This window comes from Pongo abelii, chromosome 1, assembly GCF_028885655.2.
Source record: "Pongo abelii isolate AG06213 chromosome 1, NHGRI_mPonAbe1-v2.0_pri, whole genome shotgun sequence".
Classification (NCBI taxonomy): domain Eukaryota; kingdom Metazoa; phylum Chordata; class Mammalia; order Primates; family Hominidae; genus Pongo; species Pongo abelii.
The window spans coordinates 208,733,184-208,877,362 of record NC_071985.2 but is presented as its reverse complement, the minus strand read 5'-3'; the positions used below and the strand labels follow the sequence as shown (position 1 = coordinate 208,877,362).

Genomic DNA, 144,179 nt, shown 5'->3' with positions numbered 1-144,179 from the left:
CGCCCCCCGCCCCCACCACCGTCTTCCCAGACAAGAGGTCTTGAATCTCTCCCACGATGAGGCTGTTAGGCTACCCACACAAACACGATGTCATCCATTGTCCCTCATTATTCATTATTGTTAGAGGGCTCTTAAGTCATCCTTTCTCCTTCTGAACTAGCCGTTGCTCATCTGCTCATGTCTGTGGCTGCAGCAGTTAATGCCAGTTTCAGTCAGTACAAACCAATCATTCCCTCGGTTTGCTTCTTTGGCTGCTATAAACAATTTTTTTTTTTTTTTTTTTTTTGAGACAGGGTCTCGCTTTGTCACCCAGGCTGGAGCGCAGTGGTTTGATCTCAGCTCACTGCAGCCTCGACTTCCCCAGGTTCAGGTAGGTGATCCTCCCACTTCAGTCTCCCAAGTGGCTGGGACTACAGGCACATGCCACCATGCTCAGATAATTTTTAAATTTTTTTGTAGAGACGGGTCTCACTATGTTGCCCAGGCTAGTCTTGAACTCCTAGGCTCAAGTGAGTCTCCCGCCTCGGCCTCCTAAAGTGCTGGGATTACAGGAGTGAGCCAGCGCTCCGGCCTAGAAACAATTTTTAAACCTTGTAAATCCAAACCCCATAAAAGAGAGGAACTGATTGGTTCTCCCACTCACCAATTTATCAGGACTGCCCCTATTGGGCAGAGCTTTCGCACCAGCGGCCTCCGCCCTCCCCCATTCACACCAGCCTATAAAGTGGCTGCCTGAGATCCAGGGGCCCGCCCATTCCTGGGCAGTGGTGGTTAGGTGCCAGTTGGGCTTTGGTTTTTGCAAACATTTTCTTTGCTTACCCTGATTTTTCTCTGGGCTGGTGCCAGTTTCGTGTGCTCCTACTCCCGCCCCAATTCTTTGTTCATTGTTTACTGAGGCTTATTCTTCTCCTTCCTGTGGCTTCCCCACCTTTTTCCTGCTGCTTGCTCATTTTGGACACATCTCTAATTCTAAGTGATGACCACCTACGGTGCTTTGGGCAAGTCCCTTAGCTCCTTGGGCCTCCGTTTCCCCATGTGTATATTCCCACTTCACAGGGTTATGAAAGGAGTTAATGTATCTGCGAGCTCCTGCTACACAGCAAGCACTAAACAAACATCAGTGTCTGCCTTTCTGTTTGGCTTCAGTCCTTACTTAAAGCTGTCAACAGACCAGAGAGGCGGAGCTGGACTAGGAGAGAAGAACCTGAGTTCAAGCCTCTGCTGTGCATCTAACTTGCTGTGTGACCTAGAGCAAGTCCCTTTCCCTCTCTGGGACTCGGTTTCCCCATCTGTCCAATGAGGATTGGACTAGAGCATTTCCCAAATTGAAAAACTGAAAGCACACCACACAGAGAAAGAGTATCTTTGGAGCCAGGTGCGGTGGCTCACGCCTGTAATCCTAGCACTTTAGGAGGCTGAGGTGGGTGGATCACCTGAGCTCAGGAGTTCAAGACCATCCTGGGCAACATGGTGAAACCCCATCTCTACTAAAAATACAAAAAGTTAGTTGGGCATGGTGGTGGGCGCCCGTAATCCCGGCTACTCAGGAGGCTGAGGCAGGAGAATCGCTTAAACCTGGGAGGCAGAGGTTGCAGTGAGCCCACATTGCGCCACTGCACTCCAGCCTGGGCGACAGAGCGAGACTCACGGAAAAAAAGAAGAATATCTTTGGCCAAACATTTTGGGAAAAGCCATTCAACAATTTTCAAGATATTAAAGGCACTGAAACTGTGCTGTCCAATATGGTAGCCACTAAACACATGGGACTATTTAAATTAAACATAAATAAAATTTGAAACTCAGTTATTCGGTCTCACTAGCCACATTTCAAGTGCTCCATAGACACACGGGGTTAATGGCTACAGTACAGCAGAGAACAGGTAAGAGCATTGCCTTTAGCACAGAAAGCACCATTTGAAGGCGCTGCAATCAGAGGAGGCCTGCTTCACTTTAATCCAGCATTTCCCAAACACATTGTGCGTGCGTGTGTGTGTGTGTGTGTGTGACACAGGGTCTCATTCTGTCACCTAGGCTGGAGTGCAGTGGCACAAACACAGCTTGCTGTAGCCTTGACTCCTGGGCTCAAGCAATCCTCCTGCCTCAGCCTCCCAAGTAGCTGGGACTATAGGCATGTGCCACCACACCTGGGTAATATTTTTGTATTTTTTTTGTAGAGACAAGGTCTGATGGTGTTGCCCAGGCTGGTCTCAAACTCCTGGGCTCAAGCAATCCTTCTGCCTGCCTCAGCCTCCCAGAGTGTTGGGATTACAAGCATGAGCCACCATTGCCTCGCCATGTTTTAACATTTTTCTTGGCTGAAAGGACATTATATTTGTGGAAAGAGAATGGCTTGCTGAGGCTGGAATGTACTGGGAAGGAGAGGAGGCAGAGAACTTAGTTGTTCAGGATTAAGAAGCAAGTAGAGGCCGGGAGCTGTGGCTCACGCTTGTAATCTCAGCACTTTGGGAGGCCAAGATGGGTGGATCACGAGGTCGGGAGTTCGAGACCAGCCAGACCAACATGGTGAAACTCTGTCTCTACTAAAAATACAAAAATTAGCTGGGCCTGGTAGCAGGTGCCTGTAATCTCAGCTACTCAGGAGACTGAGGCAGGAGAATCGCTTTAACCTGGGAGGCTGAGGTTGCCATGAGCTGAGATCATGCCATTGCACTACAGCCTGGGTGACAGAACGAGACTCCGTCTGAAAAAAAAAAGTAAGTAGAATTTGGAGGGGCAGATGAAAGAGGAGATGAGAGTGGGTTGAAAGTCGGAGAGGGTCTGGCAACCTGGTGGGCAGAGGGAGCCAGGAAAGGAAAGAAGACCAGCGGGCCAGAATGGCTGAAGGACTCTTGAGAAGAATGAACCTGATGTTCAGTTTTAAGTTGTCTGTACACAGCTGCATTGCAATGCAACTCCCCCACCCACCATCCACAAATCAGTAAATGTCTACCACATCTTGACACATGGCCTTGGAGAAAATCAAGCGAAAAGGGCTATATGTTCTATCCCTGCGCTGCCAGTTGGCGGGGTGGGGGGGTGGTTAGAACGGTCCTCAAGGGAGTTGACAGCTGAAGGAGATCAAGAATTCAGTTGCAGGCCGGACGCGGTGACTCACACCTATAATCCCAGTGCTTTGGGAGGCTAAGGCGGGTGAATCATGAGGTCAGGAGTTTGAGACCAGCCTGGCCAACATGGTGAAACCCCATCTCTACAAAAAATACAAAAAAATAGCTGGGCGTGGTGGCAGTTGCCTGTAGTCCCAGCTACTTGGGAGGCTGAGGCAGGAGAACTGCTTGAACCCGGGAGGCAGAGGTTGCAGTGACCCGAGACTGCGCCACTGTACTCCAGCCTCGGCAACAGTGAGACATCATCCCAAAAAAAAAAAAAAAAAAAATGGAATTCAGCTGCAGCAGGTTATACAGAAGGAAGAGAGGTAGAGGCTGGCTAGGAGAAATGGACCACCTCCCCAAAAGTCCCCAGAGAGATTGGGAGGTGCGGTGGTTATAAAATATGGCCCCACAATTCTTTAACATTTCTCTCATTAAGATGTGGGGTTTTGTTTTTTCTTTTCTTTTTTTTTTTTCTTTTTGAGACACGGTCTTGCTCTGTCACCCAGGCTGGAGTGCACAATCATGGCTCACTGCTGCCTCAACTTCTTGGACTTAAGCGGTCCTCCCACCTCAGCATCCCAAGTAGTTGAGACTACAGGCATGCACCACCATCCCTGGCTAATTAAAAAAAATTTTTTTTTTGTGGCCAGGCGCAGTGGCTCACGCCTGTAATCCCAGAACTTTGGGAGGGCGAGGTGGGTGAATCACAAAGTCAGGAGTTCGAGACCAGCCTGGCCAATATGGTGAAACCCCATCTCTACTAAAAAAAATACAAAAAAAATTAGCCAGGCGTGGTAGCACATGCCTGTAATCTCAGCTACTCAGGAGGCTGAGGCAGGAGAATTGCTTGAATCCGGGAGGCGGAGGTTGCAGTGAACTGAGATCACACCACTGCACTCCAGCTTGGGTGACAGAGCGAGACGCCGTCTCAAAAAAAAAAAAAAAAAAAGAAATTTAAAATTTTTTTGTAGAGACGAGGTCTCACCATGTCACCTAGGCTGCTCTTGAACTCCTGGGCTCAAGTGATCCTCCTGCCTCAGCCTCCTGAAGTGCTGGGATTACAGATATGAGCCACTGTGCCCAGCCTAGATGTGGGGTTTTGTATGCCATCCCCTTGAATAGGGGCTCTATGACTATTTGACTAATGGAGTATGATGGAAGTGACCCAAATCTTAAGAAACTGGTTAGTTTCACTTCCTATTTCTTGGGACACTTATTCTTGGAATCCAGTTGCTAAACTGTGCCCAGGCCACATTAAGAGGCCATATGTAGGTGTTCTGGCCAATAGCCCCAACCGAGTTCCCAGTTGATAACCAGTGTTAATTGCCAGACATATGAGTAAGAAAGCCTCTAGATCACTCCAACCCCATTCGCCAACTGACTGCAACTACATGAAAAATCCTGTGGATTTGTGCACAACCTGTAGAACCATGAGAAGTAATGATAAAATGATATATATATACATTTTTTTTTTCTTTTTTGAGACGGAGTCTTGCTCTGTCCTCCAGATTGGAGTGCAATGGCGCGATCTCGGCTCACTGCAACCTCCGCCTCCCAGGTTCAAGTGATTCTCCTGCCTCAGCCTTCCCAAATAGCTGGGATTACAGGTGCCCGCCACCATGCCCAGCGGATTTTCATATTTTTAGTAGAGACGGGGTTTCACCAGGTTGGCCAGCTGGTCTCAAACTCCTGACCTCAGGTGATCCGCCCACCTCAGCCTCCCAAAGTGCTGGGATTACAGGCGTGAGCCACCGCGCCCGGCCAAAATGATGTTGCTTTAAGCCACTAAGTTTCAGCTGATTCATTTTGCTGCAATGGTTTTAACTGAAACAGCAGACAAGCCATGAAGCCCATTACAGTGGGGTGAGATATTAGAGCCGATTTTTCATAAAATCTTAAAGCATAAAAGGGCCTCAGTGAGCTGTAACACTTGTTAGATGACAGAGATCAACATCTGGATGACCTTGATGTTACATAAAGTTTCTGCTGTGACCTTGAGGAGTTGGTCCAGGGACTGTCCAAGTCAGAGAGAGAAAGGTGTCAGCTATGACTTGAATATTTCTAGCTTAGGCAGCTTGTCCTCTATGACAGAATGAGTTGAAATTGGAGGAGACAAAGAGGAAGAACAGATTTGGAGGAAAATGACAAGACCAATTAGAACACATTGTTGCATTTGATTTTTGGGTTTTTTTTGTTGTTGTTGTTTTTCTTTTCTTTTCTTTTTTGAGACAAGATCTCACTCTGTCACCCAGGCTGGAGTACTGTGGCACGATCATGACTCACTGCAGCCTCAACCTCCTGGGCTCAAGCCATCCTCCCACCTCAGCTTCCTGAGTAGCTGGGACCACAGGCAAGCGCCACCACGCCCAGCCAATTTTTGTATTTTTTGTAGAAATGGGATCTTGCTATGTTGCTTAGGCTGGTCTCAAACTCCTGGGCTCAAGCAATCCTCCCACCTTGGCCTCCCAAAGCGCTGGGATTATAGGCATGAGCCACGGTACCCAGTTACATTTGTAAAATGTTTTCTGTAAATGCCAAAGTCTGCTGATAGATAATAAAAAAGAAGAATTCTTGCTAAAAGTTTCGGCCCATGTTCTTTTTTTTTTTTTTTAAGATGGAGTTTCACTCTTTTGCCTAGGCTGGAGTGCAGTGGTGCAATCTTGGCACACTGCAACCTCCACCTTCTGGTTTTAAGCTATTCTCCTGCCTCAGCCTCCTGAGTAGCTGGGATTACAGGCACCTGCCACCACGCCCGGCTAATTTTTGTATATATATATTTTTTGAGACGAATTTTTACTCTTATTGCCCAGGCTGGAGTGCAATGGCACGATCTTGGCTCACTATAACCTCCGCCTCCTGGGTTCAAGTGATTTTCCTGCCTCAGCCTCCCGAGTAGCTGGGATTACAGGCATGCACCACCATGTCCAGCTAATTTTGTATTTTTAGTAGAGACAGGGTTTCTTCATGTTGGTCAGGATGGTCTTGAACTCCTGACCTCGTGATCCGCCCGCCTCGGCCTCCCAAAGTGTTGGAATTACAGGCATGAGCCACCGTGCCTGGCCTCGGCCCATGTTCTTTTTTTTTTTTTTTTTGAGACAGAGTCTCACTCTTGTTGCCCAGGCTGGAGTGCAATGGCGCGATCTCGGCTCACCACAACCTCCACCTCCCCAGTTTAAGCGATTCTCCTGCCTCAGCATCCCAAGTAGCTGGGATTACAGGCATATGCCACCATGCTTGGCTAATTTTTGTATTTTTAGTAGAGATGGGGTTTCTCCGTGTTGGTCAGGCTGGTCTCGAATTCCTGACCTCAGGTGATCCACCCACCTCAGCCTCCCAAAGTGTTGGGATTACAGGTGTGAGCCACCATGCCCAGTACCCCCCCCCCTTTTTTTTTTTTTTTGAGACAGACTCTCACTCGGTCACCTAGGCTGGAGTGCAGTGGCGTGATCTTGGCTCACTGCAACCTCCACCTCACAGGTTCGAGCGATTCTTCTGCCTCAGCCTCCCGAGTAGCTGGGACTACAGGCATGTGCCACCACACCTGGCTAATTTTTGTGTTTTTAGTAGAGATGGGGTTTCACTATATTGGCCAGGCTGGTCTCAAACTCCTGACCTCGTGATCCACCCACCTCTGCCTCCCAAAGTGCTGGGATTACAGGAGTGAGCCACTGCACCCGGCCTTGGCCCATGTTCTTAAAGTAAAAGCTTTGAGGAGTCTGAAACCCAAACTCCATTTATTCATATCCTTGTTCATGCATTCATGTATTCATTCAATTTGCTCACTTAGCCAGCCATTCAGCAGGTAGAGTTATGCTTAAGAGCGGACCCTAGAATCAGACTACCTAGGTTCAAAGTCCAGCTTTACCTCTTACTAGGTGTATGGCCTTGGGCAAGTGACATCATCTCAGTTTCTTTATCTCCAAAGTGGGGATGATAATAACAGTACCAATATTATTGTAAAGATTAAAAGAATGAATACTTGGAAAATTCAGACTACTGGCTGTGGCGGCTCATACCTATAGTCCCAGCTACTTGGGAGGCTGAAGCAGGAAAATCGCTGAAGCCCAGGAGTTCAAGGCTGCAGTGAGCTATGATTGTGTCACAGCACTCTGGCCTGGGTGACAGAGAGAGACCCTGTCTCTAAAAAACAAAATCAGGCCGGGCATAGTGGCTCGCACCTGTAATCCCAGCACTTTGGGAGGCCAAGGCAGGCAGACCACCTGTTCAAGAGCAGACTGGCCAACATGATGAAATCTCCTCTCTACTGAAAATACAAAAAGTAGCCGGGTATGGTGGCACATGCCTGTAATTCCAGCTACTCTGGAGGCTGAGGCAGGAGAATCGCTTGAACCCAGGAGGCAGAGGTTGCAGTGAGCCAAGATCATGCCACTGCACTCCAGCCTGGGAGACAGAGCGAGACTCCATCTCAAAAAGCAAAACAAAACAAAACAAAAATTCAGATCAATGCTTAGAACATAAAAACCTACAGATATTACTTATTAATACTCAATACTTTTTTTTTTTTTTTGAGATGGAATCTTGTTGCTCTGTCTTCCCGGCTGGAGTTGCAGCGGCACGATTTTGGCTCACTGCAACCTCCCCCTCCGCCTCCCGGGTTCAAGCGATTCTCCTGCCTCAGCCTCCCAAGTAGCTGGGACTACAGGCAGGCGCCACCACGCCCGGCTAATTTTTGTAATTTTTTTTTTTTTTTTTTTTTTTTGAGACGGAGTCTGGCTCTGTCGCCCAGGCTGGAGTGCGGTGGTGTGATCTTGGCTCACTGCAACCTCCACCTCCTGGGTCCAAGCAATTCTCTTCCTCAGCCTCCCGAGTAGCTGGGACTACAGGCTCGCACCACCATGCCCAGCTAATTTTTGTATTTTTATTAGAGATGGGGTTTCACCATGTTGGTCCAGCTGGTCTCGAACTTCTGACCTCATGATCCACCCACCTAGGCCTCCTGAAGTGCTGGGATTACAGGCATGAGCCACCACACCTGGCTAATTTTTGTAATTTTTTTTTAGTAGAGACAGGTTTCACCATGTTGGCCAGGCTGGTCTCAAACTCCTGACCTCAAGTGATCCACCTGCCTCAGCCTCCCAAAGGGCTGGGAATACAGGTGTAAGCCACTGTGCCTGGCCTCAATAAATAATGTTTTGAGCACCTACTATGTGCTGGCTCCATGCTGCACTGAGGATACAGTAGTGCAGAAGACAGAGAGAAGACCTGCTCCATGACATTGACATTCTAGTCCTTATTTAGCACCAAGATCCTAAGTTTCCTCGGTTTTCTTTCAGATGTCTTGTCCCATTTGATTTTTAGAAAGACCCCATGAGGTTAGAGCAACAGTGACCTAATCCCCATTTGACAGAGGTGGAAACTGAGGCCCAGACAGGCGAACCGATGTCCTTTTTGCACAGTGCCTCAGCCGGCTGCCATGAATATGTGTGTCCATTTGACAAAGGCATGGGGATAGGAGTGGTCAGGAGGCTCCATGTCTCCCATTAGCCAGCTGTTCTTCCTCTGCCTGGAGCCCTTCCAGTGACCCAACTCTCAAATGTGGCCAGCCTCTTGCCCCTGAGCGGGATCTCTGTAACCCTCTCATGGCAGAGGTCCTGGAGGTGCGAAGTAGGGGTACCATGCCCAGGCTGCCCCTCTCCCCACTTGGTCTCCTACGTGCAGTGGACATTTTTCCACTTGGTGTGACCACACAAAAACTCCACCCAACATCATCTTCATGGATACCTGAAATTCTACCATCCATGATTCATTCTTTTAGGTTGAGCAGCTGCTCCCAGGAATGTCTGAAATTCCCTGGAATCAGTTGCTAACACCTTAGTGAGCTAAAAACTGGCCTTACAGATAATCATCTTCCTTCTGTAGACAACTCTGGCCCAGAAGGAGAAGTGACTTGCCCAAAGACACGTAACCTTGGGCAGTCAGTCAGTGGCAAGCCAGGGCCAGAGGCTGGCCTTGCTCACACATTTTCCTGGGACAGGAGGAACAGAGCCATATACGATGTTCCCTTGAATCACATCTACTTTGCAGCCTGCAGAGAGCCTCCCCACCCAGAGCCCACTTGACTCAGGCAATCCCTATGAGCTGGGCATGAGTCCCTCTCCCAGGCACAGTGGCTCACATAGACGTGGGGATGCCACAGGGACCTAGCCCAAACATCCATTGCTGGATCCCTGGAGTGAGGTTTCTGGTCTATCCAAGGCCTAGTTTAGCTCCTCCTTCCGTTCTACAGGCAGCCCCAGATTCTTCCACTGCCTTCCTTGTTTTTTTTTTTTCTTTTTTTCAATAAGCCCAAGTTGGTTTCTCTTGCTTCTAAAGAACTCTAATTGAAATTCCCACTTTACAGATAAGAAGACCGAGGTGTGAAGAGGAAAGGTGAATACTAAGGTGGAGCCAGGCCTGCAACCCAGGTCTCCTATCTCCTGGCCCAGGTTTTACCTCCTACCACATTGCCTACTGTGAGCAGTTGGGTCCTGAGGAAAGAGAAAAGCAGAGAGGAGTGTGAGTGCATAAGCCTGAAGACAGAGGGTACAGTGGTTCATTGAGAGATTTTGAAGTCAGCAGATCTGATCTTACACTTACCTGTTAAGAAGATTTTGACAAGTAATTTCATCTTCTCAGAGCCTAACTTCCCAGCTATAACATAAGAAAAAGAGGACCTTCTTATAGTAGACACAGACCCACAGGAGTAGAGTCGGTGAGTAGAGCACTGGGTGGATTTTAGCCTTCACATACTCATCTATGGCTGGGTACCTTTGTGCAGTGAACAATCTGGCCAACAGTACATGACAGCCCTGAGAATAATGATAATACCTGCCTTATATGGATGTTATAAAAACTAAATGAGATAAGGTATGTGAAGTTCTGGGCACAGTGCTTAACCACTTAATAAGTCTTCAATAAACAGTAGCTAAGTATTTTGACACCATCACCCCAGGCTCAGTCTGGAAGGCTCGGGAAGGCAGTCTGTGGTGAAATGGCAAGTCCCAAACTCCCCACTTTCTCACCACCAACTCCCAAACCTCATAATCTTTCCCGGATGGCCTCAGTGTCCTGCCTCTTCCTCCAGAGTTCTGTGGGGTTGGCTGGACCACCAGGAACAGAGTTCTGGCATTTTCTATCACATCACAGCTTTCAGTTTGGTAAAAGCCCCCGATATATCAGGGCCCAACTGGCAAGTCCCTCCTGCTCCAAAGTTTTGAAGGTTCCAGGGTCAAGCCCTGGCCCCCAGCCTCCTCCCTCAGACCTGAGGCCAAGCATAGTATATTCAGGGGCCTAGCTGCAGCAGGTCCTGAAACCTGCTACAGCAACCCAAGCCCCCTCAGGCCTCCTCTTTCATTTCTGAGCAGGCCCAAGCACCCAGAACCAAGAATGGCTGGACTTAGGGACTCTGGGAGAGCCACGTGTGCCAGGCTAGTGCCTGCCAGCTCTTAGGCTGATCTTACAATGGCTCCATTCACCAGGGAGAGGAGCTGGCCTGCCTGGAGCCCACGGGGTGATGTTCCAGGCCCCAGGGGGATGGGGTGGGAGGTTAGAAACTAAGAAAGCATTTGTTAAGGCTGGGAGGGGTGAAGGTGCCCAGCCTCCACCACTACCAGCACCTTATGACAAGGTGACCACCTCACAACTGGGACCATGAGAGATCAGATTCTCTGGGGCCCAGTGGGGGTGAGTAAGTGCGGGGGCAGATGGAGGGAAAGAGTTAGTCATGGGCATTGCGGGGCAGGGAGGCTGGGCCCTTAGCCCACGCTCTTGCTGGCATCTGAAGGCCCATAGCCAGGGGGTGACGTGGTCTTGGTCCTTGAAGCAGCCCTTCCAGTAACAACTGGGGCATCCCAGCCAGGCAGCCTTTGCTTCTCCCCCTCCTCTCCATGCCTGCTGCCCCAGGTCTCCAGGATCTCTCAAAGAGACTTTCATCTACAAACATCTCTGTCCCCATCATCTCTCCCTTCTTCACTCACAAAGCCCAAGTTGAATCCAAACTGCTCTGTCCTCAAATTAAAGCCCTCACTGACTCCTCACTACCTAAAAGACCATGACCTCAGTGTTCAGGCTGTCATCTTGCCCACTCAGCATCCATTCCTTTTCCATATGAGCTCCAAGTCTCTCTATTTCTGGGGAAGCACCTGGGCCCCCACTCTCAATCCATATGTTTCGAGTGGAGCTCAGGCCTAGAATTAGACATGTGACCCCAGCTTGATCAATCCGATTGTTCCACCCCAACTTCCACCACCTCTATACAGCAATTGGTTTAGACATAGTCACGTGACCTAAACCAGTCCGATGAAATTCAAGTTCAGAACCTGTGTATAAATATTTGGAGAAAAGGGCCGGGCGTGGTGGCTCATGCCTGTAATCCCAGCACTTTGGAAGGCCAAGGCGGGTGGATTACCTGAGGTCAGGACTTTGAGACCAGCCTGGCCAACATGGTGAAACCCCATCTCTACTTAAAATACAAAAAATTACCTGGGCGTGGTGGTACGCACCTGTAATCCCAGATACTCGGGAGGCTGAGGCAGGAGAATTCCTTGAACCCGGGAGGCAGAGGTTGCAGTGAACCGAGATCACGCCATTGCACTCCAGACTGAGGGACAAGAGCGAGACTTCATTTCAAAAAAAAATAAATAAATAAAATAAATAAATAAATAAATAACTATCTGGAGAAATGAATCTTTCTTTCCCCTGGGCTTGGAGCCTCCATTTGGAAAGGGCCTGCTTCAGAGTGAAGCCAACGCAAGGAGAAGCAGAGAGGAGCAGAGAAGAAGAGAGAGAGTCCAAGTCTTGAAAGCATTATTTGAGCTATACCTGAAGCAAATACACTAATATACTCTACTGTTTTTTCTTTTTAACTTTCATTCTCAAAGGAGGTGAATGTTCAGTTTTTTGAGTCAATGGATTTTCTTTTTTCCTAAGCTTCTTGGTATTGCGTTTTCTGTTTCTTGCAACCCAGGAGTTCTGACCAAGAGAAAGGCCCTCCTACTCTGACCTTGAACCACTTCTGCAGTCTCATCGGCCCTGCCTGGGGCATATGGAACTCTCCACTCCCCTGAATACCCCATGTGCCTTGTGATTCTCTGCACTTGCTCCTGCTAGGCCCTCTGTCTGGGGTGGATTCACTTTTCCTGTTTTGAACTTGCTCAGCTTTTTTTTTTTTTGAGACGGAGTCTTGCTCTGTCACCCAGGTTGGAGTGCAGTGGCGCAATCTCAGCTCACCACAACCTCCGCCTCCCAGGTTCAAGTGATTTTCCTGCCTCAGCCTCCCAAGTAGCTGGGACTACAGGCAGGCACCATCATGCCCAGCTAATTTTTGTATTTTTGGTAGAGGTGGGGTTTCACCATGTTGGCGAGGCTGGTCTCGAACTTGAATCACTCAGGTGATCCACCCGCCTTGGCCTCCCAAAGTGCTAGGATTACAGGCGTGAGCCACCATGCCAGGCCTTGCTCAGTTCTTAAAGGTCCAGTTCAAATGCCAGTTCCTCCATGGAGCCTTCCTCAACTGCTTCCCAGGGAGAATTTACTCTTTGCACCTGTCTTCAGCACTATAGAGCCATTATTTCACTGTATCATAGCGATTCACTTGCCCATCCATCTCCCCCACTGGATTGTTGAGCTTCATGAACTGCGTGTGCTTTCTTTCTCCTTTCTCAATGCCTAGTACCTGACCTGGCACAGAGCAGGCGCTCGGAATCTTGTGTCCAGTGACTTGAATGTCCATCAGACTGGATGTTAGAGCTGTGGGGATGTGGCACTCACCCTGGAACTACTACTAGTTGCTTCGCAGCCCATTCTCATCTCTGTGAACAACCTGAAATGTCCACCTTCCTTCAATCTAAAAATTCTACTCATCCATCAAGGAGCTCGATGCCCTGAGTATGTGAGGAGAGGGCTGCTTTGGAGTTGGACAGACTTGAGTTCAAGTCCTGGCTCTTCCACGTGGTACTCATGTGACGTAGGCCAAGTCATATAACTTTCTTAAGCTTCAGTTTCCATAAAATGGCAAACACATGGTGCTCATTATGTGCTGTGCACATATCCTAATACTTCTAGTTCTTTTATCCTCCCTATGAGGTGCAGGTACCAGTCTCGTCCTCTTCCTAGTGATGAAGAGACGGAGGGCCAGAGAGGTTAAGTGAGCAAGGGCATGACTAAGACAGAGCCTCGGGCAGACCTAGTGGCCGGGTGGGGGATGGAACCCAGGCAGCCTCTGCTCAAAGTCAATGCTCTTACCCCTCTACTGTCCTGCCTCTTGAAAAATGAGGATAGTACTAGAACCTTCTTCTTGGGGTTCTTGTGAAGTTTCACCTTCACATAATGTGTATGGAGGGTACAGTAGAGCTGAAGCCCTTGCTGTTGGCACTGGGGTGTTCTCAGCCTACTGGAGTCTAGTCTTTCCAAAGAATCCTGGATTTTAGGGTCAAGCTGGAGGGAGGGGGGAGGTGGCTAGTCTAGGACAGCGTCCACTTGGCTGTGGCTGCTTGGCAGAAGGACCCTGCTCATAATGCCCATTTGTCCAGACCGTAGTTCAATGACTTCTGCATTCTTTGCACGTACACCCTAGAAGGGATGGGATGGATGGGGGATGGCACCGGCTCTAGCCTGGCCAGGGAAAGCCAGCTGCGAATTAAGAGGTCTTGGGCAGCAGGATAACCCTGTGTCAAGAAACCCCAACTCTGCCACTGCCTAGAAGTGAGACCCTGGGTAAATCACACAACCTCCCTGGGGCTCAGTTCCTTCATCTGTGAAATGCGGACCTTAACGGTACCTCCTTCATCAGGTGGTGTGAGGATGAAGAAGATGTATTTTGCAAGTATGTTGTGGATATGCAGTAAAAGACAGTTAATGATCAGCCTCATGCTACTGTTTGGTTAGCCAGGCTGGCTGGGGTTCAGTCTTGGCTCTACCATTTCCTAGTCATGTGATCTCAACTAAGTTACTTAACTTCTCGGCTCAGTTCCTCCCTGGTAAATTGGGAACAATCAAAAAACAATAATACAATAGCAGCTATGTGCCCCTCATGAAAAAGTGATCCCCAATTTTTAGTGATCCCAAGCAACTCCCTGCCCCTCCCCAAGGCATCAGTTTCCCTATTTGTTCAGGTAATTTTTTTTTTTTCTTCTTGAGACGGAGTTTCACTCTGTTGCCCAGGCTGGAGTGCAGTGGCACGATCTCAGCTCACTGTAACCTCCGCCTCCCAGGTTCAAGCGATTCTCATGCCTCAGCCTCCCAAGTAGCTGAGATTACGGGTGTGTGCCACCACACCTGGCTACTTTTGTATTTTTAGCAGAGATGGGGTTTCAGCATGTTGGGCAGGCTGGTCTTGAACTCCTCACCTCAAGTGATCTGCCCACCTCGGCTTCCTAAATTGCTGGCATTACAGGCATGAGCCACCATGCCCGGCTGGAACTTTTTTTTAAATAGAGACAGGGTCTGGCTCTGTCGCCCAGGTTGGAATGCAGTGGTGCAATCATAGCTCCTGGGCTCAAGGAATCTTTCCGCCTCAATCTCCTGAGTGGCTAGGACTACAGGCATGTACCACCACACCCAGCTGATTTTAATTTTTCTTGGTAGAGATAGGGGTCTCACCACGTTGCCCAGGCTGGTCTTGAACTCTTGGCCTCAAGGATATTCCTGCCTCAAGGATACTTCCACCTCAGCCTTCCAAAGCACGAGGATGACAGGCATGAGCCACTGCACCCAGCCTTGTTCATGGAAATTTCAGCTTCACTGTAAGTGCCATGCCCTAACAGATTCCCAGGCTCCGCTTCACGTACTGAATTGGTCCCCTTGTGTGAGATGCCCGATGCCCTTTCTTGGGGGCAGCTGCTGTGTCCACCTTGTTTGCTGTGTCCACCTTGTTCACTGTGTCCCCAGCACCTGACCTGGGCCTGCACATGGTGGGCCCTTAGCAAACGTTTATTGAATTTATGTTTTTCATGTAACAAACATGAACTTAGTGCTTCTCATGTGCTAGGCACTCCTTTGCGTGCTTTACAGATATAAATGCATTTACTCTTTGGCAATCTTTTTTTTTTTTTTTTTTTTGAGACGGAGTTCCGCTCTTGTTGCCCAGGCTGGAGTGGAATGGCACAATCTCGGCTCACTGCAACCTCCTCCTCCTGGCTTCAAGCAATTCTTCTGCTTCAGCCTCCCGAGTAGCTGGGATTACAGGCATGTGCCTCCACGCCTGGCTAATTTTGTATTTTTAGTAGAGATGGGGTTTCTCCATGTTGGTCAGGCTGGTCTCAAACTCCCGACCTCAGGTGATCTATCCGCCTTGACCTCCCAAAGTGCTGGGATTACAGGCGTGAGCCACCGTGCCCAGGCTTACTCTTCAGCAATCTTGTAGAGAATGACTATTATTATCCCCACTGTTATTTTACAGATGAGGCAGTTGAGGCAGAGTTAAAGTAACGTGCCTAGGATTCTAACCCAAGACCTCTGGCTTCAGGGTTCATCCTCTGGCCTTCTCTGACCCTGTCCCCTCTATTCAGGAGTTGGGGTACTCTGAGTACCCACACATCCACTGGTATCCATGGCTCATCTCTTGGGATGGGGTTCTCCCATCCTCTGGGTGACAGCAGGGGCTGGCTGTAGGATGTGGGGAACCGAGCAATGGGCCTGGCCTCCAGGAGACAGCCAACACCTGCCAGTCCGCCAAGTCCCAAAACAGTCTGGGCGCAGCTCACATCCGGCAGTTGTTCCGGAGCCAGAGAGGAGAACAGGAAAGGCCAAGAGGCCTGGCTCCAAGCTGACTCACTGGGAGGTGGGACCAGGACAGGAAGGGCAAGGGGTCGCCAACTCCATCCTCCCTCCCTTGGACACTCACTGGAATAAGGCCGGGCCCTGGAGCCACAGGCCAGAATCCACCCACCATGGAGCTTCAGGGTGCTCACAGACTCCCAGGGAGGAAACACATGTGAGGTTAAAAACCAAGCCAGGCCAGGTGCGGTGGCTCATGCCTGTAATCCCAGCACTTTGGGAAGCCCAAGGCAAGTGGATCATGAGGTCAGGAGATTGAGACCAGCCTGGCCAACCTGGTGAAACCCCATCTCTACTAAAAATACAAAAATTATCTGGGCGTGGTGGCGTGTGCCTGTAATCCCAGCTACTCGGGAGGCTGAGGTAGGAGAATCGCTTGAACCAGGGAGTCGGAGGTTGCGGTGAGCCGAGATCACACCACTGCACTCCAGCCTGGGGGACAGAGCGACACTCCGTCTCAGAAAAGAAACAAACAAACAAACAAAACCAGGCCATAGCATTCGGCTGGAGAGATGAAGATTCTGCATGGCCGAATACTTTGATGACTTTCTTGGGTGTGAAAGGCACTGCCCTCTTCCTGGCCATGGCCTGGAGGACTGGAGAGAGGGCTCTGGGTAAGGAAATGGGGCAGGAGGGCAGAAGGCTTGAGACCTGAAAGCCAGTGGGAAGGATGAATGTAGAGAACTCTCAGAGCCTGAAGAAAGAAGCCACCTGCCAAAAGTCCATGGGGAAGGCTGGCCCAAGAGAAGTCTCTGGAAAGGTTTGCTAGACTCTTTGTTTTTGAGACGGAGTTTCACTCTTGTCGCCCAGGCTGGAGTGCAATGGCGCCATATCAGCTCACCGCAACCTCCGCCTCCCGCGTTCAAGCGATTCTCCTGCCTCAGCCTCCCGAGTAGCCGGGATTATAGGCACCGGCCACCATGCCCAGCTAATTTTGTATTTTTAGTAGAGACGGGGTTTCTCCATGTTGGTCAGGCTGGTCTTGAACTCCCGACCTCAGGTGATCCACCCGCCTCGGCCTCCCAAAGTGCTGGGATTGAGAGGGTGACAGCATGCTGGCAGCCCTCACAGCTCTCGCCGCCTCCTCGGCCTTGGCGCCCACTCTGGCCATGCTTGAGGAGCCCTTCAGCCCACCGCTGCACTGTGGGAGCCCCTTTCTGGGCTGGCCAAGGCCGGAGCCGGCTCCCTCAGCTTGCGGGGAGGTGTGAGGGAGAGGCGCAGGTGGGAACCAGGGCTGCGCGCGGTGCTTTCGGGCCAGCGCGAGTTCCCGGTGGGCACGGGCTCGGCGGGCCTTGCACTGGGAGCCGCCGGCCGGCCCCGCCGGCCCTGGGCAATGAGGGGCTTAGCACCTGGGCCACCAGCTGCTGTGCTCAACTTCTCACTGGGCCTTAGCTGCCTCCCCGCAGGGCAGGGCTCGGGACCTGCAGCCCACCATGCCTGAGCCTCCCCTCACCCCACCGCGGGCTCCTGTGCGGCCCGAGCCTCCCTGACGAGCGCTGCCCCCTGCTCCAGGGCGCCCAGTCCCATCGACCACCCAAGGGCTGAGGAGCGCGGGCACACAGCAGGGGACTGGCAGGCAGCTCCACCTGCGGCCCCAGTAGGGGATCGACTGGGCGAAGCCAACTGGGCTCCTGAGTCTGGTGGGGACTTGGAGAACATTTTGTCTAGCGAAGGGATTGTAAATACACCAATCCACACTCTGTATCTAGCTCAAGGTTTGTAAACACACCAATCAGCACCCTGTGTCTAGCTCAGGGTTTGTGAATGCACCAATTGACACTCTGTATCTAGCTACTCTGGTGGGGACTTGGAGAACCTTTGTGTTGACATGCTGTATCTAGCTAATCTAGTGGGGACATGGAGAACTTTTGTGTCTAGCTCAGGGATTGTAAACGCACCAATCAGCACCCTGTCAAAACGGATCAATCAGCTCTCTGTAAAATGGACCAATCAGCAGGATGTAGGTGGGGCCAGATAAGAAGAAAAGCAGGCTGCCTGAGCCAGCTGTAGCAACTGGCTAGGGTTCCCTTCCAGACTGTGGAAGCTTTGTTTTTTCACTCTCTGCAATAAATCTTGCTACTGCTCACTCTTTGGGTCCACACTGCCTTTATGAGCTATAACACTCACTACGAAGGTCTGCAGCTTCACTGCTGAAGCCAGTGAGATCACGAACCCACCAGGAGGAACAAACAACTGCAGATGGACCGCCTTAAGAGCTGTAACACTCACCGTGAAGGTCTGCAGGTTCACTCCTTAGCCAGTGAGACCATGTACCCACCAGAAGGAAGAAACTCCGAACACATCCAGACATCAAAAGGAACAAACTCCGGACACGCCTCCTTTAAGCACTGTAACGCTCACTGCGAGGGTCCACGGCTTCATTCTTGAAGTCAGTGAGACCAAGAACCCACCAATTCCGGACACAGGATTACAGGCGTGAGCCACCGCGCTCGGCCTTTTTTTTTTGTTGTTGAGACGGAGTTTCACTCTTATTGCCCAGGCTGGAGTGCAGTGGCGTGATCTCAGTTCACCACAACCTCCGCCTCCTACGTTCAAGTAATTCTCCTGCATCAGCCTCCCTAGTAGCTGGGATTACAGGCATGTGCCATCACGCCCGGCTAATTTTGTATTTTTAGTAGAGATGGGGTTTCTCCATGTTGGTCAGTCTGGTCTTGAACTCCCAACCTCAGGTGATCCGCCCGCCTCGACCTCCCAAAGTGCTGCGATTACAGGCATGAGCCACCGCGCCTGGCTATACAGCTTATTTTGTTTTGAGACAGAGTCTTACTCTGTTACCCAGGCTGCAGTGCAGTGAGTGTTATCTATGCACATAAAGCTCTCAGAACAGTGCTTGACACACATTAAGCACTCAATTTTTTTCTTTCTTTTTTTTTTGAGGCAGGGTCTCACTCCCATCACCCAGGCTGGAGTGCAGTGGCATGATCTCAGCTCACTACAGCCTCAACCTCCCAGCACAAGCAATCTGCCTACCTCAGCCCCACAAGTAGCTGAGACTACAGGTGTGCGCCACCACGCCCAGCTAATTTTTGTGTTTTGTAGAGATGAGATTTCACCATGTTGCCCAGGTTGGTCTCGACCTCTTCAGTTCAAGTGATCCACCTGCCTTGGCCTCCCAAAGTGCTGGGATTACAGGTGTGAGCCACTGCACAGGGCCAAGCACTCAATAAATTAAATGTGAATTTGTGCAATGTGATTACATGTGAACACTCGACTCAATTGGCTTAAACATAAAATTTATTTTTAATTAATTAATGTATTTATTTATGATGGAGTTTCACTCTTGTCGCCCAGGCTGGAGTGCACTGGTGTGATCTCAGCTCACTGCAACCTCCTGGGTTCAAGCAATTTTCCTGCCTCAGCCTCCCTAGTAGCTGGGATTACAGGTGTGTGCCACCATGCCTGGCTAATATTTGATTTCTTTTTTTAGATGGAGTCTTGTTCCAGCCCAGGCTGGAGTGCAGTGGTGCGATCTCAGCTGACTGCAACCGCTGCCTCCCAGGTTCAAGCAATTCTCCTGCCTCAGCCTCCTGAGTAGTTGGGATTACAGGCGTGTACCACCATACCCAGCTAATTTTTGTATTTTTAGTAGAGACAGGGTTTCACCATGTTGGTCAGGCTGGTCTCGAACTCCTGACCTCGTGATCTGCCACCTCGGCCTCCCAAAGTGCTGGGATTACAGGCGTGAGCCACTGTGTCCAGCCTATTTATTATTTTTATTATCATTTTTTGAGACAGAGTCTCGCTGTATTGCCCAGGCTGGAGTGCAGTGGTGGATCTTGGCTCACTACAACCTCCACCTCCCAGGTGCAAGCGATTTTCATGTCTCAGCCTCCCAAATAGTTGGGACTACAAAGGTGCGCCACCTCACCCAGCTAATTTTTGTATTTTTGGTAGAGACGGGGTTTTGCCATGTTGGCCAGGCTGATTTCCAACTCCTGACCTCAAGTGATCCCCCCGCCTCTGCCTCTGAAAATGCTGGGATTACAGGCATGAGCCACTGTGCCCCGCGGAAACAAATGTATTATTTTACCAACAGGAAGTCCCAGGGGATTCTTGGCCTTGGAATGGATTGATTCGGTGGTTCAATGATGGTACACGGACCCAGGAACTTTGTCTCCACTGCTGACTCCCTTTAGGTTGGCTTCAGCTCAAGGGCAACTACTCTCTTGGTAACAAGACGGCTACCAGCAACACCTAAGGGACGAGGTCTCCTGGTCTTCCCTAGCAAGAAAGCCGGCTTCCTAAGCCAGACATTTAAATCCTTCCCTTCAGTCTGATTGGGTGAGCTGGGTCATGTGGTCACCTTTGTACCAACCACAGCACCAAGACAATGCAAGGAGCTGATTGGCTTACATTCCTCTGGATTCACCCCTGGAGCTGAGACAGGGGTGGCCATGGGGGGCTGGGGGGAAAGGCAGAGGTGGGTTCCGTTGGGACGGCTTGGGTGGGGGCTATGGGAGCAACTTTAAAGAACTAATGACCCCTGTTGGCTTGAGGCCTGTGGGGAACCCCTGGGTTACACAAATAATTTCAATACAATGTGGCATCCAGTGTCCAGCAGTGCAGGATCCAGAGGAGGAAGTGGTTTATTTGGACTGAGGGTGGAGGTGTGTTTGTGGGAGATCCCTGGAGCCTTTGCCCCTGAATCCTGAAATATGAGAAATATTTCTCCAGCCGGAAAAGCCTGAGAAGAGGGTCAGAGGTCCCAGCACAAGCAAAGATCTGTGGGCTTCATGGGGCAGAGTAGCTGGGAGTGGAGGAGTGTGCAGACGGCCCCTTTGAAAGCAGAACTCGCTCCTCCCACCCCCACCTCTGGGCTGACAGCATAATCAGAATAGCTAACATTACTGAGTGCACACTTCCCCGGGGTTTAATCCGCAGGACAGAGCTATCAACGGAGGGGAGGTATTGCTATTCCGCATTTTACAGATGGGGAAAGTGAGATACAGAGAGGTTAAATAATTTGTCCAAGGTCACACAGCTGAAAGGGCAGAGCTGGGCTATGAATCCAGGCAGTCTGACCCCAAAGCCAATGCTTTCAACATGCCTCTACTGCCCTCCCAAGCCCCATCCCTGCAGGAGGAGGGCAGCCGGAAGGAGAGAGAGAAGTCCTGTTAGTCCAAAGCCATGATCACAGCAGCTGGTGGTGGCCTCAGCAGGGAGACCCGCATCTGACAGACAAAGGCGGGAAGCTGGGTTTTGTCTCCAGCAGGCAGAGCAGGGAGATGGCCATTGTATAAGCCTGACCCCCTCCTTAGGCCTGAGAGACAGGGAAACTGATACGTAAAAGATCAAGAGCCAGGAGATCTTGCTTCACAGGACTTGAGTTGAATCTTGAAAAAGTGAGAAAAAGAAAAATAGGCTGGGGCGAGGTGGCTTATGCCTGTAACTCCAGCACTTTGGGAGGCCAAGGTGGATGTATCACTTGAGCTCAGAAGTTTGAGACCAGCCTGGGCAACATGGCAAAACCTTGTCATTACAAACAATACAGAAATTAGCCAAGCGTGATGGCACACGCCTGTAGTCCCAGCTACTCAGGAGGCTGAGGCATGAGAATTGCTTGAGCCTGGGAGGCGGAGGTTACAGTGAGCCGAGATGGCGCTATTGCACTCCAGCCTGGGTGACAGAGTGAGACTCTGTCTCAAACAACAACAACAACAACAACAAGACTCCAGCACTTTGGGAGGCTGAGGTGGGTGGATCGCCTGAGGTCAGAAGTTCAAGACTAGCCTGGCCAACATGGTGAAACCTCGTCTCTACTAAAAATACAAAAAATTGTCCAGGTGCGGTGGCTCACGCCTGTAATCCCAGCACTTTGGGAGGCCAAGGCGGGCGGATCAAGAGGTCAAGAGATTGAGACCATCCTGGTCAACACAGTGAAACCTCATCTCTACTAAAAATACAAAAATCAGCCGGGCATGGTGGTGTGTGCCTGTTGTCCCAGCTCCTCAGGAGGCTAAGACAGGAGAGTCGCTTGAACCCAGGAGGTGGAGGTTGCAGTGAGCCGAGATCACGCCACTGCACTCCAGCCTGGTGACAGAGTCAGACTTCGTCTCAAAAAAAAAAAAAATAGCTGGGCATGTGGCGGGCGCCTGTAATCCCAGCTGCTAGGGAGGCTGAGGCAGGAGAATCACTTGAACCCGGGAGGCAGAGGTTGCGGTGAGCCGAGATCGCGCCATTGCACTCCAGTCTGGGCAACAAGAGCGAAACTCCGTATCAAAAGAACAAAAAAACAAAACAGACTGTCTCCTGAAATCCCCAGAGTCCCCTCTTGCTATTCTTGGAATCCATCTGTGGCTCCCACCCCTTCCATTGACTGTTCTGGCTCTTTAAGGGATACCCCTTTTGGAGAGACTCTGGCTCCACCTGGAAGGAGCCAAGGCTGACTTGCACAGGTATGCTGCCAGCCAAGTGGTTGTTTCCACAGAAATGAGCACCTCCAAGCTCAGGGAACAAAACTTCAAAGATGCCCTCTGCCCGTCCTGGTTTGTACTCCCTCCCACCAAAGTGTCCACATGAATAAGCTCTCCTCTCCCATTCACCCTGCAGGACCCCAGGCCAGGTGAGGCAGGCAGCTGCTCTTCACTCGTTCCTCCCTGCACTTCTGCACCAGGAAGAGAGGCCACACTTTTTTTTTTTTTTTTTTTTTTTGAAACAGGTGTGTGCCACCAAGCCCAACTAATTACAAAAACTTTTTATTTATTTATTTGAAGAGACAGGGTCTGACCATGTTGCCCAAGCTGGTCTTGAATCCCTGGACTCAAGCAATCCTCCCACCTCAGCCTCCCAAAGTGCTGGAATTATAGGCGTGAACCACCGCACTCAGTGAGGTCACATTCCTTCCTTCCTTCCTTCTTCCTTCCTTCCTTCCTTCCTTCTTTCCTTCCTCTCTTCTTTCCTTCCTCTCTCTCTCTGTCTCTCTCTTTCTTTCTTTTGATGGAGTTTTGCTCTTGTTGCCCAGGCTGGAGTGCAGTGGCGCGATCTCGACCCATTGTAACCTCCTTTCCCCCAGATTCAAGTGATTCTCCTGCCTCAGCCTCCCGAGTAGCTGGGCTTGTAAGGCATGCACCACCACGCCCAGCTAATTTTTATATTTTTAGTAGAGACAGGGGTTTTGCCAAGTTGGCCAGGCTAGTCTTGAACTCCTGACCTCAGGTGATCCGCCTGTGTTAGCCCCACAAAGTGCTGGGAATAGAGGTGTGAGCCACGACACCCGGCCTATATGTGTAGCTTTTTAGAAAGAGCATAACAGCACTTTCTCCTCCACTTTCAAAAGTGGGCCCCAGCAGCTCAGACTCCCTTGCCAGTTTCACTTTGGAAAGATGCAGTATGTGAGCAGTGCTGTCTTATTTCCCAGCTGGCCGGCCCAGGAGGCCCAGCCCCAAGGACCAGACACTGTGGGTTGGCCTTGGGGACGATGATCTAAGACAGCTGGAGTGTCTTCTTGACTGTTAGCAAAAGAGAAACCAACTAATTCACCACAAAGTCCTTAAAAAGAGAAGTAATAAGATGAGTTCTGGCACCTCACTTAACTCCAACAGGAGTGGGGAAATTCCCCTAAATATCACTTGGGGATCCAGCTTTTCCCTCTCTTTGAACCTCTTTGATGTTTATTTAATGTAATTAATTTATTTATTTATATTTTTGAGACGGGGTCTCACTCTGTTGCTCAGACTGGAATGCGGTGGCACAATCATGGTTCACTGCAGCCTCGACCTCCTGGACTGTAGCAGTCCTCCCACCTCAGCCTCCCGAGTAGCTGGCACTACAGGTATGAGCCACCATGCCCGGGTGATTTTTTTGTACTTTTAGTAGAGCCAGAGTTTCACCATGTTGCCAGGCTGGTCTCCAACTCCTGGGCTCAGGTGATCCTCTTGCCTGGCCCCCGTTTATTTTAATTTGAAGTAATTTCAAACTAACAGGAAACTTACAAAAATAATCTAAAGAACTCTTAAATACCCTTTACCCAGATTCATCAATTGTTTTGCATTTTACATTTATTCTCTCTTTCTACAGAGTAGATATGAATCCGTATCTACAACTATATATAGAGAAAATAAATGTGGATACATATCTATATGTATATATGGAGATAAACTGATAGACATAGATGTGGATATACACATACATATAATTTTTTTTTTTTTTTAAGAGATGGAGTCTCGCTCTGTCGCCCAGGCTGGAGTGTGGAGTTCAGTGGCCCGATCTCGGCTCACCGCAACCTCTGCCTCCCGGGTTCAGGCAATTCTCCTGTCTCAGCATCCCGAGTAGCTGGGAATACAGGTACATGCTGCCATGCCCAGCTAATTTTTTGTGTTTTAGTAGAGACAGGGTTTCACCGTGTTGCCAAGGCTGGTCTTGAACTCCTGAGCTCAGGTAATCTGCCCACCTCAGCCTCCTAATATGCTAGGATTACAGACGTGAGCCGCCACACCCAACCCTTTTTATTTTTATTTATTTATTTATTTTGTTTTTTTAAGATGGAGTTTCGCTCTTGTTGCCCAGGCTGGAGTGCAATGGTGTAATCTCAGCTCACCGCAATCTCCGCCTCCCGGGTTCAAGCGATTCTCCTGCCTCAGCCTCCTGAGTAGCTGGGATTGCAGGCATGCACCACCACACCCAGCTAATTTTGTATTTTTTAGTAGAGATGGGGTTTCTCCATATTGGTCAGGCTGGTCTTGAACTCCCAATGTCAGGTGATCTGCCCGCCTTGGCCTCCCAAAGTGTTGGGATTACAGGCGTGAGCCACCGTGCCTGTTAAGTTATCTTTCTTACAGAATGTTCTTCAACTCATATGAATCTGATGTCTCCTCATGAACACATTCAGCTATGCATTCTCAGCTGGAATATTACAAAAGTGATATAGTGTGCTTTGCAGGGCGTGACTTCGGGAAGCACCTGAGGTCTGTTTGCCTGGAAAGGGTGATGTTAATTTTGATCACCTGGCTAAGGGGTGGTCTAGTTCTTCTGTATAAGTTACAATTTTTCTTCATGCAAGCTATGAGCAATCTGTGTGGACACTTTTAGGTCCTGTAAATGTACTGTTCCTGCTGATTCTTGTAGTGCTTATTTCTTATCAGCAGGAGTTGGTGCTTTGGTCCCCCTCTTACATTCTTCATCCTTGCCATCCTCACGTGCTATGGGGACTGGGACGGAGCCTCCCTTAGCCTGATCTATCAGCACTGTGCTATGAGAGGCCATTAATGCTAACAAGAGATGGGTTCGTGGGGCTTGGACATACTCAGCCCTCTCAGGAGCCTTACTGAGTGAATCCAGGGACACTGGTCCCTATACTGTGGGGCAGATCCACCAGTTAAAGGATAAGGGCAGGCTCAGGGGAAGAAAAGACTCCTTCCCTTGGCCAGGCGCAGTGGCTCACACCTGTAATCCCAACACTTTGGGAGGCTGAGGTGGGCGGATTACCTGAAGTCAGGAGATTGAGACTAGCCTGGCCAACATGGTGAAACCCCGTCTCTGCTAAAAATACAAAAATTAGCCAGGCGTGGTAGCACATGCCTGTAATCCCAGTTACTCAGGAGGCTGAGGCAGGAGAATCACTTGAACCCAGGAGGTGGAGGTTGCAGTGAGCCAAGATCGCACCACTGCACTCCAGCCTGACGACAGAACGAGACTCTGTCTCAAACAAACAAAAATACTCCTTCCCTTGGCCGGGCATAGTGGCTCACGCCTGTAATCCCAGCACTTTGGGAGGCCAAAGTGGGCGGATCACCTGAGGTCAGGAGTTTGAGGCCAGCCTGGCCAACATGGTGAAACCCTGTCTCTACTAAAAATACAAAAATTAGCAGGGCATGGTGGCAGGTGCCTGTAATCGCAGCTACTTGGGAGGCTGAGGCAGGAGAAATCACTTGAACTCAGGAGGCTGAAGCAGGAGATTGGCTTGAACCTGGGGGGCGGGCGTGGAGGTTGCAGTGAGCTGAGATAGCACCATTGCACTCCAGCCTGGGCGACAAGAGCCAAACTCCATCTCAAGAGGGGAGGGGAGGGGAGGGGAGGGGGGAAGGGGAGGAGGGGAGGGGGAGGAAGAGGGGACTTCTTCCCAAGCCTCACCTAAAAATTAAGAGGCAAACAAGGTGGGAAAAAAATAAGTGTCGAGCTCAACCCTCAGGACCCTGGCCATGTCTGCAGTCAGCTCAGGCAAGGCTGTTGTCCTTCTGTAATGGACTGTCCCTGGTGCGCTTTCAGATGCAGCAGGGCACGATGCGGCAGGACCCGGTGTTCCACACAAGGACCTGCAGTCCTGGTTCAAATCCAGACACTGCCATAGGAAGCTTAGCTCTACGTGAGGAGATTAGCGACTGTTCCACGCGGGAAACAAACCAACCAAGCCAAAGCCTGCAAGTCTCTCCCAGGCTGCCAGCAAGTGAGCCAGGTGGACCTCCATGGCGTAAGATGCAGCTGGGAAAACATCCGACCCGCTGCTTTTCCAGGTTGCTGCGTCTCCTCTGGCTGCAGAGACTCAGCCCGGCTCAGAGCTGGGGAACTCGGTTATTCTTTTGAAGCATCAAGGGCACTTGTCAGCTTTGAAATAATACATTTGCTGGCTTGAATTTCAAATAGCTTAACGCCCCCTCTGCTACCTAGCTGTGATCTAAAGGACTGACTGTTCAGGCCTTCAAGTACCAAATAAATGAACCATGAGCATCCAGCAATGGAGAAGAAATGTCCTTATTCAAATCAAACTTTGCAAATGGAAAGAATTGTTAAGTTTTGCTCTGTTGTGACAGGGAAGCAGCTGGGAAGTAGACCACCCTTTACATGCTCTGGGGGCCACAGCTGGCTGTACTTGCACCTTTAGGCAGTAGGAAATGCGCCCCAGCTCTGTGGTGTGAACCACTTCTCTGTGATGAAGGTCATCTTCATATTCTGAGGTCAAAGGGCAAATGGCAGAGTGGGCATCTGTGGGGAGACTGCTGGACACAGGGCACTGCCCATAGAGAGGTGATGGGTGATAGGAGCAGGGCAGGACAGCATAGCAAGGTGCAGCATCTGGAGTCAGAACAGACAGGTTCAAATCCCAGCTCTGCTGCTTACCTACTAAGCTGTTTGATTTGGGCAAGTGATTTAATCCTGCTAAGCCTCAATTTTCTTCTCTGCAAAACGGGAGTAATACTCAACCCAGGTTATAGGTATTAAGTGAGATTGTATATGAAATACACTCAGTCAGGCACATATTAAGTGCTTGTTTAGTAATAGTGTAGGCTAGACCAGGTGCAGTGGCTCACGCCTGTAATCCCAGCACTTTGGGAGGCTGAGGCTGGCAGATCACCTGAGGTCAGGAGTTCAAGGCCAGCCTGGCCAACATGGTGAAACCCAGTCTCTACTAAAAATACAAAAATTAGGCCAGGCGCAGTGGCTCATGCCTGTAATGCCAGCATTCTGGGAGGCCGAGGCTAGTGGATCACCTGAGATCAGGAGTTCGAGACAAGCCTGACCAATATGGCGAAACCGCGTCTCTACTAAAATTACAAAAATTAGCAGGGTGTGGTAGTATGCGCCTGTAGTCCCAGCTACTTGGGAGGCTGAGGCAGGAGAATCGCTTGAACCCAGGAAAAGGTGGAGGTTGCAGTGAGCTGAGATTGTGCCACTGCACTCCAGCCTGGGTGACAGAGTGAGACTCTGTCTCAAAAAAAAAAAAAAAAAAACTTATCTGGACATGGTGGTGGGTGCCTCTATTCCCAGCTACTCTGGAGGCTAAGGCAGGAGAATTACTTGAACCCAGCAGGTGAAGGTTGCAGTGAGCCAAGATCGCACCACTGCACTCTAGCCTGGGCAACAGAATGAGACTGTCTCAAAATAAATAAATAAAATAAATAAATAAGGTAATAGTGTAGGCTATACTGGTAATTATGAGTACTACTAAATAGACTACACTTAGTAATAGTGTAGGATAATAATATAATAATGGTGGTGGTGGTGGTAATGATGATGTTGATTTCTGACCCTCTAGGCTGCTATATTAGGCTTAGCTAGGAAATTGAAGCTGGGTTGGGGTTGGGACAGAGGCTAGTGGAGCAGTGGGCGGCAATGAACTGAGGCCACCAGGCACAGAATGTCATCATCCTGATGGCGACCTCCATCAGTGCCTATTCTGTCAGCAGCTCCATTCCAGCAACCTTCAACATAATTGTGTGTGTGTGTGTGTGTGTGCCTAGGTAGGTGCAAACATAATTTTTGGTGACTATGTATCATTCTATTATATAGATGAACTATGTTTTACTTTAAGCAAACTATAATTTTTAACAGCTGCAGAATATTTTAATGACTGGATGGACTTTTTTTTTTTTTTTGAGACAGGGTCACTCACTGTGTTGCCCAGTCTGGCATGCAGTGGCATGATCACAACACACTGCAGCCTCGACCTCCCATGCTCAAGCGAGCCTCCCATCTCAGTTTCCCAAGCAGCTGGGACTACAGGTGTGCACCACCACGTCTAGCTGATTTTTGTATTTTTTGTAAAGGAAGGGTTTCACCAAGTCGCCCAGTCTGGCATATTTAGACCGGAAAGCAAAGTGTTGTATTAGATTTGGAACAGGCTGTGGAGCTAGAGATCTTTAATTATTTAGTCAACATTTTTGACCACCAACTTTAAGCTGGGCTCTGCGTTACATGCTGGCCATACGAAGGTGAATATGGAGATGAGCCTGGCCTCACAGAGCTTATGGTCTAGAAGGAGAGACAGGCATATAACTAGACCTGAGTTTAACCCAAGCTATGTGATCTCAAACAAGTCACTTATCGGTCAGGGTGGTGGCTCACACCTGTAATCCCAGCACTTTGGGAGGCCGAGGCTGGCGGATCACTTGAGGTCAAGACCAGCCTGGCCTACATAGTTCAAGACCAGCCTGGCCTACATAGTGAAAACCTGTCTCTACTAAAAATACAAAAAAATTATCCCGGCATGGTGGTGGTCACCTGTAATCTTAGGTACTCAGGAGGCTGAGGCAGGAGAATCACTTGAACCCAGGAGGCAGAGGTTACGGTGAGCTGAGATGGCACCACTGCACTCCAGCCTGGGCAACGAGAGCGAGACTCTGTCTCAAAAAAAAAAAAAAAGAAAGTCACTTATCTTCCCCAAGCCATAGTTTCCTCATATGTAGAAGCTCAGCATAGAGTGTTACAAGCACAGTATAATATAAACCCAGCAAACATTACTTCTCCTTTTTTTTTTTTTTTTTCTCGAGACGGAGTTTCACTCTTATTGCCCAGGCTGGAGTGCAATGGTGTGATCTTGGCTCACCGCAACCTCTGCCTCTTGGGTTCAAGCGATTCTCTTGCCTCAGCCTCCTGAGTAGCTGGGATTACAGGTATGTGCCACCACGCCCGGCTAATTTTGTATTTTTAGTAGAGATGGGTTTCACCATGTTGGCCAGGCTCGTCTCGAACACCTGACCTCAGGTGATCTGCCCACCTTAGCCTCTCAAAGTGCTGGGATTACAGGCGTGAGCCACTGTGCCCAGCCTTCTTCTTTAAAAAAAAAAAAAATTTTGAGACAGAGTCTTGCTATGTTGCCTAGGCTGGTCTTGAACTCCTAGACTCAAGTGATCCTCCCACCTTGGCCTCCTCTGTAGCTGGGACTGCAGGTGTGAGCCACCACACCCAGCCTGGTTCTACCTTCTAATGATTGGTAGTTTTAAATACTGCTTTTCTTTCTTTCTTTTTTTTTTTTTTTTTTGAGACAGAGTCTCGCTCTGTCACCCAGGCTGGAGTGCAGTGATGCGATCTCGGCTCACTGCAACCTCCGCCTCCTGGGATCAAGCAATTGTCCTGCTTCAGTCTCCCGCGTAGCTGGGACTACAGGTGCATGCCACCACGATTGGCTAATTTTTGCATTTTTAATAGAGATGAGGTTTCACCATGTTGGCCAGGCTGGTCTTGAACTCCTGACCTCAGGTGATCCATCCACCTCGGCCTCTGAGAGTACTGGGATTACAGGCATAAGCCACTGTGTCTGGCCTGCTTTTCTTATTCTTTTGCTTTTATAGATAATATAGCCATGGATATCCTCCTAAATGCCATCTTTTTCTTTGGGGGGTTGGGTTATTTATTCATCACGGGGTGATCTGGGTTATCCAGTTAAATAAGTTTTTTGTTTGGTTGTTTTATTTTGTTTATTTGTTTGTTTGTTTTTTTGAGACAGAGTCTCGCTCTGTTGCCCAGGCTGGAGTGCAGTGGCATGATCTCGCTTCACTGCAACCTCCACCTCTCGGGTTCAAGTAATTCTCCTGCCTCAGCCTCCCAAGTAGCTGGGATTACAGGCACACGCCACCACACCTGGCTAATTTTTGTATTTTTAGTAGAGATGGGGTTTCGCCATGTTGGCCTGGCTGGTCTCAAACTCCTGGCCTCAAGTGATCCACCTGCCTTGGCCTCCCAAAGTGCTGGGATTCCAGGTATAAGCCACTATGCCAGGCTGTTTTTTGAGAGAGGTTCTCTGTCACTCAGGCTGGAGTACAGTGACTCAGCCACGGCTCACTGCAGTCTTGACTTTCTAGGCTCGAGTGATCCTCCCACAACAGCCTCCCAATTATCTGGCACTACAGGTGTGCACCACCATACCCAGCTAAATTTTATTTTATTTTATTTTATTATTTTATATTTTATTTTATTTTATTATTTTATTTTATTTTATTTATTTTATTTTATTTTATTTTATTTTATTTTATTTTATTTTATTTTATTTTTTTGAGGCAGGGTCTCACTCTGTCACCCAGGCTGGAGTGCAGTGGCATGATCACAGCTCACTGCATTCTCAACCTCCTGAACTCAAGTGATTCTCCCACCTCAGCCTGCTGAGTAGCTAGGACTACAGGCATGCACCACCACATCTAATTTTTGTATTTTTTGTAGAGATGGGGTTTTGCCATGTTACCCAGACTGGTCTCAAACTCCTGGGCTCAAGTGATCCACCTGCCTTGGCCTCCCAAAGTGTTGGAATTGCAGGCGTGAGCCACTACAACCAGCCCTAATATTTTATTATTATTCGTAGAGACGGATCACTATGTTGCCGGGACTGGTCTCAATGTCCTGGACTCAAGCAATCCTCCTGCCTCAAACCCCCTAAATGCTGGGATTACAGGCTTGAGCCACCACATCCGGCCTCCAGCTGCATAAGTTTTTTTAACCCTCTGCTATTCTTCAGGGTTCACTAGGCAGAGTGGTGGACAAAAGCCACTGTATTGGTGGCAGGAAGTCTGAGCAAACAAGTCACCCAAACTCTCTGGACCTTGATCTCTCATCTGCATCTTTACCGTTCCCCCAACATACCAAGGAAATTCCTGCCTCAATGCTTTCGGCCTTGCTGTTCCCTTTGCCAGCAAAGAGAACTGTGTGTCCAGATATTATCCACACGGCCTTCTGGTCTTTACTCAAATGTCATCTTATCAGAGAGACTGTTCCTCCTCCCTGTCCCCGTGTCCTTCCCCAGCCCCTCACTCTGCTTTACTCCTCTTTATAGCTCTTATAATCTCCTGATTAGACATACTTGCCTGGATATTTGTTTATTGTCTGCCTTCCCCAATAGAATGTAATCTTCACGAGAGCCAAGATGCTGTCTGTCCTGGGCCTGGAAGCGTGCCCAGCACACACAGTAGGTTCTCACTGAAAATGTGCAGCCTGAGTAGACAAAGAGATCAAATGAGACTGCTGACAATACTTAGCATATTTGTTAGTGTCTGCAAACAGCACAAAGCTGTCCTAATGAGAGGGAGAGTAATAGTAATTGGAAACTCTAGACAGTGTCTTATGTGGGTGGTAGAGCTCTGGAAGATCTTGGCCAGGGTGGATGTGGGTGGGGGTTGGGGTGGGGGAGGAAGTATTTCCTCTCTGCCAAGCTGCAGCAAGAGGCTAATGGCCTCCACAGGGATCCAATCCAATTAAGGGCCTGGCTTCAAGTCAACTCGGGTTCCCTTCCTGGATGGAGCAGCTTCCAAGTGACAAAATGAAACCTGTAATGTCCCCAGGATGAGACAGTCTCCAGGCGAGCAGGGCAGAAAGGGGCTGATAGTCAGGTTTCTGCTCCCAGGGGAACAGATCTGCATTGGGCCCGAATAGTTTTAATGCAGAGAGAGAGAGAAAGAGAGTGTGTGTGTGTGTGTGTGCGTGCGCGCGCATGTGCATGTGTGCACACGTGTGGTGGGAAGAGCCAGGAACAGCAGCTGGATTCAGTCCCTCATGGGGAAGCAACGGAAAGGGTTCAAATGCCAAATGAGGAGTCCTGGGTTCTAGTCTTAGTTCTGTTTCCACCCAACTATGGGACAGGGAAGAAAACCAAGTGAGCCAGGGAACACAAGCCCTGCCTGAGGCTCCAGTTCCCTACACACAGAACTGGAAACTGAACATGCATTCAGGCTTAATTGCACTCAGAAGTCTATTTCAACTGTATTTATTTATTTATTTATTTATTTATTTATTTATGAGAGGGAGTCTCACTCTGTTGTCCAGACTGGAGTGCAGTTGTGTAATCTTGGCTCACTGCAACCTCCGCCTCCCTGGTTTAAGCAATTCTCCTGCCTCAGCCTCCCGAGTAGCTGGGATTACTTGTGCCCACAAGCACGCCCACCTAATTTTTGTATTTTTAGTAGAGATGGGGTTTCACCATATTGTCCAGGTTGGTCTCAAACTATTGACCTCAAGTGATCCGTCTGCCTCATCCCCCCAAAAGTGTTAGGATTACAGGCTTTCAGCCACTATGCTTGGCCCTGTTTTCCCTTTTTTTTTTTTTTGGACAGAGTTTTGCTCTTGTTGCCCAGGCTGGAGTACAATGGTGCAATCTCAGCTTACTGCAACCTCCGCCTCCTGGGTTCAAGTGACCCTCCTGCTTCAGCCTCCCTAGTAGCTGGGATTACAGGCGCCCGCCACCACACTTAGCTAACTTTTTGTATTTTTAGTAGAGGCAGGGGTCTCACTATGTTGGCCAGGCTGGTTTCAAACTCCTGACCTCAGGCGATCCACCTGCCTCAGCCTCCCAAAGTGCTGGAATTACAGGCCCGGCTCCTGTTTTCCCTTGTTTAAACCAATTTGTTGATAGATAACACATACCCCTAAGACAAAAGTTACAAAATGGGAACCAAAACAGTATATAAGTCAGCAGTGACTCAGTTCCCCAGTTCTCCTCCCTGGAAGTAAACACTTAAACATTTTTTGTGTATTCTTCCAGAAAGAAATGCATATAATAGTAAAATAATAACATTTATTGAACATCTACTCTATGCCAAGCACTGTTATGTGCTTTACATTTATTAACTCATTTACTCTCCATAACAACACCATGAAGTATAATTAGCATCACTTTACATGTGGAAATGAAGTGTAGAGAGCATAACTTGCTCAAACATCACACAGATAGGAAGTGAGATATTTTATTCAAGTAAAGATGTATATGGCAGGGTTCCTTGCCTCCAAGAATCTCACAGTATATCAAGGAAAAGGACATTGATATGACTAGTAATACAGGTTGAGTATCCCTTATCTATTTTTTTTTCTTAAAATTTTTTTTTTTTAAATTTAACAGAGACTGGGGTCTTGCTGTGTTCCCCAGGCTGGTCTCAAACTCCTGGGCTCAAGCAGTCATCTTGCCTTGGTGTCCCAAAGTGCTAGGATTATAAGGGCGAGCCACCCTGCCTGGCCCTATTTTTATTTATTTGTTTTGAGACAGGGTCTCACTCGATCACCCAGACTGGAGTGCAGTGGTGTGATCACGGCTCACTGCAGCCTTGACCTCCTGGGCTCAAGTGATCCTCCCACCTCAGTCTCCTGAATAGCTGGAACCATAGGTGTGCACCACCATGCCTGGCTAATTTTTGGGATTTTTTGGAGAGATGAGGTCCCACTATGTTGCCCAGGCTGGTCTCAAACTCAAGACAAAGCCTGGGCAACATAGTGGGTCCTCCTCTCTACAAAAAAAGGCTCAAGTGATCCTCCTGCCACAGCCTCCCAAAGTGCTGGGATTATAGGTGTGAGTCACCATAACCAGGCAAGGATCCTTTATTTAAATGCTTGGGACCTCCATAAATATATATATATACCCACTGTGTCCCCACAAAAATTAAAACTTAAAAATTAAAAAAAAAATGCTTGGGAACAAAAGTGTTTCAGATTTCAAATTTTGGGTTATTTTGAATTTTGGAATATTTGAGTATACATAATGAGATATCTTAGGGATGGGACCCAAGTCTAAACACGAAATTTATTAATGTTTCATGTATACCTTATTCACATAGCCTGAAGGTAATTTTATATATTTCAAATAATTTTGTACATGAAACAAAGTTTGTATTCAGTACCTTTTCTTTTTTTTTTTTTTTGAGACAGAGTCTCGCTGTGTTGCTCAGGCTGGAGTGCAGTGGCGCCATCTTAGCTCACTGCAAGCTCCGCCTCCTGGGTTCACACCATTCTCCTGCCTCAGTCTCCAGAGTAGCTGGGACTACAGGCGCCCGCCACCACACCCGGCTAATTTTTTGTATTTTAGTAGAGATGGGGTTTCACCGTGTTAGCCAGGATGATCTCGATCTCCTGACCTCGTGATCCGCCCGCCTTGGCCTCCCAAAATGCTTGTATTCAGTACTTTTTTGTGGAATTTTCACTTGTAGTGTCATGTTGGCACTCAAAAAGTTTCAGATTGTGAAGCATTTTGGATTTGGGGTTTTTGGAGTAGGGATGCTCAGCCTGTAATAGCTAACACTTATTAAATGCTGATTATTAAATGTTTTAAATGGATTATCTCATATAATCCTCACAATGAGTACCTGAATTAGGTTCTGTTATACAGTAGTATCCTCTATATCCACAGTTTTGATTTCTGCAGTTTCAGTTACCCACAATCCAAAGATATTAAATGGAAAATTCTAGAAATAAACCATTTATTAGCTTTTTAAAAATTAATTAATTAATATTTATTTATTTATTTTGAGACAGAGTCTTGCTCTGTCACCCACGTTGGAGTGCAGTGGCGCAATCTCAGCTCACTGCAACCTCCACCTCCCAGGTTTAAGCAATTCCTGCCTCAGCTTCCTGAGTAGCTGGGATTATAGGCATACATCACCACACTTCACTGATTTTTGTTTTTTTTTTTTTTTTTTTTTTTTTAGTAAAGATGGGGTTTCACCATGTTGGCCAGGCTGGTCTTAAATTCCTGACCTCAAGTGATTCGCCCATCTTGGCCTCCCAAAGTTCTAGGATTACAGGCGTGAGCCACCGCGCCTGGCCCCATTTATTAGATTTAAGTGACATGTCAAGGTCTTCATTCTGAAGGCTGCTGTGTATATATATTAAATAAATGTGTATGCCTTTTCTCCTGTTAACCAATCTGCCTCATGTCAGTAACTTTTCAGTGAACTTTTAGGGGACCGGGAGCCTACGGCCTCCACAGTATGGTGCAGTGATCGGGGTGATCAAAGCTACTGTTCTGTTCTGGAAGCCACAGTGAAGAGAACCCAGGAAACTCACCTGCCTGCAAAGGGGACACAATTGGAAACACCGGTTATTTTATCAAGGTTTTGACCAGAATGGGATATTTTAAAATATGAGCAAACTGCTTTGAGGAATTGAAATAGACTTTATAGAACTGATAAATGCCCCTTAGAAAGACTGGCCTTGTGCCTTGTTTATGCAGGTCCTTTAGAGGGTTCCTGACCTGTGGCCCTGCAAGTTAAAACTTACATCTTATGATATAGAAAAGAAGACTAAGATGTGACCACACCTGAACAGGTCTTTTTATGAGGATAATGACTGTCTCCAAGGATCATTTAAATTCTAAAGAAAACTATTTACAAGTTAATCCCTGTTCCCCCATCCAGTCATTCTCCCTCCCAACCCCTTATTGCCCCTAAACAGAATGCTGCTTCTCCCCCTTCCCATAGCCTGTTTTACCAAGATGCAAGCTCCCATTCTTTCTATAACCTCAAGATGATATATAAGTTTCTGTAATTCATGGGGGAGTTGGGTCTTCATTCTGAAGGCTCCTGTGTATGCATGTGAAATAAATTTGTATGCCTTTTCTCCTATTAAAAAATAAATAAATAAAAAATAAGTTGCATGCCATTCTGGGGAGCATGATGAAATCTTTTTTTTTTTTTGAGACAGAGTTTCGCTGTTGTCGCCTAGGATGGAGTACACTGGCACGATCTCAGCTCACTGCAACCTCTGTCTCCTGGGTTCAAGTGATTCTCCTGCCTCAGCCTCCCGAGCAGCTGGAATTACAGGCGCCTGCCACCAAGCCCAGCTACTTTTTGTATTTTTAGTAGAAATGGGGTTTCACCACATTGGCCAGGCTGGTCTCAAACTCCTGACCTCAAGTGATCCACCTGCCTCGGCCTCCCAGAGTGCTGGGATTACAGGTGTGAGCCACCGCGCCTGGTAGAGCATGATGAAATCTTATGCCGTCTTACTCCATCCCACTCGGGACATGGAATCTTCGCTTTGTTCAGCATCTCTACACTGTCTACACTTTGGGCTCATTAGTCACTTCGTAGCTCTCTCGGTTATCAGATCAGCTATGGAGGTATCTCAGTGCTTGTGTTTAAGTAATCCTTATTTTACTCACTTGTTCTATTTTATTAGTAGTATTGTCATTACTCTCTTGCTGTGCCTAATTTATAAGTTAAACTTTCTCATAGGTATACACATATGGAAGAAAACACAGTTCTATATATATAGGGTTATTACTATCCATGGTTTCAGGCATCCACTGGGGGGTCTTAACACATAGTCCCCTGCAGATAAGAGCGGACTACTATATTTCCTGCTGAAGCAATGAGGAAACTTACCTGGAAGGCAGCTATGCTCAACACCATCTCACTAATGCCAGTGCTTCAGAGGAAACTTATTTGGGTTAGGTATTATAACTTGCCCAATCTGGGAGTCTGGCAGTTTGCTAGGGAAGCCCATATTGAGAACTGCAACACCACCCTTACCTCCCTGATGGGTGATGTAGAATCCAGACCAATGCAGCAGATTGGTAAGAGGAAGGAAGGATAACTCCCTCTGCATGGTGCAAGGAAGCTTCTTAAGGCAGATGGATATTTGAGTTGAGCCTTGAAGAATGGGTAGAAGCCTACCTTTTCCCATGCTCACTTAGTATACAGTGTAGTGAAGAGGAACATATTCTCCTAGAGAGTTGTGGTTTGAATCCCAGCTCCACCATCTTCCCAGTTGAATGACTTATGGTTAGTTGTCCTGTGATGTTCAGTTTCCTGGTGGTTTTCATTGTTGTTGTTGTTTTTGAAACAGTCTCTCTCTGTCACCCAGGCTGGAGTGCAGTGGTGTGATCTCGGCTCACTGCAGCCTCCGCCTCCCAGGTTCAAGCGATTCTTGTGTCTCTGCCTCTGGAGTAGCTGGGATTACATGCGTGCGCCACCATGTCCAGCTACATTTTGTGTTTTTAGTAGAGATGGGGTTTCACCATGTCGGCCAAGCTGGTCTCGAGCTCCTGGCCTCAAGTGATCCACCTGCCTCAGCCTCCCTAAGTGCTGGGATTACAGGCTTGAGCCACTGTGCCTGGCCCTCAGTTTCCTTATTTGTAAAATGGGGACAGTGAAAATTATGCCTTGCAATGCTGTGCATGGTGGCTCATGCCTGTGATCCCAGCACTTTGGGAGGCCGAGGCGGGTGGATCACTTAAGATCCAGAGCTTGAGACCAGTCTGGCCAACATGGCAAAACCCCGTCTCTACTGAAAATACAAAAATTAGCCAGGCATGGTGGCACGTGCCTGTAATCCCAGCTACTTGAGAGGCTGAGACATGAGAATCGCTTGAACCTGGGAGGTGGAGGTTGCAGTGAGACAAGATTGTGCCATTGCACTTCAACCTGGGCGACAGAGTGAGACTCCATCTCAAAAATAAATAAATAAATAAATAAATCAAGCCTTGCAAGACCATGATGAATAAATATGATTGGATATGAAAGCGCCCCAGGTGGAGGTTGCAGTGAGACAAGATTGTGCCATTGCACTTCAACCTGGGCAACAGAGTGAGACTCCATCTCAAAAAAAATAAAAAAATAAAAATAAATAAATAAATAAATCAAGCCTTGCAAGACCATGATGAATAAATATGATTAGCTATGAAAGCGCCCAGCTAGGTGTCTGGCATGCGGTGTGAGAGGTCAGTGACCGGTCAAGAATATGGACAGATGGGAATAATACCAACAGCTAGTGTCTACAGAGCACTTACAATCCAAGCTCTTAACATAGACTAATTTATCAATGATCCTATTAAATATTAATAGGTACTAATTTTAGATCCATGTTTACAGATGAGAAAATGGTACTGATTTAGATCCATTTTTACTGATGAGAAAATGAAGCACAGAGAGGTTAAGTAAGTATCCTGAGTTAGTAAATAACAGAGGCAGGATTGGAACCCAGGCAGTCTGGCCCCAGAGTCCATGTACATAGTAGCTCATTCTGCTGCTAAAATTGCAGAACTTTGGGCTGAGACAGTCAGCAAGGAGCACCACAGAGTTAGAAGTGAGAGGAGGAAAGTGTGTCATCAAGGGAGGCTTACTGGAGGAAAACCTGACCCCCTGTGAAGGGGCAGTCATAAACACAAACCACCTGGCTTCCCAGACTGGAAGAGCGTGACAATCCAAATGTTATGTCAGGGGTACATGAAACCATAGGATAAACATGGTACAGTCACTCACTCCATAAGCTATTTTTTTTTTTTTTTTTGAGACAGTTTCACTCTTGTTGTCCAGGCTGGAGTGCAATGGCACAATCTTGGCTTACTGCAACCTCCGCCTCCCAGGTTCAAGTGATTCTCCTGCCTCAGCCTCTCAAGTAGCTGGGATTACAGGCATGCACCACCACGCCCGGCTAATTTTGTATTTTTAGTGGAGACGGGGTTTCTCCATGTTGGTCAGGCTGGTCTCGAACTCCCGACCTCAGGTGATCCATCCGCCTTGGCCTCCCAAAGTGCTGGGATTATAGGCCTGAGCCACTGCGCCCGGCTCACTCCATAAATTTTTATTGTGTACCATGAGCTATCCTCTGAGCCAGGAATATAGCCATAAACAAAACCAAACAAAAAATCCCTGCCCTTATGGCATTTATGTTCTAGTGGGAGAAGACAGACAATAAGCCGATAAATAGGTAGATATGTATCAGAGGGTTGTAAGTGTTATGAAGAGAGATAAAGTGGAGGGTGGAGTGAAAGATAGCAACTTGCAACGTTGCATAGGGTAGTATTTGGGGAGAGCTCTCTGAGAAGATGACATTTGAGCAAAGAGCCAAAGGAAGTAAGGGAGTGGGAGTTGCAGAAATTCTGGGGGAAGAATGTTCCAGAGAGGGGGAAGAGCAAATGCAAAGGCCCTGAGGCCACAGTGTGCTTGGCATATTCAAGGACTAGAAAAGAGGCCAGTGAGGCTGGGGTGGGAGAGCAAAGGCGAGAATGGTAGGAGATGAGGTCAGAGGGGTGTATGTGGGAGGAGACAACACATCTCCACCCATCTTCAAGATTTCTGTGTGCTATAAAAACAAGCCTGAGTAAAGAATGTAAAACAGGCATGCATTTCAAAATTGGAAGAGGAGACTTGACTGCAATGTGCTTAGGGGGCCTCCCCTGCATAAACATCCTCTTTCCCTTTCACCCACTCCCAGGACCGACTGCCCATCCGTGGGAGCCACATGAGGGCGGAACTTGGGAAACTGTAGGTGTGACTGTGACTAGGTCTAAGCACAGGCTCTGGGTCTGAACCTCTTCCTGGGGGGCTTCCTGTTGGGTAGGAGGAGCCCAGGAGATCATCACCACCTCAGGGCTCTGTGGAGGAGAATGCCACTGGCTTCCTCCCAGCTAAGATCTGTGTTTAGTCAATGAAGCCTAAAGGACCCTGGTCTTGTTCCTCCTTCCATACCCTGGTGCTGTGAGGCCAGTTGGAGCCTGCGACGGGCAACTCACCACTGGGAATATTTGCTGCCTCTAACTCAATTTTTTTTTTTTTTTTGAGACGGATTTCGCTCTGTTGCCCAGGCTGGAGTACAGTGGCGTGATCTCGGCTCACAGCCACCTTTGCCTCCCCGGTTCAAGCGATTCTCCTGCCTCAGCCTCCCGAGTAGCTAGGATTACAGGCATGTGCCCCCACACCCGGCTAATTTTTGTATTTTTAGTAAAGATGGGGTTTCGCCATGCTGGCCAGGCTGGTATCGAACTCCTGACCTCAGGTGATCCACTTGCCTCGGTCTCCCAACGTGTTGGGATTACAGGCATGAGCCACTGTGCCCGGCCTCAATTTGATCAATTCTCAGGCACATTGAGTTTCTGCTGAATTGTTTTTTGGCTTAGATCTGCTTTGAACTGATTCACCATTTGGTTCCTTTTTGATAGGGCAGAGAGGGTGGATTCTGGAAGGAAACTTTGCTTCAGTTCATGATTCTATGAAAAATTAACACTGGGTTCAGTCCAGAGTCCAGTCAGTCACTTCAGGATTTTCATGGTTCAAGCCCCCATCTAAGGGGAGCCTCCTGGAATTTATTTTTTATTTATTTTCAACGAACTAGCCGGGCATAGAGAGAGTAGAATATGATGCCACATTCTAGCCTGCAGGGGTGGTAGGGACAGAGTAAGTCTCAATGCAGGTAACAGCCATACTGACGGAGCAGCACATATGGTAAGGCAAGAATCAGCAATTAGCCCCGCCCACTTCTAGATAATGAAACTGAGGCTTAGGGGTTTTAAGGACACTGCCTTGTCGGATTTGAACTTAAACAGTCAGACTACAGAGCACGTGTTCCTGACCACTGGGATACACTGGCTCTTTCACGGAGCCTCTATGAGAAAATTTGAGCAACTTGCTTTGGGCTGGCAGAAGAAGAAATTTCAAGTTTCACTGTATTTTCATGCCTACATACAATTTGTTCAAACATTCTGGTATGTGCTAGGCACCGAGGATATGGAGACAAACCTCCCATGTCTGGGCCTCCTGGAACTCACTATTTATCCCAACCTGGGAAGTTGGGAGGAGTAGCTGTGAGTCAATTATTATGGAAAGTCAGAAAAGGGCACAAGTAATTGTTTCCAGAGGAGGTGAAATTTGCCCCAGGCACTTAACAGCAGCAAACTAGGACCAGGTGCCTACAATCTCAAGGCAAGCACAGCTCTTGCCCTCGGGGGCTTAAATCCCAGGGCAGTTTAACTGGTTTGCGGACCACCTACTTCAGAATTGTCCTGGTGCTTACTAAGATGTGGATTTCTCTTTTTCCCAGAGGATCTGGGAAACATAAAGCGGGGCTGCGTGTAGCACCTAGGTGATTCTGATGCACACTCAAATTTGCCAAGTGAGCGGGGTTGGGGGGGGCGGGGAAGAAATGGGTGTGGGCAGTGGGGAACAAGATAGACAACGACTTGGGAGTCCTTAGTGGCCTGCAGGCACTGAGATTGCAGTTCAAGATCTTGAGCTTTGGGAGTTGCTACTCTCCAAGGGCTAGCTCAGAGCCTGAAACACAGTAAGGTTTCATAAATATTTGTGAATATGCGCCCGGCGCGGTGGCTCACGCCTATAATCCCAGCACTTTGGGAGGCCGAGGCGGGCGGATCACGAGGTCAGGAGATCGAGACCATCCTGACTAACACGGTGAAACCCCATCTCTACTAAAAATACAAAAAATTAGCCGGGCGTGGTGGTGGGCATCTGTAGTCCCAGCTACTTGGGAGGCTGAGGCAGGAGAACGGCGTGAACCCGGGGCAGAGTTTGCAGTGAGCCGAGATCGTGCCACTGCACTCCAGCCTAGGCGATAGAGCCAGACTCCGTCTCAAAAAAAAAAAAAATATATATATATATATATATATTTGTGAATATGCTGGCTGCCAAGATCGAAACGATCAGGAGCGTCAAAGGGAAAACGAAGTCAGAGGCAGAAGAAAAAGGTGTTCCCCAGGCGATGAAAACTTTCCAGTAAGTTGTCTTGGAAAAGGCAACTCCGCGTAATAGAGGGAGTTGGGGAGGTGGCCGCTGCGGGAAAGGGCGATGAGTCCTGGGGTGCTGCAGCGGGGGAGTGGGTAGGAGGCGCCTCCTCGCTTCCCCAGGCCGGCCGAAGCATGAGGTCACCTGGCACAGCACCAGCAGCAGCTGCGGAGGACGCGCAGGCGCTGCGGCGGGAGGCAGTGTCAGGCTCGGGCCCCTGGGGAATTCCCTCCCCCCTTTCCCCCCGCGCCCGTCCCCTCGAGAGGCGTACCCGGGTCCCGCCCGCCAGAGCCTGAGCTTTGTACCGCCCACCAAGGCCACGCCCCCTACCAGCTTTGAGGCGTCGCAGAGGTCCTTTCTTCGGCTCTGGAGCGGTCCCTCCGTCTTCCCCGCTCGAGGCCACGCCCCCGTGCTCCTGCCGCCTTATTTTCCCCGGAGAGTCCCGAGGCGCTGCGCCTTGGCCCCGCCTACAGCCCGAGGCCCCGCCCCCGGCGCCCCTCCCAGCCGTTTGAAGCGGCTGAGGCTGCGGCTGGCTCAGAGTGGCGCGGGGGGCGTGGGGCGGTGCTGAGGAGCTGAAGCCGTGGCCAGCTAGACGCCGGACAGTCCAGCGAGCAGCACGGCGGGAACCGGCAGCCGAAGCAGTCTCGGAGCAGAAGCAGCAGCAGCAGCCCTCGCCGTTCGCGGAGCGCAGCCGAGCCGGCCATGGCGTTGTCGATGCCTCTGAATGGGCTGAAGGAGGAGGACAAAGAGCCCCTCATCGAGCTCTTCGTCAAGGTGAGCGCTCGCCTCGCGGTCCCGCCCGGCCGATCCCCCGGCGCCCTCCCGGCTGCGGGGAGCGGCGTCCCGGGGCTCTCCCGAGGCGCCCCCGCTCGGCGCCCCCGCTCGGCGCCAGCACCCATCCCGCTGCGGGCTCCCGCGCCCCCGGCCCATTGTCTGGGGACCGCCCGCGCCTTCCCGCCTCCGAGGGCCCGTCGAGGGGTCCGGGCTGGGGACCCGGGCGGCGGCCACCGTCTCCAGCGCGCGGGCATCGGCGGACGCCAGACCAGCGTCCCGCGCCTAGGTGGGTCGGGAAGAGCCCGCGGGCGGGACTTGCTTGCCCCGGGGCCCCAGCGCCGGGCGCGTGCGGGTCCTGTCACCACCCCCGCCCGGGCGCCGGGGCCCGGCCCCACCCGCTTCCCAGCGCTCCGCTCCGCCGCCCGGAGCCCGAACTGCGGCCGGCCGCCCGATGAGCTTTCAAACGAACTTCTTTGAACGCGTTTTTGAAAAAGCATTTGCTCCCCACTGGTCTGAAACGGAAACTTTAATTTTCGATGCAATCTTAAACAAATTTACCAAAGAGCAGGTGCTCTTGGACCTTCGGAAAAGACCGAGATTCCCAACTTGTGTTTTTCTGTCTTGGGCATTTACTGGCTTTCTCGTTTCTCAAGCGCGGAGTGTTCTGTATGATGCAACATTTTGGCTTCTCCCCCCGGCGTTGCTGCTTCGGGAAGGATTGTGTGGGCCCTTTTGTTTTGAAAGAAATTGAGGGAGAGAATTCTTAACTTGCTTGGGCTTTAAAGGGTTGGTTTTCCCTTGTGTCTTCGGCTTTCATGTCCTGGAACTTATTTGCTTACACATACTACCCCTCTTCCTTTGCTTTTCTCTTTAATACTTTTTATTTTAGCAAAGGAGAGAGTCGAAGTTATAAACATCTGGATCCAGCTCCTTCCCTCAAAACTTAAAAAAAACACTTTGAGCTTCTTCCAGTCACTTAAAAAGCCAGGCTCATTCGGAGCTAGGCAACATACCGGAAAGTAAATGGTCATCTAGAACTATTGGGTTCTTTTTTTTTCCCCGAGTTTTTACTTTAAAGAAAGGCCATTTCAGGATGTGTTTAAGAGATAGAGAAGGGCTGGGTGCGGTGGCTCATGCCTGTAATCGCAGCACTTTCGGAGGCCGAGGTGGGAGGATTACTTGAGTTCAAAAGTTCGAGTCCAGCCTGAACAAGATGGCGAAACCGTCTCTACAAAAAAATACAAAAATTAGCTGGGAGCGATGTTACGCGCCTGTACTACTCTGGAGGCTGCGGTGGGAGAATCGCTTGAGCCCGGGAGGTCCAGGCTGCAGTGAGCCACGTCGCACCACTGCATTCCAGCCTGGGCGACAGAGCAAGACCCTCTCACAAACAAAAGAGGTGGAGAGAAGAAATAATCTGCATTTACTTCTGCAGTCATCAGTAATGACTGAAACAGTGTTTGCCTTAGGATTTTCTTTCAATTGTCAATTTTAGATTTTTTTTTTTTTTTTGGTCCAGGGAACTGAAACAACAGACAGGTATAGAACCCCCAAAATATCAAAGCGTTTCGGTTACTTTGAGTGGCAGATATAGTACTTTGAGGTGCGTAGAATGTAGGAAGGAACCTGAAATATAAGAAAGGAAGGAGGCCGGGCGCGGTGGCTCACGCCTGTAATCCCAGCACTTTGGGAGGCTGAGGCGGGCAGATCACGAGGTCAGGAGATCGAGACCATCCTGGCCAACATGGTGAAACCCCATCTCTACTAAAAATACAAAAATTAGCTGGGCGTGGTGGCGCGTGCCTGTAGTCCCAACTACTCGGGAGGCTGAGGCAGGAGAATTGCTTGAACCCGGGAGGCAGAGGCTGTGGTGAGTGGAGATTGCGCCACTGCACTCCAGCCTGGGCAACAGAGCAAGACTCCATTTCAAAAAAAAAAAAAAAAAAAAAGAAAGGAAGGGTGGTGGGTGGAAAACAGCATGGAGAAGGGAAACAAGTGGGCCAGAGATGAGTTAAAAAAAATTTTACTGAGTGAGGAATAGGAAGGAATTTCCATAAACTCAAAAAAAGTGCATCCATGAATAATCTGTAAAACATGATACTTAACAATGAAACTTTAGAACAGTATTAAACTTAGAATAAGATAAAGCTACTATCGGGCCGGGTGAGGTGACTCACGCCCTGTAGCATTTTGGGAGGCCGAGATGGGGAGATCACTTGAGGCCAGGAGTTCGAGACCAGCCTGGCCAACATGGTGAAACCCTGTCTCTACTAAAAATAGAAAAATTAGCCAGGCATGGTGATGGGCCCAGCTATTCGGGAGGCTGAGGCATGAGAATCGCTTGAACCAGGGAGGCGAAGGTTGGAGTGAGCCAAGATCAAGTCACTGCACTCCAGCCTGGACGACAGAGTGAGACTTCATCTCAAAAAAAAAAAAAAAAAAGATAAAGCTATTATCAGTTATGGCTCTATTCAGCATTCTATTATTCTATTGGAGGAGCTAATCAAAGAAGACAAGAAAAATTAAGTGTCTGAATTAGGAAGAGATCAGTGCTTACCACCCTGCTTACTATTAATTTCATCTTTCAGTTAGAATAGCAGAGGGGCATGGTGCAGTTTTCCAAACTTGAGTCACTTGCATCCCCTTTCTGTTTTTCATATTTGTATTGAGAACCACTGAAAATCATCCTTCCTACCATTAGTTGTAAGCCTTTCTCATTGGGCTTGGTGGCAGAGAATCAGGGTTCAAGTCACAGTTCTTTACTCCTTGGTTGGGTTACCCTAGGTAGTTTGTTTTCACTCTTTAAGCCTTATTTGTCTCATTTGTGAAATAAGAAATGTTTTCTGCTACCCAGGGATTCAACATAGGCAAACTTTGCACTGATACAGATCAGGTTTTTTTTTTTTTTTTTTTTTTGAGATGGTGTCTCGCTCTGTCACCCTGGCTGCTGGAGTGCAATGGCGCGATCTCGGCTCACTGCACCCTCTGCCTCCCAGGTTCAAGTGATTCTTCTGCCTTTGCCTTCCGAGGAGCGCATGCACCACTACGCCTGGCTGATTTTTGTATTTTAGTAGAAACTGGGTTTTACCATGTTGGCCAGGCTGGTCTCAAACTCCTGACCTTCAGTGATCTGCCCGCTTTGGCCTCCCAAAGTGCTGGGATTACAGGCTTGAGCCTCTGTGCTCGGCCCCTAGACCAGTTTGTTTGAAAGGGGAAAAAAGGGCAGGTAAAATGTGTTAAAGGGCATTCTTGATCTCTTCTCAAAACCTATGTGTGGGAAATGCAAATGGGGGAAATACCCTTGTAAATATAGTTATTTTGAAAGCAGTGGACCAGGTGTGGTGGCTCACTCCTGTAATCGCAGCCCTTTGGGAGGTGGAGGGGGGTGGATCACTTGAGGTTGAGACCAGCCTGGCCAACATGGCGAAACTGCATTTCTACTAAAAATACAAAAATTAGCCACGCATAGTGGTGCATGGCTGTAATCCCAGCTACTCGGGAGACTGAGGCAGGAGAATTGCTTGAACCTGGGAGGCGGTGGTTGCAGTGAGCCGAGATGGTGCCACTGCCCACCAGCCTGGGCGACAGAGTGAGACTCCATCTCAAAAAATAAAAAAAAAAAAAAAAAAAAAAGAAAGTAGAGAGGGTGCAGAGGCTGTGGTTGTCCAGAGTGGTATGTTGAACAGTGTTAACCTGCCAAGAGGTATCTGAGTTTGTAGAAGAAAACTATTTACAGTTGAAGCACATAGCATGTATAGAAATTAGAAATTTGGTGGTGGTGCTGGGGGAAGGCCAAGAGATGTAATGGGGCTTTGAGCCTACCTGTCTAGCTAGCACTGAGCTTTACATTGAAGAGAGAGAGAGATGAGCACCTTCTCAAATAGTGTGACTGAACTCACAGCTGCATTTCCTTCCTTGTGAGTAGTTTTTGGAGTTGTCTGCCCGTGAGCCCATTAACTCCCTGTCATCTATATAACAGCAGGATGGTTTTTTTGGTTTGTTTTTGTTTTGTTTTACCCTCAACATCTGGAGGATAGATAGGATGCCCTCTCAAAAGTAAAAAAGGCAGCTGGGCTGTGGTGGCTCACGCCTGTAATCCTAGCACTGTAGGAGGCCAAGGAGGATGAATCTTTTGAGCTCAGGAGTTCTAGACCAGCCTGGGCAACATGGTGAGACCCTGTCTCTACAAAAACTGTTTAAAAAATTGCCAGGCACAGTGGCTCATGCCTGTAGTCCCAGTACTTTGGGATGCTGAGGCAGGCAGATCTCTTGAGCCCAGGAGTTCGAGACCAGCCCGGGCAACGTAGCAAAACCCCATCTCTACAAAAAATATAAAAAATTAGCTGGGTGTGGTGATACATGCCTGTGGCCCCAGCTGAGATGGGAGGATTCCTTTAGCCTGGGAGGCAGAGGTTGCTGTGAGCCGTGATTGTGTCACTGCACTCCAGCTTGGGTGAGACCCTATCTCTAATAAATAAATAAGTAAGTAACTAAGCTGGGCCTGGTGGCCCACACCTGTAGCCCTAGCCGTAGAGGCTGCGGGTGGGAGGATTGTTTGAGCCCAGGAGTTCAAGGCTGCAGTGAGCTTATGATCATGTACCTGCACTCCAATCTGGGTGACAGAGCAAGACCCTGTTTCAGGGTAAAAAAAAAAGGCTTACAATGGCAATCATCGTCAACAGTGGAGATGCTCTCTACCCCACCCAGAGGTGGCCTGGTAGGTATATGTATTTCCAGCTGGGAACCACCAACAGATACGGTATATTTCTGACCTTTTAGCGAGCGCATAAGGTCCCTTGTAATCTGGGTTTCTTTCTTTCTTTTTTTTTTTTTTTTTAAGATGGAGAGTTTCGCTCTTGTTACCCCTCAGCTTCCCGAGTGGCTGGGACTACAGGCGCGCACCACCACGCCTGGCTAATTTTATATTTTTAGTAGAGACAGGGTTTCTCCATGTTGGTCAGGCTTGTCCCAAACTCCTGACCTCAGGTGATCCGCCTGCCTTGGCCTCCAGAAGTGCTGGGATTACAGGTGTGAGCCACCGAGCCTGGCCTACTACCTGGGTTTCTAATCCAATATGTCCAGTTACTAATTGTGTATCCCAGGATACATCACTTAAACCTGTCTGTGCCACATCTGCACAGTTGGGATACTAGTAGAACAGTCCTATGGGATAAATTAATATATGTAGTATGCAACAATCTTAGAACAATGTCTAGTACACAGTAAGCAAATAAATGCTAGTTGTGTATAATTTTGTATGAATATATATTTATATGCAGATCTCCCCTACTAGATAGACAGTAAATTCCTTGAGGATAGGGTGTGCATATGGTTCAGAGTGCCTGCAACTTAAGAGGATGCCAAATGTTTGAAATGAGATTGCTCCCTTCTTTCAGAGAATTCTGTTGTCGAGCATTTTGTTGTCAATGTATGTCTCTACCATGCTTTGGAATTAGAAACCACTTACTGAGATCCCGATGGTTGGAGCGTCAAAGCATGGTTCTTCATCCTGTTTTCTCTAGCCTCCAGTCTCCAAACCCAGTGTAATTTTATCTACTCACCTCTTTTTTTCTCCATTTAATACTTCCAGTCTTTTTTTTTTGAGATGGAGTCTTGCACTGTTACTCGGGCTGGAGTGCAGTGGCATGATCTTGGCTCACTGCAACCTCTGCCTCCCGAGTTCAAGCGATTCTCCTGCCGCAGACTCCGGAGTAGCTGGGGTTACAGGCACCCGCCACCATGGCCAGCTAACTTTTTGTATTTTTAGTAGAGACGAGGAGCTAATTTGTATTTTTAGTAGAGATGGGGTTTCACTATGTTGGCCAGGCTGGTCTTGAACTCCTGACCTAGTGATCCACCTGCCTCAGCCTCCCAAAGTGCTGGGATTACAGGCGTGAGCCACCGTGCCAGTCTTTTATATATTTACTAGTGTTTCTTCTTGGCTATGTCCAGAATTTGGGGAACCAAGATTTTTGTTTGGGTAAAACTAAATATTAACTCTTGAACCACAAATGAGAGTAGTAGAGATGGGGTTTCTCCATCCAGCCTGGCCAACATGGTGAAACCCCGTCTCTACTAAAAATATAAAAATTAGCCGGGCGTGGTGGCGGGCGCCTGTAATCCCAGCTACTCGGGAGTCTGAGGCAGGAGAGTCACTTGAACTCGGGAGGCGGAGATTGCAGTGAGCCAAGATTGTGCCATTGCACTCCAGCCTGAGGAACAAGAGCAAGACTCTGTCTCAAAAACAATCAAATCAAAAAACAGAAAGTAATCCCTTTGCGGAGTTCAGTTTTATGGGCTGGAATTTAAACTTGTTGTTGTGCCACTGTGAATTGGGACGATCACTGTCAGCAAGTAGTCACCAAGCTGCTGGGATTGGGGTGATGTTTGTAAAAAGTTAATCTGGTGCAGGGTGGCGTAACACATAAGAGTCTGTTTCTTTTGAGATATTTGGCAGAGGTTCCTAATGTGCATGGACTCTGGAGCCAGACTGCTTGACTTGAATCTGGCTTCTAGTATGTCAGGCAAGTTTTTAAGCTCTCAGTGCTTCAGTTTCCTAACTTCTAATATCAGGATAATAATAGTAACAATTTTATATGGTTACTGAGGGGATTAAAACTGTTAATCTGTGCATATTAGTTAGGGTAGTTTAAGTTGCTGTAATAAGTTATCCCCCCACAAACGGTGGTTCAAATATGATGGAAGTTTATTTCTCACCCCTCAGTCCAGGAGAATGTCTTAGATGTTAGGGTGGCTTTCCTCCTCAGAGTCATTAAGGGACCCCGGCTCTTTCTTGCTTATTTGTCCACTAACACCCAGAGCATTGTCCTCTTCTGAATTGTCAAAGTTGGTGGGTGACAAGTACTGTCTGCTGCCAGTGGGGGGTGGAAAATATGGAGGAAGCACATCTTAAGGTCCCCAGCTCAGAAGTTCTACCTGTTACTTCCGGTCACATTCTACTGGCGAGAACTTAATCACATAGCTTCATCTGCAAGAGAGGCTGGCAAGTGTGGTGTAACCGTATACCATCCTATGTAAAGCTTTAGGAAGAGTGCTTGACACATAGTAAACACCTGCTTTTGTCATCGATAATAGTTTTTTATTATATTATAAATATATAATATAATAGTTTATTATTATATGATTTTTTTTTTTTTGAGACGGAGTCTCGTTTTGTTGCCAGAATGTAGTGGCGCATTCTTGGCTCACTGCAACCTCTGCCTCCCATGTTCAAGCGATTCTCCTGCCTCAGCCTCTGGAGTAGCTGGGACTATAGGCGCGTGCCACCATGCCCAGATAATTTTTGTATTTTTAGTAGAGATGGGGGTTTCACCGTGTTGGTCAGGATGGTCTCGATCTCCTGACCTCGTGATCTGCCCACCTTGGCCTCCCAAAGTGCTGGGATTACAGGCGTGAGCCACTGCGCCCAGCCTAATAATATATTATTTTTAAATGTGGGCTCTATTAGTAGGATCAGGGAGTTCTGTAAATCCTTAAAATTACAGTAAAAAATTCTAATGTGAGGCTTTTTTTCTGAAAATTCCTAAACCAAGGCTAAGAACCACTGTTCTAAAAGAAGTAAATAGTGGAATTCTTAGAGTCAAGAATACTTTATATAAACAAAGTATAAAAGAAGGGCTTGGGCTAGATAATCACTGAGGTCTCTTCTAGTTATTATTAACTATGACTTAAAGAATGTACCGACATGAACTAAGCGCTGATACTGAGTTAAGTACTATGGAAGATATAAGAAATTATTAAACAGTTAATTTTTTTAGATTTACAAATTTTATTGGAAAGAAAACAATACAAGATGGTCCATGCTTAAAGAGTCAAGTGGGGCTCACATTAAGTAGGGCTAGGAGACATGGGGAAAGATGGAAGGAGGCTTAAACTTGACCTTGAAAAAGGAGGTGAATAGGTGGGTTCGGAATAGCCAAGAATGGGAACGTGAGTTTTGACATCATGCGGAAACTCCGTATGCAGGAAACAATTGGTAGATTGAGACCTAAGAAGGAACCAGGAGTGATTCAGATCTATAGTGCCAGGGAGACAAGTTATTTAAAAGTTGAGGTTGAGACTTTTAAAACCTAACTTGGATTTTTGTTAATGTATACATTTTCCTAGCCTTTTTCATTCTCCCCATACTTTCCTGTGTTTTTGGATTGCTGTCTGTTCAATAACTTTTCAGTGGTACTTGGGAAGGTGCAAATGGATTGTACAGGTGGACTGTTTTGACAGTTTAAAGTGGGAATTCTTTATATTGTTTCAAGGGCAGGCTTCAGACTTCCCCCCGTCTTTGTTTTTTCAAACAGAAAAAATGAAATAAATTTTCTATAGGAAATGATGCTGAAAACTTTGTTCTGGTAATTAACAAAAGCTAACTCAATATTCAGACAATATTACCTTGAATCTAATTGATTTGCCATTCATTTGAGGTTTCCAGGGGGAAAATTCAGGAGACAGAAATGAATGTAAAGTATGAAGTTAATGAAACCCTATTATTTTAACTTTTTGCGTGAGCTGTTCCTGAAGACCTAACAATGCTACTTTTGGCAAAGGCCAAAGTTGACGATTTTGGTTTAATGTAAAAACCTGTGAGAAAGGAGCCTAGAATGGGGAAGAGGCAGGAGGCTTTGAGCCTAGGAGACTGAGCACACGAAAAGCTTAACAGAGTATGAATAATAATAGGAAAGAGGCAATTGGGAGAAGAACCTGGCTGTCACGAAAAGTCACAATTGGTTTGGGAGGATGCCTGCAGAGGTGCCTAGAAGCCAGTAAGTAAGGATGGTGAGCCATCCTTTCCCGCTTCCTGTTTCATTAGAGCTATGGAGCCTCCGTGTTCTGATGTCCCCTGAATAGGGAATTGTGAGTCCATAAAAGGAAAATGTGTTAGGCAGGATGGGAAGTGTGATTAAGGCATGAGTTAAGATTTTGGTCAAGTAGAGGAGTAAGCTAGGATGGGTTTGCCCATTTTAGACGCTTGTATAGAGAATGGAAAGGGACTTTCTGAAGGAAAATAACATTAGGTCGTGGTTACCTATTGTCCAAGGATGGTTTAAGACATGTAAATGTAATTTAGGGCATCAGCTGGTGAATTTTCTTGTGGCTTTTAATTATATTGTCTATTTCGAGACTTGCCTCTTATCTCTCAATGGTCAGTTCCAGATATTGGTATAAGAAATAAGAAATAACAATGATAGGCCCACTGCGGTGGCTCACACCTGTAATCCCAGCACTTTGGGAGACCGAGGTGGGTGGATCGCCTGAGGTCAGGAGTTCGAGGCCAGCCTGGCCAACATGGAATCCCTGTCTCTACTAAAAATACAAAAATTAGCTGGGCGTGGTGGTGGGTGCCTGTAATCCCAGCTACTCGGGAGGCTGAGGCAGGAGAATTGCTTGAACCCAGGAGGCGGAGGTTGCAGTGAGCTGAGATTATGCCACTGCACTCCAGCCTGGGCGACAGAGTAAGACTCCGTCTCAAAAAAAAAAAAAAAAAAAATTATAGCCTGGGCAAAATAATGAGACCTCATCTCTATAAAAACTGAATTTTTGTATTTTTAGTAGAGATGGGGTTTCACCATGTTGGTCAGGCTTGTCTTGAACTCCTGACCTCATGATCTGCGTGCCTTGGCCTCCCAAAGTACTGGGATTACAGGCGTGAGCTGCCACTCCCGGCCCCGTCTCTACTAAAAATACAAAAATTAGCTAGGCATGATGGTGCACGCCTGTAATCCCAGCTACTCAGGAGGCTGAGGCAGGAGAATCTCTTGACCCAGGAGGCGGAGGTTGCAGTGAGCTAAGATCACACCACTGCACTCCAGCCTGGGCAACAGAGTGAGACTCTGTCTCAAAAAAAAAAAAAAGTTAGTCTGGTGTGGTGGTGGTGATGAGTGCCTCTAGACCTAGCTTTGGCAGGCTGAAGCTGGAGGATCACTTGAGCCTAGAAGTTCGAGGCTGCAGTGAGCTATGATTGTGCCACTGCACTCTGGCCTGGGTGACAAATAAATGGATATCCTATCTCTTAAAAAAAAAAAAAAGAAAGAAAGAAAATAACTATCCATATAATTAGCCTTATATAGTTTCTGTTTTTTCCTTTATTTAAAATAAAATCACAAAAAACAAAATTAAAAAAAGAAAAAAAAATAAAACCAGGATAATGTATTAGTCTAATTTATGAAAGTGACAACTTAATGCAGATAAATAAGACTGCATTTGAAAATTGTATCAAATGTAGACTAGGAGTATCTTAAATTTTAACTTTTTTTTTTTTTTTTGAGATGGAGTTTTGCTCTTGTTGCCCAGGCTGGAGTGCAGTGGTCCGATCTTGGCTCACCGCAACCTCCGCCTCCCGGTTTCAAGCGATTCTCCTGCCTCAGCCTCCCGAGTAGCTGGGACTACAGGCACGTGCCACCACGCCCAGCTACTTTTTTGTATTTTTTAGTAGAGACGGGGTTTCACCATGTTGGCCAGGATGGTCTTGATCTCTTGACCTCATGATCCACCTGCCTCAGCCTCCCAAAGTGCTGGGATTATAGGCGTGAGCCACCGCGCCCTGCTAACATTAATGTTTTGAAAAAGTAACTATTAGAACCAGGGCCAGGAATGGACCTGAGTTCAACATGCATATATTTTGTACCTTTAAGCATCCTTTCATAGGTTTCTTTGCTTTTCTTGAAGTTGAAATACAAGCTTTTTCTTGAAGCTGAAATAAACTAGGAGTATGACAGGTTTTCTTTCCTTTTTTTTGTAACAGAATTATTACTTCCAACTTACATGTGAATAACTCATTCTTATGAAAAGATTTAGTTCTCATTATAATATAGTTGTGAAAATGTCAATCACCTGTAATAACTTAAGTATTGAATTTTACCACTGTGCAGCATAGCTATTTATTTGTGTGTGTGAGAGAAGAAAAAAGAGAATCTGAACAAATATTGGAGAATACAAAAACAATCAGATGAAAGCTGAGGTAATTAAGAACTTTTTTTTTTTTTTTTGAAATAGAGTCTCACTCTGTCGCCTAGGCTGGAGTGCAGTGGCGTGATCTTGGCTCACTGCAACCTCCGCCTCCCGGGTTCAAGCGATTCTCCTGCCTCAGCCTCCTGAGTAGCTGGGATTACAGACACCCACCACCATGCCTGGCTAGTTTTTTATTTATTTATTTATTTTGAGACCGAGTTTTGCTCTTGTTTCCCAGGCTGGAGTGCAATGGCACGATCTCTGCTCACCACAACCTCCGCCTCCTAGGTTCAAGCAATTCTTCTGCCTCAGCCTCCCAAGTAGCTGAGATAACAGGCATGCACCGCCACACCCGGCTAATTTTGTATTTTTAGTAGAGATGGGGTTTCTCCATGTTGGTCAGGCTGGTCTGTAACTCTGGACCTCAGGTGATCCACCCGCCTCAGCCTCCCAAAGTGCTGGGATTACAGGCGTGAGCCACCACGCCTGGCCTAGTTTTTGTATTTTTAGTAGAGATGGGGTTTCACCATGTTGGGTAGGCTGATCTTGAACTCTTGACCTTAGGTGATCTGCCTGCCTTGGCCTCCCAAAGTGCTGGGATTACAGGCATCTGGCCTTAAGAACTTTTAAGGATTTGTAAATTCTCTGCATGTTTTCTTCTGCTAACAACCAGTTACTTTATTTTGGAAGTAGAGAACAGGTGGTGGATTACAGGAGTGAATATTCATTAAAAACTAAAGATGGACCAGGCGTGGTGGCACATGCCTGTAACCCCAGCACTTTGGGAGGCTGGGGCAGGAGGATCATTTGAGCCCAGGAGTTCAAGACCAGCCTGAGCAACATAGTGAGACCCTGTCTCTACAAGAAAACAAAAGGTGAACCAAACTAGATTATTGTGCTACCTAGGAAAACGGAAAACGTGGTAGCTGTGAAAACAGACTAATCAGGAGAAAAAGAAGGTGATTAGACTTAAGAAATTAAATTTAAGCCTTGACCATAACATGCACCTAAGACTGAAATGAATTTTTTTCTTTTTCTTCCCTTCTTTTTCTTTTCTTTTCTTTTTTTTTTTTTTTGAGACACAGTCTTGCTCTGTGGCCCGGGCTGGAGTGCGCTGGTGCAATCACGGCTCACTGCAACCCCAACCTCCTGGGCTCAAGTGATCCTCTTACCTCAGCCTTCCAAGTAGCTGGGACCACAGGCGCGCGCCACCATGCTTGGCTGCTTTTTGTAGAGATGGGGTTTCTCAGTGTTGTCCAGGCTGTTCTCAAACTCCAGGGCTCAAGCAATTCTCCCACCTCAGCCTCTCAAAGTGCTGGGATTACAGGCGTGAGCCACCGTGCCCAGCCCTATTTAGCCTTTCTCTGTTTTAGTTTAAATATTGGTCCTAAGTTTGAAAAGGTAATGTCATTTCCTTCTGCTTTCTAGTATATTCATTGTGTGTATTATGCTCTTTTTAAAAAAGTGTCTTTTTCCAGTTATAAAAGCTATATGTATGTACTCTAGACAACTTAGAAAACAATAGAAAAGCATAAATAAAGTAAAAATTACTTATAACCCCTTGACTAGAAATAGTTGTTGCTATTGTATGTCCTAGTCTTTTTTTTTTTTTTTTTTTCCTCGTTCTTTCTCCCCGGCTGGAGTGCAGTGGTTCAGTCTCAGCTCACTGCAACCTCTGCCTCCTGGGTTCAAGCGATTCTCCTGCCTCAGCCTCCCAAGTAGCTGGGATTACAGGCGCCTGCCACCATGCCCAGATAATTTTTTTTTTGAGGCAGAGTCTCACTCTGTCGCCCAGGCTGGGGTGCACTGGTGCGATCTCAGCTCACTGCAGCCTTCACCTCCTGGTTCAAGTGATTCTCTTGCCTCAGCGTCCCAAGTAGCTGGGACTAGAGACACGTACCACCATGCCTGGCTTATTTTTGTATTTTTAGTAGAGACAGGGTTTCGCCATTGTTCGCCAGACTGATCTTGAACTCCTGACCTCTGGTGATCTGCCCGCCTTGGCCTCCCCAAAGTTCTGGGATTACAGGTGTGAGCCACCATGCCCGGCCCTTAGTCTTTATTTTATAAGTTTGCATGAATTATTATTTATTTATTTTTATTTTTGCTTGCATGAATTTTTGAGAATTTATATATAATATTTTAATGCTGTTCATGACAGAATACTTGAATGAGTGAAGAATGAGGACTGATCTGATATGTAATATGTGTTGCATTAAGTGAGTTGGTTTAAAGAAAATTTATTTAGATTTTATAAAAGAAACTCAGATTTTGCCTATATCTTCCTTAGAACATTTGATCTTTGGTGGAAGAAAGCAGGTCATGAAAGTATGACATGAAATGTTCCATTACCTAGAATGGATATTGATTAAATGGTTTGAAGGTAGATCCTCCTCTTGTGCTCTTTAGGGGAAATCTATTCTAAAAATGAAAGTTATTTTTCAGTATTAATTTCTTCCTTCAATATCTATGTAATAGGTAATATATGTCCATTTTATAGTTCAAGTATAATAAGAAACCAGTCTTTGCCTAGGAACAGTTGAGCACAGTATAGGGGATCATAACAGAAGCAAACATCAATTGAATACTTTCCATGCACTAAGTGCTGGAGAGGTAAAGGAGTAAGAATGAGCCCCTTGTGTTCAAGGAGCTCTCATTATAACCAAGTAGACAGTCAGGTGGTGAGTAAATGAGCCATGGTTGATGGTGGTAGGTTCTTAGCGCCATCTTTTTCCTATACAATACGTGACTTTTTTTTTTTGTCTCATGCACTTTTTTATTCTAGCTGAAATAAAAGCTTAAGAAATGATTTAAGTGGGAAATTAAATGAGATAATTGATTTAGAGATGAGTTAAATGTTTGTGTTGTATTCTAACAGTTTAAGGGTTGCTAGTATTACTGAATCTATTATACTGCTTATTATCAGTTGTTTAAAGAAACTTGACCAGGCATGGTGACTCACGCCTGTACTCCCAGCATTTTGGGAGGCCTAGGTGGGTGGATCGCTTGAGTCCAGGAGTTCAAGACCAGCCTCTGCAACGTGGGGAAACCCCATCTTTTTGTGTTTTGCAAAAATGTGGTGGCACGTGCCTGTATTCCCAGTTGCTTGGGGGCTGAGGCAGGAGGATCACCTGAACCTTGGGAGGTTGAGGCCACAGTGAGTAGTAATCCATAATCGTGTCACTGCACTCTGGCCTGGGCCACAGAGTGAGACCGTGTCTCAAAAAAAACCAAACCAAAACTTTTATCTTTTCCCTCAATAATTAGTTGCATGTTATATCTGCTAGTTTTGATCTATCTAAAATAAAATGGATACTTCTTGCCTCAAATTTTAAATAGGGTCCAGATGTGGTGGCTCATGCCTGTAATCCCAGCACTTTGGGAGGCTGGGGCAGGTGGATCAGCTGAGGTCAGGAGTTTGAGACCAGCCTGGCCAACATGGGGAAACCCCGTCACTACTAAGACTACAAAAAATTAGCCAGGCGTGGTGGCGGGTGCCTGTAATCTCAGCTACTTGGGAGGCTGAGGCAGGAGAATCGCTTGAACCTGGGAGGTGGAGGTTGCAGTGAGCCTAGATTGCACCACTGCACTCCAGTGACAGAGGGAGACTCCATCTCAAAAAAAAAAAAAAAAGAAAAGAAAAGAAAATCTTAAATAGATCCTACTTTCCCTAGTTGTTTATTGAATTAGATACGAAGTCTTTGATCTGGCATTGATCTAACTTGTATTTCCACTCTTAACCCCCACCACAGCTGCAGATATGCCTCATATTCTATCTAGATTGGTCTTAAACATGCCCTGCACTTCTCTGCCTTCGTGGAAGACTTTCGCTGATATTTCCTTCACTTGATATACTTTTGGCTTTTCCACCCTCTCCCTGCCCCCAATTTCCGCTTGCCAGAATAGTATCTGTTCTTCTTTCATTCATTTATTTAACAACTATTGAGACACTGTTCTAGGTGCTTGGATACACCTAGTGAACGAAGTTCCCATCATTATGGCAGTCATATTCAGTTGAGGGAGGCAAACAATAAATGCTGGCAATTAAATGCTGTGAAGAAAATGAAGTAGGTTAAGGAAATTTTTTGAAGTAGGTTAAGGAGTATTGATAATGATAGGGGGTGCTATTTTCAGTTTAACGGGGCATTCCGTTATCCCTGTGGAGAATGACAATTAGGAAGGCAAGGTCAGAAGCAGGGAGACTAATTAGAGGTGACTTTTCCAGTAATCCAGGCACGAGATGATGGTGGCTTGGAATAAGGTGGGAAGTTGCTGGATTCTGGATATATTTCTAAGATGGAGACAACAGAATTTCCTGATGGACTGGATGTGGAATGTGAGAGAAAGAGGAGTTAAAGATGATTCTGAGATTTTTGTTCTGAACAACCAGAATGATGGAGTTGTCATTAACTGAGGTGGAAAAGGCCATGAGAAGGGCTAGTTCTAATGGGGAGGAGATCAGGAGTTTAGTTTTTTGACATGTTAAATTCAAATTTGTTAATACCTCATAGAACCTATCGTCTACTTGGAGAGGCATATGTTAAAGAAACATATAAATAAGGACAGTAGGTTATTATATCAAAGAAAAGAACAGGGCAACTTGAGAAAGAATGACAGGAAACCCAATTTAGGTGGAGACTCAGCGAGAGCTTTTCTGAGAAAATGACATGTAGGATGAGTAGTAATTAGAATGAGGGGAAAAGCATTCTAGGTTGAAAGAATCAGCATGTGTAAAGACTGGAAATAATCAATTAAGGGTGTGACTGGAAAATAGAGGACAAAAGTGAGCAGTAGAGTGAGGAATTGACAGGGGCCACATCATGGAGGGCCTTGTATGTCATGTGAATTTTGTCCTTAGTAGAAATGGGTTTAAGTGAGGGAGCTTCAGGATTGGAGTTGCATCTTAATATGAGTAGCCTGGCTCTGTGGAAAATGAATTTAAGGGAGGCAAGAGTGGCAATAAGGACAACTATTTGCCAGGCCGTTGCAATCAAGAAAGGTGATGGTGGCTTGGATTAGGGAGGTGATGGAGAGAAGAGAATGGATTTGAGGTAGATTTTGGAAGTGGTGTCAATAGGAGGATGTTAAGGAGGTATGTGAGAGAGAAAAGTGTAAGAAATGACTTGGGTTTGTAATTAGAGTAGCTGGTCAAGAGTTGCCGTTCATGGAGAGGGAGGAGGAGCAGACAGAGTTCAAGTTTTGACTTGTTGAGTATAAGATGGCTGAGATGTCAAGTGGAGATGTTGGTAGAAAGTTGGATATACAGATCTGTTCAGAAAGGAGTCTAGGCAGGGTAGAGACATTTGGGACTTGATGACATATATATATATGTCATACTTGATGACATACATATATGTATATATGACATACACACACACATATAATATTTGGTATTTAAAGTGTATGAGGCTGGATGTGGTAGCTCACACCTATAATCCCAGCACTATGGAAGGCTGAGGTGGAAGATTTGCTTGAGGCCAGGAGTTTTTGACCAGTCTGGGCAACATAGCGAGACCCCATCCCTGCAAAAATAAAAATAAAAAATCAGCTGGGCATGATGTCACATGCCTATAGTCCTAGCTACTTCAGGAGGCTAAGGCAGGAAGGATCTTGAACCCAGGAGTTAGAGGCTACAGTGAGATATGATCATGCCACTGCACTGCCAGATGACGGCGTGAGACTCTGTCTCTAAAGAAAAAAACAAGTGTATGAGATCATTGTGTGGATGAGTAAAGAGTAAGGAAAATGCCTAGAAGCAAGTTCTGAGGAACTCTAAACACTTAGGGGTTGGGTAATGGAGGAGAAGCTAGACAAGGAGAACAAAGACGAGCTGTGGGAGAACAATAGTGAGTGGTGAGAGGAAAACTACTAGAGTGAGGTAGGAAGAAGCTAGGAGAGGTTTGTAAGGAGGGAGTGACCAGTTGTATCAAGCTGAGTGTTTGTTGGATTTAACATCCTGGAAGTTACTGGCAACCTTAGTAGTAACAGCTTTGGTGGAGTAGTGGTGGTGGGGAAGTCGTAATACAGAGGGTAGAAGAATGAAATAGGAAGGAAGAGACTAGAGTCAGTGTGTAAAGCCAACTCTAACAAGAAACTTGGCTATGTAGAAGAGACAGGTTGATAGCTGTAAAGGGGGATACATATGAAGGGAAGGCTTTAAAAAGTATGAGCTGTAAGAGCTGGGTTGAATGCTGATTTATTAGAGAAAGAGGTGGAAAATTAAACAGAGACATGGTTTAATGGATGTCCTTCAAGGAATCTCCCAAATGGCCACCTATTCCACTAGGTCCCCCTCAGTGGTATGTATTGTTTCTTCGTATGAATTTTCATACAACCTTCCCCTCTACTTCTTTACTTGAGGCCAAGTAAACTGTGAGGAAGAGATTTTGTTCTTCATCTTTGTATAAGCCAGACTGTCCAACACTATGTTTTTTTGAAGAACCAGCTAAGACAGGTTCTTCCGTTTCCTGACCCCCACACTCTGCAAGTGCAAAAACCATTTTGTTGCTCTCTACTAAAGAAAGAATTGGCTGGGCATGCTGGCTCACTCCTGTAATCCCAGCACTTTGGGAGGCTGTGGTGGGCAGATCACCTGAAGTCGGGAGTTTGAGACCAGCCTGACTAATATGGAGAAACCCCGTCTCTACTAAAAATACAAAAATTAGCCAGGCGTTGTGGCGCATGCTTGTAATCCCAGCTACTTGGGAGGCTGAGGCAGGAGAATCACCTGAACCTGGGAGGTGGAGGTTGCAGTGAATCGAAATCATGCCACTGCACTCCACAACAGAGCAAGACTCCGTCTCAAAAAAAAAAAAAAAAAAAAAAAAAGAATTAAGTTCAAATCTATAGCCTGGCATTCACGTCTATGGCCTTCATGTCTAGCTCCAATTAATTGAACAAATTTATCTCCTACTTCTCCTGGGTCTTACAGTCCGGCTGAATTGAACTCTTTGTTTCCATGTGAGCTGTCTTGTTTCCCTGAAGCAACCTTTCCCATCTCTTCCATTCCCATTTGTTTAAACTCCATAATCCTGTAAATCTCCATTTAAATGTGTCTCCCTTTGTTAATCCTTCAAGATTCATATTTCATGCCTCTTATATGACTCTTCGGTTATCTATTTTGTTGATAGTTTTGCCTGTATGTCTTATCTTTGCTATAATAAAGTAAGCTCCAGGAGAGTAGATTCCTTGTCTTATTCATCTTTGTGTCCACCACGATATTTAGTAGATTGTCTGCCTCATAATAGGTGTTCAGTAAGTCTTATTGAATGAGTAAATGCCCTTAAGTATAGTTGATAGACCTTAACCTACTGCTAGTAAATTATATTTGGCTAAAAATATTCTTTGTAAGTGCTGTGCTTTGGAAAAGGATCATCTGCTTAGCAGCACTGTTTGGTGGGTAGTTGTTGCCCAGGCTGGAGTGCAATGGCACAGTCTCCAGCTCACCGCAACCTCCGCCTCCCAGGTTCAAGCGATTCTCCTGCCTCAGCCTCTGGAGTAGCTGGGATTACAGGCATGTGCCACCACACCCAGCTAATTTTGTATTTTTAGTAGAGACGTGGTTTCTCCATGTTGGTCAGGGTGGTCTCAAACTCCTAACCTCAGGTGATCCGCCCGCCTTGGCCTCCCAAAGTGCTGGGATTACAGGCGTGAGCCACCATGTCTGGCTGAGGCTCACACTTGTAATCCCAGCACTTTGGGAGGCGAGGCAGGTGGATTGCGTGACCAGCCTGGACAACATGGTGAAACCCTGTCTCCACAAAAAATGCAAAAATTAGCTGTGTATTGAGGCACACGCCTATGGTCCCAGCTACTTGGGAGGCTGAGGTGGGAGGATTGCTTGAGCCCGGGAGGCGAAGTTTGCAGTGAGCCAAGATGGAGCTACTGTACTCCACCCTGGGCGACAGAGCAAGACCCTATCTCAAGGAAAAAAAAAATCGTACTCTGGTATCTTCTGGCATTTCACAGAAGGGCATCTGGATTCCTGCCAAAATTGATTCTTTTGTCTTTTATTAAAAATAATCTTTCAAGCAAATTTGAGATTTACCACTAAAGCCCTAAATTCCTTTTTATTTACTTTGTGTTTTAACTCTCTCTCTCTGCAGGTTTTTGTTGCTGTTGTTGTTGTTGTTGTTGGTTTTTTGGTAAATACAGAGACTACAAATTAAAAAAATCTTTCATTAAACATGTCTTTACTAAGTGCCTGCTAGGAACTGCTCTAAGCTCTGGGAAGCAAGAAAATGTACCCTCAGGTGTCAGTAATGAATGAGCTATAAGGAAGGCGTACTATACACCATTATATTAGATGGGATAATATTTTCTGCTGGAGTTATTGTAACTCACTGACTGGGAGGCCTTTTCACTTCTAGGAAGACCTGGTTTTCCTATATTTAGAATAGATACTGTTCCCATTGACTTCGTTTTCTGTTGGATTTCTTAAATGCATGAGATAGAAGAAGTATATATGGAAAAGCATTTCATATTTAATTGAAATAATATATACACTTATGGAGTGCTTTCTATGTGCCAGGCACTGTGTTAACTACATCTATGAAATATTAACTCATTTGATTGTTACTCAATAAAATGTTTGCTGAAGGAATATATAGAAGCTTTTATTTTTTCCTTGCACAGGCTTAATTTCAGAGGAGGTTGGGAGGAAAAGAAGAAATAAAAAATCACATGATTGGGAAAAAGCAAATGCTTAACAAGAAGCCAGAGAAATAGGCCGAGAGGGTGATGCAAATGACTGGGCTAAGTTCATATTTTAGATTGAAATAAACAGATTTACTTGTTTTTCCTTGCAAAGTAAAAAAGATTTAAGGGAGAGTCTGCAACTGTGTTTTGACCCTGAGCATGTGGCTTGATAGCTATTAAGATTAAGAGTGTTGAGAGCAGCTATTGTCCTGATGACTCAGCAGGAACCCCTGTGTTAGATTATACCGTTGCCTCAGTATTGCACGTAAAAAGTTCTTTATATCTTTTGAAATATTTGAGATCATAGATCCCAAAATCAGAGCCAGGGATGATTGTTTACTTGAAGTATCATTTGTATTTTTCTTTCCCTCTTTTTCTTTTTTCTTTCTTTCTTTCTTTCTTTTTTTTTTTTTTTTTTTTGAGACAGAGTCTCACTCTGTCACCTAGGCTGGAGTGCAGTGATGCCATCTTGGCTAACCGCAACCTCCACCTTCTGGGTTCAAGCAATTCTCCTGCCTCAACCTCCCAACTAGCTGGGATTACAGGTGCCCACCATCACGCCCGGCTAATTTTTAAATTTTTTTTAAATTTAAATTTAAATTTTTTTTCTTTTGAGATGGAGTCTTGCTCTGTCGCCAGGATGGCGTGCAGTGGCATGATCTCAGCTCACTGCAGCAGCCTCTGCCTCCTGGGTTCAAGCTATTCTCCTGACTCAGCTTCCTGAGTAGTTGGGACTATAGGCACACCACCACGCCCAGCTAATTTTTGTATTTTTAGTGGAGACAGGGTTACACCATGTTGGCCAGGATGGTCTCGATCTCTTGACCTCCTATTCCACCCGCCTTGGCCTCCCAAAGTGCTGGGATTACAGGTGTGAGCCACCACGCCCGGCCTATATTTTTAATAGATACAGGGTTTCACCATGTTGGCAAGGCTGATTTTGAAATCCTGACCTCAAATGATCCACCTATCTTGGCCTCCCAAAGTGCTATGATTATAGGCATGAGCCACTGCACCTTTTTTCTTTTTTTTTTAGATATCAGGTCTTGCTATGTTGCCCAGACTGTTTTTTTTTTTTTTTTTTTTTGAGACAGGGTCTCACTCTGTCACCCAGGTTGGAGTGCAGTGGCACAATCTCAGCTCACTGCAACCTCTGTCTCCTGGGCTCAAGTGATTCTTGTGCCTCAGCTTCCCTAGTGGCTGGGACTACAGCCACTGCAACTGGCTAATTTTTTTGTATTTTCAGTAGAGACAGAGTTTCGCTATGTTGGCCAGGCTAGTCTTGAATTTCTGGCGTCTAGTGATCCGCCCACCTTGCCCTCCCGAAGTGCTGGGATTATAGGTGTGAGCCACCATGCCTAGCCAGTATTTCTATGTAGGTGCTGAAATAGTTTCTTTTGGAGTTGAAGATCATTCGAATTAATATTTCAAGTAGGCAATTGAGTCATCATAATGGAAGACTGGATCTTTAGTGTTATGCTGTTAGAGTATGCAGTGTCCAATCTTTTGGCTTCCCTGGGCCACACTGGAAGAAGAAGAATTGTCTTGGGCCACACAAAAAATACACTAACAATAGCTGATGAGCTAAAAAAAAAAAAAAAGAAAAGAAAAAGCAAAAAAACCTTATAATGTTTTAAGAAAGTTTATGGATTTGTGTTGGGCTTCATTCAAAGCGGTCCTGGGCCACATGTGGCCCACGGACCTCAGGTTGGACAAGCTTGATGTAGTGGCTAAGAATGTGGACTCCCAAGCCATGTGGCCTGTGTTTGAATCCTAGTTCTACCCTTCACTAGTTGCCTTGGTGTCCCTACTGGGGTAATCTTGGGCTTTTGTAAAGATTATAAGAGTTAATATAAGAAAAGCCCTTAGAGTCTAACTCATAGTAAGCCTTGTTTGCTTACTATTTTGCCTTTAGGAATGCAGAATTAAGACCATGTCGGCTTGGCCTATGGTTAGTTTATATATTCAATATACCATATGTGGTTTCAACCTCCAGGATTAGAAGCATCTGCCGCACTGCCACTACCACCAGGTGGGAACTTTTCATTCTTTATCAAAAGAGCAGGGTTAGTACAAAAAAAGTTCAAGGTTAAGCTTGAATTTGCTCTTGAATTAACTTCAGTGAACCCTGATCCTGTTGACACTTACTAGGTAACTAAAGAACAGTCAGATTGGACTCTGCCATTTTAGTCCATCGGCCTCAGCAGCTCTTTCTGGACTTGTAGCTAAAGCTTGAGAGTCCATTACTAGTGAGAATGTTTTTCTTTTTTTCTCTCTCTTTTTTTTTTTAATGTGAAAGCACAAAAGAAGTAAAGAGGAATAATCTATGACATAGGATCTTATTGGTTCTGTACAAATACTCTTAATTAAAATTTTTTAATTAAAATTATATATATATATATATATATTTTTGGCATGGAATTCCGCTGTGTCGCCCAGGCTGGAGTGCAGTGGCATGATCTCGGTTAGCTACAACCTCTGCCTCCCAGGTTCAAGCAGTTCTCCTGCCTCAGCCTCCCGAGTAGCTGGGATTACAGGCGCTTGCCACCATGCTTGGCTAATTTTTGTATTTTTAGTAGAGACGGGGTTTCTCCATGTTGGTCAGGCTGATCTCAGACTCCTGACATGAGGTGATCCGCCCTCCTTGGCCTCCCAAAGTGTTGGGATTACAGGTATCAGCCACCACGCCCAGCCAAATTTTTCATTTTTTTAAGATATGGGGATCTTGCCATGTTGCCCAGGCTAGTCCCAAATTCCTGAACTCAAGTAATCCCCTTGCGGTGGCCTCCCAAAGTGCTGGGTAAAAGTACTTTTGAACTATGGATTTTGGCTTCCTGTGCTACCAAATTTCACTATTTCTTGATTTTTGTGGTATTCACCTTTACAATTGAACAGGTCATATATTAACTAGCCTTTATCTAATGCTTTCTTTAAAGGAAATGTAGACGTGCTTATATTTTTAACACATCTACATTTCTCTTAAGGAGAAGAGATTAAGCTCTTTTTATTTAATTTGTCTGGAAGAAGTTGAGATAGTGTAGATCTACAGGTTTTATATTTAGTAATTTTTAAGGAGTAAAAATGAAGTCTCCTAATTTTTCTGGACTCTATCTAAGATTATTGTTTTTAGAGTTTTTCATCTTATACCACAATGGGATGATAAAGCTTAAAACATTAGCATGTCGGCCGGGCGCGGTGGCTCACGCCTGTAATCCCAGTACTTGGGGAGGCTGAGGCAATCAGTCAGGAGTTCGAGACCAGCCTGGCCAGGATGGTGAAACCCCGTCTCTACTCATAATACAAAAATTAGGAGGCATGGCAGCATGTGCCTGTAGTCCCAGCTACTCGGGAGGCTAAGGCAGAAGAATCACTTGAACCCAGGAGGTGGAGGTTGCAGTGAGCCGAGATCGTGCCACTGCACTCCAGCCTGGGCGACAAAGTGAGATACTATCTCACCAAAAAAAAAAAAAAAAAAAAAAAAAAAAAAAAAAAAAAAGAGCAAACTTTAGCATGTCTGTAATTGGTAGATATAATCTCTATCATTTGTTTAATGATAATTAAAACAAAAATAGCGGGGCATGGTGGTACATGCCTGTGGTCTCAGCTACTAGTGGGGCTGAAGCAGGAGATAGAGGCTGTAGTGAGCCACTGTGATTGCACCACTCCACCCCAGCCTGGATGGCAGAGTGAGACCCTGTCTCAAAACAGAAGAAAATAAACAAAAAAACATAATGTAAGAATCATGAAGTGACTTTAAAATCTTCATTTTATAATAATGTTATAAGTTTTCTGAAGCTACTTAATTTATCACTATACAGAATAAACAGATATGTAAAAAATGATCAGTAAGTTTTTGTTTCCCTACTAAAGCCAGAATAATGGTCATGAGGTAATAGATAGCATTGGGTGCTTACTATGGGCCAGGCACAGTATGCCAGCCTTTTGCATGGGTTAGCTAATTTAATCCTCATATAAACTTTGAAATAGGTGCTATCAATACTGTTTAACACATGAGAATTAGAGAGATCATTGTTTGGGTATGGTTGCAGGGCCAGTAAGTAGCAGTACTGCGATTTGTACTAACGTCTTTGGGATTTCAGAACCTGAATCAATAACTTTGTTTATGTTCTTTTTCTCTATTTATTTGAAACTTGAATGCTTTCCTAACAGAATTTCTTATGTTCTGTTTTCAGTCACCCTGAAAAAAAAATTCTGAGAATATTTAAGGATATTTCTAAAACATACTAACAACTAGTGAGCCTAGATCGTTCATTAGATGACTTTGGTTGCTTTCAGTTCTCTTCGTAAAATTTGAAAGGAAACTAAAATTTCCATTACCTCACCTCGTTGCATTTTGGGGGCCTGGTTAATTAGTATTTTATAAAGCACTTTAGAGGGTTTATTTATAAACTTGTTAAAGAACCTGACTTGAATGTCATTTTTTTTTTTTTTTTTAAGACTTCACTGTTGCCCAGGATGGAGTGCAGTGGTGTCATCACAGGTCACTACCACCTTGACCTCCTGGGCTCAAGTGATCCTCCTCCTTTAGCCCCCTGAGTAGCTGGGACTTGCAGTGCCACCATGCCCAGCTAATTTTTTTAAAATTAATTTTTTGTGGAGATGAGGTCTCACTGTGTTGCCTAAGATGGTCTTGAACTCCTGGGCTCAAGTTATCCTCCCACTTTGGCCTCCCATTACAGGTATGAGCCACTGTGCTTGGCCTCACATATTTTGATTTTAGGATTGTTTTCCAGTTGAGAAATGTCTAAATGGTTCAAGTTTAACAAAAATCATATACTAATTTGTTAATTATTTTTCTGTGCGTTCTTTTCTTTCTGCCCCCTCCTTTTCTCCCTTCCTTCCCCTTTAGAGGTTGGTAGGAAAAAAAAAAAAAAAAAAAGGCAAGGAAGTTTCTTTTTGTGGAGAGAGGAAATGACTGTTGGTTCAAGACTTTATCCATATTAGGTATAAACTAAATATAGACGTGTAATCCAGGAGTGAAGTCACATCTATAAAGTTTCTTAAGCAAAGCTAATGAGATCAGCCAGTGCTTTTGGATCTGTTTTTTCCCCCTTGCTTTTGGCTCACTTACCAAACTGATTAGTCTTATAGTCTGCCTGCCTTTGCTTCTTTAAAAAAAGAATAAAAAAATTATAAGGAATCTTTCTGTGAAACAAGCACACAAATTTTTAAAAAGTTGCTTTGTATATGAAGCATAGTTACTTATGCCCCCCTTTGAGGGGAGGTTATAAATAAATTAGCTTCTTTAATTTCTTGACCTTGTCATTTTCCTCACAGCAATTCTTCTTCTTCTTTTTTTGTTTTTTGAGTTGGTTTTATCCTTGAGTCTTTGTCACATATTTTTACTGTGAGGCTGGACTCATCTTTGTAAGTTGTAAGAAACATCTGTTTTACTTAGTATTTTCTTGGTTTATTCCATTTTTAACCATTAAAGCAGATCTCAGTGTGGCTGAATGGTAATAGGATTTCTTCTGATTGGCAGGTGAAGAGAGATTGCAGTAGAACGGAATGATGGAATAAATCTGCTTCTGGCCACAGCACATGTCCTTCTCAAATAAGGACTTTGAAAAGTCCCCCAAAACATTCTTACAATAATCATTTGCAACTCTTGTGCTCCTTCTTAGAGCCCTTTGCAAGCATGCCTAAACACTCAAGCCCTTACGAACGTGCTATGCTTCTGAAGAGAAGAACTATATACACACACCTATGGCGTATCTTACTGTAAATACTTTGGAATACAACTAATTGTGTCAAAAGTTTAGCTTAACATATTTCAGGGTTTTAGGGATCAGGTCATGAAACTAAATGTTCTCCAAGCCTAAGTTGAAATCTGTTCTGAATCCTTCTCTGACCTTGTTGTTCCCTTAGCAGAACTACTCTTTCCTACTGTTTGGGGCAGTTCGTGCATTTTTGTATTCTGCCACTCATCTGAATCACCTTTAATTACATTTTTGTTCCAGGGTAGAATGTAAATTCCAGGAGATCAAGGATAAGGGATTATTTTCTTTTTTCTTCTTTTTATATTTTAAATTAAAAAAATTATTATGGTCTTCCAAAGACTAAAGGACTATTTTCTTCATCTTTTATATCTACCCCCTACCACAAATCTTTATATATAGGAGATAATTCATTAATTCAGTAAGCATTTATTAGTGTTTTTGGGCAAATTGGTGTGCATAGTATAGGAATATAAGCATGTAAGAGAGAATATATTAAATATTTTCTGTTATTGTGTTCTATATTACCTCGTAGTAGAATACCAGAGATAAAAGTAGTATTCAGTTATTGAACTTGAGACATGTAATTGGGGTTTTGTAACTAGCTGCTCACTATATAGCTATTGGTCTAAACTTAACAGATTGGTTTAGAGAACTAGAATATTATGTAACTGGAAGGCCAGGTTCAAGTCCTATGTGTATCCTAATTGATCTGCTATCTCATGTATGTGTATCCTAATTGATCTGCTATCTCATCTGTCAAGTGGGTGTGTTTCTTGGAGGTGATGTTCAGTCCAGTTTGTATTATTTTATATGCCAAGGTAGACTTAGGCTTGGCTTAAGCTTAGGCTTAGGCAGAAAGTTGAGCCCTGAGATTCCAACGTCAGATCCAGAGAATTAAATTCTCATAAGAACAATGGATTAATGAAGATGACAATAAACAATGAAAAACTGCAATCATGAAAATGTTATAGAATATTTTATTAATACTATAAAATATTAGCTCTCAATAAACATGAATAAATTAATGAATCTTCCTCAGATGTTTTAATTTTGGATTATGTATTTTTAAATGTTCATTAAAATATATTACAAAATCAGCCAGGCACTGTGGCTCACACCTGTAATCCCAGCACTTTGGGAGGCCAAGGTGGGTGGATCACGAGGTCAGGGGTTCAAGACCGGCCTGGCCAAGATGGTGAAACCGCGTCTCTACTAAGATTACAAAAATTAGCCGGACACGGTAGCGGGCGCCTGTAATCCCAGCTACTCAGGAGGCTGAGGCAGGAGAATTGCTTGAATCCAGGAGGCGGAGGCTGCAGTGAGCTGAGATCGTGCCACTGCACTCTAGCCTGGGCGACAGAGCAAGACTCTGTCTCTCTATACATATACATTACAAAATCAGTTTCTGTAAAAATTATATATTCAACACTGTATTTCAGCTGTGAAAGTTAATATTCAGAATTCTTGTCTATCTTCTTTGCTGGCCTAAGACTTCAAATATCTGAATAGTATAACATAGCAGGATGTTTCTTACTGAAATATTTTACTTTGGATTTCAATGCACAGGTTCCTCAAATATGATGAAGGAAAATTCTACAAATTTGACTGGCTTTAAAAAAAAAAAAGAAGAGGAAGAATGGTTCTGTGTCTGCTTTATTTTAGATACAACAAACAAAATCTTTCCTTAAACTTTCTTTCAGGAGTTCATCTGGGAAATAAAATATATTCTTTCTGGTCAAAGAATTCACTCCTGAAATATTTCATTGTTTTCTTGTACTCTTGGGATTCTTTCTGAATCTAGTTTATACTACAGTATAATGTGTATACCCTTAAGGATAGTGGGTTGCTGCATTTTGACTTGCAGAAGAATTTCACCCATCCCCCAACATAGCTGTCTTTAGTTGATAAACAAGGGAAGACCCTGGCAGTTAGTGAATTTATCTTTGGTTAGCAGATATTTTTTAAAAATGAGGGCTAGACAATGAAAAAGTTTGAGATGCCCCCCTTTTTTTTTTTGGACAAGGCCTCACTTTGTCATCCAGGCTAGAGTGCATTGGTAAGATCATAGCTCACTACATCCTTGACCTCCTGGGCTCAAGGGATCCTCCTGCTTAAGCCTTCTGAGTAGCTAGGACTAAAGGTGTGTACTACCATATCTGGCTAATTTTTTAATTTTTCGTAGAGATGGGGTCTCACTGTGTTGTCCAGGCTGGTCTCAAAACTCCCAGCTTCAAGTGATCCTCCCACCTTGGCTTCCCAGAGTGTTGGGATTACAGGTGTCAGCCATTGCACCCAGCCAGAGATGCACTTTTTTTGATGTAACCAAAGTGAGAATAATTATAAAGGAGCACGTTTCTTTTTTATTTTAATTTTAATTTTTTTTTTTTGTAGAAATGGAGTCTCGCTCTGTGGCCCTGGCTGGAGTGCAGTGGTGTGATCTCGGCTCACTGCAACGTCTGCCTCTTGGAGTCAAACAATTCTCCTGCCTCAGCCTCCCGAGTAGCTGGGACTACAGGCGCACACTGCGACGCCTGGCTAATTTCTTTTGTATTTTTAGTAGAGACGGGGTTTCACCGTGTTGCCCAGGCTGGTCTTAAACTCCTGAGCTCAGGCAATCTGCATGTCTCAGCCTCCCAAAGTGTTGGGATTACAGGTGTGAGCCACCGTGCCCAGCTAAGTAACTTCTTTTTTAAATAAAATAATCATGGCTTAATATAATAAAAACAACTTAGTGTTCTGTGTTTCTGAAATTAAGTCATTTAATGCCAAACTTTCACATTCTAAATAGTTGTATCTGAAAATGCCTTGACTTCTCTTCCATTCTTTAAAGATGGTTTTGTTGGAAATAGAATTTTGAGTTATTTTTATTGTTGTTATTCTTTCAGCATTTTAAAAAATGTTCTTGACTGGGCATGGTGGCTCATGTGTGTAATCTCAGCACTTTGGGAGGCTGAAGTGGGAGATCTCTTGAGCCCAGGAGTTCGAGACCATCTTGGGGAACCTAGTGAGACCCTGTCTCTACAAAAAATTGAAAATATAGCTGGACATGGTGGCAGGTGCCTGGTCCCAGCTACTTGGGAGGCTGAGATGGGAGGATGGCTTGATCCCTGGAGATCGAGGCTGCAGTGAGAGCTGTGCTTCAGCTTAGGCGACAGAGTGAGACCTTGTCTAAAAAAAAAAAAAAAAAAAAAAAAAAAAAAAAAAAAAAGGACCGAGGGCGGTGGCTCATGCCTATAATCACAGCACTTTGAGAGGCCAAGGTGGGTGGATCACCTGAGGTCAGGAATTCAAGACCAGCCTGGCCAACATGGTAAAACCCTGACTCTACTGAAAATACAAAAATTAGCTGGATGTGGTGGTGCATGCCTGTAATCCCAGCTACTGGGGTGGCTGAGGCGGGAGAATTGCTTGAACCCGGGAGGCACAGGTTGCAGTGAGCCGAGATCATGCCATTGTACTCCAGCCTGGGTGACAGAGTGAGACTCCATCTCAAAAAAAAAAAAAAAAAAAAAAAAAATTCGTTCCATGTTTTCTGGCCTCCATTACTCCAAATGATAATTCAACAGTTATTCAAATTATTATGTCCTTGTATGCAGTGTGTTGTTTTTTTCTAGCTACCGTGAAGATTTTCTTTTTCTTCCTTTTTCTTTTTTTTTTTTTTTTTGCTTTTCATTATTTCAATTATGATATACTTAGGTATGGCATTATTTATATTGAATCTGCTTGATGTTCATGAAATTTGAATCTGTAAATTTGTCTTTATTTGGGAAAATTTTGGCCATTATTTCTTGAAATATTTTTTTCCTCATTGTCTCCTTCTGGAACCCTAAAATATAAATGTTTTAGTATTTTCCCGTAGGTCTTTGAGGCTCTTTTTTTCTCTTCTTCAAATTGAATAATTTCTTGGTTCTGTCTTCATGTTCACAGACCTTTTTCTTTCTTCTCTCTCTCTCTTCTCTTTCTTTCTTTCTCTTTCTCTTTTTTTCTCTCTTTCTCTTTTCTTTTTTCTTTTCCTTCTTTATTCTACTGTTAAGCCAATCTAGTAATTTGAAAACATAATTTAGATATTGTAGTTTTTAGTTCTAGAATTTACATTTTTGTGTGTGATTTCTTTCCCTACTGAGATTTCCTATCTTCCTTTATTATGAGCATATTTTTCTTTCGGTATTTGAACATAGTTACCATAACTGCTTTAAAATCCTTGAGTGCAAACTGTAGAATCTGGGTCATCTTAGGGTAGTCTCCTTGATTACTAATTTTTTTTTTTTTCTTGAGAATGAGTCAGGTTTTTCCATTTCTTATAGGGAGTAATTTTGGATTATATTCTGGATATTACAAATGATAAATGATAATTTATATATATAAATTTTGTTATGCCCCTCTTAAGAGCATTGATTTTCTTTTCGAAAGCAGGCAATTGATTAACTTAGCTGAATTCAAGCTGCAAAACTGTCCCCCCATAGTAGGTGGCAGCGTACATTTCAGTTCAGTTCTCTTAGCTGGCCTACTTGGAGCCTGCTCTGTGCATGTGTGTTTCACAGATCAGCGAGAGATTTAGACAGATTTATGCAGATTTTAGGGCTCCCCTGTGCTGGTTCTCTCTCTCTCTCTCTCTCTCTCTCTCTTTTTTTAACGGTGTCTTTATTTTCTTTGCAGTGGTGATGGTTACTCTAGACTGTTTTTTGGCTTTTAAAGTCAGCAGAACTGTGAATTTTCCATTGGAGTTTTAGCTGCCCTGCATGGTGCAAGGCTAAAAGATAAAAATTGGGGAAACTTGTCCAGTGCAGTTCCCTTCCTCCAAGTGCCAACTCCCCTCCAATATTTGCCTGCTTTTGTCACTCTCCAGTGCCTTCAGGTGGTTGTTTTTGTCTGGAAGTTATAGCTGTTATGATAGGCAGAGTTGATCCTATAGGAAGAACTGCCTGGTCTTACTAGAAGATTCAAATTTTTTTTTTTAAAACAGAAACCTTTAAATTTTAGAATAGTTTTAGATTTATAGAAAAATTGCAAAAATAATACAGAGTTCTGAAATTTATTTTAAGTGAAAGTATTTCTAAAATATATTAATGCTTCCTTGACTTTTGAAAATGCTGAGTTTGGCCAGGTGTGATGGCTAACGCCTATAATCCCAGCACTTTGGGAGGCTGAGGCAGGTGGATCACCAGAGGTCAGGAAACCCTGTCTCTACCAAAAATACAAAAATTAGCTGGGCATGGTGGTAGGGGCCTGTAGTCCCAGCTACTCGGGAGGCCGACGCAGGAGAATCCCTTGAACCCAGGAGGCGGAGGTTGCAGTGAGCAAAGATCATGCCATTGCACTCCAGCCTGGGCGACAAGAGCAAAACTCCGTCTCAAAAAAAAACCCGAAAATGCTGGGTTTAACTGCCAATTAATGTCAACATTCTGAATATAAATTCAGTAATGCAGCAATGGCCTTGGGAGCCATTGAGGCATGTAAGACTATTTTTGTCTTTCTGCTAAATGGCCTCAGCTATTGTGCTTTTCGAACCTAAATCTGCTTTGTGTGTGTGCATGTGTGGATGGGTGCATGCGTGCATGTGTGTGTGTATTTTGTATTTCTTCCTTTGCCAACTTAGCTCTATTGATGCAGCCCATTTCCTTTAATTTTCTATTGTAATTTGTTGTGGCTCAGTACACCAGATAAACTGTTAAAATTTGTTTGAAATAAAATTTATTTGAAATAAGAATAAATCGTTTCAGGCCGGGCACGGTGGCTCATGCCTATAATCCTAGCACTTTGGGAGGCCAGGGCGGGCGGATCACGAGGTCAGGAGTTCAAGACCAGCCTGACCAACATGGTGAAACCCTGTCTCTACTAAAAATACAAAAATTAGTCAGGCGTGGTGGCATGTGCCTGTAATCCCAGCTACTTGGGAGGCTGAGACAGGAGAATCGCTTGAACCGGGGAGTTGGAGGAGGTTGCAGTGAGTCGAGATCACGCCACTGCACTCTAGCCTGGGTGATAGAGCAAAAAAAAAAAAAAAAAAAAAAAAAAAAGAATAAATAGTTTCTGAGAGCTTGAATGTTGAGTTAATGAGTCAGGTACATCATCTTTTGTATCTGGTCTTGGTGACATTGGTGCCCAGAGACCTTTTCTCTAGACGCGTGCTGTCAATATAATAGTCGCTACCTATACATGGCTATTGAGTGTTTGAAATATGTCTAGTTTGAGTTGAGATGTACTATAATTATGAAATATACACCAGATTTTAAAGATGTAGTAAAAAGAAAAGAATGTAATAACTTTTTATGTTGATTATGTGTTGAAATGATTTTAGATATATTGAGTTAAATAAAAAAATATTTAATCACACTTGTTTCTTTTACTTTTAAAAAAATGTGGAATGCTTCACAAATTTGTGCGTCATTCTTGTACAGGGGCCATGCTAACCTGTTTTGAATTGTTCCAATTTTAGTATTCATGCTGTCAAAGTAAGTACTCTTTTTACGTCTTCGATATGGCTGCTAGAAAATTTAATATAACATTTGTGCCCTACATTATATTGGTCATAGCTCTGGTAATTTATCTTACCTGATAGTAGTGTCTATGAGTGAGATGGTGGTGGTTCTGTAAGAATCTTGAGATCAAGCAGGTGAGATTCTAGCATCTCCTTCTTTGCTCTGGTGTAAGAAACTATCATAGTGGTTGGTAGATAGTATGGACCTTGGAGTTTAAACCTCAGTTTTGACACTCCTCAGTTGTATGACCTATGACAAATTACTGAGCTTCTCTGAACCTCAGTTTCCTCATCTGAAACTCATATGAAACATGAGGAAAACAACCCCTGATTTCATGTGGTTATTGTGAAATGCATAAAACTAGTTTTATATAGTGCACGTCAACTGCAAAATATACTACTCAATAAATAGTAGCTTTTAACTTGTTTCTGGACCATTTTGGTAACATTTTGATTTATTGTAGTTGATACTTATAGGGAATATAATCAAGGTAGATCCAGACTAGGAAAAAAGGACTGTAGCTTTCGTCATTTTTTTTTTCTTTCTTTCATTTGTTGTCATTCAGTTTTTTTCTACCACTAAAAAATATGTCTTTGATGAAGAATTTGTAAGAAAAAAGGATGGACCTTCTGTAAAAAGAAGAGATATTGCCTCCAGACAGTCAATATTTTAAATTATATGGTTTATTAGTTATTCTGAAGAGATAATAGACTTTGTTCCTCCTTTTAGGCTTTTGATGAGTGAATGTGAACAAGCAGAACTCGTTTTCATCATGGGTCTATTGTGCCTAGATGGAAAGTCTGGTCATTGTACATCTGACAGTTTGTTTTAAAAAGTGGTTCTGGCTGAGATATTTCAGATTTGATTTTCCTACAGATTAAAGGCTTTCTTTCCATCTTCAGCATATACTTCAAGCAAGTAACAAAAGTACTCAAAAGAAACTCAAGTGACATTAATTCTGTTTGTTATTTCATCTAGTAGTTTTTGAATGACTACTTTCCATTTAGCATTTATTCAAAAGAAGTTCTATTATATTTAAGCAGTTTAACATTTTGGCACTGATTAGAGACAGTAATGAGATTATCATGTATAAACATTAAAAAATAATTTTCTTAAATCTACAAAGAATAGAAAAGAAAAACATGCTTGTTATAAAAAGACAAATAGGACACAAGTATATAAAATTAATACCCCCAGGCTGGGCATGGTAGCTTACGCCTGTACTCCCAGCACGTTGGAAGGCCAAAGTGGGCGGATCACTTGAGCCCAGGGGTTCGAGACCAGCCTGGGCAACATGGTGAAACTCTGATTCTACAAAAATTACAAAAATTAGCCAGATATGGTGGTATGTGCCTATAGTCCCAGCAACTTGGGAAGGTGAGGTAGGAGGATCGCTTGAACCCAGGAGGTCAAGGCTGCAGTGAGCCCTGATGGTGCCACTGTACTCCAGCCTGGGCGGCTGAGCGAGTGTTTGTCTCAAAAAATTAAAAATAATCTCCTGTCCCTACCTCTCCCCAGATCTGTCCCGAGGTAAACAATGTTAATTTTGGTTTATAGCCCTCCATACTCGAGAAGTATTTTCAAGATGTAAATGCCAGGGTTATAGATCTGTGGTATCTCTTAAAGGGATTTATTTCCCTTTCCATCCTCCAGCAAAGTATAGGCCTACTGTTGCTCCCATCTTGAGGTTTCCTTGACCCAGTTGCTCAAAGCAGTTATGTAGGAATTACTTGATTTCTTTCTCCCGCTTTCTACATCCAAACAATCCACACGTCTTTAGGATTATGCTACCCCAATTCAATTTAATCTACACTTTTCTTTCCAAGTCCATTGCTTTTACCTAATCCAAAGCACATTTCACTACAACTACCACAAGAGGCCACCCAGCTTCAATTCTTCATCAGTTTGATGCCTCTGACCTGTTTTCCATGTGGCAGAGTGTTATTTATTGTCTTAAATGGAAATCAGATTTTGCCCTTATCTTGCACCCATCAAAACCCTTCAGTGGTATCCTGTTACCCTGTTCTGGCATTCCTTACCCCCTTTCCCCTCCCACCAGTGGAAGCTCCGTGAAGTCAGGAATATGTTCTCTGGCACATACTGTTTTATTGAGCACTTAACCACATGCTGGACAATATTTTAAGAGCTTTTCATCTATTAACTCATTTATATTCATGATAACCCTGTGAAGTAGGTATTCTTCCAACCATTATATGTATAAACCAACTGAGGCCCAGAGAGGTTTAAGTAACTTACCCAATATCACACTCATGCTTAAGTAGAAGAATCAATATATCAAACCAGGCACTCTGCCTTCAGTCCTTGCTGTTAAATGTCGTATTAAATGCTTTTTTTCTACATAGTAGGTACTTGGTAAACATTTGTTAAGTTAATGAATAAATTGTTCCCTCTTTGCATAAAATTCAAACACTTAATTTGGTCTAGAAAATCTTTCACGATCTGGCCCCTGCCAACACCACTTTCTCATGTACTCATGGCAATCTTGTCACACTGGCTCTTTGCATGGCTGTTTCCTTCTCATTCTTTATGTCTAAGAGGTCTTCCATGGTCATCTTATCTAAAGTAGGTGCTTCTTGTCCTCTCTCTGAGTACTTTGTTTTACTTTAGGCAAATCATGATTAATTGTTAAATACATGATATAGGCTTGCTATTCCCTGGGAATTTGTAAGAGATGCAAAATCTTGGTTGTCACCCCAGATTTACTGAATTGGAATCTGCATTTTTACAAGATCTCCTAATAAGTTGTGAGGACATCAGAGTTTGAGAAACTGGGATAGAAATTGAAAGGACAGCTGGGCGCGGTGGCTCATGCCTGTAATCCCAGTGCTTTGGGAGGCAGAGGCAGGTGGATCACCTGAGGTCAAGAGTTTGAGAACAACCTGACCAACATGGAGAAGCCCTGTCTCTACTAAAAATACAAAACTAGCTAGGCACGGTGGCGCATGCCTGTAATCCCAGCTACTCGGGAGGCTAAGGCAGGAGAATCGCTTGAACCTGGGAGGTGGAGGTTGTGGTGAGCTGAGATCGCACCATTGCACTCCAGCCTCGGCAACAAGAGTGAAACTCCATTTCAAAAAAAAAAAAAGAAAGAAATTGAAAGGACAGGTAACTGAATTTTTTTTTTTTTTTTGAGACAGAGTCTCACTCTGTCACCCGTGCTGGAGTGCAGTGGCACAATCTCAGCTCACTGCAACCTCTGTCTCCCTGGTTTAAGCGATTATCCTGCCTCAGCCTCCTGGGTAGCTGGGACTACAGGCACATGCCACCATGCCCGGCAAATTTTTGTATTTTTTTTTTTAGTAGAGATGCGGTTTCACCATATTGCCCAGGCTGATCTTGAACTCCTGACCTCATGATCCATCCTCCTTGGCCTCCCACAATGCTGGGATTACAGGCGTGAGCCACCGCATCCGGCAAGGTAACTGAATTCTTATAGTGAGACTTGAGCTTGACCTGAAGCACGGGTGTGGCAGTGATCATTTCAGTGGAGGTTAATGTGATTGTAGTCACATAAGGGTCCAGATTTATGTGGTCTTATTGTACAGGATAAACGGGAGTGGGGGTGGAGCAGTGCTGTGGGTCCTCAAGGACATCAGTGGGGAAGTCATTCTAGGAAAAGAGGATGGAGAACTTTGTGAGACTTATTTTATTATTATTTTTTTTTAAAGATGGAGTCTCGCACTGTTGTACAGGCTGGAGTGCAGTGGCGCGATCTCGGCTCACTGCAACCTCTGCCTCCCCACTTGAACGGAATCTCCTGCCTCAGCTTCCCAAGTAGCTGGGATTATAGGTGCCCGCCACCACGCCCAACTAATTTTTTGTATTTTTAGTAGAGACGGGGTTTCACTATGTTGACCAGGCTGGTCTCAAACTCCTGACCTCGTGTTCCACCTGCCTCGGCCTCCCAAAGTGCTGGGATTACAGGCGTGAACCACTGTGCCGGGCCTTGTAAGACCTAATTTTTAAAGACTATTGTACACTTTATGGTTTTTATTTTTAATGAAACTATTATATTAGGTAATTGATCATAATTTGGTCATTTACTGAAAGAAACAGCAACAGATAACCTTTGAAAACTACTGGAAGGTGAATCATCTCTCCCATTCAATATTTGAATGACTTCAATTCACAGTGACTTAGACTTAAGCAAGAGAACATCAAATGTACTGTTATAAGCTGAACTACTAACTCAGATGAGGAACCACTGGCAAGCCCATAAAACTGAAACTCACAAAACCATGATTTATCAGGAGATGTTTATGTCACTTTTGGGAAATATTAAACAGGTGCTTTTTTAATTGTAGTAAAGTCATGGGGTATATTTTGAGTTTCATTGTATTCTAAATTGAAATTTTGTACTTTTAGGGTATTCTGAAATTCTTAAATGATTCAGATTAGACTTTGGATGCTATAGGTAATGCAAAGGCAGAAACCATTTCTTCTCTTCATCACCAGATCTCTGGTGTTTAGTGTAGGTCCTCACATGGCTGGTGAATGAATACAAAAAAAAGTTTTAATTTTAAAAGATTGATATCTATCTGCCCTTGAAGATAATATATAAATGACGGACAATAAAAGTGAGCTGTAATGTATTTAGAAACTATTAGGACTGAAGTGGAAACTAGATTAATAATTTAAAAAGCACTTTATTTGGAAATAATTTCATACTTACAGACAAGTTACAAGCATAAGAGGCCGGACACAGTGGCTCTGTAATCCCACCGCTTTCGGAGGCTGAGGCAGGAGGATTGCTTGAGGCCAGGAGTTCAAGACTAACCTGGACAACAGAGCAAAACTGTCTCTACAAAAAAGTAAAAAAATTAGCCAGGCATAGTGGTGTTTGCCTGTATTCCTAGCTACTGCAGAGGCTGTGGTGGGAGGATCACTACAGCCTGGAGAGTTCAAGGCTGCAGTGAGCTATGATGGCACCACTACATTCCAGCCTGGGCAGCAGAGCAAGACCCTGTCTCAAAAAAAACCCAACAAAACAAAAACAAAAACAAAAAAACAGTTCAAAGAATACTGTTTACCTAGGTTTACCTATTGTTAACATTTTACTCTATTTGCTTTATTATTTGCTCTTTCTCTCATAAGTTGCATACATTGTGGCATTTTATCCCCAAATACTTCAGTGTGGATTCCTTAAGAGTAGGGATATATCTTGTGTATGTAATGTTGTTACGTTACAGTTACAATTTCAATAAATTAATCTCTCTTCCCACCTGCCTTTTCCAGAAAACTAAGACCCAAAGAGGTTAAGTGACTTGCCCTGTGGTTAGATAGGTTCTAAATGGAAAATCCAGCCTACTCTGCTAGTCAGGTATTAGCCCTGGTCCCTAACATCACAACAGAATCTTTTTTTTTCTTTCCCCAACACACCAAATTATTTAGTAGTATAATACAGTAATAAAAATTTGTGGCCAGTCGTGGTGGCTCACGCCTGTAATCCTAGCACTTGGGGAGGCTGAGGCGGGTGGATTGCCTGAGGTCAGGAGTTTGAGACCAGCCTGGGCAACATAGCAAAACCTCGTCTCTACTAAAAATGCAATAAATTAGCTGGGTGTGGTGGCGCATGCCTGTAGTGCCAGCTACTTGGGAGGCCGAGGCAGGAGAATCACTTGAACCCAGTGGGTGGAGGTTGCAGTGAGTTGAGATTGCGCCACTGCACTCTAGCCTGGGCGACAGAGCAAGACTGTGTCTCAAAAAAATAAAAAAGAAAAATTTGTAATTATCTTCTAAACCAGATATAACCATCCAATAGCACTTGATCTATAAAGGACTTTGGATCACCAAAATTGTCCTTGACATTCTATTTGGCTTAGTTTAAGTTTGAGTTTGTCCAAGTTTAAGACATGATAGTGTGGAGGGAATAGACTGTTATTTACCAAATTTGACCCTAACAAACAGTGACCAGTTACTGGCCTACAGAGAGCTGAGTCCAAAAGGCATCATTAGGAATTCAAAGTTTAACCATGGGGCAAACTTCTTCATTCCAGTTTTGATTTTTTTTTTTTTTTTGAGATGGAGTCTTGCTCTGTCACCCAGATTTTGTTTATCTTCAGAGTTTTTCCACATTCATTCTTTAACTTGTGTTTCAGTCTATTTTCATATGTTTTTGATGGGAGGGTTTTTGTTTGCTTGCTTTTTTAAAATGAAAGATTCATGTCCATATTACAAATATCAAAAAGTGTGAAAGGTACACAACAAACAACTCCCCCTAACCCCGTCCCTTGAGTGTTGTGGTGTTCTAAGTCCTTTATATGTATGAACTCATTCAGTTCTCCCAACTGTCCAATGAGGTTATTATTCCCATTTTATAGAAAAGGAAAACAGACCCAGTTTTTCAGTCACTTAGGTAGGAAGTAGTGGAGTTGTCTGAGAGTCTGGCTCTAAATTAGTGGTCTTAACCACCATTCTCTGCTGAGCAAGAGGATATCAGGATTAACTAGATTAATACATGTGAAGAGCTTGTTTTGGATGAGCAGAGAGATTTGTCTTCAATAAGGTAAATGTGAATGAACCCTTAATAGTCTATCCTGGAGTTTCATCTAGCCCTGGTAATTGGGCATCCTGATGTAATTTCAAGCTAATCATTTCCTCTCTAAATTGCACAAGCTTTTATCTGAAGAGCAGATTTCATGAATTGGTGATGCTGAGTAAGGAAATGGTAGCAACCGAAGTCTTTGCAGTATCCTCTACTTAGCTGTTTTATTTATATAGACAGAGCTTGGACACATAGTAATTCTTCCATTACATATCATTTGACTTTATTTATCGAGTTCGTTCTGTGACATGGTTATGGCCAGGAAACAATAATATAATCTTTGCATGGCCAGAGATTTTTGACATATTAAAGAATATCTTGGCCGAGCGCTGTGGCTCACACCTGTAATCCCAGCACTTTGGGAGGCCGAGGTGGGCGGATCACAAGGTCAGGAGATCAAGACCATCCTGGCTAACCTGGTGAAACCCCCATCTCTATTAAAAATACAAAAATTAGCTGGGCATGGTGGCGGGCGTCTGTAGTCCCAGCTACTCAGGAGGCTGAGGCTGGAGAATGGCGTGAACCCGGGAGGCGGAGCTTGCAGTGAGCCGAGATCGTGCCACTGCACTCCAGCCTGGGCGACAGAGCGGGACTCTGTCTCAAACAAAAAAAAAAGAAAAGAAAAGAATATCTTTGCTTTTTTCTATTTAGTGAACATTTAAACTTTATGTAGACCTTTTTTTTTTTTTTTTTTAAAGCATCGGGTCATAATCTATGTCAGTTGGAATAATTTAATGTGGAAGATATTTAGATTTTTTTCCCTTCTCTCCTTGTTTTCTGAAAGAATAAAGCAATCTAGGGATTCTAACCACTAAGTGCTTGAACTGAAGAATCTGTTGTTAGGCCTTTAGTTCTTTGCATGGAGTGTCTTTAAGTCAAGTAACATTTTAAAAACTCTTACGATGTGCCAGGAACTGTGTGTATCCTAACTTATTTGATCCCCACAATAACATGGTATATAGTAAGTCAAGTTTCACAGATGTTAAGTAACTTACTGAAGATTACACAGCTAATGAAGTAGGCAAGTCAGGATTCAAACCTAGATATGTGTGATTCTACACTGTGGTTTCTCACATGCTCTGCAGACCCTGTAGAAGAACAGCTTATAAAACTTCTAGACTCCAAACTTGGTTCCAGCATGTGTTAGCAAAAATTCTGAAGAAATAGGCTGGGCGCGGTGGCTCACGCCTGTAGTCCCAGCACTTTGGGAGGCCAAGGTGGGCGGATCATGAGGTCAGGAGTTTGAGACCAGCCTGGCCAATATGGTGAAACCCAATCTCTACTAAAAATACAAAAATTAGCCGGACATGGTGGCAGGTGCCTATAATCCCAGCTACTTGGGAGGCTGAGGCAGGAGAATTGCTTGAACCTGGGAGTCAGAGGTTGCACTGAGCTGAGATCGCGCCATTTCACTCCAGCCTGAGTGACAGAGCGAGACTACAACTCAAAAAAAAAAAAAAAAAAAAAAAAAAACTGAAGAAATAGGTAATAGAAGCCAGGTGACTTTGCCCATTTATCACATTGTTTTGGGACTTTTAAGTTAGTCTAAATCAAAGCAACCATTTTGTGTATTTAGACAGCTAATTTAGATAGAATTCATACTAAAGGTAAATGAGGTATTACAGTTTTAAAGTTCATTCTTTAACAACACATTACTTTATATACTCCCCAGAAAATATGTCGAGGAAAATAATTTAATGGTCAGGAGCCTGTTCTTACTTTCAGGTCCTGACTTCTCTCTTCCCCTAGTCATCACCACCCCTTACCCTCAGTTCCATAAACATAAATAAAGAGAAGAATGAAGTTAAAGCTTTTCTTCTTAGGTGTTTAAAAACCTGACTATTCTAAAGACTGATTAAACTAGGTTTTCTAAGTGAGCAGTTCCTTAATCTTGACTTAGTAAAACATTAAAATATTTGGCATCTGCCATTGACCCCTATTCTGCAATATTGGAGTTAATCCAGCAGTTTCTGATTAAATAACAGTATTATGCAATTAAAGTATTACCACAGAGGTGTGAAGGGAAGAGGGTGAGGCTAGTGAGGAACACCCAGACAGCAAGGTAAAGAAAATACTCCTTTTATAAGAATAAAACCCAAATGAATGCTAAGACTCTATCTAGAGAGTCATTGTTATTTCTGTCAGTGGGATTATTTTTCTCTTTAATTATTCGAGTTTTAAAAATTTATTTTTATTTTTATTTTTTTATTTTTGAGACGGAGTCTTGCTCTGTCGCCCAGGCTGGAGTGTAGTGGTGCTATCTCCGCTCACTGCAAGCTTCGCCTCCCAGGTTCACGCCATTCTCCTGCCTCAGCCTCCTGAGTAGCTGGGACTACAGGCACCCACCACCACACCCGGCTAATTTTTTTTTGTTTTTAGTAGAGATGGGGTTTCACCATGTTAGCCAGGATGGTCTTGATCTCCTGACCTCATGATCCGCCTGCCTTGGCCTCCCAAAGTGCTAGGATTACAGGCGTGAGCCACCACGCCAGGCCAATTTTTATTTTTATTTTCTGGAGACAGGGTCTCACTCTGTCACCCAGGCTAGAGTGCAGTGGTGTGATCATGGTTCACTGCAGCCTCGACCTGCCAGGTCCTGCAGGTGATCCTCCTGCCTCAGTGTCCTGAGTAGCCTGGGACCACAGGCATGAGCCACCACACCTGGCTAATTTTTAAAAAATTTTTTGTGCTGATGGGATCTCACTATGTGTTTCTCAGACTGGTTTTCTAATTTTTAAGAAAACATAGTAGACATGTATGTTTTTGTAACATGAAATCATAACTTTATGTAATCCAGGCCAGGTGCGGTGGCTTACACCTGTAATCCCAGCACTTTGGGAGGCTGAGGCGGGTGGATCACAAGGTCAGGAGTTTGAGACCAGCCCGGCCAACACGGTGAAACCCCGTCTCTACTAAAGATACCAAAACAAAACAAACTTATGTAATCCAAATTAAAATCATCTTCAGCATGTATATATTTATATTTATAATCTATATATATATTTAAAAAACAACTTATTGGATGTAATTCATATACAATATAATTCACCCATTTAAAATATACAGTTCAATGGTTTTTAGTATGTTCACAGAGTTGTGCAACCATTACCAGGGTCTAATTTTTTTCTTTTTTTTTTGATACGGAGTCTCACTTTGTCACCCAGGCTGGAGTGCAGTGGCGCAATCTCTGCTCACTGCAGGCTCCGCCTCCCACGTTCACGCCATTCTCCTGCCTCAGCCTCCCAAGTAGCTGGGACTACAGGCATCTGCCACCACGCCAGGCTAATTTTTTTTTTTTGTATATTTAGTAGAGATGGGGTTTCACCGTGTTAGCCAGGATGGTCTCGATCTCCTGACCTCGTGATCCACCTGCTTTGGCCTCCCAAAGTGCTGGGATTACAGGAGTGAGTCACGGCGCCCGGCCAATTTTTTTTTTTTTTTTTTTTTTTGGGAGAGGCAGAGTCTTGTTCTGTTGCCCGGGCTGGAGTGCAGTGGCATGATCTTGGCTCACTGCAACCTCTGCCTCCCAAGTTCAAGTGGTTCTCCTCCCTCAGCTTCCCAAGTAGCTGGGATTACAGGCATGCACCAGCACACCCAGCTAATTTTTGTATTTTTAGTAGAGACAGGGTTTCACCATGTTGGTCAGGCTGGTCTCGAACTCCTGACCTCGTGATCCACCTGCCTCGGCCTCCCAAAGTGCTGGGATTACAGGCATGAGCCTCTGCGCCTGGCCAATTTTTGTATTTTTTAGTAGAAATGGGGTTTCACTATATGTTGGCCAGGCTGATCTCGAACTCCTGACCTCAAGTGGTCCACCTGCCTTGGCCTCCCAAAGTGCTGGGATTACAGATGTTAGCCACCATGCCCAGCCACCAGGGTCTAATTTTAAAACATTGTCGTCACCTCAAAAAGAAACCATGTACCCATTAGCAGTCACTCCTCTTCCCCATCCTCAGTTCTTGGCAACAGGTAGTCTACTATCTGTATGAATTTGCCTATTTTGGACATTTCATATAAATGGTATCATATACAGTTGTCCCCTGGAATCCACGGGGGATTGGTTCCAGGACTCCTCTGTGGATGTAGAAGTCCATTACAGTTGTCCCTGTATCTGCGGGTTCTGCATCTGTGGATACGGAAGGCCAGCTGTGATATGTGGTGTTTTGTTCCTTTCACTTATTCAAGTTATAGCATGTATCCATACTTCATTGCTTTTAATTGTCAAATAATATTCCACTGTATGGATATGTCACATATTATGCATTTTAATTTTGCTTTTAAATCTAATACTTCTGAGAGACTTCTCCTCCTGGGAATATAGAATTTCCTGCTTTTTTGCCTCCTATATTCCTGACTTGGAGCTAAAGAAGCCAGCAACTTGGACACACTAGCAGGAACTGAGAGAAAAAACTCCAACCAAATCCTGGTGCCTCTTGTCTGAGAACCAGGGAAGGGGAAGCCTAAACAAGACCACAAACTTTTAGATAATTACTGCTCTACTGTAAACACCACAGAAAAAGCTGTGGCTCCATCCTCACCATGCCAGCAAAGGCTGAATTGTGTGGCCTAGACTTCCATCCTCTGTTGGTGGTCTATAAATTTAACAAATCTTTTACTGATGGGCTTCGGTGGTCTCTAGTGTTTTGCTGTTACAAACAATAAGGCCTCAGTATTCCTCTCTCGTATCTTTGGACATCTGTATGACTGTTTCTATAGAATAAATTTCTAGATATAAAATTATTGGGACAATAGATAGCATCCAGTGAAGCCTTCAGGAGTGGCAGTTAGATGGATGATCTCAAAACATGGAAACAGGCTGGGCGTGGAGGCTCACGCCTGTAATCCCAGCACTTTGGGAGACCGAGGAGGGGGAATCACCTGAGGTCAGGAGTTCAAACCAGCCTGGCCAACATGGTGAAACCCTGTCTCTACTAAAAATACAAAAATTAGCTGGGTATGGTGATGTGTGCCTATAATCCCAGCTATTCGGGAGGTTGAGACAGGAGAATCTCTTGAACTCAGGAGGCAGAGGTTGCAGTGAGCCGTGATCGTGTCATTGCATTCCAGCCTGAGTGACAGAGCAAGACTCTGTCTCAAAACAAACAAACAAACAAAAACATGGAAATATATAAGAAGTATTACATTTTCAGTGTAGTTTTTCTCTGTTGTTTAGACTAGGTAATTTTTGTTATTCTACCTTCCATTTTACTGATTCTTCTGTCCCCTTCGTTTGGCTTTTGAACCCATCTACTGAGTTTTTAAATTTCAGTTACGTTACTGTATTTTTCAGTTCTAAAATTTCCATCTGGGACTTCTTTATATCTTCTTTTTTTTTTAAACTTTAATTATTGTGTTTATCTTCTGACATATATCTTCTATTTTTTTTTTGCTGAGGCTTTCTGTTTTTTCATTTGCTTCAAGCAGATCATTCCGTTTGATATGATTCTTGGTATGACACGTTCAGTTGAAACATGGACATTTTCATATTATGTTAAGAGACTCTGGATCTTGTTTAATCCTTCTCTTTAAAGTTCTGACACTCAAGTAAGACTCCTTTGACATTTCTGTGGAGGGAAAAGGAGAAGGGAGATGGCACTGCTTTGTTATAACCAGGTGGAGACAGAAGTCCAAGTGCCCCACTGGGCTATCTCATTTTTATTTTTTTTATTTTTATTTTTATTTGTTTTGAGACAGAGTCTGGCTCTGTCGCCCAGGCTGGAGTGCAGTGGCGCGATCTCAGCTCACTACAACCTCTGCCTCCTGGGTTTAAGCAATTCTCCTGCCCCAGCCTCCCGAGTGGCTGGGATTATAGGCGTGCGCCACCACACTCGGCTAATTTTTGTATTTTTAGTAGAGACGGGGTTTCACCATGTTGGCCAGGCTGGTCTCAAACGCCTGACCTCAGGTGATCTGCCTGCCTTGGCCTCCCAAAGTGGTGGGATTACAGGTGTGAGCCACCGTGCCTAGCCCCATTTTTTAGATTTAATACTTCTTGCTTCCAGAATGTGATTTTAAGGAAAAGAAAAATAAATAAATAAATTTAATACTTCTGAGAGACTTCTGCTTCTGGAAAAACAGAATTAGATGGTAGTGAGTTTCTTAGTTTTTTGCCTTATACATCTCAGACTTGGAACCAAACAAGCCAGCAACCATGGTGAGGAGGCTCCTTGTTACTGCTGGGGTGGGGGAATGGGAGTTGCAGCTCCCTGTGTGACCTCCCTGATACACTAGTGGAGGTGGCCTCATTACCACTGGTTAATGTTCAAAGTCCTGACTCTGTTAGGCCTCCTCTGACCCCATCCCAGGGGCAGGGGCTTGGCAGGGTTTGAAGGCCCTGGTTTCCTCCCTGGCCATCTCTGACAGTATTCTGGCAGAGACATTACAGCCTCCAGAGGACTGGTTACATTAAGTTGGAAATAAAATATATAAACTAAAAAAAAGTTATATATATGTGATCATATTTTTCAAGGAATAAAGTATGGGCCAGGCGTGGTGGCTCACACCTGTAATCCCAGCACTTTGGGAGGCCAAGGTGGGCGGATAACTTGAGGCCAGGAGTTTGAAACGAGCCTGGGTAACATAGTTAGAACCCCGTCTCTATTGAAAGAAAAACAGTAGTATGTACATAGAAAATAAAAATGTAGAAGAATAAGTAGCAAATTAATGGTCCAAGGGTAAGGGAACGCTGACTTTCTCTAGTGTTTCAGTTTTTATTTATTTTAAAAATAATGAATATAACTGTTAGAAGCAGTGAAAAGTAAAGTATTTTTTAAAGGCATACTTTTCTTAAATGCTATTGTTAACTATATGTTAATTTTTATGGTTACTAATACAAAACTGGGTATAGAATAAACGTATCCTGGCTCCCAGTGTAGGATGCTTTCCATTGTATCACAATGCCCTCAGTCAGCTGTAGCAATAGGCTGTATTCAGTGTAGTTCATACTAAACAGGGTAATTTTGATTCTATAATTTTGTTGAAATTGAATTTTATATTTAACTTGGATTAAAGGAGAAAGTTTTTGACTTGTGAATTCTAGAAATCTGAATTTTTCGCCAGGCCCAGTGGCTCACACCTGAAATCCCAGGACTTTGGGAGGCTGAGGTGGGTGGATCACTTGAGGTCAGGAGTTTGAGATCAGCCTGGCCAACATGGTGAAACCCTGTCTCTAACAAAAATACAAAAATTGGGCCGGGCGGCGTGGCTCATGCCTGTAATCCGGGCATTTTGGGAGGCCTAGGCGGGTGGATCACCTGAGGTCAGGAGTTCGAGACCAGCCTGACCGACATGGTGAAACACCGTCTCTAATAAAAATACAAAAATCAGCTGGGCGTGGTTATGGGCACCTGTAATCTGAGTTACTCGGGAGGTTGAGGCAGGAGAATCACTTGAACCTGGGAGGTGGAGGTTGCAGTGAGCTGAGATCACACCATTGCACTCCAGCCTGGGTGACAAGAGTGAAACTCCATCTCAAAAAAAAAAAAAAAAAAAATTTTTTTTAAATAAATAAATAAATAAACTAGCCATGGTGGTGGGCGCCTGTACTCCCAGCTGCTCGGGGGGCTGAGGCAGGAGAATGGCCTGAACCTGGGAGGCAGAGGTTGCAATGAGCCGAGATCACACCACTGTACTCCAGCCTGGGCAAAGAGCGAGACTCCATCTAATAAAAAAAAAAAAAAAAAAGAAATTTGAATTTTTCCACAGTTTTACTGTATATACATAAATTATACATATATATGTGGATGTGTGTATATATATGTATTTATATGTATGTGTATATGTGTATGTGTGTGTATATGTATAATATATATATATTTTAAATAGTGACAGGGTCTTGCTCTGTTACCCAGGCTGGAATGTAGTGCTATAATCATGGCTCGCTGCAGTCTTGAACTCCTGGGCTCCAGTGATCCTCCTACCTCAGTCTCCTGAATAACTGGGACTATAGGAGAGTGCCACCACGCTGGCTAATTTTCTAATTTTTTTGGTAGAGATGGGGTATTGCTCGGTTGCCCAGGCTGATCTCAAACTCCTGGTGTCAGGTGTTGCTCCTGCTTTGGACTTCCAAAGTGTTGGGATTACGGGCATGAACTATTGTGCGTCGCCTTTTCTATACTTTAAAAATTTTCAAAAATAAAAATAAATATTTCATCTGACTAGTAGCTCCCAATTTTCTGATGCTATTAAAACTTTGGAAAAAGTTGTTCATGGTGACGATGACTTTTCTTATTTGACTTGTCATTAGTGGTTAGTAAAAAAGGGACTTTTTTCAGGTCCATCTTGAAGAATATGCATCCTTTTATTTATGTGTGCATGAAGGAAAGTGCTTATTAGGCATATGAGATGTGTAACGAGCTTCTGATATACCTGAAACAAAAGTAAATTGGGAAAATTGGCTAGAAAATTTTAGAAAAAGGAGGCAGTCACCTGTGAAAGGAAAGGGGCATTTGTGTCCTGACCAGGTCTTCATGAACTGTTCTGTATTCTGAGATTCTTTTGCCCATGCTCAAGGACTGGCTCTGCAGACCACTGTAGGAGATTATGTATGGTGACTGATCTGTAGCCAGTCCCCATTCATCTTTAGCCTGCTTTTAGTTTAACGAGTTTCTAAGTTCCTACATGTAATATCTTTATTATGTCTTATTTACCAACTTAATGATTTTAACACTGCTTTGACAGGCAGCTTGGGAAATTTTAGTTAATTTTATAGATCAAGTGGAGGAGGATAAAGACCTTGAGTCAGACTAGTTCTTTGTGTACCAAACTACTGTGTGTTTTTTTTCAGTAAATCTCAAATTTGGATTATCAAGCTAATTGGAAAGGTAGTGTATTAACATTTTGTTGTCTGTAGTAAATCCACTTGTGTGTTATCAGTGTTCCATGCTATTAATGGTCGGTATCTTCAAAAAGGCAACTTTGGGCACCAGTTTGTTATATAGTAGGATGAGTTAGTGCTGTAAATTGACTTGGGTTCTGAGAATCAAATATCATCCTAACCTTCCCACACCACTGTTTCTTAATGTATCCAGCAGGCAGTTGCCTTACTTTGGAATCTCCTTGAGTGCCTATAACAAAATAAGGATTCCTGGGCCCCAACCCAGGAGTTCTGCTGAATCAGAATCTCTAGATATGAGGCCCTGGGGTCTTCATTTTAAATGTTTTCCTTAGGTTATTTGTAATCACAATAAAATTTAAGAACTAGGCCTTTTTTAGGAAGTACATTTTTGTACAAGTTGTATGTAGTATTAGGAATTAATATGGTTCATTCTGCCCTCAAATTCTGTGTATATTTTGTTACTGATAAAGAATGATCGGATTTTTTTTTTTTTTTTTCTTAAACCAAGCTCTGTTGTAACTGTTCCATGCTGTCTGATTAGGGTTCTAGAATCTTCACTATAAGCCCACATTTTTTTGTTTTTGTTTTTTAAACTCCCTTTACCTCTCCATTAGTTTAGGAATTAATGACTTTTTACTGATGTAGCATTTTACTGAAATGCTTCTGAATTTTTTGAGAGTTACTTTAGGATAATAAACAGTACTTTTACCAGCATCTTTGAATGACTTATTGGAGAGTTATTTCTGGCACTTTCCATGGATGTCGTAGTCAACAGGCTGTGTTGATCTCTAGCAATGTCAGAACGTTCTCTTCCAGCATTCCAGCTCTCTCTCCTTCCCATCTCTCCTTTTCCTTCAGTCCATCTTTCCTTTTTAAACTTGGGGCTGATTTCATGTCTTTGCTATCATTAATAGTGCTGCAGTGAACATACATATGCATGTGTCTTTATGGTAGAATGATTTATATTCCTTTGGGTATATACCCAGTAATGGGATTGCTGAGTCGAATGGTAGTTCTGTTTTTAGCTCTTTGAGGAATTGCCACACTGCTTTCCACAATAGTTTAACTAATTACACTCCCACTGGCAGTGTATAGTGTTCCCTTTTCTCTACAACCTTGCCAGCATCTGTTACTTTTTTTACTTTTTGAAAATAGCCATTCTGGTGTGAAATGGTATCTCATTGTGGTTTTGATTTGTTTTTCTCTAATGATCAGTGATATTGAGCTTTTTTTCATGTGCTTGTTGGGCCACATGTGTGTCTTCTTTTGAAAAGTGTCTTCATGTCAGTTGCCCACTTTTTAATGGGGTTGTTTTATATTTGTAATTTTGTTTAAGTTCCTTATGGATGCTGGATATTAGACCTTTGTCAGATGCATATTTTGCAAATATTTTCTCCCATTCTGTAGGTTGTCTGTTTACTCTGTTGATAGTTTCTTCTGCTGTGCGGAAACTCTTAAGTTTGATTAGATCCTGTTTGTCAACTTTCGTTGCAATTGTTTTTGGCATCTTCGTCATGAAATCTTTGCCAGTTCCTATGTCCAGAATGGCACTGACTAGGTTGTCTTCCAGGGTTTTTATAGTTTTGGGTTTTACATTTAAGTCTTTAATCCATCTTGAGTTGATTTTTGTGTATGGTGTAAGGAAGGGATCCAGTTTTAATCTTCTGTATATGGTTAGCCAGTTATCCCAGCACCATTTATTGAATATGGAGTCTTTGACGTTGCTTGTTTTTGTCAGCTTTGTCGAAAATCAGATGGTTATAAGTGTGTGGCCTTATTTCTGGGCTTGAGGGTGGAGGATGGAAGGAGGGAGAGGATCAGAAAAAATAACTATTGGGCTCTAGGCTTTGTACCTGGGTGATGAAATAATCTGTACAACAAATTCCCGTGACATGAGTTTACCTATATAACAAACCTGCACATAATACCCCTGAACCTAAAATAAAAGTTAAAAAAAAAACAACCACCACCACCTTGGGCATACATGATGTGACTGAAAAAGATTTGTACCACTCTGATTTTTAGGAAAATCTACCTCGCCATTGCCATTCATTAAGTAGGATTAGAAATAGGTTATTATAAATATATATTTTGTTATTTTCTTGCTCTCTGAAGGAATGTGTACAACAGGATATGGGCCGGGTATGATGGTGCATGCCTGTAGTTTCAGCTACTGGGGAGGCTGAGGCGGGAGTATTTCTTAAGTCCACAAATTTGAAACTGCAGTATGCTGTGATTGTGCTTGTGAGTAACCACTGCACACCAGCCTGGGAAACATAGTAAGATCCTATCTCTAATTGAAAAAAAATAAAAAACAAAACAGGATATAGGATATTTATTTTTATTTTTGAAATGGAGTCTCACTCTGTCGCCCAGGCTGGAGTGCAGTGGCACAATCTCGGCTCACCGCAACCTCCACCTCCCGGGTTCAAGCAATTTTCCTGTCGCAGCACCCCCGGGTGCTGGGATTATAGGCATGCGCCACAACGCCTGGCTAATTTTTGTACTTTTCGTAGAGACGGAGTTTCACTATGTTGGTCAGGCTGGTCTCAAACTCCCGACCTCGTGATCTGCCCGCCTTGGCCTCCCAAAGTGCTGGGATTACGGGAGTGAGCCACTGCGCCCAGCCAGGATATGGGATGTTTATAATGAATTTTTTTTGGAGGCAGGTACACCTACAAGTTTCCCTTTTTACTTTGCCTTACGAAGAATACTGTCTGATAGAATGAAAAATGATTTTTACATTTCAGAAAACCCATAACAGACTTTGCCTTTGCCCTGAGGCAAGGGTTTATGTACCCCCTAGGAATTACTGTTCTGTCCAACATAGTAGCCATTAGTCATATGTGGCTATTTAAATTATGAAAACATATTGTTTATGTTTTAAATTATAAATTATAGTCATGTGCTGCATATGCCAGGGTCTCAAAAGATTGTAATTCACTTTTATTTTTTATTTTTATTTTTTGAGACGGAGTCTTGCTCTTTCGCCAGGCTGGAGTGCAGTGGCACAATGTCGGCTCAGTAAAATCTCCGCCTCCCGGGTTCAAGCAATTCTCCTGCCTCAGCCTCCCAAGTAGCTGGGACTGCAGGCACGCACCACCACGTCCAGCTAATTTTTTGTATTTTAGTAGAGATGGGGTTTCACCATGTTGGCCAGGCTGGTCTCAAACTCCTGACCTCGTGATCTGCCCTCCTCGGCCTCCCAAAGTGCTGGGATTACAGGCGTGAGCCACTGCACCTGGCTTATAATTCGTATTTTTATTCTACCTTTTCTATGTTTAGATGTGTCTTGATGTACAGATACTTACATTATATTCCACTTGCCTACAGTATTCAGTACAGTAACATGCTGTACAGGTTTGTAGCCTAGGAGCAATAGGCTATACCATGTAGACTAGGGGTGTAGTAGGCTATCTCATCTAGGTTTGTGTAAGCATACCCTGTGATGCTTGTAAAATGCTAGAATCGCCTAACAGCACATTTTTTTCAGAATGTGTCCCTGTCAGTAAGTGATGCATGACTGTAATTTAAAATAAATGAAACAAAAAAATTCAGTTCACTTGAACTAGCCCCATTTAAATACTCCCCAGCCACATATTGCTAGTGGCTACCATATTGGACATTGGCAATGTGGATCATCACCATCATGCATTAAATTCTCTTGGGTAGTGCTATACTAGACTGGTCATTTTTATTTTTTATTTTATTTATTTATTTATTTATTTATTTTGAGACAGAGTCTCACTCTGTCGCTCAGGCTGGAGTGCATGGCACGATCTCGGCACACTGCAACCTCTGCGTCCCGGGTTCAAGTGATTCTCCTGCCTCAGCCTTTTGAGTAGCTGGGACTACAGGCACCCACCACCACACCTGGCTAATTTTTGTATTTTTAGTAGAAATGGGGTTTTACCATATTGGCCAGGCTGGTCTCAAACTCCTGACCGTGTGATCCACCTGCCTCGGCCTCCCAAAGTGCTGGGATTACAGGTGTGTGCCACCACGCCTGGCCCTAGACTGATCATTTTTAAGAAAAGAAAGAGGCTAGTGCTAGCTGGGTGCAGTGGCTCATGCCTGTAATCCCAGCACTTTAGGAGGCTGAGGCAGGTGGATCACTTGAGCCCAGGAGTTCAAGACCAACCTGGATAACATGGTGAAACCCTGTCTCTACTAAAACTATTAAAAATCAGCCAGGATGGTGGTACGTGCCTGTAGCTCCAGCTGCTTGGGAGGCTAAGATGGGAGGATTGCTTGAGCCTGGAGGTGAAGGTTACAGTGAGCTGAGATCGCACCACTGCACTCCAGCCTGGGTGACAGAAGGAGACCCTGTCTCAAAAAAAGAAAAAAAAAAAAAGGCTAATGAAAGAACAAAATAATAAAGACCCAAATTTCTACTCTTCCTTCCACAATGTAACTTTTCCTGGCTTCTTGTACTCTTGATTAAAATTCAGAAAAAGATATGTCATGTTGAGTATCATCACTTTGACCTTGTTTTTAATGTTTAATTCTGTTTTCCAGGCTGGCAGTGATGGTGAAAGCATAGGAAACTGCCCCTTTTCCCAGAGGCTCTTCATGATTCTTTGGCTCAAAGGAGTTGTATTTAGTGTGACGACTGTTGACCTGAAAAGGTAAGACATGGTCGCAGTTTGCAATCAACTTAAGCTGAACTATCTTTTCAGTTTGATCCTGTTTTCACCTTGATGGCATGTATTCTCTAAAGGAAATATATTGCATTAAAGTTCTGCTGGTATATGGACAAACTTAACTTGTATATAACTATTTTGGACAAGTCATGCTGTCAGTATACTGCGTGGCTACTCAGTCTTTTTTAGGAACTTTTGTATGTTTACCTTAAATTTCATGAGCAGCACCAGGAGCTAAGTGTTAGTGTGGATGCAGTGAAATCCTTGACTTCTTTTTTCCAGTGTAAACATGGAGTCATGAAGAACTTTCTAAGCAGACATCATCTTGGCCCCAAATGTGTTGAACATGTGACCTTTATAATCTGGATCTTTAAAGACAAGGATTTTTAGGAGGTTGAATACCATTGTTGTCAATTTCATTTAATTTATTTTTCAGAAAATAACAGTAATTTTCTATAGCATTTTAGCTATAATGCAAATATTTTAATCACATTTGTTTAAATGTATTGTAAAATAAGAGCAATTATCTGTGGCCCGGTGTCTGTTCTTGCTAAGTGAAGAGTTGTTTGCAGCTTTCTCTCCTGGATGACTTTATGGCTTATTTTCCGTAGTGGAGAGGGCTGAGAAGAGCCGTGATGAGTAGAAAGCTCTGTTTTATTCAGGAATGTCTATTCACCTTTAGCAAACAGATCTGAGGTGAAGAACATTCATACATCCCCTTCCCCAAAAGATTTAAATCAAGGGTTAAGAATAGTTGTATTAATGGAAAAATCTAGGGTTTGGCAGTGGATTCCTCTTGATGCAAGTGTCACAACATGATTTGCTATTATACTTATTTTTAAAACTATTAGTCTGTTCTCACATTGCTATAAAGAACTACCTGAGACTGGGTAATTCATAAAGAAAAGAGGTTTAATTGACTGGCAGTTCTGCAGGTTGTACAGGAAACCTGGCTGGGGAGGCCTCAGGAGACTTACAATTATGATAGAAGGCAAAGGGGAAGCAGACATGTCTTTCATGGCCGGAGATGGAAGAAGAGAGAAGGGGGAGGTGTTACATATTTTTAAACAACCAGATCTTGTGAGAACTCACTCACTGTTACAGGAACAGCAAGGGAAGTCTGCCCTTGTGATCCAGTCACCTCCCACAAGGCCCCTCTTCCAACATTGAAGATTACAATTTGATGTGAGATTTGGGCAAGGACACAAATTTAAATCATATTGTATATCAAGTCATGAACAGTGTCCAGGAAAAGATATTGACAGCCTATCACTTGATAAAGTGGCAGAATTCATGTATGTTATCCCTCTGAGCATCACATGCTGATAGTTACCTGAGAGCTATAATTCCATTCCCAGTTCTAGGTTAGTGTACTCAGATTTCTGTCATTCCCTTAAAATACATTTTTACTTACTGCTAGTGCATATATTTGAAATTTTACAGACTTTAAAATTTATTGAACATAAGCCATAAAGTCATCTAGGAACCCCTTTAGTTATGTATATAAATGTAGAAATAAGCCTTTGGGAATAGTGAGTTAAAACTACAAGCTCTTGGGAAGATATTACTTTATTCATGTTGGACAGAGATGTTGTAAGAATGAAGTAAGTCATGTAGTTACCCTTCTACTACTGTTTTTTTTTATACATGTGTACACAAAGGAAGTTTCCCAATATAACTCCTAAAAATAGACTGTGCCACCAGGCACACACCCTGTGTCCTAAAATACATGAATTTCTCCTATTCCATTTTTGGCTTGGAGCAAGTGAGTTGACTGCCATGCTTTGAAAAAGCCGTCATTGAATAGTTTAATACAGTGCTTTAATTGTGATACATACCAGTAATAGTGCCATAAACATGGGAATCTGGGTCAGAAAAGGAAGTAAACCCATTATAGCTATTTCAGAGTTGTCTGTTTCTTTTCATTTGCAGACTTTTTAAAGGCATTACTCCTATCGGTTGATTGATATTTGCAGATTTGTATATATATGTTTAGGTGTATATGTGGAAATATGTGTAAGTGTATATATTTAAGTGTATATGTTAAGTGTTTATATATATAAAAAGTGGCGCATGGGAGGTAGGCATTCGGGGCCTTATAATTAGAAAATATCAAAGAAGATATATCTTTATTACCTAGGGCTTTATGTAAAATCAACAGTAGAGAGCACTTAAAATTGAAGCTTAGATTTTTTGGTCTTTAGCAATCATAGGTCTCCAGTAAATATAAAAAATGCTTCTTAGGGCAACTAAAACTAAGCAAGTAGTACATGATAATGAGTCTCTACCATCCCTACCCCCTAGTCATCAACTTCCCCTTCAGAGAGATAATTTATTTTAGGTTTGGTCTTTATTCTTCCAAATCATTTCCTTTTTTCTTTTTCTTTTTTTTTTTTTTTTTTGGAGACAGGGCCTGCCTCTGTCACCGAGGCTGGAGTGCAGTGGCACAATCACGGCTTACTCTGTAGCCTTGAGCTCCTGGGCTCAAGTAATCCTCCAGCCTCAGCCTCCCAAGTAGCTAGGACTACAGGCATTTACTGCCACACTTGGCTAATTTTTTATTTTTAAGAGACAGGGTCTCCTTGTGTTGCCCAGGCTGGTCTTGAACTCCTGGGCTCAAGCAGTCCTCTGGCCTTGGCCTCCCAAAGTGCTGGGATTACAGACTTTAGCCACTGTGCCTGGCCTCGTCCAGATCTTTTCTATGAGTTTACACACTTGCAGTCTTGAACAAAATTTTAAAGAGAAAGTACCTCAAGAAAGTGAACATTGGTTCAAAAAACAAAAACAAAGAAACAACCCACCAGTATATATGAAAGTTATCACAGAGGAATAAAACATCCCTGTAGTACTTTTCATGATATGTTCTTAATCTTAAAACATTAAATGTGACTCTTTTTAGAAATCTGTGGGGGAGAAAAAATGCCTACAGTGCTTATTTTCCTGCTTTTCCTGGTAATTGCCTAATATCTTGGTGAGAAGTACTGACTCCAGAACAAACCAGTGGAGAACAATAGAACTCCTCTGAGAGTTACTTAGCAGCTCACTCTATGATTTGAAAAAAATGATTGTTACATGACATTTCATCCATAAGAACAAGCCCATTTCTAGTTCTGGCACTGTATGACATGTTCTCTTTGAATCTCAGTTGGCATTAATGACTATGCTGGTAGTATTCGTGTGTTCCTTGTGAGGCTGTGAACAATCTCCCATTACTTGCCTGCCAGAGCAGCCTTAGTGCTTTGGTGGGAGTCATTTCCAAACCTAATTTTCTGTTCATATTGCAATTTAAAGAACGTTTAGATAAAAAAAACGGGCCCAGGCTTCACAAAGAATTTCAGTTTACATCAACGATTTGAACAAAAGCTTCAGATAATATAAGTGAAAATATTAAAATTGGGGGCAGAGTTAAAGATGTTCTGGCCTGTCATCAGTTGGGAAACAACCATGGCATAGTATAGAAAATTTCAGGAGTGAGACCTGGCTGTGTATGGAGAGAGCTCTATCACTGATTTCACTGGGACCTGGGGCAAGCTGCCTCATCTTCCTTGGAGTCAGTTACCTTATATTTAAATTCAAGAAAAAGGAAGGGAAAAAAACTTCACTTTTGTAATAGTTTAAAATGTTACAATGGAACTATGAAACTGATAGTTCTGCATATCTTCAAAGGCAGTTAGAAACTCAGAAGAAAATCTGATTCCCAAATAGACTCTTCAGATAGTTTTATCTTCATGATCATGTCTCTGTGGTTCCACCTTTCTGAAAACAGTCTTTGTTAACTTGAGAAATCATTTCAATTTCCATGATCTTCAGTAGCAGCAGCATGAATGACACATGCCAAGAGACTAAATGGAATGAGACAGGCCTGTCTTTCAGAGAGATCATCTATTTCCTGCTGCTGTCCAGACAGGAAAGTCAGACTCCATTTTTCCCCTTTGTAAAGTTGACTTGAGCTACACGAAGCACTTGTTAGAACAGTCCAATTCAAGATAATTGTGCTTTATGACTGCATTCAGAATCACATGTGTACCCACTGTGTGTGTGTGGGGTGTGTGTATGTGTATATGTGTGTGTGTGTGTGTGGGTGGGTGGGTGGAGGGTGTGTGTGTGTGTGGGTAGGTGGGTGGTGGGGGTGTGTGTGTGAGTGTGTGTGTGGGTGGTGGGGTGTGTGTAGGTGGGTTGGGGTGTGTGTGTATGTGGGTGGGTGGGGATGTGTGTGTGTGTGATTGAGAGTCGAGGGAGACATAGACACACAGAGAGGGAGTATTTTGTTGCTATGTCTTTATGTTCTTTTTTAAGACGATTTCAAAGATGATACATCCTGTTGAGGCCGCTAAGAGCTGCATTAATAGAATTATTAGTGAATGTTTTTCTAAACCTGTTATCAGTATACACTTTACTCCTAAACTGTTATCAAGATGTTAAAAATTATAGAATCTATATTTGGGCCAGGCAAAGTGGCTCACTCTTGTAATCCCAGCGCTTTGAGAGGCCAGGGCAGGTGATCACTTGAGGTCAGGAGTTCAAGACTAGCCTGGCCAATGTGGTGAAATCCTGTCTTTACTAAAAATACAAAAATTAGTCAGGCATGGTGGTGAGTGCCTTAGTCCCAGCTACTCGGGAGGCCGAGGCAGGAGAATCACTTGAATCCAGGAGGTGGAGGCTGCAGTGAGCTGAAATCACGCCACTGCACTCTAGCCTGGGCAACAGAGTGAGACTCCATCTCAAAAAAAAAAAACAAAAAACAAAAAACAAAGACAAAAGAATTATGGAATCCATATTTGAAATCTTTTCATGGGTGCTATTTTTTTTGAAGTATTCCTCCACAGATTGACATTAAAATTGACATTAAAAGTAGACAGATTAACAATATTTAATCCAAATCAGTAAAATTCTTTAACTGGTTGAACTGGGACAAAGACAAATTCTTAGTGACAAGGGGTCTTGGTGTGTGTGTTTTGTTGAGTCCATGATTAATTTGTTCAGTTAGTGACTTGACTATCAGTCAAACCAGAATATAGCAAATCTAGTAAAGAATAATTAATAGTAGTAAAGTGTTCTGAAACAAATAATTCTGGTTCTATGGTGTTAACTTTTGTGAGGTTTTTTTGTTGTTGTTGTTATATGTTTATATAGTGTCCAGTAGTCTCTTTGATATGTGTGAATTAATTTTATGCCCTGAAAATCAGCACCTTCAAAAAGGAACTCGATTTTTTTTTTGTTATTGTTCTCTTTCTGGAGAAAAAAGGAGCTCAATTTAAAAGATAAGGCCTACATACCTAGTACTTTTTTCTTCGTTGGGCGAGTCAACTTGTTACAGATGGGTCATCTTCAAGAGCCAGCTCCAGTGTCCTATAGCTATGCTGCACTCATTTCATACCAAGCAGCTGGAACTGAGTCACCAGCCCAGCTTCCTCCATTTGTTGCAATTGTACTGAACTACATTTTAATAGAAATTAAGCCACTCAAGTCTCTTAAAATATTAGCTCCTGTAGGATTCCTCCTTTTCATTCGTTTCTTTCCTTTTGGTTTTTGTTTTTATTTCCTTTTCTTCATCTAGAAAGAAAATGGGAAACAACAGAATAATTTATTTCATCTGAAAGACTACCATGATAAATGGGGGTAAAAATAATACACCCCAAAACACTGGAGAATATTTGCATCCTGTTGCAAGGCATGAGTTCTGTGCACTTTGCTCTTGATGTCACCTAAGGGAAATATTTGAATGAGTTTTAATCAAGTGTTGAGTATTTACTGAAGGTCTTTTTGGAAGTAAACCAAAGATGTCTTGAAATTTTTAGCCATTGCCTATTGGCTCAGTTTCATTTATCTCAAACTGCAATTCTTACAGTGTTAAATTTCTGTGAAACATCTATAAAATGAGCCTTTGTGGGTCAAACAGAACACCTGAGGCCTGAGAGTGCAGGTGAGAACTGCAAGTTGAAGAATCTTAGATTCTGTTTGGTTGATATATAGCTTGTGAGTGAATCAGATTACTGTTTAGAACTTGTCCATTTATTTGAAGTCTACTAATACGTTCGAAGGCATAAAGTTTCTTCTCAGATTCTTCACTTGGAATCAGGACCTGCCATGGTTGTCTGTCATCTCAACAGTTAATCCTGGGAAACAGTTTTATCGCTTTATTTATTTAAAAAAAATATATATAGCCTTTCAACCGAAACAAGATAGACTATTCACTAATCACAAATATTAATGGAAAATTGGTAATCATATGCCCTTTAAACTTCTTGGTTGTTTATACGACTCTAAATTAATCAGATTTTGTTTATTACCAATCAGTTAATGCTAGGTAACCATTTATCAACCATCAGCTCTATTAAAGTTAAAACTGCCAATCTTATTTCCCGCATAATGCTTTGTTAATGTGATACTAAAAGTGGTAATGGCTTTCATTTGCATACTTTTAGTTCACTTTCACGTGTCTTATTTGATTTAATCTTTACAGACAAAGCAGATCTTATAAAGAGGAAATCCAGACCCAAAGAGGTTGTAATTTACTTAGTCATGTAGCTGGTAAATTGGGACTTCAAGCCAGTCCTTTTTATTCAGCCTTGGTTCTTTTTTCTCTGATATGCTAGCTTTCTTCCTCTCCCAATAAATATTTTTATTTGGGAGCCGGGTGCAGTGGTGTGCTCTCTAGTCCCAGCTACTCGCAGCTGAGGATCATTTGAGACCAGGAGTTTGAGGACAGCCTGGGCAACATAGCAAGAGAGAGAGACCCCTATCTCTAAAAAAAAAAAAGAAAAATTGAATAAAAATTAAGAAAATTAAGAATCTTTTTGTTTAGAGAGCTTAAAAACTTTCATAATTAATTATAAAAGTAATAAGTGTTATTTATTTTGTCCCACATGCCCTACCCGACCTACCCCTTTGGGGTTTTTTTTTTTTTTTTTTTTTTTAAAGCATCGAGACTGTTATAAATAAAGTACTTGAATATAAAATTTTCTTTTTAATTCTCAGCAAGGCAAGTTACTTCTATAGAAGGGTGTGCTCTTAGAGATGGAGCAATTTGTGAGCACACACTTGGATAAGGGAGGGGAAGGGGTTTTTATCCCTGACGCATGTGGCCCCTGCTGCTGTGTCGTTCCCCTATTGGCTAGGGTTAGACCGCACAGGCTAAACTAATTCTGATTGGCTAATTTAAAGAGAGTCACCGGGTGAGTGGTTTGGCCGGAAAAATGGTTATGACAGAGCAGGTAATTGGAATGAGTCAAGGTGGAGCAGGTAATCGAAAATGGTCACTTTACGAGAAAGTTAAGTTTAAAAGCAGAAGGCGAAGAATTGAACATACTGACATATTGATTGTTTGAAAAGAAATTTAGAACTCATATCTAACAAGACCTTCTTCCCCTTTATCTAATCTACCCTGTTCTTAAAAAAAACTATTTGTGAAAAACAGACTTATATTATTAACTTACAGTTAGGCATTTAATTGACTGTTCATTATAAAAATGTTAATGGATATGTTTTATGAATTTGGAGTGAGAAAATTGTTTTCCAGGTAATCACAATTTATATATGACAAGATTAAAAAACATTCCTTTTTTTTTGAGACGGAGTTTTGCTCTTGTTGCCCAGGCTGGAATGCAATGGCACAATCTCAGCTCACTGCAACCTTCACCTCCTGGATTCAAGCGATTCTCCTTCCTCAGCCTGCTGAGTAACGGGGATTACAGGCATGCGCCACCATGCCCAGCTAATTTTGTATTTTTAGTGGAGATGGGGTTTCACCATGTTGGCCAGGCTGGTCTCGAACTCCTGACCTCAGATGATCCACCCGCCTTAGCCTCCCAAGGTGCTGAGATTACAGACATGAGCCACTGTGCCCGGTCTACAGTCATCTCCTGGTATCCATGGGGGATTGGTTCAAGGACCCCTGGTGGATACCAAAATCCACAGATGCTCAAGTTTCTTATGTAAAATGGAATAGTATTTGCATATTAGCCTACAAGTAGCCTCCCATATACTTTAACTCATCTCTAGGTTATAATACCTAATACAGTGTAAATGCTATGTAAGTTGTCATTACACTGTGTTTAGACAAGAAAAAGTCTGTACATGTTCAGTACAACTGCAACCACCCCCCAGCCCCTCCCCCGCCCCCTCCCTGCTGCCCTTTTCTTTGAGACAGGGTCTCATTCTGTCACCCAGGCTGGAGTACAGTGTGTGATCATGGCTAGCCTCAGCCTTCCAAGTAGTATGTGCTACCACGCCTGGCTAATTTTTGTATTTTTTGTAGAGACAGGAGATCTATCTATAAAATTTTTTTTTTTTTTTGAGATGGAGTCTCACTCTGTCACCCAGGCTGGAGTGCAGTGGCGCGATCTCGGCTCACTGCAACCTCCGCCTCTCGGGTTCAAGCGATTTTCCTGCCTGAGCCTCCCAAGTAGCTGGGACTACAGGCACCCACCACCACGCCTGGCTAATTTTTTTTAATTTTTAGTAGAGACGGGGTTTCACCATGTTGGCCAGGCTGGTCTCAAACTCCTGACCTCAAGTGATCTGCATGTCTCGGCCTCCCAAAGTGTTGGTATTACAGACGTGAGCCACCGCACCTGGCCTTTTAAAAAATATTTTTGATCCTCAGTTGGTTGAATCCACAGATGCTGAACCCATGAATAAGGAGGGCTGACTTATTTCATTTTGTGAAAAACTTTACCTTGTCAGACTAAAGAATGTTCAGTGAAAGCCTCAGAGTTGAAAATCAAATCAGATTTTGACTTTTAAAAGTCCTCTTTTGGAGGTTAGGTTCTTATAGAAGTTGATAGGAAATATGTCTTATTTTTCTTTCTTTAGGAAGCAAGATAGGCTCTAGAACTTGGACTTTGAGTTAAAAATTTTTGAATTAATGAGATAATTAAATAAATCTTTGTATCTTTGTTTGGAATGTAGTCATAGAAACCTGAGGCTTTCTAACCTAAATTAAAAGATGGGGCCAGAGAGAGAATATGAATAAGACCAAGGGAAATTGATAGATTATAAACTGGTTATAGATTTTTGATTCCCCTCTATCTTGAAAATTCTGATGACGAAGTATTTCACTTTCATGATATATTTAAAAATATTCTTTTTTTTTTTGAGACAGAGTCTCGCTCTGTCGACCAGGCTGAAGTGCAGTGGTGCGATCTCAGCTCACTGTAACCTCTGCCTTCCAGCAATTCTGCCTCAGCCTCCCGAGTAGCTGGGACTATAGGCATGCACTACTACACCCAGCTAATTTTTATATTTTTAGTAGAGATGGGGTTTCATCATGTTGCCCAGGTTGGTCTCAAACTCCTGACCTCAGGTGATCCACCTGCTTCGGCCTCACAAAGTGCTGGGATTACAGACATGAGTCACCATGCCCAGCCAATATTCTTTATTTTATTCAAATTCTGTGCATTTATGGTCAGGACGGAAGGAAGAAGGAAGGCAGGCAGTCTAACTTAATAACAAGATAAACAGCTCTGGGCTATAATAGGAGGGAGAAACAGTCTTTGAAACTATATGTTGTTGTATTACTTTTCTTACGCTTATTTTTTTTTTTTTTCCTTTTTCTGGAGAACGGGGTCTCGCTATATTGCCCAGGCAGGTCTCGAACTCCTGGGCTCAAGCTATCCTCCCGCCTCTTGCCTCCCTGAGAGCTGGGATTACAGGTGTGAGCCACTGCGCCCGGCCTGTATTACTTTTCTTGAAGTACACATTTTTATGTTTGCTTTTTTAGTTATGAAAGTTTTCAAACATGCATAAGAATAGAACAAACTTCTCCGTAAACCCAATTCAGTTATCAAGATCTTGCCACATTTGCTTTGCCCCTTTTTTCTTATTTCCTTTGCTGAAATGTTTTAAAGTAAATGCTAGACATCATGTCATTGCATCCCTACTTAATTCAGTATATGTCTTCAAACAATGTGGACATTTTCTTCCCTAACCACAATGCTCTGATCTCCTGAAGTTCCTAGTATACAATTTGGGATTTCCCTGGTTATCTCTAAAATATCTTTTAATTTTTGGTTGGTTTGTTCAAATCAGTATCCAAGTAATTTCTACTTTTTATGTTTGATCGTTATATCTCTTAAGTTTTTCTTAATCTGTAACAGTCCCCCATCTGTGTCTGGTAAAAATGCCATTCGGCTGAAAGGTAGATTGTCCCAAATCCAGAATTTAGCAATTGCTTCCTTGTGGTATCATTTAACTTTGTCCTCTCATTTTCCCCCTCCCTGCATTTCCTGTAAATAATCTCAGGACCCCTTTGTACTCTTAAATTATTGAAGGCCTCAAACAGCTTTCAGTTATGTGGGTTGTATCTACCTATTTTACTATATTAGAAATTAAAGTTGAGAAATTAGCCTAGGCAATATGGTGAGATCCTCATCTCTACAAAAAAATTTTAAAAATTAGCTGGGCTTGGTGGAGTGTGCCTCTGGTCCCAGCTGCTTGGGAGTCTGAGGTAGGAGAATTGCTTGAGCCCAGGAAATCAAGGCTGCAGGGAACCACGATTGTGCCACTGCACTCCTGCTTTGGTGACTGGTCTCAAAAAAAAAAAATCCTGAGAAATTTTAAAAATGTTTATTTACGGCTGGGTGCAGTGGCTCACACCTGTAATCTTAGCACTTTGGGAGGCCGAGGCGGGCAGATCACGAGGTCAGGAGATCGAGACCATCCTGACTAACATGGTGAAACCCTGTCTCTACTAAAAAATACAACAAAAATTAGCTGGGCTTGGTGTGCACCTGTAGTCCCAGCTACTCAGGAGGCTGAGGCAGGAGAATGGCATGAACCTGGGAGATGGAGCTTGTAGTGAGCTGAGATCACGCCACTGCACTTCAGCCTGGGCGACAGAGTGAGACTCTGTCTCAGAAAAAAAAAAAAATTATTTACTAATTCATTAAATATAGAACGATAATGAACCTACTACGTATTATCATAAAACATTTTTAATGTAAAACAACTGTATTTCCCAAAACAAAAAATAGTGAGAAGAGTGGCATTCTTTTACATTTTTGCACATCTTAGAAGAGGTTTCTCATGTCTGCTTCTGCATTCATTACCTTGTGATATCTTATACCAAATAGCCAAGTAAATTTGGAAAATTTTACTATATATGCACGAGAGGAGAATGAGAGTGAAGAAGGCAAATGATGCCTTAGTATTATAAGAAAAGTTCTGACCTAATGGATCACCTGGTGGAAGGGTCTCCTGGCTTACATTTTGAGAAACAGCTGCCCCAGAGGTTGCTTTCTTTTGGTTTGTTGTTGTTGTTGTTGTTTTGAGACAGGGTCTCACTCTGTTGCCCAGGCTGAGATGCAGTGATATGATCACTGTTCACTGCAGCCTTGACCGCCTGGGCTGAACCAATCCTCCCATCTCAGCCTCCCAAGTAGCTGGGACTACAGGCACATGCCACCACACCCAGCTAATTAAAAAAAAATTTTGTATAGAGATGGGATCTCACTATGTTGCCCAGGCTGGTCTCGCTTGAACTCCTGGACTCAAGCAATCCTCCTGCCTTGGCCTCTTAAAGTGCTAAGGTTACAGGTATGAGCCGCTGCACCCAGCCTGCCCCAGAGGCTTGATTAGATTCATGGTCAACGTTTTTGGTAAGAATACTTCATGGTGCTATAGGAAACACACCATATCTGGTCATCTCATTTTTTGATCCTAAAATTCATTGGTGGGTTTGGGTGAGCCATTTCGCTTTTTAACAAGATAGTACAAACATTTCTTGCTGTTAGTAGTTGTCAGCATAACAGTTTCACCATCTTTATCAGTGTTTTGTGATATTTTCAATTTTTCCTAATCAACAGGAGGAAGACATCTTATTGTTTACTTTTAAATTCCCTTTATAGTTGTGCTATTTTACATTTTCTGTGTGTTCACTTGTTTTATCTGTCTGTCGTCAATTTCTTTTGACCCATACCTATTTGATTTTTTTGATGACCTTTGAAATGAATTTGGACAAAATCATTAGGTAATGTAGATTTTAAGCTTTTCTCACTCAATACTTTGTCCATTCTTTGTTGCTTTTTACCCTTCATTATGCCATCTTTTGTATATTGAAGTAATTTGGTATTAGATAGTCTAATCTGGTGATCCTTTTCCTTGTCAAGCCTGGACTTCTATGAATAATGGGAAAGAAATAGCACTAGAATTTGGAATCTTATGAAGTTGAAGATGACTGCAGGATTCAGCTGCTTTTCTCTTTTATTTTGCCAAAAATAAAAAGAAAAAAAAGGCCTAGGGAAGTCATGACTTACCCATCTTTACACAATTAGTTGGGGCCAGAGTTGAAACCAGAGACTAACTCTCCAAAATCTTTTTTCCCCTCCTCATTCTATCACTATCTCTAATGAGTGACTTAGTTAATTTGGAATGAGAATGATGGATTTTGTATTTTGGTTAAAAAAAATCGAAGAATTTTCTTACCATAAATTATGTATTTTGTGGAGGCTTGCTTCTTATTAGAATACTATTACAGCTATTATACCTAGTGGAAAAGTACTATTTCTTTCTTTTTTTTGAGACAGAGTATTGCTGTGTCACCAGGCTGGAGTGCAGTGGCGCGATCTTGGCTCACTGTAACCTCCGCCTCCCGGGTTCAAGTGATTCTCCTTCCTCAGCCTCCCAAGTAGCTGGAACTACAGGTGCGCACCACCATGACCAGCTAATTTTTATATTTTTAGCAGAGATGGAGTTTCACCACTTTGGCCAGGATGGTCTTGATCTCTTGACCTCGTGATCTGCCCGCCTCGGCCTCCCAAAGTGCTGGGATTACAGGCGTGAGCCACCACACCTGGTCGAAAAATACCTTCCTTTCTTTTTTTTTAAGGTGGAGTCTTGCTCTGTCGCCCAGGCTGGAGTGCTGTGGCGAGATCTCTGCTCACTGCAACCTCTGCTTCCGGGATTCAAGCAATTCTCCTGCCTCAGCCTCCTGAGAAGCTGGGATTACAGGCACGTGCCACCACGCCCAGTTAATTTTTGTATTTTTAGTAGAGATGGGGTTTCACCATGTTGGTCAGGCTGGTCTCAAACTTCTGACCTCGTGATCCTCCTGCCTTGGCCTCCCAAAGTGCTGGGATTACAGGCGTGAGCCACCGTGCCCAGCTGAAAAATACCATTTCTTATTCAGTTTTATATACTTTAAAATTTAAAACCACTTTGATCTCTTTTCTTTTTCTTTTTCTCTTTTTCTTTTTCTTTTCTGACAGGGTTTTACTCTGTCACCTAGGCTGGAGTGCAGTGGTACATTCTCAGCTCACTGCAACCTCTGCCTCCCGGGTTCAAGTGATTCTCCTTCCTCAGCCTCCCAAGTAGCTGGAACTACAGGTGCGCACAACCATGCCCAGCTAATTTTTATATTTTTAGCAGAGACGGGGTTTCACCATGCTGGCCAGGCTGGTCTCAAACTCCTGATCTCAGGTGGTCCACCCGCCTCGGCCTCCCAAAGGGCTGGAATTACAGACATGAGCCACTGCGCCTGGACAATTTATTTATTTTCTTTTTGAGACAGGGTCTCTCTGTCGCCCAGGCTGGAGTGCAATGGTGCAATCATGGCTCACTCCAGCCTCAACTTCCCAGGCTCAAGTGATCCTCCCACCTCAGCCTCCCTGGTAGCTGGGACTATAGGCGCACACCACCCTGCCTGGCTAATTTTTTATGTTTTGTGGAGACAGGATCTTACCATGTTGCCCAGGCTGGGTCTCAAACTCCTGGGCTAAGCAGTCTCCCACCTCAGCCTCCTGTAGTGCTACGATTACAGACGCAAGCCACCGTGCCTGGCCAACTGTGAGAATTTAAAGTATTGTTGTTTAAGAGTAAAAAATGATCTGATTTTGACCAATATTTTGCCCAACAGGAAGCCTGCAGACCTGCAGAACTTGGCTCCCGGGACCCACCCACCATTTATAACTTTCAACAGTGAAGTCAAAACGGATGTAAATAAGATTGAGGAATTTCTTGAAGAAGTCTTATGCCCTCCCAAGTGAGTATCAAGGAAAATATGTATGAAAATATTGTCACTTCTTTGAAGCTTGTGTTATTTGTCTGTAGAGATCTTTCTCGCAGCATTAATTTGGAATGACTAGGACTCTCTTCTATGTTTCTTATAATTAATGCTACACAGATGTAAGAATTGACTTCCAGCTAGACCAATAAGCCATACTAAGAAAGGTGGGGATTTCTCTAAGCTGTAGAGTATGTGGTAGAAACAGATTTGGGATGTGTCTGATAGGTCAGGAAAGACTGGTTATTTGTGGACTGTAGGTCTCAAACTGAGAGAGAAGTTTAAAGAGAAGGGTGGGGAAAGACACATTCCAACTGAACCCAGTAAGAATGTCTTAGCAGGAGTGTGGCACAGGACTGCTATGAGATTTGATTTCAGTTCATTTTAAAGGTAACTTTCTAAAGCTATAATCCAAGGAAATTGACTTTTCAGACCGTGTCCCTAGGATTCAGAGTTTTTATTTACTCATTTATTTGAGGTATTCCAGATCTCTAGGTCCTGGATGTACTGTAATGATAGTTACCTAAATTGCAGATATGCAGCTTTGCATCATACTATAATATTGGCATAGATTCAAAGCATTATTTGTTTCTTTTAGGCTTTTCCAGTTTCATTATCCTGAAAATTGACATGTTTTGTTTCTACTGACCAAAACCTTTCTTACTGGTTAACTTGACTGTTGCCCTCCATGTCCAGGAATGGGATTATTGAGATGGAGGGTTCTAAAATAATTATAGGCATACCCTGAAGGGTATGGTTCCAGACCATTGCGGGTTAGGTTCCAGACCACTGTGATAAAATGAATATTGGAATAAAATGAGTCACATGAAATTTTTGGTTTCCCAGTGCATGTAAAAGTTACATTTATAGTAGTATACGGTAGTGTTTTAAGTGTGCAATAATAGCATTATGTCTGAAAATATTGCATGTACCTTAATTTAAAAATACTTCATTGCTAGGTTGGGTGCGGTGGCTCATGCCTGTAATCCCAGCACTTTGGGAGGCCGAGGCTGGTGGATCACCTGAGGTTGGGAGTTCGAGACCAACCTGACCAACATGAAGAAACCCTGTCTCTACTAAAAAATACAAAAAAAATTAGCTGGGTGTGGTGGCAGGCGCCTGTAATCCCAGCTACTCGGGAGGCTGAGGCAGGAGAATCGCTTGAACCAGGGAGGCGGAGGTTGTAATGAGCCGAGATCGTGCCACTGCACTCCAGCCTGGGTGACAAAAGCAAAACTCCGTCTCAAAAAAAAAAAAAAAATCATTGCCAACAAATGCTAATGGTTATCTGAGCCTTCAGCGAGTCAATCTTTTTGCTGGTGGAGGGTCTTGCCTTGATGTTGCTGGCTACTGATTGATCAGGATGGTGGTTGCCGGTTGGGGTGGCTGTGGCAATTTCTTGAAGTAAGATAACAATGAATTTTTCTACATTGATGGACTCTTCCTTTCATGAAAGATTTCTCTGTAACATGCAGTAGTGTTTGATAGCATTTAAAAATTTTAAAGTAAATATTCTTTGCCTGAGGCTAATCTCAAGAGGTCCTGAGAACATGCACCCCTGTTTGATAGTGTTTTACCCACAGTAGAACCTTTTTCAAAATTAGAATCCATCTTCTGAAACCCTCCTGCTGTTTTAACAACTAAGTCGATGTAATATTCTAAATTCCTTGTTGTCATTTCAACAATGTTCTTAGCATCTTCACTAGGTATACATTCTATCTCAAGAAACCATTTTCTTTGCTCATTCATAAGAAGCAACTCCTCATCCATTCAAATTTTATTATGAAGGTAGAACAATTCGATTACATTTTCAGGCTCCACTTCTAATTCTAGTTCTCTTGCTATTTTCAACACATATGTAGTTCCTCCCTCCGCTGACGTCTTGAACCTGTGAATGTCATCCATGAGGGTTAGAATCCACTTCCTCCAAACTCCTGTTAATGTTGCTATTTTGACCTCCTCCCATGAATCATGAATGTTCGTGTTTTTTTTTTTTTTTGGATGGAGTTTTCGTTCTTATTGCCCAGGCTGGAGTGCAGTGGTGCGATCTCGGCTCACCGCAACCTCTGCCTCCCAGGTTCAAGAGATTCTCCTGCTTCAGCCTCCCGAGTAGCTGGGATTACAGGTGCCTGCCGCCACACCCAGCTAATTTTTTTGTATTTTTTAGTAGAGTTGGGGTTTTGCCATTTTGGCCAGGCTGGTCTTGAACTCCTGACCTCAGGTGATCCGCCCATCTCGGCCTCCCAAAGTGCTGGGTTTACAGGTGTGGTGTGAGCCACCAGACCTGGCTGAATGTTCTTAATTGCATCTAGAAAGGTAAATCTTTTCCAGGTCGTTTCGCTTTGCTCAGATCCATCAGAGGAATCACTTTCTATGGCCTTATGAAATGTGTTCATTAAATAATAAGACTTGAAAGTCAAAATTTATGGGCTGCAGAATGGATGTTGTGTTAGCAGGTGTGAAGACAACCATGATCTCCCTGTATATCTCTATCAGAGTTCTGGGGTGACTAGTGCATTGTCAATGAGCAGTAATATTTAGAAAGGAATCTTTTTTTTCCTCGGCAGTGGGTCTCAACAGTGGGCTTAAAATATTTAGTAAACCATACTGTGAACAGATGGATGTGCCATTATCCAGGCTTTATTGTTCCATTTATAGAGCATGTGCAGAGTAGCTTCAGTATAATTCTTAAGGGTTCTTCAAATTTTGGAATGGAAGATGAGCATGGGTTTCAACCTAACGTCAACAGCTGGATTAGACTCTTAACAGAGTCAGCCTGTCCTTTGAAGATTTGAAACCAGACATTGACTTTTCCTCTGTAGCTATGAAAATCATAGATGACATCTTTCAATAGAAGGTTTTGTCTGCATTAAAAATCTGTTTAGTGTAGCCACCTTTATCAATGATCTATCTAGAAGATCAATTCTAGATAGATCATTGATGAAGGTAGATCGGATTTTCTAGATAGATCATCAGATGAAAGTGATGAAGGAAGATCTAGATAGATCAGCTAGATCTTCTAGATAGATCAGCTAGATCTTCTAGATAACTGGCTGCATGCAGCTTCTGCATAAGCATTTGCTGCTTCATGTTTTACTTTTATGTTACAAAGATGGCCTCTTTCCTTAAACCTCATGAACCAACCTTTGCTACCTTCAAACTTTTCTTCTGTAGCTTTGTCACCTCTCTCTGCCTTGATAGAACTGAAGTGAGTTAGGGCCTTGATCTGGATTGGGTTTTGGCTTAAGGGAATGCTGTAGCTGGTTTGATTATCTGGACCACTCAAACTTTCTCCCTATCAGCAATAAAGCTGTTTTTCTCTATCATTTGTGTGTTCACTGGAATAGCACTATTAAATTTCCTTCAAGAACTTTTCTTCTGTGTATGCTGTTTGGCTGTTTGGTGGAAGAAGTCTAGCTTTCAGCCTATCTCAGCTTTTGGCCTGTCTCAGCTTTCGACATGCTTTCCTCACTAAGCATAATCATTTCTAGCTTTTGATTTAAAGTGAGAGATATGTGACTCTTCCCTTCACCTGAACACTGAGAGGTCATTGTAGGGTCATCAACTGTGGCCTAATTTCAATATTATTTTGTCTCAGGGAGCAGGAAGCCCTGAGGAGAGGGAAAGACAGGGGAACAGCAAATCACTGGAGCAGTCAGAACACAGGCGATATTAATCAGTTAAGTTTGCTATCTTATATGGGAGTGGTTTGTGGTGCCCCCAAAACAATTACAAGAGTAACATCAGAGATCACGGATCACAGATCATCATAACAAATACAATAATAATGAAAAGTTGTGAAATATTGTGAAAAATACCACAATGTGACGGAGACATGAAGTGAGCACATGCTGCTGGGAAAAATGGCGCCATCTTGCTTGACGCAGGGTGCCATAAACCTTCAATTTGTAAAAAACATAATATCTGCAAAGCACAATGAAGCAAAGCTCAATAAAGCAAAGCACAATAAGACAAGGTATACCTGAAGTTACTCAATTTGGTTTTTTTTTGTTGGTTTTGTTTTTTTTTTTTTGAGACAGAGGCTCACTCTGTCGCCCAGGCTGGAGTGCAGTGGCACAATCTTGGCTCACTACAACCTCTGCCTCCTGGGTTCAAGTGATTCTTGTGCCTCAGCCTCCCAAGTAGCTGGGATTACAGGCACCTGCCACCATGCCTGGCTAATTTTTGTATTTTTAGTGGAGATGGGGTTCCACCATGTTGGCCAGGCTGGTCTCGAAATCCTGACCTCAAGGTATCTGCCCACCTTGGCCTCTCAAAGTGCTGGGATTATAGGTGTGAGCCACTGCACCTGGCCCAGTTACTCAGTATTCATCCATTCATTTATTTATTGATTTATTCATTCTGCAAAGAGTTAATGGACTACAAAGCACTGTGAATATATTAGTAAATAAAACACAGTTCTTGCCCTCAACAAGTACAGTCACGTATGGGTGGAGAGGTGTTTATGGTGGTGGGATGGGAAAGTGAATGGAATCAGGAAAGGCTTTAGAGAAGAGAGAACACTTGAACTGTCTTAATTAAAAAAAAAAAAAAAAAAAAAAGATGTTCAGCAGTTGAACAAAGGAGTGACAGGTATTCCAGAGCAGAAGAGTCATTTTAAATAAATAGTATAAACATATATATTATACACATACTATACATAAATAGTTTGTAATGTATATTATAATTAATATAATATTAATATTATACGTATATTTGGGGGAGACTTGGAGTGGCTGGACTGTGATGTGCATGGTTGGAGTAGTAGGCAGGAAGGCTGATGAACAACACCTCTGTCTATAACTAGCTTCTCATCTGTTGTGAGCAGAATTGCTCTCTGGTTAACAATCTTGTGCTAAGCCTAAGATTTTATTTTCTTAATTCTTTTTTTCTACTAAAATTCTAAAAGCCTATCCTCTACTATCCTTCCTGCCCTTCTAAAAGCCTGGAGCTTCTTTTTTTCTCTACCTTCCCAGGAGTCCTTCCTTTCATCCCCAGTAAAGTATCTCCAGACCAACATTAAGAAAACCATATCTTGATTTTTCCTTCAGGCCATGCATATAATTAGAATGCCAATAAATCAAAGCTAGGATATTTGTGAATATAAATTGAAGCTTTATCTGTCTCAGTAGGGTACTATTGTGAACATGCATTCAACTTAGTGGAAATAACTTGTTTTTTTTTGAGACGGAGTTTCACTTTTGTTGACCAGGCTGGAGTGCAATGGCGCGATCTTGGCTCACTGCAACCTCTGCCTCTCAGGTTCAGGAGATTCTCCTGCCTCAGCCTCCCAAGTAGCTGGAATTACAGGCGTCCACCACCACGCCCAGCTAATTTTTTCTGTTTTTAGTAGAGATGGGATTTCACCATGTTGGCCAGGCTGGTCTCGAACTCTGGACCTCAGGTGATCCACCCGCCTCGGCCTCCCAGAGTGCTGGGATTACAGGCATGAGCCACCGAGCCTGACCATAACTTTTTTTTTTTTTTGACGGAGTCTCTCTGTCGCCCAGGCTGGAGTGCAGTGGCGCCATCTCGGCTCACTGCAACCTCCGCCTCCTGGGTTCAAGCGATTCTCCTGCCTCAGTCTCTTGAGTAGCTGGGATTACAGGTGCCCGCCACCATGCCCGGCTAATTTTTTTTGTATTTTTAGTAGAGACAGGGTTTTACCATATTGGCCAAGCTGCTCTTGAACTCCTGACCTTGTGACCTGCCCACCTCGGCCTCCCAAAGTGCTGGGATTACAGGCATGAGCCACCACGCCCAGCCATACTTAAAAAAAAAAAAAATAGACAGTATCTTGTACTGTCGCCCAGGCTGGAGTGCAGTGTTGCTGTCCTGGCTCACTGCAACCTCGAACTCCTAGCCTCCTGCCTAGGATGATCCTCCTGCCTCAGCCTTCCAAATAAGTGGGACCACAGGCATGCAACACTATGTCCCACTTCTAGATCCCTTTTTGGTCTTTTTTTTTTTGGAGACATGGTCTTGCTCTGTTGCCCAGGCTGGAGTGCAGTGGTGCGATTATGGCTCACCACAGCCTGGACCTCCTGGGCTCAAGCAATTCCCCTGAGGAGCTGGGAGTACAGGTGTGTGCCACCATGCCCAGCTAAGTTTTAAAAAATTTTTGTAGAGATGGGGTCTTGCTATGTTGCCCAGGTTGGTCTCAAACTCATGGGCTCAATCAGTCCTCCTGCCTCAGCCTCCCAAATTGCTGGGATTACAGATGTAAGCTATCATGCCTGGCCCCTTTTTAGTCTTAAAAGTGTCAGCTCTGAGGTAAGTTCCATATTTGCCAACTTGCTGTCAGACACTAACTGAAAATGATCGTCCTCTCATGTCACTGTAGATCATTGTATCAACATTAAATTATAAATGGAGAAGTAGTTTGAATTATTATTCATTCTCTGTGAAGGAAACTATTTTGTTTTAAAGTATTGTCTGAAGTGCTTATTATATAAATTCTTCCAAGTATATTTAAGTTTTTAAAATTAGTGTGCTGAAAACATACATATGATTTAGTTAAATGGACATTTCCTCATATTCTCTTACATCCTTCAACAACAACAACAATGAAGACTTTTCGGCTGGGCGTGGTGGCTCATGCCTGTAATCCCAGCACTTTGGGAGACCGAGGCGGGTGGATGACTTGAGCTCAGGAGTTCAAGACCAGCCTGGGCAACATGGTGAAACCCTGTCTCTACAAAAAAATACAAAAATTAGCTGGATGTGGTGGCACGTGCCTGTAGTCCCAGCTACTGGGGAGCCTGAGGTGGGAGGATCGCTTGGTCCTGGGAGGCAGAGGTTGCAGTGAGCTGAGATCATGCCACTGCATTCCAGCCTGCGCGATACAGCAAGACCCTGTCTCAAAAAAGAAGAAGGAAAAAAAAAAAAGAATTTTCATTATTCCTGCTCATTTCTCTCTGAGGGAAAGTGACATTAAGAGAAATAGTAGAGTTAATATGGAATATTCTGGATTCTTAGCATCTAATGCTCTGTAAGACATCATAGCTTTAAATTGGACCTTGAAAATAAACATTTTCATATTGCTTTTTTATATAAAAATTCTAGCCCCATTATATTTGAGCATATTCATAGAAACACTGTAACCAGAGATGGTCTTTTTCATTCAGTTTAAATACATGGGAATCTTTGTGTTATAAATGTTCACAATGTGCCAAATCCCCTGTAGGGGTAAAGTTTTACTTCTTTGTTTTTTTTTTTGTTTTGTTCTGTTTTTGTTTAGAGACAGGGTCTCGCTCCTTGCTCTGTCACCCAGGCTGGAATGCGGTGGTGCAATCTTACCTCACTGCAGCCTCAACCTCCCAGGCTCATAATCCTCCTGCCTCAGCCTCTTGAGTAGCTGGGACTACAGGTGCACACCACCACGCCCGGCTAATTTTTGTATTTTTTTTGTAGAGCGTAAGATCACTTTCAATTGGTGTCTGAGAACAGGGTCTCGCCATGTTACCCAAGCTGTGGCCTTGAACTCCTGGGCTCAAGCCGTCTGCCTGCCTCAGCCTCCCAAAGTGCTGGGATTACAGGCGTGAGCCACCGAGCCTGGCCAGGGATTGTTTTTGATGTTGCTTATCCCTCTGCTGTTATTAATAACACTCAAGTGCTAATTATGCGCCATGCATTGCGCTTTGTGGGTTATTTTGTGGATTATCTCTGTTAATCCTCACAAAGACTTTGTGAAGAAACTGAAGATGTAATCCAAATAATTTGTCCAAGGTTTCACAGTTAATGGTGGCAGAGCAGGGATACTTTTGAAGCCACATCAATATGACTTCAGAAATCTGTGTTTCATCTGTTCTTTGCTTTCTGCTTCTTATTTTATTGAGTGTGGCTTTTGTAAAAGAGGGAAAATGTTAAGTCTTTAATTGGGATTGTGCTTTAATGAGTACAAAATTGAAAGCTAGCTCAAATTTAGAGGAAAGGTAGGAGAGAAATCAAAGATAGTTTACTTGACTGTGAACAAGTGGGACCAAAGGTGGTTATTAAACTTAATTCAGTGAATTCTTTTTTTTTTTTTTTTTTTTTTTTTGAGACAGAGCCTTGCTGTGTCACCCAGGCTGGAGTGCAGTGGTGCCATCTTGGCTCATTGCAACCTCCACTTCCCAGGTTGAAGCGATTCTCCTGCCTCAGCCTCCCGAGTAGCTGGGATTACAGGTGTGCACCACCATGCCTGGCTAATTTTTGTATTTTTAGTAGAGATGGGGTTTCACCATGTTGGCCAGGCTGGTCTTGAACTCCTGACTTCAAGTGATCCCACCTCCTCGGCCTCCCAAAGTGCTGGGATTACAGGTGTGAGCCACAGTGCCCGCCCTTACTTAATTCAGTGAATTCTTTGAAAAAGCAGGTGAATCTTAACTCTTCTGATGAATTTTTATTTATTCGTATGCATTGAAACAGCATGTTTGAAGTGGGAATGCCTTCTTCTTAGTGGGCTCTATGGATCCAGAATGTGAAATGCTAATTAATTAGCGTAATTTTCATCATGCAGAATTGTTTCTAAGGGATGAGTGGGAGGAGGAAGTGTTTCTGGGATCACAAGCTGCATTTATTTTCCTTTCCTCTATTGTGCTGTATTGTTCTAGGACACCCAGGGACCATTCTGTCTCACTGCCTTTTCCTTCCAGAACAAGGAGGTCTCAGGTCTTTATTGCTAGTCTTCTTCAGGCTCTGCTTATAAGACTTTGTTTCTAAATAGGATAAGGAGAAAAGGGAGAAGAATTGTGCAAGCTGGTAGACTGGAATCTAGCATTTCTAATAACGTGTTTTTGGCATTTGATGTACTGAGAACTGAGTGGTTTTTTGTGAACACTTCCTGATTTAATCATGACAAATATAAATACAGAATTCTCTATTCTAGAGTTGCTTAACATTGAGAGGCTAATGAAAAACTCAAATCAAATAACTTTTACTGGTATATGTAACTATAGGTTTTAAAGTGAACTTTTTCTTCTTCTCTGGGGAAAGTATTTTTGTGTGTGTTTTATAGTTCTTGCTTGAGCGAAGAAACCACTTTGCTAAAAAACTTTGAAACTTGGATTTTTAACTGAAACAGCCTACATACTTACCTAACTTACTGATAAAAGGATAAAATAGAAGGAAGCGAGTTAAATTTGGAGGGGCATGCTATAAAATGTTATTAAACCTTTTTTAAAAATGAGACATACAGGCCGGGCACGGTGGCTCACGTCTGTAATCCCAGCACTTTGGGAGGCCGAGGCGGGCGGATCATGAGGTCAGCAGTTTGAGACCAGCCTGACCAACATGTGGAACGCTGTCTCTCCTAAAAATACAAAAAATTAGCTGGGCGTGGTGATGGGCGCCTGTAATCCCAGCGACTTGGGAGGCTGAGGCAGGAGAATCGCTTGAAACCAGAAGGCAGAGGGTGCAGTGAGTGGAGATTGCGCCACTGTACTCTAGCCTGGGCAATAAGAGCAAAACTCTGTCTCAAAAAAAAAAAAAAAAGAGAGAGAGAGAGATATACAAAAAAGGAATTTACAAGGCTAATCAGCCTTCATTTTATATTTACACCAGAAAGGAGAAAATGCCTGAGATCTTTCCTAAAAGCATAGAAACGTTCTCAGCTAGTCTAAAATATTAAGAGTCTGTGATGTAAGCAGAATTGAGGACTTATCTGAAAGTCTGAATACCCTGGGTGCTCAGGTCTATTCTGTCATTGACACTTAGCCTTGTATTATTTGCCTCCCTTTTGCTAAATGTTAAAATGAGTTCTCACAATAATTGAAAACCATTGCTCGATCAAGCTATTTGCTAAAGCCAATAATAATGCATAAATTACAATGTAATGTTTGGGGAAGATGCAAAAAAGTTGATTTTGAACCTACTGGTTTAGAATTTGATTTATCTTTTAGAGATAATCTAATCTGTAATAGAAACAAACAAACAAACAAACACACTAGACCTGGGGACAGGAGATTTCAGTTTTAGTTTGTCAATACTTTTTTTTGAGACGCAGTCTCATTCTGTAGCCCGAGCTGAGTGCAGTGGTGTGATCTCTGCTCACTGCAACCTCTGCTTCCTGGTCTCAAGCAATTCTCCTGCCTCAGACTCCTGAGAAGCTGGGATTGCAGGCACCCGCCACCATGCCCAGCTGATTTTTGTATTTTTAGTAGAGACAGGGTTTTGCCATGTTGGCCAGGCTGGTCTCAAGCTCCTGACCTCAATTGATCGCCCGCCTTGGCCTCCCAAAGTGCTGGGATTACAGGCATGAGCCACTGTGCCTGGCCTCGTTTGTCAATACTTTTAATTAGCTGAGTGATTTGGGGGCCAAGTGTGTAAGCTTTCTGGAACATAATTTCCTTTTAGGTAAAATGAGAGATCTGAGGTGAACATTCTCTTATAGCTATACTATTCTGTGCATTAAATTAATAGTACAGCCCGGGTGCAGTGGCTCAGGCCTGTAATCCCAGCACTTTGGGAAGCTGAAGCAGGAGGATCACTTGAGCCTGGGCAACATGGTGAAACCTCGTCTCTACAAAAAATACAAAAAGCTAGCCAAGTGTGGTGGCACATGCCTGTAGTCCCAGCTACTCAGGAGGCCAAGGTGGGAGGATCGCTTGAGCCCAGGAGGGGCTCATCTCAGAGGGACAACAGGGCATATTACAAGAATTACACTGTATATATGAATGATGAATATATAAATGATCTGTAATTCAAGCCTGCCTTCCTGTAAATTATTTTGAGAACTGTGAGGCTTACTTCATTGGTACAATTAGGTACAGCTAAATAGTGGTTGGGGAAAAGGAGAATTTGGGAAACTTGGCTACAGGAAGACATAGATGTATTGAAAAGGCACTATGTTCACTGCACTATTGTTTGTTTGAAATGAGTTAATGATGGTCCTGTATTACAAGCAGTACAAACATTTAAACTGGAGGCTTGTTTGTATAGTCAAGGGAAATTCAGGGGTGGTGGATCTGTGATTAACTGTTTCAGCTCAGGCAGAAACAAAGAAAATGGAGAGGGTAAAGGGTCCTATAGTTGGGGATGTGTGGTTAATGTATGGCTAGATAGATATAGATATCTAAATTCAGGTGAAACTCTCTGTAATTTTTTACAGAAAAACTTTATGTAAATAGTTGTGTTTATAAGATAAATCTTTAAGCTTAAAAAATGAGAGCTATCTAGAGACTAGGTAGATTTATTTAAAAAGATGTCTAGCGCATATAGGTGTTCAATAGATATTTTATATCTTCCTTACCAATATATTACTCTGTCCAATATTTAGAAGATATATCTCTTCCTGAATTCAAAATAGTAAACAGAAGATACATGAATATAAAAGCTGAAACACAACTTGAAACTGAACTAAATTTTGAAAACTACTTCCCCTTCGTTTTTAAAGAAAGCTGGCAAGACAATGTCTTCAAATAAATGAGTTGAAATAATTAGTACACTGTAAAGTTTATTTGTAAAGTCTTATTGCTCCCAAGTCCATTTTCTAGTGATGTTCTGCAGGACCTTCAAGCTGATTAATCTTCCCTAAAATGGGGCTAAGAATCTGAATTCTGCTAGCCCTGACTCCTGGGGCTGACATGAGTCCTCCTAAAGGGAAGATGAATAATTGAGCTTTTTCATATATTTTCCAGTTTGAAGAAGAAATATACACAGAGTATGTATGTTTTAAATCTAAACATGTGAAATATACATTTTTGTGTGTGTTTTAGAAAGCTGGTGTATTACATCTGTTCTAAAAGTAGAAAAATGTGACAACACAATAGAACACTTGTCAGCGTGCTTTCTGACATCTTATTTTGTTGTTGTTTGGTGCTACCCTCATAAATATTCTAGGGAATGTGTAATATAAGGGAGGTTTTGGGAAATCCCAGGTGTAGGTTTCAAGCGATTGATCTGCCTCCTACTGTTTTTGTCCTTAACCTGCTATGGGTGATCATGATGCTTGACCAGCCTAGGCGCTTTTCCTGCCGTTGGGGTTCTCTGGCTGGTTTAGTGCAGGGCATACTAAGGATCTGGTTGGCACTGCTGTTTGAGAAGGCGCATGAGCTGTGCTGTCTGGTGACTACTGAGCACTTGATATGTGACTAGTGCAACTGAGGAAGTGAATTTTTAATTTTGTTTGTGATTAATTTAAAATCATATTCAAATAGATACATGGCAGTAGTGGCTACTGTATTGGACAATGAAGATAGAGAGCATTTCCATCATCACAGAAAGTTCTCTTGGGCAGCACTGCTCTAGCAATCTCATTCCAAGACTCCCATTGGCCTGGCACAAATCTCTGAACAAGTCAACTGTTTCCCCAGCATTCTAATTTATCAGATGGAGGTGGAGTGCACATGCCCTGTGGTTGCCAAGAATATTAATATGTGAACAAAAACACAGTGCAGAGCTTTGTCTCCTAAGGAAAAAACACTTTTAAAAAATACCATAGAAAACAAATGATGGCATTTCTTATAGTAATAACTATTAAAAGACGTCTAGTAACTGCTAGCACGGTGGTTTGAGAGAACTTATGCTAATTCATCTTTGAGGGATCGATAATCCATATCACTTTTTCTATTTAGGTACTTAAAGCTTTCACCAAAACACCCAGAATCAAATACTGCTGGAATGGACATCTTTGCCAAATTCTCTGCATATATCAAGAATTCAAGGCCAGAGGCTAATGAAGGTAAAAAACAAAAACTTGAATTAACATTGCAAAAAAAAAAAACCCCAAACAACAACAAGCTGTTATTATGACAGTGATTATAAATGAATACTTTAGAGTCCAGCCATTCCCATAAGTAATAAAAACTGTCTAGAGTTGGTCAGAAATTGGACGATAAACTGGAATAAGCCCCTATGTTGCTGTTTTTCCATGTTTCTAGCTAGTAGCACAGTATATAGTAAGTGTGTGATAAAATGCTTCTTGAATGAAGTTGATTTCATGTTATTTTGAGAAGTTACTGTGAAGGGAGCTAGGCAAAGAATTAATGGTGCATCAGAAACAGTGGATTGTGTGGTTGTGGTGGTTTAGCATAGATTGGTCGAACTTAAACTGTAACTAAACTTTTATTGTTGAGTGCCTGCAGCCTAAAGTCAGTCTGAGGTGTTTTTTTTTTTTTTGCTTTGTTTTGTTTTTGTTGTTGTTGTTTTGCTAATTACCCTTGAGCAATGTTTGGAGTTGCTTTAAGAGGGTAATTAGACATACTATCCTTCCAAATTTCTCTGCATCTTCAAGCTGGAATTTCATTTTCAAGTCGTGTTTTCGCGGTAAGAATTGTTTAGGAAGTACAGATGCAATTTTCTTTTATTTATTAAAGGACACTATTTTTATTATTTTATTCACCAAATGAATGTATAGTGTAGGGAGGTCTCTTTGGAAGAGGTTCCATTCAGTGAACCTTGTCTTAACTACAGCATTTAGTAATTTCCTTTTCTCTTCTCTTCGGGATGTTAAGCATAGTTCTTCTCTCTGGGGAAAACTGTGTAGCACACATTAGTGTTTATTTGAAAGTAATCCAATAACCAAAAATGCTAGCTCCTAAAAATATTTATCATAGTTCCAGATAGTTTCCTAGCTTGAGTGGGGTTCTTTTGAGAAGAAGTTTATGTCAGCAAATGAACAAGAATACCAAAGGGGAAAATATCAGTGCTGGTTAAACAAGAATGAATATCTTTTAAAAAAGTGAAATACTTGCTAATTTCCTTATGTTATTTCAGTAGGCAAATTCCCAAGCTATTCAGGCCATTTTTTATTACTAAATTTTAAAATTGCAGCATTTTATAATAATAGTATTGGATTCCAATGTCTTTTGCTCTTGGTTTTTGGAATAACACTTACTGCATGAAATGTTTTTCTACAGTGAAGAGAAAAATGTTAGTGCTCAGGTCTGGCTTGTATCTGTTAATAATGTATTCCAGTAGCTGCCATGGTTTGGAAGCAATTTTCTTTAGTAATTGGCTTTTTTTTTTCCCTGACTAATGTTTCTGTCTAAGCAATTTATACATTAAGTAAGTGGTTATGTTGGATCCCCTCCTTTCCACAGACAGTGTCTTTTCTGTTCTGCCCTTCCTTCATGCGAGATAACTGTTCTTTTCATAAAACTACCCTTTTATACCTAGATGCCCCTGCTGCATACTTCTTTGAACAATCTTAGTTACAGTTATGTTTTTATTTTTCCATGTGTTTTTTGGGGAGTTGGAGGGTGGTTAAATTTCCTCTGACACTTGGTGGGGAGGAGAAAGGAATAAAATGTGTTTGCTTCCACTTTGAGGGATGAGGATGGGGCGGGGTGTGGGTCGGGCAGGAATAAAAAGGTTAGAAAGTTACTCATTTAAGTATAACTTTGTATTCTATTTTTTCCCTATCAATTTGTTACTATCTTAAGTAGCCACCTACTCTTCCTGTCCTCAGAATGCTGTAACCAATAAGAACAAACAACATAATATAATACATGGTACATAATCTAGAAGGCTTTATATTAAATTACCTACTGGTAAATAAAAGTTCCAGTTGCCAAGCAGCTTCTCTCCACAGGGACCTGTTGAGGCCATGAGACTTTAGAAAACAATATTTCAAATCACTTTGGAGCTTAACGGGCCCTCTTATGTATGTTTGCTGCAGGCCTCACATCCGTTTAGTGCAATCAAATGCCTTTAGTAATCCTAGGAAATTAGTAATTCACCTTTTTATTTCCCCCAACCCCCACCCAGATGCTGACAATTTATACAGAGATGAATTTGTCATTTTACATGGTAAATCAGAGTAGACAAGTCTGATTAGTTTTACCACCTATTAAATATTTTCAAAATCCAATATGTTTGGACAATTTTAAGACCTTTTAGGACTTAATTCTAAGTAAGGGATTCGATGCCTGAACGCTGCAGTTTTGGGCTAATGAAACTGAAATAGAAGGGCTAGTGGTTAGGTTGGGGTACAAAGTAAACAAGTAAAATGTGAAGAATAAAGGGAGAGACACTGATGATAGATAACACATATATAATTCTTTTGGTAACACGTTCAAGTTGATTGGGAGTAAAAGTTTATGTAACCATTTAGGCATTCAAAGAGAAGCTCATGGGTAATTTCTTTTGTGGGGATGTATTAAGTATGACCTGTCCCCAGATCTCCTACTTTTTTTAAGTTCTGTGATGGTATTAATTTATGTAATTTGCTAAGGTCCCAACTGTGACTAGTCATTGATATTTATAATACTCATAAGAGAGATGTGAACTTAGCGTTGTTGAATGTACTCTGAGGCATATTTCGTGATGTCCAAATTCCTATTTTTAGATGGAGGCAAGGAATCTAGAGGTTCTGATTAGTTCCTTTTTATTCAGGATCTTCTCCCTTCTCCTCTCCCCACTACTCCTGCCTTTCTCTCTGGAAAAGTGTTGAAAGTCAGAGGATGGTTGTGCATTATTGTAGCAGTAAGCCTGCGTTGTATATTGGATTATCTTTAAATACCCATTACCTCTTTCTGTTTTCCACTGATGTGTCACTTAGCCTTAAAACTTGTTTGTATAAGGTTACCCTTTATTAAGACTGCGGTAGGTAGCTTGAAAATATAGTTTTATCCATGTCAGTGCTTACAATTTTTAGTCTTTGTTGTAGTCATTGTAAATTATCTTGTTTTTCAATAACAGAAATGCTCTTATTACATTTAATGTTTTCTGCCTTGAATTTTACTCGTTCAAATCATACAAATAACAGAGAATACATGATTGTTGAAAAAGTTAAAATAGTATAGAAATAAATTTAATAAAACTTAATTGCCCCTCTTTAATCACATTACATGACCTCTTCAACAATTTAGTGTTCTTTTTTTCTATGTAATTTTGCAAACATTTCTGTAAGTATGTATTATGTACATGCATTATGCGGTTATACTTTTCACTTATATGGTAGAAATGCTTCTATATCAAAATATAGATCTACCTCAATTTTTAGAAATTCTGCTTTGTATTTTATAATATGGATTTTCATTTAACCATTTCCATGTTGATAGACATCTAGATTGTCTCAAGTTTTTTGTTTTTTTTTTCACTATAATAAACAATGCTGCTGGTGAATGTCCTTGAGCTAGATTCCAAATAGTTCAAAAAGTTTGTGCATTTTAAATTTTGCTCTATTTTGCTAAATTGTTCTCCAAAAGTCTATACCAGTTTATATTCCCACAAACATGAAAGTATTCATTTCCCTACACTTCAGACCCTGGTGTGTGTTAATCTTTGTAATTTTGCTGTGTTCTCTTAGACAAGAAAGGGTGTTTTGACTTCCATAATTAATTTTAAACTGATTTTGTTGCTGTGTTGCACTTAAAAATTTTTTGAGAGCTTTATGAAATAGCTTCTTAGGGATACCAGCATTACTACATCAGAGGTATTAGAGAATAATAGAGCTACTTTGTGATGGCTTGCTACTGCCTTCTAGTGGTTAATTTTGACATTTTCTTTATATTTACATACTCCTTTGTGATGATTAGTCTTGAAAACTGTATTGTGTTTATTGAATGGTGCTGTTTAGTACTTTTTGATACCTCTGTTTGTGTTTGTTTTATTGGCCATACCTTACGTTGATACATATAATTGTATCAAACTAATTCATCATTCTTTGTTTTCATTAATATACCCTTGTTATGACATTCTTAACTATGAAAAATTACTAACACTCTAGTCAGGTATAGCAATTCGACTTCATCAAAAGTGCTTTGCTAAGTCCAAAATTATAGAAAAAACAGTCATTGTAATGTTATGCTAGACTCTTAAATTTCTTTTGAAAAAAATTTATTTAAATGAGACAAGGTCTCTCCACATTGCCCAGGCTGGTCTTGACCTCCTGGACTCAAGCAATCTACCCAGCTTGGCCTCCCAAAGTGCTGAGATTACAGGCGTGAACCACTGTGCCTTGCACTGACGAATACTATGTTATAAACCTTGTAAATTTAGGATATTTGATTTTTATATATATAATTCAGGAAAAACATTAATTTAGAGCAGGTCCAAGGTTAAAACATTTGCTCAAAAACTTGTCAAAACACTCAAATAGCATTTGAGACAATAATTCAATGTTTGAATTCAGGCAACATTATCTTCCCCACAGACTGATTCTATTCATTGTAATCTGATCAAAGAACAAGTCCTTGTACTCTAATATGTTCTTGTTCTGCATTCACTACTTTTATTTTTTTTGGTTTTTTGTTTGTTTTGTTTAAGAGTCTTGCTGTGTCACCCAGGCTGGAGTACAGTGGCACAATCTCGGCTCACTGCAACCTCCACCTCCCGGGTTCAAGTGATTCTCCTACCTCAGCCTCCCAAGTAGCTGGGACTACAGGCGTGTACCACCATGCCTGGCTAAGTTTTGTGTTTTTAGTAGATACGAGGTCTCATCATGTTGGCCAGGCTGGTCTTGAACTGCTGACCTCAGGTGGTCTACCTGCCTTGGCTTCCCAAAGTGCTGAGATGACAGGTGTGAAGCACCACGCCCGGCCATGCATTCACTGCCTTTAATAAGAAGCATATTAAATCTTGTTTTACAACCTTGAGATTCTGCTCTCTCCTTTTTCTCTTTTTTCCTCTTAAATATACCCACAGAAAGTGCTTCATCATTTCCTGGAATTCTTACTGACCTAGCTGTTTCTCACATTGTATTCTCTTGTTAATTTATAAACTTTACATTTCAGCTAACTATATGCATTATCGCTGGCCTGAATGTAATTAATAAAAATTTATGTTTATTATTTTGTGTTTTTGATTTTTTATTTTTAAGTGGCTTGTTTCTCTGTCACTTCTGTAGTTGAGCTCTGCTAATGTCTCAACTTTATTTTACTGGGTTCCAGTGCCCTCTGCTGGTTATGTTTCCTCTAAGAAATAAGCTAACTTGATCATTGGCTGTGGCTAGCATGTTCCTTTAATAATAAAGTGGGTAGATCTTTGACCTGGTCACTTATCACTTAGGTAACACATTCTAATTTGTTTGATATTTTCCTAAGTAAAAAATATTACTGGGTCAGGTGCGGTGGCTCACGCCCGTAATCCCAGCACTTGGGGAGGCCAAGGCAGGTGGATCGCTTGAAGCCAGGAGTTCGAGACCAGTCTGACCAACATGGCATAACCCCATAACCCCATCTCTACTAAAAATATAAAAATCAGCCAGGCGTAGTGGCTCACGCCTATAATCCCAGCTACTCAGGAGGCTGAGGCAGGAGAGTTGCCTGAAACCCGGAGGCAGAGGTTGCAGCGAGCTGAGATTGCACCACTGCACTCCAGCCTGGGCGACAGAGTGTGAGACTCTGTCTATAAATAAATAAATAAATAAATAAATAAATAAATAAATAAATTTTAAAAATGTAGAATTAAATACATAACAATAATGGCATATAGGACAGAAAGGAGGTTAATGGGGTTCTAAGGTCTTTGCATTATCCTGGAAGTGGCAACAGTTATAATTAAACTTTAATGAGTCAAGGAAACAAAGACTAGAAAAGGATGTATATTAAGCTAATAGAGGTGGAAATAGAGGAATAATTTTTAAAAATGTAATCCATAGGAAGGTAGGAGAGAAGAAAAGAACACAGAACACGTGGACAAATAAGAAGTATATAGCAGATTTGAACCAGAGTTTTTAGTAATGACATTGAATATACATTATTTAAATATTCCAAATAAAAAAACAAAGTTTACCAACTGGATTAAAAACAATGTTGCTTATGTACAAGACTGTATCTATCTATCTACCTATGAAACACACACATACATACATGAAATGTGGATCCAGGAGAGCTAAAAATGAAATAGTATAAATACCAACCTAAAGAAAGTTGACAAAGCCACACTGACATTGGATGAAGTAGACTTTAAGGAAAGAAGCATTGTGAGATAATGAAGCGTGTTCCAGACTGATTTAAAAAGGTTAATCTACCAGGAAGATAAAATAATTCTAAACTTATGTTACCAAATAACTAACCTGAAAATATAAGCCAAATTGACAGAACTAAAAGAGACAGACCAATCCACAGTCATAGTGGGGGATCTTAACTTACCCCCTTAGTAACTGTTAGAATCAACCACAAAAGGAAAAAAATGAGAAGATAAAATTGAACAATACAGTGAACAAATGAAATCTCATATATGTATATACATATCTCACTGTACTTCAGAATATACTTTTGTTTTTCAAATGCACATGGAACAAAATTGGTGGTAAAGCGGGGCCATAAAACAAAGCTAAAAATTTTTCCAAAAAAATTGAAAACGTGGAATGTTTCTCAATCAAAGAAAATATGATAGATATCAATAACAAAAGTACAGCTAGAACTGGAAACAGTGGCTCATGCCTGTAATCCCAGCACTTTGGGAGGCTGAGGTGGGTGGATCACTTGAGCTCAGGAGTTCGAGACCAACTTTGGCAACATAGCTAAACCCTCTGTCTACAAAAAATACAAAAATTTGACAGGTGCAGTGGCATGTGCCTATAGTCCCAGCTACTCAGGAGGCTGAGGTGGGAGGATCGCATGAGCCCAGGAGTTCGAGGTTGCAGTGAGCCGAGATCATGCCATTGCACCCCAGCCTGGGTGGCAGGAGTGAAACCTTGTCTCAAAAATGAAAAAAGCTACCGCTAGAAAGTTTCTACATGTTTGAAAATTAATTAGTATATTTCTAAATAATCCACAGATTGAAAAAGAATAAATGAAAATACAGAATGTCTACATTTGTGAGATATGGCTAAAACTGTGCTTAGAGGGAATTTTATAGTTCCAAAAGCCTATATTAGAAAAGAAGAGAGCTAAATATTGGTGAAGTAAAAGTTAGAAATACTAAAGAGCAGAATATAAGGAAGTAGAAAACAAACATGACGTTGAACAAGGAAGCTAAAAGCTGGTTCTTTGCAAAGTCTAACAAATAAAAAAAGTTGATAAATCCTTGAAAAGAAAAAGGAAGAAAAGTGAGAGAAGACAGCAAAAACCAATATTAGAAATAAAAAGGAGGATTGCTACAGATCTTACATTAAAATGATTTTCGGAGGATATTATGAAAAAATTTATGCTTATAATTTTGAAACTATTGGAGAAATTTACAGAAAGTACAGTGTAACAAAATTGACACAAGGAGGAATTAAAAATGTGAATATTCTTATATCATTTAAATTTCTTATAATTAAAAAGAAAACTCCAGATCCAGATGGCTTCACTGTTGAACTCTTCCAAGCATTTGAGGAAGAAGTAAGGTCATACTTTCACATACCTTTCCAGGGAACAGAAAAGAGGGAATACTTTCTAACTTGCTTTTTGAAGGCAGGGAGCCTTGATACCAAAACCGTACAAGAACATCAAAAGAAAGGACAATTTCAAGCCAATCTTTCTTTAATATAGATACAAAAGTCTGAAACAAAATATGCCAAATCCAGCAACATAACAAAAGGTAGTACTACCAAGTTGGGTTTCTCAGGAGTGGAAGATGTTTAAAAATTCAGAAATCTGGCCGGTTGCAGTAACTCGTGCCTGCAATCCCAGCACTTTGGGAGGACGAGGCAGGCAGATCACTTGAGGTCAGGAGTTCGAGATTAGCCTGGCTAACATGGTGAAACCCGGTCTTCTCTGCAGACTCTTCCTCCTACCTATCCTTTAAATGATGTTCCTTAGGGCTTTCTCTAGGCCCTCTGCTTCTCCTTTACTCCATGGTTTCAGTGTTCATTTATGTTCTCATAACTTCTAAACACGTTGCTCCAGCTCAGTTTGTGACACTTGAAACCATATTTGTCTGTCTATTGGACATCTCTACTCCCATGTCTTACAGGCACCTCAAACTCAGCACGTTAACTGAACTCATCTCCATAGCCCCTAAATTGGTTTCTCCTTGGGAAGGTAAATGGCTCAGTAAATGACACCAGCATTCACCCTGGGAGTCTTTAGTTTGTTGATCAGCTTCTCTATACTACCCTCTGTCCCCAAGATCTAAACTTTCTGAAGATAGGAACGTATTAAGTTTTATTCAACAGTGAATTTAATAATCCTTAGAATAAGACTTGGCATGTAGGAGGGGCTCAATTATATTTTGTCGAATACATCTTCCCCCCTTTCTCCATATTCACTTTGGTTTCTGAACTCTGTTAGTTTTTATTTCCTAAAATCCATTCATTCCTTTTTATGCCTATAGCCTGCCTGCCTAAGACTACCATCTATTACCTGGACTACCATGAAGGGACCAAGGGCTGAGTGGGTGGCTGCAATTTGGAAGAAGAGGTTTGGGGTTAGGACGTATGTACATTGCTGGTAAAATATCTAAGATGCAGCATGTAAGCCTTTACCTTTTTCCTTAAAGGACACAACTGAATTCAGACTTAAAACTACATGGTTTGCCACCTCATGATATTTAACTTTCTTTTATGGCCAGTTTTACCACACTCATCTGTGTAAGTTCATCTATTCTGAGAGTGAGGGGGAAGGTGGATTTGGAAGGAAAGGATAAGAAAGGATAATGGAAGATCTGTCTGTTGTTATTCCATATTTTTAATGACATTCCTACCCACTTTCTGCTGAGGGGCCACTAACCTTTACTTTCCAGATACACAGTGGTGCTCTGTCCCACTTTAATGAATGCCACCAAAAATATGGAATAACGACAGACAGATCTTCTGTTATCCTTTCTTCTGAATCATGACAATCAGAATCATGGCAATCTGAATCATGACAATCAGAGCATCTTAATCTGTTTGGTTAAAGAGGCTCCCAGTTCAGTATTGTAAATTGAACTCTTTAATCTGACCTTTGTGTTTTTTGTATAAGATAGTGCTGTTCTTGGCTTCCTGTGAATTATAAGTCTAGTTTTGAAAATCTCAGGTTTTCTGTTTGGATTGTTTGAATTGGTATTTCTTAACACATTTCTTGCTGATAAATCAAAATATTCATGAGGGAGCAGGAATTAAAAATGAGGGCAAGAATCTGTCTCTGAGATTTTTTTAATCCCTAGATTTGAATTAATATGCTTGCCTTTTCTCATCCATTTTTCCAGTTTAAATGTCAAATGTGTTGGACCATTTGTGTTCATGTGTGGGACATTTAGTTGTTAGCAAGTTTTTTTTGAGACAGAGTCTCGCTCTTTCGCCCAGGCTGGAGTGCAGTGGTGCTATCTCAGCTCACTGCAAGCTCTGCCTCCTGGGTTCACGCCATTCTCCTGGCTCAGCCTCCTGAGTAGCTGGGACTACAGGCACCCGCCACCATGCCCAGCTAATTTTTTGTATTTTTAGTAGAGACGAGGTTTCACCGTGTTAGCCAGGATGGTCTCGATCTCCTGACCTCGTGATCCGCCCGCCTCGGCCTCCCAAAGTGCTGGGATTACAGGCGTGAGCCACTGCGCCTGGCCATTTGTTAGCAAGTTTTTACGAATACCACTGCCTGACATTATTATGCTTATTTATACTTTTACCTGAACAAACTTGTTTCATCCCCTGCCCCACCTAATTAAGCTCTAGGAGAGCAGGAGCCTTGTCTGTTTTGTTCTACAGTACCTTGTGTCAGAGTAAACATTTTTAAACAGTTATTGACTCAAAGAATCTGCTTCTACTTGGGGACTTGAGTGGTTTTCCTTCTTAACAGTATTCTCATCTTCCCCCCCCCCCGCCCCCTGCCCCGCCCAGCACTGGAGAGGGGTCTCCTGAAAACCCTGCAGAAACTGGATGAATATCTGAATTCTCCTCTCCCTGATGAAATTGATGAAAATAGTATGGAGGACATAAAGTTTTCTACACGTAAATTTCTGGATGGCGATGAAATGACATTAGCTGATTGCAACCTGCTGCCCAAACTGCATATTGTCAAGGTAGGTCTGTATGGGGGTGATGTCGCATTGCCATTACCTTGTATTGTATTTACTAAAGTGGCATTTCCTTTGTGCTCAAAACATTTCTGATTTTATATGACTAGTTGTTTAACTCAATGCTGTTTAGGCAATAGTTGAAGTACCCTAGAGTTAGTTAAATGGAAAATTATGTCTTAAACTTGAGGAATATAAGAAAGATGAATTTTTTTTTTCTGTGACTGCATAAAAATTCAAAGATATAATGCGTGACTTTGAATTGGAGTTTGCCACACTGACTTATGTTATCAAATTCTGTTCTGTGATCACACCTTGCTTTCTCTATTGAAGGCAAAAAGTATTGAGCATTTATTATATGAGACACTGGGCTGGGCACATTGTTACATAGAATAATAATAAGCGCTAGTTGTAAATAAAGACCTAAGATAACAAAAACAGATCTAAAATAGCATATGTGTGTTGTGAAGTATTTTCCAGTGATTATACTTGGCTGTCTTTCTGGGTGTCCAAGACAGTTATTTGCAGTCACTGTCACACTTCTAAATCCCTGGTGTAGCTTGCAGTCTTGGTCATTATTTAAAACTCTGGTTAGAATGATGGTGATGGACTTCTTTTCAAATAGAAGCAGTTCTCAAAGATCGAGAGCATTAATTATTTGCTCCAAAATCAGAGATATGTCTAGTTTACAAGACATGGAAAATAAGTCTGTTAACTTTTGATCTCTTTGTATTTCAGGTGGTGGCCAAAAAATATCGCAACTTTGATATTCCAAAAGAAATGACTGGCATCTGGAGATACCTAACTAATGCATACAGTAGGGACGAGTTCACCAATACCTGTCCCAGTGATAAGGAGGTTGAAATAGCATATAGTGATGTAGCCAAAAGACTCACCAAGTAAAATCGCGTTTGTAAAAGAGGTGTCTTCATGTCTTCCCCTAAGAATACGCTTTTCCTAACAGGCTACTCCTTCCTATAGAGCAGAAATTGTATTTTGCACGAACATGCAGTTATTGAAGATTAGGATCAAGGATAGACAAGGTATAGTAGTTATCTTAAAATATACACTCCTAAGCAGTATTATTTTAAAATCCTTTTACCCTGGCTACCTCCCCTACCCGGGTTCCCCTCTCTTTAATTTGGAGACACTCCACCACAAACTTTTCACTTTAGAGGTAGCTTGCCATCTCTCAGGAGCCCTCACCATTGTGTCCATTCACTGTGTATATAGATGGCAGAACTTTTGAGGTGCAATGTTTAATTGTTAAAAATAGTAGCCACGACTTTATCAGGCAGCCCCAAACTGGTGCATAATGCATGGTACAAGGAATATTTATGTATTTTTTGGAATTTTGTAATATTTAGTAAGAGTATATGAAAGGATTGCTACTGTATCAGAAATATTGTTTCAATTTAGTCTATCCTGGATATGTACTAACGAATATTACCACCAGAGAAGAGAGCTTTCTACAAAAGTCACTACAGATTTTGCTATATTGCTTTGTAGATAGATTTTTACTTTTGCCTAAAAGCATTTATCCTTCATACCAATTGTAACATCTGACACCATGTAGAAGCTAAAAGTTTAGAGGGAGTGAGGGTTTTCTCAAGACCTTCCTCAAGCATTTTATCTTTATAATAGAAACTGATGGGCACCTGATACTCTGTCTAAATACGTTTGTTATATGTGTTTTGCCCTGTGTCATTCATTTGGAACTTTATTGCTTTCTTTATTTTAAAAAGCTTGTTTTTAGGTAATCATAGAGCTTGCTATTTGTACATCTTTTGAGCAACACTACGTAACTGATTTTTAGTTGACTTAGCTATAACAGTACAGTGATTAGCAATGTAAAAATTAACACAGAAATTAACCTAAGGAATGAAGGGTGGGTTTGTCAAAATATCAAGTAAATTTTTGTTTCTAAAGTACATTTAATGTAGATGACCTAAAGAATGCATTATCCATCCTATATAAAAAAAAGATAAAACACAGGTCACCAATTTTCTCATTTCACCCCATTTACCTTGCATAGAGGATTGTTCATTCCTTTGGGACTAAGTTATAGTTATGGTGAGTGTGTATTTACTGTAGTTTTGCCTGATCTCACTCATTGCACTTCCTGGAGTTGAATTTTCCAACAGCCATGTTGAGGAATAGCACTCTGCATGTTTTTGTTTTGTTTTTTGGGTTTTTTTTAAATTGAAGCCCTAAACCAGGAATTATTTGTGCTTTAACAAGGGAGGATGAACTTGCTGAAAATAAAACTTTGCTATGTATTTACTCTTTTTTAAAAGACAAAAGCAAAACCAGACTTTCTACGTACTACTCCAAAGACTGTGATTGTGACTTATTATAATACATTTTTGGTAATTTTTTTATACCTAATTTGTATAGGAAGTGCTATTTCTCATAGGCTGTTTCTTGAAATTTTAAGTTTATTGCTTTAAAATGGCAGTGTTTCTCCCACTTTGATATGCTAACATTTAGTAAGCACTGGCTTTATGAAAGCAGCTTTTTATAAGTGTACTGCATTTTTTGAACCTATCATTAATTAGCTTAGTATGAAAGATAAGAAAATCTCTATGTTATATCCATTTGGCTCAGGAAGATTCTTTGCCTTACCTTACTTAGAACTCTTTATTGCTTATCAAAAGTTTGAGTACTCGCTTGGTTTTTTTTTGGTAATTAAATATTGTATGATTTATCTGGTTCAAGGAAGATGCACTATTCAGTTATCTGTTGAGAAATTATTTTGCAGTGGTTTTAGTGGGTGAAAGTGTCCCATCTGCACCAGTACACAGGCAGGCGTTATCACTCTTCACCTACTTTTTAAATAGTGGCAACTTGGGATTCATTCTGGTGATTCTGAACCTTGCCTCATAGCTTAAAGTATAAAAAAGATTCAAGAGCAGTGAGGTTTGTTCTTTCCAGTGAATGGTGGACTGAGTGGTGCGGGGTGGAGGGCTAACAGAGGAAAGAACTCCATTCTTCAGAATACAGTGATGAAAATTCATTTTGAAACTCAAATATTTTCATTTTGGATATTCTCCTGTTTTTATTAACCCAGTGATTACACTTGGCCATCCCTCTAAATGTTCTAGGAAGGCATGTCTATTGTGATTTTGATGAAGACAGAATTATTTTTCTCTGTAGAAAGACAGATACCACTTTATCAGGGAAGTTAGTCAAATGAAATGGAAATTGGTAAATGGACAAAAGCTAGCTAGTAAAAAGGACGATCCAGCAACATGCTTTAACCCCATTGTATGTTTGTGGAAAGAGCATAGTTTAACATCTTGAGAAATTTGGGACATGAAAGTTTTCATGGTAGACAGTTCATGCAGTATATGAATTGACATAGTGGAAATAATCTGATTCTATTTTTACAACTAACAAATCCATTCCCCTTCATTTAAACACCTTTTGTGTTTTACTTCAGTGAGGAGATTGGAGTCTGATGGATCTGTTTTCCAAGAGATTCTGAGAAATTTTTGTATTCAGCAGTTGGAAAGCTCTCTGTTCTAGTTGATAAAACTTCCCTTTTTTGATGTAGTTGCAGATATTCTATACAGTTCTGTTGTCTTTTACTAGGACTGTTAATTTTTGTGATAAAATTCAAATAAGATTTTATTTCTTGATAATTTTGGCTTTCACAATTTATCTTTAAATCCTTGAGCAATCTGTATACAATTAAGAGATTTCTGACATTTATTCTTACACTAAGTGGATCAACTCTAGGATTTAGGCATGTTAACTTTACTTCTGTTGTGTTTTGAATCTCTCCAGAGTTGCATGTAGATAGCATTTATTTCTGTGCACTTAAACCCATTTAGAAAATAACTACAAAGTAAAAATGTAGAGGAAATAGAAATGTATTTTTTCATGAACATTTTGATACAAATTTCATCATTTAATGATTCACCAATTTCTTGCATTAATTTGAATTTAAGCATTTAATTCAAAGAGAGGGGAGCATTCATTATTGATATATGTGGGCTTTAAAAAACTCCATCCTTTATAAACAGTCAAGGTTTGGGCCACACAAAGTATATTTTTATCATGGAAAAATTTCAACTCCTCAAGCCATAATGTTGAACAGAATTGGAATATTTTCTTTATAATTTCTTGAACAGGCAAATGAAAGCTTATTATAGAATGCATGTATTTTCTTTTCTCTTTGGAACATCAACACCAGTATATTGCTGGCAGCTATTGTATTAAAAAATAAAGTATATTTTCACTATCATAAAGGATTCTTTTTTCCCCCTTCATGAAAATAAACAACAACTTGGGGTAAAAGTTTTGAGACTACTATTTTTTTTTCTGTGGGTGATTCAGCACATTTAATAAGTTAAAGGAGAAAAACCATAGGATCATTTCGATAGGTACAGAAAATAACTTGATTAAAATATTCATGTTACTCATTCTTAGCAAAATAGGTAACTTTTTCTTTTAACCTTATAAAGACTTTTATTGAGAACCTATAGCAAATGAAACAGAAGCGATCTCGTTAAAGTCAAGAATAAGACAAGGTTGCCCTCTATCACAGCTACTATCCAGCTACTTTAACAGCTACTTTATTTAGAGATATCCTAGCCAATGCAGTAACATCAGTGAAAGGAATAAAGAATGGAAAAGAAGCAACAAAATGACTGCCCTTTGCAGGTAATGATGATGTTGATGGTGTGTATGTGTATAAAATCCAAAATAACTTACAAATACTAAAAATAATTCAGCTGGATTTCTAGTCGTAAGATCGAGGAACAAAATTTAATATAACTACTATATACAAATAGTAAGCACATTGAAAGCCAATAGAGAAATTGGTAACATTGTTTTTTTTCTGGAGGAGAATTGGGTGCCTGAGGTAAAGGGGTGGGAAATTATCAATGTATACTTTTAAGTTTTTAGAAATTGGTAAATATATTACCTATTCTAATAAACAAAAAGTGCTTTAAAAAAAGAATAAAGATCCTAAGTGATTAAGGATCAAATCAAACAATGTGCAATTCCTAGCCAAGCATGGTGGCTCATACCTGTAATCCCAGCACTTAGGGAGGCCAAGGTGGGAGGATTACATGAGGCCAGGAGTTCAAAACCAGTCTGGGCAATACAGCAAGACCCTGTCTCTACAGGAAAAAAAAAAAAAAAAAAAAAGCCAAGTGTGGTAGCATGAGTCTGTAGTCCTAGCTACTCGGGAGGCTGGGGAAGGAGGATCTCTTGAGCCCAGGAGTTTGAGGCTGTAGTGAACTATGGTTGTGCCACTGTACTCCAGCCTGGGTGACAGAGCAAGACCCTGTATCTTTTTTTTTTTTTTTTTAAGTGCAATTCTTTATGGAGAAAAGTACAAGACATTATTGAAAGGCCTAATAGAAATTTGTTCAATGGATAGGCATACCATATTTATGGATGGAGAGCTCAAAAGCATGAAAATTTAAATTCTGACTACTTATAAATATATTTGCCAATAAGATCCTAACAGGTGTTTTTGGAAACTAGATAAATGGATTCAAAAATTCATGTGGAAGAGTTAAGCCCCCAAATAGCCAACATATATTTGAAGATGGGGAAAGAGAACTTGTCTGACAAGATACCAAGACTTAATAAAAACTTACAGTAATCGATGGGTAGGATATAGGTCACAGCAACACAATACTACTGCTGCAACAACCATAAAAAACTATTAAAACACCAAAATAGGTCAGGTGCGGTCGCTCAAATTCCAGCACTTTGGGAGGCCAAGGCAGGTGGAATCACCTGAGGTCAGGAGTTTGAGAGCAGCCTGGTCAACATGATGAAACCCTGACTCTACTAAAAATACAAAAAATATATAACAATAGTGATGGAAGGAAGGTAAATGGAGTTAAGTACTTGCACGATTCTTACATTATTTGGGAAGTGGTGAAAATACCGATTTAAGAAAATGATAATAAATCATGGATAAATATCACAATTTCCAGGGTAACTACTAAAAGAACAACAAGAATAAATAACTTAAAAATCTAAGACTCAAGGAGGAAATGGAAGTTTAAAAAAATTCAATTAATCCAAAAGAAAGGACAAGAGGATCAAATGAACAAAAGATAGGACAAATTGGAAAAATAGCAAAAGGTTAACTGTAAATCCAACACTTAGTAAATTTATGAAATGTAAATGGGCTGAACAATATTAAGTGTCAAACTGGATAAAAAATCAAAACCCAGTATATGCTATTTACAAGAGACAAATATATGGGCCCAGAAGGGTGAAATTAAAGAATGGAATAGTTAATTCATTGACACAGTAAATAAAAAGAAGATGTGACTATCATACAAAGTAGGTTTTGAGGCAAGAAGTGTTACTGGAGATGAAAAAAGATGTTTTACAATATAGGACTTTGATAATCATGAACAATTTATTCACTATGAAAATGTTAACAGTCCTAAATTTCTGTGTATCTAGTAACACCTTTAAATAAAATAAAAATTGACTAAGCTAAAAGGAGAGAAATATCTGCAATTATGAGGACAAATTCATCCTCATAATTGGAGATTCTTAACATAGCTCTCAGTAACTGATAGAACAAGGAGGAAAACACATGCGTGTGCACATACGTACACACAGGAATAGCAGAAAAGAGAACACAACCACTTGACCTAATGGATGCATATGGAATGCTATATCCAACAACTGCAGAATGTACATTCTTTTCAGGTATATGTGGAACTTTTAGTGAAACAGACCCTATGCCGACCCATAAAACAAGCCTCAACAAATTTCAAAGGAATGAAATACAAAATACATTTTCTGACCACAGTGGAATTAAACTAGAAATAGTAGTTGAAAGATACCAAGAAAATCCCCAGAATAAGGAACTACTTACAGTACCCTACAACCCATGCTGAATTTTTTTTTTTTTTTTTTTTTTTTTTTTTTTTTTGACAGAGTCTCACTCTACTGCCCAAACTGGAGTGCAATGGCATGATCTTGGCTCACTGCAGCCTCCGCCTCCCAGGTCCAAGTGATCTTCCTCCTTCAGCCTCCCTAGTTGCTAGGATTACAGGCGCCCTCCACCATGCTAGCTAATTTTTGTATTTTTACAAATACAAAAATTGTAACCTGTTGGCCAGGTTGGTCTTGAACTCCTGACCTCAAGTGATTCACCTGCCTTGGCCTCCCACAGTGCTGGGATTACAGGCGTGATCCCACATCCTGCCTGAAAATCTAAATTTTTAAATTTAACACACGTATTTATTATATACCAGGAACTATTCTAAACACTTTACATATATTAACTTAGTCTCTTTAACAATCCTATGAGATAGAGACTATTATTCCCATTTTATGGGTGAGGAAACTCAGGCATGTGGAGGTTAAGAAACTTGCTCAAGAGCCTGGGAAACATAGCAGGACCCTGTCTCTACAAAAAAAAATTAAGGTTGTGAGAGCCTCTAGTCCTAGCTACATGGGAGGCTGGGGCAGGCGGATCGCTTGAGCCCAGGAGTTCGAGGTTGCAGTGAACTATGATCGTGCTATTGCACTCCAGCCCGGGCAACAGAGCAAGATCCTGTCTCTAAATAAGAAAATAAACTTGCTCAAAATCCCACAGCTAGTAAATGACAGCCAAAGTTAGGCAATATAGCAATATGCAGATAGTGCTCAGCAATCTTTAAAAGTGTGTCTGTTTTCCTCCTTAAAAGAGTGGACTTGGCTCCCTGGCCCCTGACAGCTAAGGTAATTGGTTGCCAGGTAAGCAGAGGTCCAGCTGGAACATATAGATTCTTTAAAAAAAAAAAAAAAAATACAGGATTCTAGCTCTGTTGCCCAGGGCGGTGTCAAGCCCCTGGCCTCAAGCAATCCTCCTGTCGTAGCCTCCGAAAGTGTTGGGATTTCAGGCGTGAGCCACCGCGGCCGGCCAAGAGCACGTTTGGTTGGTTTGTCCTGAGGGGCAGGTCTCTCGCACCAAGCAGGAGGTAGAGGTCCCGGGCCCAGAGGGGCCCTGCATCCCCCACCTCCTGCTGCGAGAGGCATCAGCCGGCTTTGTCCCTAAAGCCCCTGCTCGCCTTCCTGTCACCACTCGGGTGCGGTTCCGAAGTGGCCAGCAGGGGCCGCGGTTCCCCTCCTTTCGGCGCCACTTCTGCAAGTAGGGCTGGGACAGCTGCAGGACCTCGTCAGTTTGGGGAGCTGCCAGACCCGATCAGCAGCGTTGTCGGCTTCCTTCCTCTTTATCAGATCTGTCAGAGCTGCTGCGCGCTGCGAAGGCGCCTCCGGCCTCCTTCCCTCCTTCCTGTGTCGAACGCACGCTCCCCGGCGCCGCTGCGAACCGACACCTCCGCGCACCGACACCTCCGCGCCTCCCCCGGCGGGGCAGGGCAGGGACCCGCTCACACCCTAGGTGGGGTGGGGTGGGAAGTGCCAGCGGTCTGGGTGTGACGGAGCCAGCCAATGTCCACGCGAGGTCAGGTTGCACGTGGGCCTCGACGCTGACACTTCTGCACGTCCCTAGTTCTCGGCCGGCCACCGGCAGCTAGAGGAAGCGCTTCGCCCGCGGAACCACAGGGCTGGGCGGCAGTTGGGTCGCGGCAGGGCGAGGGCTCTGCCGAGGTTGGCCCCGAGCGGCGTCCCTCCTCCGGGGGCCCCCGATCACTGCCTGGAGACTTGAGAGCGTCCCCGCCGCCGCGCCAGGCGCCAGTTCCCCGCTTCTGAGAGCGCGCGCGGGAGCCCGAGCGAGCCCTCCTGGACGCCCGGCACAGGCGTGAGGGGCCCGCCTGGGCACTAGGAAAAGGGGCCACGGTTCCAGGCGGGGCAGTCCCCGCTCTGCTGACTCGGACAGGCCTCACTTCCCTGCCAGAAGAAGAGGCACCCATCCACGGGGAGGGACGGCCTCAGGACATCCTTTGGGGAAGCCAGTGACACATTTCTGATCCAATTTCTTATAAAATAAGAAATAGATAAACCTCAGTTTCTTCCTGAGCTTCCTTTCTCTAATTTCCTCAGTCAGATAATAATTTTCATTAAACTCGATGTACCAGTTATTGTGCTAAAGTTTTTAAAATGTTTCAAGTCTTTTCATATCCTCAACAGTCTATTAGAGGAGGGACTATTCTTGTCCCCATTGTTTTATATAAAGAAACTTAAACCTAGAGAGGTTAAATAATTTGCCCAAAGATCACACCAGGAACCGATAGAGGTCATCTGGCTCCAGAGCTTAACATCGCACTGGCGTAGTTGCTGTCACCTCCCCTGTGCAGGGTTTAAGGAGACTGGAGGAGGCTGATTTCTTTTTTCCTCTTCTCCTCTTCTCCTCTTCTCTCTTCTCTTCTCTCTTCTGTCTTCTTTTCTTCTCTTCTCCCCTCTTCTCTCCTCTTTTCCAATCCCCCCTCCCTCCCTCCTTCCCTCCTTTCTCTTTCTCTCTCTTTTCTCTTTTATTTTTTATTTTCTTTTCACAGGCTTTCACTCCCATTGCCCAGACTGGACTGACTGCAGTGGTGCAATCTTGGCTCACTGTGACCTTCAAGGAAGCTGATTTCTTAGCCCAGCTGTGGAACTGCCCAGAGCTTCCCAGCTACCCAAGTGTACTCCTCCTCCTCCTCTCCGCCTCCTCCTCTTCTCCGCCTCCTCGTCCTCCTCCTCCTTCTCTCTCTCTTTTTAATTTTTTTAGAAACAGTGTCAAGCAATCCTCCTGCCTCAGCCTTCTGAGGAGGTGGCACTACAGGCACGTGCCACCCCAAGTGGCCTTTTCCAGCAGGAAGTTTAGGAGCCTAATGAACACAATGCAAGCAGAACCAAATGGTTCCAACACCACGCACCAAGCGCATTGGCACCACAATTCTGGGTAAAAGGGTCCTGCTTGGCAGGGGGCACTTTGAGGGGTCAGGGAGGGCAAAAGGGGCCTCTCCCCTCCTTGGCTCAGAGATGTTCACGCAACTCCCTGCCGTCTGCAGAGGTCACTGCAAGCCAGCAGACTCATTCTCACGTGGCTGAATGGAGGTTTCCCAATCAAGGAAGGGGCAAGAGGAGAAAAGCCCAGGGCCCTCTCCATTCCCTTCCTTCACAGACATGCTTTTTAAAAATGATTTAAAGGCTGGGCACGGAGGGTCATGCCTGTAGTCTCAGCTGCTTGGGAGGCTGAAGTGGGAGGATTGCTTGAGCTCAAGAGGTCAAGGCTGGAGTGAACTAGGTTCACTGTGCTTCAGCCTGGACCACAGAGTGAGACTCTGTCTCCAAAAAAAAAAAAAAAGAAAGAAAAAAGATTTAATCTCATCTCTTAAATAATTTACTGCGGAATTGCTGCTAATCTTTACAGATCCTCCAAGAATTCTATGGTTTATGCCAGCATCATGAATTTGCCCCTTAATATTTATTTATTTTTGGTCAGAAAATGTAAATAAATATAAAAAATATACATAAAGTGAAGCCCAAATCACTGGTGCACAGTATTGATTTGATTATCAATAGAGATTTTTCGTTGTTCAATCTGCAGTGTTCTAAAGTTACCTTTCAACTTGAAATTCTAAGCCAGCTTGCATTATCAGATTTTTTAGAAACCTTGATGACATCAAGCTGGAAATATTCCAGGACCCTCGTCTCTGAAGAAAAAGCTAAGAATGAGTGACTCACCCAAGGCTCTGTTGGTTGCAGAATGGGGGCTCCTTGGACCAGACAGTGTGTTTAGCATAAACATATGATGGCAACTAGGCTGGGACAGAGTTGCTACTAGAATGACATCTTTATCCCCTCTTGTCAGCTTTCAGGCAGTTGCCTGACTTCCTAAGGAATGGGCTTAACAAATAATCCTTGGCAACCAGAATGTTGATCTCATGTTTAAAAATATATTTATCTAATGTTAAAACACACGCACTTAACTATATGGCATGCTCTATTCATTAAAAAATAATACTGTTGAATGCCTCCCGGGTGCAAGGCCTTGGCTGGATATGAATTAATGAAGACACATGATTTCTGCCTTTAAGAGGCTTCCAGGATCACAAGGGAGAAAAGACATGAACACAAATAACTGGGCCATAAAAGCAGAAGGTGAGAAACGATTCTCAAGAGACTGAAAGTACTATTTATTCATCCATTCACAAAAATTTACTGAACCTACTTGATGAAGATTCATAAAGGGAACTTTTCACTAGGAAAATTAAAAGGGTATCAGGGAGGATTTTTTTTTTTTTGTACAGGTTTTGAATTGTTTAAGTGATTATCAAAGCAATTCTGCTCATTGTACAAGTTTTGGAAAGTACAGAAAAGAGTAAAGAAACACATACTCAAATTTCCCCCAAATTTACCACCCAGAGACGACTATTTATAGTGTGTTTTCCAGCCCATTTGGCGAGGATTTTTTTTTTCCTTTAAGAATTGTAGAGCTTAATTTCTATTACAAATCTGTTATACCATAAGCATTTTCCCACATCATCTGGAACTCTTTTTTTTTTTTTTTTTTTTTGAGACAGGGTCTTGCTCTATTGCCCGGGCTGGAGTGCAGTAGTGAAATCTTTGCTCATTGCAGCCTCAACCTCCTGGGCTCCATCAGTCCTTCCCCTTCACCCTCCCGAGTAGCTGGGACTACAAGCATGCACCACCATGCCCAGATAATTTTTGTATTTTTTTGTAGAAACAAGGTTTCTATATGTTGCCCAGGCTGGCCTCAAACCCCTGAGCTCAAACGATATGCCCACCTTGGCCTCCCAAAATGCTGGGATTACAGGTGTAAGCCAACACACCTGGCTTCTCTTGATTATTTTAAGGCTATTTGCCCGATGTTTTCAATCACAAGGACCCATCATAATCACCTCACTCATTCCCAACTGTAGGACATCGAGGTTGTTTCCAGCTTTTAATCACCACACATTTATGTTGCAGTGGACGTCTCTGTACATACCGCTTTTACTGTACTTCAACTTCTAAGTTTCAGAGGAAATAATTGGAAATATGAACATTTTTAAGGAGAATGATAAATATCACCAAAGTATTTGCCAGAGTTTTTAAGGAAATGTTAAAAAAAAAAAGTGGATGAAAGGTAGGAACATATTCAGGCTTCTGATAAATCTCACCAAGTGGCTTGCAGAAATACTTCATTAGTTTACACACCCCCAGTGCCGGTGCAAATGCCATCTTCTTACACTTCGGCTAACAAAGAGCAGTATCTTTGCTGACTTAATGTTATTTCATTGCTATTTTGCATTTTTTTTTGGCCCTTAGAGAGATTAAACATTCTCCCCCACGCCACCCCCTGCCAATATTTATTGGCCATTTGTATTTGTGTTTTATTGTTTATGTCCTTTACCTTTTATTCATGGACACTTTTGTCTTTTTTAATCCATTTATGTAAGCGCTGTATAAATTAAGGATTCTAACCATCTGTTTGTGGCATTTCTGCAAGATTTTTCCTGGTTGTTTGTGTTTTAATTTTGCTTGTATTTTTTCATCATACTGGAAGTTTTTATTTTTATGCGACACAGATCTGTCAAACATTTCCCTTGTGGTTTCTTCCACGGCTTTGAAGCTTGGAAAGCCCTTCACCCTGTAAAGACCAGTTGGTGAAGGGAGTTCTCAGGTGAAGGGTACAATGGGGGCTTGGCCTGGAGGCTGAAGGAGACACTGTCTTGGGTGCATGGTGAGTTGAACCTGCACTTTCGGGCCCAGTCAGAGACACCTTTTAAGACTGTGCTGGCCGGGTGTAGTGGCTCACACCTGTAATCTCAGCACTTTGGGAGGCTGAGGCAGGCAGATCATGAGGTCAGGAGTTCAAGACCAGCCTGGACAAAATAGTGAAACCTCGTCTCTACTAAATATGCAAAAATTAGCCAAGTATGGTGGCGCACGCCTCTAGTCCCAGCTACTTGGGAGGCTGAGGCGGGAGAATTGCTTGAAAGCAGGAGGCGGAGGT

General features: G+C 42.9%; 1 protein-coding gene and 1 non-coding gene across 2 annotated transcripts; one reads left to right on the top strand and one right to left on the bottom strand.

The window, feature by feature from the left end:
• Positions 1-42,373: 42,373 nt before the first annotated feature.
• CLIC4 (chloride intracellular channel 4) lies at positions 42,374-135,604 on the top strand. Its single transcript, NM_001131088.1, is given in 6 exon segments — positions 42,374-42,595; positions 94,394-94,503; positions 108,371-108,496; positions 121,072-121,178; positions 131,127-131,308; positions 132,041-135,604. Coding segments are annotated over 6 exon segments (762 nt in total). The 5' UTR covers positions 42,374-42,523; the 3' UTR covers positions 132,206-135,604.
• On the bottom strand, positions 74,349-74,455 carry LOC112131027 (U6 spliceosomal RNA). The gene has a single exon (XR_002913186.1). It is a non-coding gene; the product is annotated as a U6 spliceosomal RNA (small nuclear RNA).
• Positions 135,605-144,179: the final 8,575 nt, after the last annotated feature.